The sequence below is a fragment of the Lissotriton helveticus genome, chromosome 8, assembly GCF_964261635.1.
Source record: "Lissotriton helveticus chromosome 8, aLisHel1.1, whole genome shotgun sequence".
NCBI classification, from domain to species: Eukaryota; Metazoa; Chordata; class Amphibia; order Caudata; family Salamandridae; genus Lissotriton; species Lissotriton helveticus.
The window spans coordinates 1,194,453,087-1,194,597,265 of NC_136069.1; the positions used below are offsets into that span (position 1 = coordinate 1,194,453,087).

Consider the following 144,179-nt stretch of genomic DNA (forward strand, 5'->3'; position numbering starts at 1 on the left):
AGTCACAGCGGATGCCCCTAAAGTTAATAATCTCAGTATACCTGTATTACTTTATGCAGATGACGCAGTGTTACTGTCTAGGACTCCCCTGGGTCTCCAACGTTTGATGGACCGTTTTGTACGGTTCATCAAAAGTAGGAAACTGGTGAGCAATAAATCAAAAACATATGTGATGGAGTGTGGGCTTGGAAGAGCCAGAATGAAAGGTAAAACCCATTATTTTATTGATGGCGAATTGGTTAAAAAAGTAGAAAATTTTTGCTATTTGGGAATTACTTTTTCCAACAATGGGAGCTGGGCCACTGAACATAATGTTGTCAGAACAAAGATGATTAGGAGTGCTAACGGAGTCTTTCTATTTGCCAAGAAGCTGGGGAATAAACGTATCAAAGACATGTTAAAAATCTATCAATCCAGATGTCTTTCTGCGGCCCTTTATGGGGCTGGTGTTTGGGGTGTGTCATCAGCAAGGAGCCTTCAGGTAGAGGAGAATATCTTCCTGAAAAGGCTCCTGTGTTTACCCAAGTCTACCTCCAACTCCTTGGTTCATAAGGAAACGGGGATTCAAGCCCTTAGTGATATGATCATGTTAAGACCCCTATTATTGTGGCGCTCCATTTGGCTCAGCGACGGTACCTCATTGAATAGAGCGATTATTAAGGACTGTCTCTTATTAGACCAGCACTTAAAGATCCCTTGGATCAAATACATCATTGAAGGATTCCAAAAGATTTTTGGGACCAATGTGATTAATGATCCTTATAGCGTCTTGGATATCTCTAAATCAAATATGAAAACAATTTTCTTGAATTATTGTAATGAAAGGCATTTTTTGGAGGATTCCAAATTACCCACATGTGTACTGTACAATAGCATGAACGATTTTATTGGATTTCAACCGTATTTGTCACAGGTAACTAGAGTTTCGCACCAGTTTGTACTAACAAGAATGAGGATGGGCATAGTACATCATCTTGTTGCGTACCCTAATATTAAAATGCGCCCTATTGGCCCCTGTGAATGTGACAACAAAACAGTACAAAGCACTAAGCACTTTTTACTAACATGCGAACTGTACAGGGAATTACGGAAATTCTATCTAAAGCCAATGTTAAATAGATTTGGAGTGAGAACAACTACGGACGCTATGAGACTGCTTTTTAATTTGAATCATGTGGATGTCTGCTTTTTTACTGCTACATTTTTGCTTAAAGCTATCAGCGCCAGGAAAAGTATGTGTTTTTAATATTTTAAATATTTATTCCATCCCCCTCTGGATATTATGTATTATGTATCATGTGTTTTCTTTTGTGTAATGTTTAATGAAATGTTTGTATCTGTAACTGCATGTGCTTTTATGGACATGTTTTTTAAATGTTCCGAATAAAGCTTTATGAATTGAATTGAGTAACATTTGTCATACCACCTTGTGGGTAGGCACAGACATGTATGCTACTGCTTCTTACCCTCCCCCTTTAAATAGGTCGGTCTATCACCCATATATAATACATACACCTTTGTGGTTAACCAATGACAACATATCTCTGTATCAACATGTGTGAAGTATTGGGCTGCTAGCTTACATTTTTGACAATGGTCTATGAGTTTCTACTTTGAAGTATGGCATGGATCTCTAACGCATTGTGGTCTGTTTTCCCCGGTTACCTGGCAACCTAAATAACTGAAGATCGCATAGTCTTTCTTCCTTTTTCACGCGGTATGCGTGGCAACGCCCTCTCCCATTTCCTGGTTACGGGCCCAGTGCACTCTCTGCATTCATGGCCGCTGACGTGATTTTTTTTTTTTTCGTCTGACAATACTCACAAATTTGGTAAGTCGCTTGTGAACATATTTCACACTTTTGCCCACACGGCTTATCTGACGAGAGGTCACCTAACCTAATTCCATTCCATCTTCCCAGATTGAGTTATTCGACTAGTCCATGAGGAAACTATTGTGCTCACTGAACACGGAGCCTCCTCACCCCTTAGCTGCGACTTTGCCCAGTATTGGATAGGTGAGTCGCCCGACCTATCTCCTCCTTTTGTGTAATGTCCAATTTTGGTGACCGATACAGGCTAAGGTACTATTTTATGCCTGCTCCTTACTTTTTTCAAATAAGGACTTCCCCTTCTCTGCCACAGTTGATGTACGAATGAGGAGGTAATTACCTGTTTAGCCATGCGCTTGTGTGATGTGCTGCACCCTTCCCAATTAATCTTATTGTCACTTGTGCTTGGACCCTTAGAATACCACGAGGCTCCTTGTTTACAGAGTGCGCAGTCCTCGACGCGCCTACTACGCTAGCTCCTCAAGGTAATTAAGGCAGCTTAGACCAGTCTGTTCCGACATGCAATTTCGGGGTGTTCCTCTTAGTCTTGTAATGCTGTGATGTAGCATAATGTTGCGATTAAGATTCCTCAATTCTTGTAGTTTCTAATGGATTGCTAAGGTAATGGAGGCAGCTCAGTTCTGTCTCTTCCAACAATGATCCACGTAGCCTTGTAATGCTGTAAGACATTGTAATGTTGGAATTTCCTTTCTCCGTTTAGTTTTTAATGATCGTCCAGGCATGCTCCTGCTGCTATGGCTTATGATGGATCTTTTACAGACCCGGGATCTTTACTCCGTTTTTTCATTCTCTCTTATCCCTAGGAGGTCTGCCCACCTTCCCCCACTGTCCTGAAGAAGACCCGCGCTGTAAGGGCAAGCTTCCCTACATGCAACTGGGTCGAAACGTAGACCTTTTTCCTCCATTTTGACCAACTCCCAGCGCCAGCAAGATTTGTACAGCTATATGGGTTGTTTGGTGGTAAAATGTTTTGAAATGACTTATGCCATTTTCTCCTGTGGCCCTTATCCCAGTGGACCACGTTTTATGTTTGTATTGAGAAATAATGATTATTGAATTATTTCTATTCTGATGAATGATAATTGTATAAGTGTTCACCTTTGTCACTGAACTCCCTCACGGCACGTCCCTCCCTTCACATTTGCATCGTATGTGGGCGCAAGCCATCAGAAAAGTGTAAAAACTACTGTTGATACTTATCCTTACCTATTAAATAGGTTTTCTGAGAGTACTTTGTGAATTAAAACACGGTACTTCCAATTAATTTTCTCCTTCCTTTTTGATTCTATGTTTTACTATTCCTTATTGATGATAATTTGTTCCTCTTGGTCCGGGACCCCCTGTCCATAACTCTGAGAAAACACTGGCACCTTCTTAGTACTACTAACTTCAAAATGCCACCCCCGCGGTTCGCATTTAAAGGATCGCAAAACTTGAAAGACAGACTGGTGCATTCTCGCATCAGGCAGACGACATCCACAGGAGAGAGCCTAACTGGACATTACCCATGTGGCGGGTGCTCTGTATGCGGGCTCACTGGAAAGACCAAAAGTGTCCAACTTATGAGTGGCAAGACCTGGTACTTGAATACTTTAACGAATTGCAACACGGCCAATGTAATTTATCGCTTGACATGCCCGTGCGGTCTTCACTATATAGGTCTAACCACGCGAAAATTGAAGGTCCGTATTCAAGAACACTTAAGCACGATTAAAGCACGCCGATTTAACTACTAGACTGGTCGAACACTACAAAGAGTTGAAACACCAACCCAGAGAGATGTGCTGGTTAGTTCTAGAAAAACTTCAGGGGGATTCCACAAACATCGAAACTCGGCTAATAACTAAGGAAGCTCGATGGATTTATCAGGAACAAGCGGACAGACAAGGTCTCAATGACCTTATCGAATGGAATAAGGTCATCACACAATGATACTGTCGTAACAGAAGGGCCTTCATGAACAGTTTTCACCTTGATGATCAACAGTGCCCTAACCCTTGTATCATGACATATGCGACTGTTCCCCAGTGAGTCCTCAGATTAAAATATACATATAGGGGCAGAATCAGACAGAGTAGCACTGGATTCCCCTTTAAACTGTACACCTGTCACATTTTGATCCACCAATAGAACGTCAGAACCCTACCCCGTTTGCACATCGAATATAATGTATCTAGGGTGAACTAGTAATAGGTACTTGAGTAGATACTCATGGCATCCCTGAGCTTACATTTCCAGTAACCTTCAGTATCAGTGAGATGGAATAGGGTTATATTAGAACAGAAACCCAGAGTACATTCAGATAGGGGTGCTTGTATTGGTATTGCACCACTCTAATATGGCCGCCAAGCGTACATGGGTCCTGTGACGTCACACGTTCGGGACGCACACCCCGACGTTTCGCGTCACGATCCCGGATATATTCATCCGAGAGAAACACAGTCTTAGTGACCGGGAACGGGAGCCCAAGACGAGTCAATATTGACAACAAGTGACGGTAAGGGGTGCGGGACCACTTGTACACTCTACGGGGGTTAGGACGTTAATAGTACAGGATCACGAGTGTCTGATGCCAGTTTTCTCTGTGTGATAGACACCTCTAGCGCTTAGCGCTTGCTCCACTCTGCATTATCGGGCGGCGCAAGTAACAGAGGGGCAACATTGTTTGACTAATGCGTGTTGTTGTTAGACATTGTTAACGCATGGCCGTAGTCCTGTATTACAATGTGAGGCAGTGTAGCTACGGCGGTTTTTGTACAGAGGGTGCAGTGTGGTAAAATTACCATGAAGATGAACATAGGGAAGCGAGTGAATGAGGGGGCTCCCTCATAAACCATTTAACCACTCGTTTTTCATGATGATACTTGTAGGTTGACTCTTTTAAAGGGGGCCGACACAGTGAAATGCGTATACAGGAGTTAACCATTGGTATGCCATCGCGTACCCTTATCAAGGTAAACACGGCTAGTCTCAATGTACAGTTGGCATATGATAAACTGTTTACTACAAGGGCAATATATCTAACAGTGTCACTCTATGTTTTTATCTTTGTTGATGTGTCTCTATGTGTCTCTAGATTTAAATACTGGAAGAATCCAGAAATGTGTGGCAAAGGTAACCCCCAGCCCTGAAGAAGTTGCCGACCAAGAGTGACAGGCAACGAAACATGTTGGCTTCTTATATATTAAACCGAAGCACAACTGTAGAGTGTAGGTTTTAATAGGAGGAGGTACCCGGCACAGAATAAATTATCAGATAGCTAGGGATACCTGACCCCGTTTTTAGTAGTAGTAGAGGGCCGGATAGCGGCTCTCAATCCCCAGGGGGTTGAAGTGCACATATATGTAGTATAGGTATCACCACTTTTTGAGTTGTTCATTATTGTTTTCCTTTCTACATCACTCTTTGCCACTTTTCTTATTCTTTGGGTTGGAAGGAGCCGATGATGATAAGAGGAACACACTGACGAGTACCAGTCAGAAGTTCCCTGGTGGTTGCTCCCGTGAGGTTCCTTCCTCCCTTCCACACCTTTTCCTTAATCTTTTCTTCTACATATTTAGTAGAGTGCCAGCTCGATATTTAAACATATGCACACAGACACTTAGAGGGTGGTTTTCTAGAAGATATGAAAGAGGCACACCCTGTTGATAGGAATATTATTACCAATAGATTACATTGAGTCTATAGTAATGACTATCACAGCTGATGATATAAATTATTGCCTATTGTAAAGGACCAGGTTTAGTTTGTTTAATTCAAAATGGCAGTGCCTGCCCCTAGCGGCTGACCTAGAAAAGGCACCGGAAGATGTCGGAACCTGAATCTGGGGCCCTGTTAGGAGGGGAGCCCCTGCACGGCGAAGCAGCTTTGCGGGGAAGCCAGCTGGACACATGGCGGTGCTGGAGCCCACACGGAGAATTGGCCACTCGAAACCCCGGTGACGAGGCGGCCTGCCTGATTTCAAATGGCAATTAAGAAAAAAGCGGTGACCCTGTGTCCCTCAGAACCTGGGTAATTAATGGTAAATCGAAAAGTGGTTCTGTCGGGTGGAAACGCGAATAATTCAAAATTCTGTTACTGCAATTTAAGAACGCCCTCTAAACAACACAATTCTAGGGCCTCACAATTAATGAAAAAGGACCTGAGATCAATTAGTTGTACTTATGTATTTATCCGAATTAAATTCATTCAATGGATGTTTCATACATTGCATACAAAGACTGTCAAGGTGAATGAGAAGTGCAAAATACGTGACAATGGTGAGTAGTGATGACGTGGTGAAGAAATATATACAGTGAAGGATCAATTCAATACAATCAATATATACATATATATATACAAGCCTTTTTTCGGTGGCCATGTACTGGTATGTATCTAGAGATTCTCAGTGTTTCTTTTAGTTGTGCAGAATCCTAGAGGTACTGGGCCTTTGTAGAATGTCGACGTTTTGACCCTTTGTGTCAGCTAATTAGCTGACACAAGGCAGCCGATCGATGGAACTACGAGCCAGCGATCGTTGAATCTCTTCACCACCCAGAAGCGGACTTGAGGCCATTGCACCCCACCATTTCAGGCGACTTACCCCGACCTGCATTCATGGACTGTCGTGCAAAGCACTCCACATTCCTGTCTTGATAAAGACCCGCCGCGACCTTAGACACAATTATTTACAACAAGGGGTGGTGATGGACAGAGTCTCTGAATTAAGCAGAGTACTCTCACCCAGTCAAGAGATCAGGGCTAGATCCAACACCGTTTTTTAGCTCATTGCACCATCCCAGTTTCAGAACCTGGCTGTATGCAAATTAGTCTGTCCCTGGCCCAGTGCATCATGGGAACAGGGCAGACCAGACTACAAAAGCCAATTCTTACACTGGGAAGGAAACAAGCTTCCGGGGACCGGTTTCTGCCATTTCAGGCGTCTTCGGCCCGGCTTGCTTGAATCCTGATGGTGCAATGAGCAAGGGACTCACATCTGAGTATACCCTTCCACGCTTAATTCAGACACTCTGTTCATCACCACCCCCTTTTCTGTATCGTTTTTGGCCACTATAGGTGTGGCAGGGTATACTCAGACATGAGTCCCTTTCTCACTGCTCCATCAGGATTCAAGCAAGCCGGGCCGAAGAGGCTGAAATGCCAGAAACCGGTCCCCGGTAGCTTGTCTCCTTTCTGGTGAAGAATTGGCTTGGTAGTTTGGTCTGCCCTGTTCCCATGATGCACTGGGCCAGGGACAGACTAATTTGCATATAGCCAGGTTCTGAGCTGGGATGGGGCAGTGAGATAAATAACGGTGATGGATCAAGCCCTGATCTTTGGACTGGGTAAGAGTGGTCTGCTTAATTCAGACACTCTGTTCATCACCACCCCCTTTTCTGTATCGACCTTAGACACAGGCGGGAATTACTCGCGTTTCCACCCGACAGTACCACTTTTCGATTAACCATTGTTTTCAAATGGCGGCAGCGGACCCTCACGGATAAATTGCAGAAGGCCCAGGAAGACAGCAGAACCTGACCACGGGCCCTGAGGGGAGTGGTGCCCTCGGTGGGCCAAAGAAGCTTCATGGGGAAGGCCCTCGGGTGTGTGATGCTGCCAGAGCCCACCCGGAGCGTGTGAAGAGTGATCCCAGAAGAGCGGAGGACGGAGATCTATAGGCCTCCACGGTAGGAACGAACGGCTGGAACCGCCGGAGCATAATACCTAGAGCTAAGCGGCTGGGGGCCCAACTGAATGCAAACACCAATAGTCACTTACAGAGGTGAATATGAGAGGCCCGAAGGAGCTGAGGGAGTGACCCGCTGGGCCTTGATAACAGGTACACTTTCCAGGGCTACTTGAGGCCGAGATCAATTCATGCCATAGAACTAGAGAAACAGAGGGAGCGGTTATATGAGGGGCCCCCCTAGGCTGAATCTGGACATATTTGAGACATTCATGCAGCACCTGGTACAGGCAACACGCGTCGGGTGCACTGCGAGCTCCTGTAGCTGTGGAGATATTGCAGGCCGCATTGAAACGTAGAATAAGGAGTCACAGCCGGGCGGGATCCCCCATTACTTTAGATGAGAAAGGAAGAGACTCCTGGTGAGAGGCATATACCTCATAAGAGGGGCAAGACAATGAAATAAAGTGAACAGTTACCAGGTCCTTGTTGGGGACCCCGGTTGCTCCTGCCCCGGGCTAGAGAAAAGATCATGATCTAAGAGAAACGTCTGAGGCGGCCTTGTCTGGACGGAATATGGGTAAGGATAAACTGGCGAGGGGAGCGCAGGCCAACAAAATAATGCAATATACAGTAGCAGGCCCAACAATACTCAAGCACAATAGAAGAGAACCTGAACAGATGCCGCATCACAGTACTATGGCGCAAGACAAAACGGAGATTCTAGACGCCATCAAAGACTCCCGAGTGGCGCTTGAAGCAAAAATGGACACGATGGCAATGGATATTAACCACTTTAGATTAGACTTGCGGAAAGTGGTTGACTGAGTCACTAGCACAGAAGGAGAGCTGGGTATGCTGCGAGATGAAGTCCAGAGGCTATGCACAATGGTAACTTCATTCCAAGAACAGTCTAACCGCCTAGAAGATAGAGCAGAAGACGCGGAAGGGAGGTCGAGAAGGAATAACCTCCAATTTCTTGGATTTTTTGGAGAAAGCAGAGGGGTTGGCGGCAGATCTTTTTCTCGAATAATGGATAGGGTCGGCGCTCCCGAATATCAGACTCTCCAAAATGTTGCCATAGAAAGAGCTCACCATGCCCTGGGGCCCCCACCGAGACCAGGAGCTCCTCCCAGAGCCATAATAGCCCGTTTATTTAATTTCAGAGACAGAGATGTAATGTTGCAACATGTACGTACTCAGGGCTCTCCTAAGTTTGAAGATCGAGACATTCATATATATCCGGTTTATACCAGGATAGTGCAAGATCTTAGGAATTACTTCCTGGGGGAGAGAAGATGACTTAGAGACCTTAACATTAAGTACAGCCTGATGTTTCCTGCCCTGTTTCGAATACAGAATAAAGGCAGAGTTTACTTTTGTATGACACCGCAGGAGGCCACTGACTGGATGGACTCAATAGGCCTCGCTGGGCAGGTTCATGACCAAGGCTGGTGAGAACAACAAAGACAGAGTGGGCGACAGAAAAGCCAACGCCGAAATACAGGAGAGCAAAGATCTACACCCCAGAATGCACCTGAGATGGGACGTATCTTGGTGGGCCCGGATGGTACCCTACGGACTGAGTTAGAGGGGGTAACAATGCATAACCAGTTCTCCCTGCTCTGTCTAGTACAAGAGACTGAGTCACAGTAGGAGGGTAACCCAGGCTAAATGAAAAGAGACCTCAGAAATATAGCGAAATGCTTAAGGGGGTGTTGCCGAAGAACATTATGGACAAAGAAACTGTGAGTACAGGATCTAGCTATATGGGGTGAGATAATAGTTAAAAGTCAGGAGGGTATTCCCGAAGGACAATGAGATGAAAACTGAGATCCCGGGGTTGGGACACTGTTCCGCCACAATACAGTTTAGGATGTTCCCACTGTGGTGCACTGTAGCTGCCTTGCTAAGTCTAGGGTTGGTCGGTGGCATGGTGCCTGGCAGTTTGGCCGTAATTCAGGATTTAGGCTTTCTTTGGAATTCATTTAGCGAATGTGTTGATTGTAATGTTGGGGGTAGGGATTCAGGGTGGGGGAAATAAATATGTGGGGGAGTACCAACTCCTTAGACAAAGGTTGTGCTAGGAGGATCAGTTACTACTGCCTGGGGGAGGGGGTTATTGGAGATTGCATAGTTTTGTTAAACAGTTCGCTACCGAAAATGAGCAGAGAAGATATCCCACACAATCTATAGGTTTACACAGGGTGATTGCCCACGCTGATAAGATGGGTTCCTCCCAACGAGATAATGAGATGTTATACCACAATATACTGCAGTTATGAAGGAAGATAGACAATACTATAAGTTCATAACATGGAATGTTAGAGGGCTAATTAATATGGCCAAAAGAATCTGGGTGGCTACATATTTAAAATGATACAAAGTGGATATAGCCTTCTTTCAATGAAATGAAGGAGTTTTGTTTCGAAAAACACACTTCTGGGGAGATTGCCTTAAATATGTCCAACGAAGATGGAGGGGTCCGTTTTTTGTGACATCCTATTCAGGTTATGCGAGGGGATCGCTAATATGGGTGGCACCCGGAGCCCCATTCAAAGCGGAAAAGTCCAACCCAGAACCATTGGGCAGATATGGTATAGTGGAGGGAACACTTGATGGGCGGAAGGTTTGCCTGATCGACATATATGCCCCGAATAGTGACAATGGTTGGTTCCTAGGGTCAGTTATGGACAGATAGATCTTGCACCGGATGTAGAATTGATTGTTGCAGGGGCCATAATTGTGCCTTGAATGGTACGCTGGACAGATATCCCCCAAGACCAGAGGCCAAACCTAATACTAGAGAAGCTATGCGACGTATGTTAATAAATTAAGACTTGGTGGATATCTGGCAGCAAAGCAACCCCCACCAAACAGTGTACTCATGTCACATGCCCGCTACTAATACACATAGCAGATTAGACTACTTTTTTATACAGCAAGGGCAGCGAATAGAATTGAGGATGTGCAATATCTGGCTCGATATTTATTGGATCACTCCCCTCTACTGATAACATATACTATGGGCAGGCTGAGATCTAAGATTCCGCTTTGAAGGATAAATACCAAAGAACTAACTGATCTAGTATATAAGGCTACAATTGGCCAGGAGCTTCAGTGGTATTTTGACAGAAACTGGAATACCACCAGTACTAAAGCAGTGGACGGGATGCCATGAATGTAGTGTAAAGGGGGGCATGTATGTCTACTGAGACCAGTGTTAGAAAAGTGCTTGAGCAAGATCTGAAGAGCCAGGAGCAACAGTTGGCCATCCTAGAAACAGCACTCCCCATTCATACAGAGGGACTTACTAAATGGACAGCGCAGGGGAAAAGAAGGGGAAATATGGGATACATTAGGCAAATATAATAGAAATAAGAGTAGGAGAAGTTGGTATATGGAAGGGGTTAAAGTAGGCCATCTACTGGCACGTCTAATTAGTATGGAGACACAACCACAACCGATCCTGTCAATTAGAAATGACCAACAACAAATGGTCTATACACAACATGAAATCAATCCATTTAAATACAATATATTCGGAGTCCCCAAACCCCACACATACCCAGACCATACAAACCTATATGATGGATATAGAGACACCCAGCCTGGACCCTGAGGATCAGGAAATACTAGGCAGCCCTATTAGTGAGGAGGAAATTAAAGTGCCAATATCCTATTTGAGAACAGCTAAATCTCCAGGTATGGTTGGTCTGACAGTAGAATATTATAAAAACTATAAAGAGCAGGTGATTCCCAGGTTGTTAGAGGAAATTGAAGAAGCAGAGGAGAGGGGAGAGTTGCCAGATTCAATGCGAGAAGGATTAATTGTGAGAATCCCTAAACCTGGTAATGACCGGTCAACTCCAAATTCCTATAGAACAATCTCTATGCTAAATGTAGACCTTAAAAGTATCAGCCAGGTGCTGGCGAGCAGGCTGCTCCCCCATCTTCCACGGCTGATACATGTGGATCAGTCAGGGTTTATACCCGGCTGGAATACGCGGCGGAACATTCACCGACTCGCTCATATAATGCAGACTCTTGGAGAAAAAGCAGAGGAAAGAGCACTTGCGTCTCTTGACATCAAAAAGCGTTCTTCTCGGTCCGATGGGAACATCTCTGGCAGGTTCTTTTGAAAATGGGACTAGGGGCTGGGTTTGTAAAATGGGTCAAAATACTTTTTGCTGGACCCATGACGAGAATCCGGACGGAACGATTTGTATCAGATGCGATGATGCTACAAAGGGGCACACAACAGGGGTGCCCACTGTCCCCTTTGTTATTTGCCCTCGCAATGGAGCCGCTGGCATGTCACTTCCGGATGGAGCTGCAAGGTCAAGGTATTAAGATTGGAGAAACCGAACATATAGTCTCATTTTACGTGGATGGCGCATTGGTCTATTTGCGACGTCTGACTCATTAAATCCCCATAATGCTCCGTGCATTAGGTAGGTTTGCCGGGGCCTCCGGCTTACACATTAACAAAAATTGCAGTTATATCCGATAAAGATGATAGAGGACATAGAGGTGTCCCAGTCTCCTGGGATGGGTCTTACAAGGGAATTTCACATGGTATGTTACCTTGGGATATGAGTTGCCAGGGATAAAGACCCCTTTTATGAATATAATATGGGTAGGAGTTAAAAAGCTTGCAAGGGAGTATAAAGTTCTGGAATACCCTAAAATTATCCATGATGGTAAAAATCGCTTGAATCAAAATGGGGATACTCCCCAGATGTCTGTACATAATGCAAGGTTCTTTCCATGAAATTCCACATAGAGTTTTTAAAGGCCTAGATGTACTTCTCACCCAAATGCTGTGGAATGGAAAGAGAAATAGGGTAAGCTTGGAGGTGATGAAACAACAGTGGTGTAAGGGAGGTCCAGAAATTCCAGACTTAGAGTTATACTATTTGGCAGCTTAATTGCAACATGCAGTAGCATGGATAGATACGGATCCTTCGTGGGAGCGATCCCTCCTCGAGGGTACCTATGGTGGACAACAGCTGGGAACACTTCTCTGGACAAATAAGCCGCATCCAGAAATATATTCTCCTTTAATTGGACTAATGCCGAAATATGAGATAGAACAACTAAGAGACTTCTCAAAGGTGTGCCTTATGCACTAGAGGTAGATATATGGGTTATGCCACAATTTGCTCAAATAGAGCAAACAAGGTCAACTGGGAAATGGTAGGCGGGGGGGTTGTCTGGTGATGTCAGACCTATACCCAGGGAATAGGTTCATTACCTACCAGGACGCGATGGATACATTTGGATTGGGGACGGGACAATTCCTACAGTATGCCAAGATAGCAGCTATAGCCCGGCAACTTTGACCAACATTTCCGGAGGCTCTGGAGCATACGCATACACTGGTCACCATAATTACAATGGCGGGTGGCCAAAAACGTGTTTTTCACTTATACAGGGCACTGAGAGAAAAATATTAAACCCTTGAAAGTAGAAGAAAAGTGGCAAGAGGTTAGTGAACACATAATAACAGCAAAAGAGTGGGGAAAAATCCACGGAAGTGTCCGTACAGTATCAATATGCAATAGATTCAAACAAATACAATATAACATAGTCCATATGACTTATCTTTCACCTAGGAGGCTTCACACGATAAACACATCCAGAGACCCCAAATGTCCCTGTTGACAACATACTCAAGCAGATTTTGTACACATGATATGGCATTGCCAAAAATACAAATATATTGGGCTGGAGTTTTGGAACAACTGAATAGAATAACAGGATGGAAGACAGCCTCAGAGACAAAATCCTGTCTCCTTGGGTTGAGCCCCAAAAATCCCAAGCGTAAGACTAGCATACGATTTTTGATACTGGGACTTATTGTAGCAAAAAGGAGAATAGCAATCCACTGGTTGACCCCGCAGGGCCCCCAGTTAGAAAAAGCATTGGCATAGCCCATTGTTCTTGCCTTTGGGACCTTATAAGTATTTAGTTATGCAGCACAATATCCTTGGTACAACAATATCAACTGTTGCATGGCTAAACACATATAGGGTCCCAAAGGCGAGACCTATTGGCTATGCCAATGCTTGTTAAAACAGTGGGAGGTCTGAGGTTATATTCAGTCATTACTTTCACATCCTTTTAGAGCAGAGTCTTGTGTGTAGTATGAGAATTTTGTAGGGACAGATAAGGGTTGTCTGACGCAGCCAGCACCGAGTGGTCAGGATGGAAAGCGTCACGAGGATGGGAGTCATTACAGTGAATCACTAGGATTCCTAGAAAGTGTTCCGGAATCTGCAACCACAAACGCTGATCAAAAGGACAGAACTAATTAACTATGAATACAAAGAAATGGGAAAGGAAGTGATTGACAGTGTTCCATCCAAGATACTCAAAGCAGCAGCCATGAAGGACTCTAATGTAACTTACGTTTTATACAAGCATCTGTGGGACTAAGCAGCCCGTAATGTATGGAGTCTGCTACATTCACGGGAGTCACATCACGAGCCCACCAGAAGCCCCTCCGTTGAATGTCCTTTGTCTCAAGCAGGATGTGCTTCCCTTACTTACTAGTAAAGGTATGGTAAAGCCAATTATGCCGGGATCTATACTATTCATTTTAGCTATCAGCCCTTGCAAATCCCACATGCATATCCATGCATGTTCAGAACGAGTCCAGGGCACATCTAGACCATGCTCGGGGCACAAAGCTGATGAAGAGATCTGAAAGAAGTTCAGACTTCGCTTTGGTTCCGTACACATTTCAAGCCCCTTGGGGAAGAGTTGGTCGATGAACACACAGCTGCACGGAGCCAACAGACGTGAGGCACTCCTGATGGTAGAAAAGATCCGAAGTATTAAGGGCATTACAAGACTATCCGGAGGGCACCGGTGCACAGCTGAAAAGCATGCAGCTGAGGGGGCACGAAGAGGCCCGCGGCCTTCGAGGGACGGAGAAGAATATGGACGAGATCCCTGAAGAGCAGTGAGCCTACACAGATCAAGCCGGAAGTAATGCGCAGGAATGACCTGCAAGCAAGCCTGCAACCCTAACACTACTGGGCCCAGGCCTCCGTTTCTTCCAGGTAAAGGCACCGCCATGAAGCCGTGTCCGGCTCGAGCGCTGGCACTACCTGGCAGCAAAGGGCAGCATTCCTGGAGGTAGAGAGCTTGCGTTTGTGTGCGAGAGCTCTGTGTAATGAGACAGGCCTATTGTCTTAGGACCAGACTTTCCTGCACGTTTAACAATACGGTGAAGGGGCAGCGAAGGCACAAACTGTTCTCCATTCCATTCCAGAGGAATGAACCTAGGGTGAGACCTGAGAGTTTACAGTAAACGAGCACCCAGTGGGGTTGATAAGGTTGAGCAGCCGGTGATGTACACAGGGTCGGGGTGAGAGAAAATAAAATGTGCGTGCCGCGCGTTGAAAGTTAAAAAAAAAGGAATTCAAAGTCCTGCGAGTGGCGCGCTGAATTTAAAAAAAAAGGAATGCAGCGTCCTGCGAGTGGCAGGCTGAAATTTTTCAAAAAAAGGAATGCAGCGTCCCGCGAGTGAGACGATACAGTGAATCAAAACGAGTGGTGCGCGTGCACGCCACAGCAAGCAGTCTGGTTTGAATTATCGCGCACACGTCTGGGCACAATAATTCAAAACAGATGGTGCCTGTGCGGGTAACCGTAAGCAATAGGCCGTGGGTGGAGCAAAGGCGGGACATGCACCCGCCTTTGCCCAATTGCGTGCTGTCTTTCTTAGAAAGACGCACGCAAAGCCCAATAGCCTCTGAACAAAAAAAACACACGCACAAGCATGTGGTGAGCTTGGTGAGCTTCCTGAAGCCCCTTACACGAAACCTTGCCAGAGCAGCGAATGCGCGCTGCTCCAGGCTCGACTTAAAAATGGAAGAAGGATTTAAAAGAATGGGCAGTGGCTGAGGAAGGGCACATGGGATATACTAGGATAGATGATAAGCTCCCGGAGGTACTGATGGTGTGGGGGGCAATGCTACAAGAGATAGAAGAGACGGCCGCGCAGACTCAACCTGAACAGTTGGATGAGGAACACCACAGCGCAACGGCTACACATAGCTAAGAAACATGGGCAAAAACACCTAACAGATTACAATAGATATGGATTTGGGGTATCATCTGACAGAAACCGGTAGAGGTGGGGAGTTTCTTTTTATTGTTCAGGATTGCAGATAGTTAGTCAATGTAATGTATGCTCCAGGATTGTAACTCTGAAAGGAGAAACTTTAACCAAAATATGTTCTCTGCTCCTGATATTGTGGAAAATAACTAAGGGACTTTTGTTTTTCCTTTGCTTGCTCAGGTAATAGAACTGTAATGAAGAGGAACAGACAATACTGTACTATGTATATTGACTATGCTTGTTTTTGAAATAAAGAAATGTTTAATTTTTTTTTTTAAAACACTGTGATAGCACCACCGGGCACAGCCTTCGCATATTTTTTTAAGACTCAGTGACCTTTCCTTGGCAGGTGACATGAAATGCAGCAAGCACGTGCGCCCCACCCGTTGAACCCCGGTGCAGAAAAGTGCTGCATTGTATGTGAGTCAGAGTGAGTCTAAGATAAGAGGCACAGCCAACCGAAGCATACACCCCAACCTCCAGAAACAAGTAAGAGGAACATTTAGTAAAAAATGAGTCACAAAATCCACCATTTTACCACCATGTTCAATTTTTTTTAGAAGGAAGACTCCTTCCAAAGTTCCCTTAAAGCAGTATTTCCACAAAGTTTGGTATGGCCAAACCCACGAGGGTTATTTCTTGTTCCTGGACTGGCCCTGGTATGAAGGTCACGGCGTGGAAGGAACTCTTATCTTTCAGGCGAAGCACACGTAAGTAAAGACATATCTGCATTAAAAGGAAGTAATCGCTGGTGCATTTAAGCGAAACAATTTGTCAGACATCGTGAATAACCAGAGACGTTTTAAGGCGAGGGCAAAGTAGGTTCTGGTCCTAGTTTCAGGGGGACCCCTAATAGAGCCGGCTATGTTCTAAAGATTCTTGCCTTGAGGAACTTTAATTATTCTTAAAAGTATTGTTTTAAACCCTGTTTTCCTTTAATTTATTTATAATGTGGGTGATGTGTGATAGTCTTTTACAGATATTTTGCAGAGAAATGTTTTTATGTTTCATTCACCAGCTGTAACAAAAGTTTCATTCAGATCAAAACAGAACCTCGCATATGAGAAATGTGAAGGTGTCGCACGGATTATGTGCTGTAATATTAGTGAGCACCTGCTGTTACAATATTTAAAACTCCCTCACCATTCCTGAGTATTAGATGTAAAACATTATGAATTTGGACGAGTGGGCCTGTGCGCTGGCAGTGACCTGGGCAAAGAGGGCATGAAAGAGCTGAAATTGGATCATAAATTCAAAGGAGTTCCAAACAGGTTCCCAAAAATACGTTTGGGTCAGGGCCCCCAAAACCCTTAAGATGTCCCTGTGAACAACCAGCAAATAATAATATGGCACTATGAGGGAACTACTTTCCACAGTGCAGTATAAGATGTCTTTAACAAGAGTGAACAGTCCACACATCGACCATACCTTGTATCATTTCAGTTTCTTCAAGACGTGAATGAAATGCATTTTGGAAAGTGCATTAGACATTTCTGGCATTCGACTTGCAAAAACAGCACTCCACCGGCAGCAAAACACAGAGCTGGACCTGTACTTGTCATGAAAATTCAAGCCCGGGTGCCAATAGCTCCAGGGCCCGAGGAATTCCGTGCAAACATAGAGACGTGTTTCATACGTGCAAACGTTACTCTGGAAAGAAATACAGTGCTTCTTTGACAAAATACAGCCGAAGGCAACTCCTGAGGACATCTTTTAAATGTCTCATAAAACATGAGAAGAGTTCCTGACGGGCCAGACACACTTTGCAGTTTGTTTCCAGTGGATGGATGCTCAGCGCCAGCTGGTTTGCTTCGGGTTTCTAAGTTGCATTCCATTGCTTGTGTCAGCTCGCGCGCATCCACGAGAGCTTTCTCCAGAACAGAAGATGGCCTCGCGCAGCAGCAGCACGCTCCACCAGGGCTCGGCCAGTACCGCCAGGTGGTGGTGCCCGCGTGGGCTCTCCCTGGCAGCATTCACCCTCCTCGTGGCCCTCATCTGCCTCTGCCCAGGTGAGCAGAAAATCCCAAATGCGCATGCGTGATTTTAACTCTCTTAATATTGTATAAAGGATGTAATCTTAATATTATATAAAGGATGTAAAATGTCTGAGGAACTTCCTCGTTTAGTGTTTAATGGGCAGAAGAATTTCCGTCTATGGAGAAATGTGGAGGAATTCCGACTCCACCGCTATTTCGACGTATTTTATTTATTTTTGTATATATATATATATATATATTTTAATAAGCTGGTGAATCTATCATTGGTCGAACGTCTTTGGGGAAAAACACTCAGCAATTATATAAATGCCTACTACTTCTGGTGGAATTTCAAACAGCAAATTGTGTAAAATGGGAAAACAGTTCAAACAGGGAATCTATTGTCAATGCCAACGTATCTGTTAATAGCTGGTGGCGTTCTTAGTATATTAGGAACATCAATTCCCTTTTATTTAAAGTCTTCCGCCATATGCATTAGAGTCTTTCGTTGAGTTTAGGCTGACAGATGAGTTGGTGAACCAGACACCCAGTATTGGACAGCTCAAGACGTTTTAAGGCATGGGCAAAGTGAGCAATTGCGCAGGTCGCCCAACTTCTGCCCTCCCCTCCCCCCACCCACACATAGGCAAAAAAAGAATTAGTCAAAACAGTCAGAAGGATCTCTCTCCCTTTCTCCCTCCCTCTGTGTTTCGCCCTCCGTGGCTCTCCTCTCTCTCTTTCTCTCACTCTCCCCTGTTTCTTCATTTCCTCCTCTTGATGCTTCCCTCTGTCTCTCTCTATTACCAGGGTCTGATTGGAATCACAATTCAGCCGGGGCATTCTCCAAAAAGTGTTCGGCATCTCCGGATCATGCCCTTTCATGAAAATGAAACACCATTTGGCTTGTCTCATTTTTCGAGATATGTGTAGTAAAAGAAGCATTTTAAAGCTAACAGTCAGTAACGTTGGTGAAAAGTATAATGAGCACTGCTTTTTGTCCCGGCAGGGGAGGTGAAATAAAATGAAATAAAATAAAATGGCCCAAGGGCCACAACATCTGTCTTGGCTAACGTTGCCACCTGTCTGGTTAATTTATAAGCATACGTGGTATTTTAAAGTCCCGGACCGTACGAAAATGAAGAAAAGCACCCAAAACTGGTATTTTTCATTCGATCAGTATGTACCTGAAATTGTAACCGTTAAAATGAGTTCTAAAGCTGCCCGAATTGTCCATGACGGATAGGTAAAGCCATGGTAAAAGGGACTATATAAAGAGTCCTCTTTGATTATCATGTTCTGAGCTTTGCAGAAAAAATGAACAAATAGACGTTTTTATTTTTTATTATAACTTTAAATAGTGTGACCACATCCCAAGGGGGTTCGAGCAGTTTACATGATCACCAGTTTCATTACACAAGCTGATATACATTTTTAGGTCTCGGCAACGAGAACTATTGTCGCCGAGTAAGCTCGCAAGGGAGTACAGAGCGGTGCACGAGCCGACCAGGGTCTGTGGACGCGCACACACAAAGGCAGGCAGGCACACACCAGACACACAGACAGACAGACAGACAGACACGCACGCACACACACACACGCACACGCACACACACACTCCCTCTCTGCCGCCCCCCTCTACCCCCACTCACTGGGCTCTTTCCCTCTGCAGCGGGTCAGTCACGGCAGCAGGCAGGCTCGGTGTCTTCTCCGGCGATCTTCAGCTGATGTGCACGCTCTCGCTGCGTCTCCTGCGCCCACCACGCTGTTTCGCGCCCGTTGATCCTCAGCTTGTGATTACTACTCCTTCTAACCCGGATTCTAAATTACTATTTCTTGGTTCTCTAACTCCACTCTGTTGATTCGTAACAAACTGACATTCAGCACATTTCACAGTCTCGCTTTTGCTTCTCATAAATACAATAAGATTATTTTAAGCAATGTCTACCCTTCTTTTGGTTCTGTGCCTATTATGCTTCGGACTATAGAGTTTTAGAAAGTGTGGTGGAAGATTCCATGATATCAGTGGTGTGCACAGTGCAGAGTGAGTGTGCAGAGTGCAGAGTAGTGAGTGCAGAGTAGTGAGTGCAGAGTAGTGAGTGCAGAGTAGTGAGTGCAGAGTAGTGAGTACAGAGTGTGAGTGCAGAGTTAGTGGGCAGAGTGAGTGGGCAGAGAGAGTGTGCAGAGAGTGTGCAGAGTAGTGAGTGCAGAGGAGTGAGTGCAGAGGAGTGAGTGCGCAGAGGAGTGAGTGCGCAGAGTAGTGAGTGCGCAGAGTAGTGAGTGCAGAGTAGTGAGTAGTGAGTAGTGAGTGCAGAGTAGTGAGTAGTGAGTGCAGAGTAGTGAGTGCAGAGTGCAGAGTAGTGAGTGCAGAGTAGTGAGTGCAGAGTAGTGAGTGCAGAGTAGTGAGTGCAGAGTAGTGAGTAGTGAGTGCAGAGTAGTGAGGAGTAGTGAGTAGTGAGTGCAGAGTAGTGAGTAGTGAGTGCAGAGTAGTGAGTAGTGAGTGCAGAGTAGTGAGTAGTGAGTGCAGAGTAGTGAGTGCAGAGTAGTGAGTGCAGAGTAGTGAGTGCAGAGTGCAGAGTAGTGAGTGCAGAGTAGTGAGTAGTGAGTGCAGAGTAGTGAGTGCAGAGTAGTGAGTGCAGAGTGCAGAGTAGTGAGTGCAGAGTAGTGAGTGCAGAATGCAGAGTAGTGAGTGCAGAGTAGTGAGTAGTGAGTGCAGAGTAGTGAGTAGTGAGTGCAGAGTAGTGAGTGCAGAGTAGTGAGTAGTGAGTGCAGAGTAGTGAGTAGTGAGTGCAGAGTAGTGAGTGCAGAGTAGTGAGTGCAGAGTGCAGAGTAGTGAGTGCAGAGTAGTGAGTAGTGAGTGCAGAGTAGTGAGTAGTGAGTGCAGAGTAGTGAGTGTAGAGTAGTGAGTGCAGAGTGCAGAGTAGTGAGTGCAGAGTAGTGAGTGCAGAATGCAGAGTAGTGAGTGCAGAGTAGTGAGTAGTGAGTGCAGAGTAGTGAGTAGTGAGTGCAGAGTAGTGAGTGCAGAGTAGTGAGTGCAGAGTAGTGAGTAGTGAGTAGTGAGTGCAGAGTAGTGAGTGCAGAGTAGTGAGTGCAGAGTAGTGAGTAGTGAGTGCAGAGTAGTGAGTGCAGATTAGTGAGTAGTGAGTGCAGAGTAGTGAGTGCAGAGTAGTGAGTGCAAAGTAGTGAGTGCAGAGTAGTGAGTGCAGAGTGCAGAGTAGTGAGTGCAGAGTAGTGAGTAGTGAGTGCAGAGTAGTGAGTAGTGAGTGCAGAGTAGTGAGTAGTGAGTGCAGAGTAGTGAGTGCAGAGTAGTGAGTAGTGAGTGCAGAGTAGTGAGTAGTGAGTGCAGAGTAGTGAGTGCAGAGTAGTGAGTAGTGAGTGCAGAGTAGTGAGTAGTGAGTGCAGAGTAGTGAGTAGTGAGTGCAGAGTAGTGAGTAGTGAGTAGTGAGTGCAGAGTAGTGAGTGCAGAGTAGTGAGTGCAGTGTAGTGAGTAGTGAGTGCAGAGTAGTGAGTGCAGAGTAGTGAGTGCAGAGTGCAGAGTAGTGAGTGCAGAGTAGTGAGTGCAGAGTAGTGAGTAGTGAGTGCAGAGTAGTGAGTGCAGAGTAGTGAGTGCAGAGTGCAGAGTAGTGAGTGCAGAGTAGTGAGTGCAGAATGCAGAGTAGTGAGTGCAGAGTAGTGAGTGCAGAGTAGTGAGTGCAGAGTAGTGAGTGCAGAGTAGTGAGTAGTGAGTGCAGAGTAGTGAGTGTAGAGTAGTGAGTGCAGAGTAGTGAGTAGTGAGTGCAGAGTAGTGAGTGCAGATTAGTGAGTAGTGAGTGCAGAGTAGTGAGTAGTGAGTGCAGAGTAGTGAGTAGTGAGTGCAGAGTAGTGAGTGCAGAGTAGTGAGTGCAGAGTAGTGAGTAGTGAGTGCAGAGTAGTGAGTGCTGAGTAGTGAGTAGTGAGTGCAGAGTAGTGAGTAGTGAGTGCAGAGTGCAGAGTAGTGAGTGCAGAGTAGTGAGTTCAGAGTGCAGAGTAGTGAGTGCAGAGTAGTGAGTGCAGAGTAGTGAGTGCAGAGTGCAGAGTGCAGAGTAGTGAGTGCAGAGTGCAGAGTAGTGAGTGCAGAGTAGTGAGTGCAGAGTAGTGAGTGCAGAGTAGTGAGTGCAGAGTGCAGTGCAGTGCATGTATGTGCAGTGCAGGTGAGTGCAGTGCAGTGCAGGTGAGTGCAGTGCAGGTGAGTGCAGTGCAGGTGAGTGCAGTGCAGTGCAGGTGAGTGCAGTGCAGTGCAGGTGAGTGCAGTGCAGGTGAGTGCAGTGCAGGTGAGTGCAGTGCAGTGGAGTGCAGGTGAGTGCAGTGCAGTGCAGGTGAGTGCAGTGCAGATCAGAGCAGTGCAGGTGAGTGCAGTGCAGGTGAGTGCAGTGCAGGTGAGTGCAGTGCAGTGGAGTGCAGGCGAGTGCAGTGGAGTGCATGCGAGTGCAGTGCAGTGGAGTGCATGCGAGTGCAGTGCAGGTGAGTGCAGTGCAGGTGAGTGCAGTGCAGTGCAGGTGAGTGCAGTGCAGGTGAGTGCAGTGCAGGTGAGTGCAGTGCAGGTGAGTGCAGTGCAGGTGAGTGCAGTGCAGGTGAGTGCAGTGCAAGTCAGTGCAGGTGAGTGCAGTGCAGGTGAGTGCAGTGCAGTGCAGTGCAGGTCAGTGCAGTGCAGGTGAGTGCAGTGCAGGTGAGTGCAGTGCAGGTGAGTGCAGTGCAGGTGAGTGCAGTGCAGGTGAGTGCAGTGCAGGTGAGTGCAGTGCAGTGCAGGTGAGTGCAGTGCAGGTGAGTGCAGTGCAGTGCAGGTGAGTGCAGTGCAGTGCAGGTGAGTGCAGTGCAGTGCAGGTGAGTGCAGTGCAGTGCAGGTGAGTGCAGTGCAGATCAGAGCAGTGCAGGTGAGTGCAGTGCAGGTGAGTGCAGTGCAGGTGAGTGCAGTGCAGTGGAGTGCAGGCGAGTGCAGTGGAGTGCAGGCGAGTGCAGTGCAGTGGAGTGCATGCGAGTGCAGTGCAGGTGAGTGCAGTGCAGTGCAGGTGAGTGCAGTGCAGGTGAGTGCAGTGCAGTGCAGTGCAGGTGAGTGCAGTGCAGGTGAGTGCAGTGCAGGTGAGTGCAGTGCAGGTGAGTGCAGTGCAGGTGAGTGCAGTGCAGTGCAGGTGAGTGCAGTGCAGGTGAGTGCAGTGCAGGTGAGTGCAGTGCAGGTGAGTGCAGTGCAGGTCAGTGCAGTGCAGTGCAGGTGAGTGCAGTGCAGGTGAGTGCAGTGCAGGTGAGTGCAGTGCAGGTGAGTGCAGTGCCGGCGAGTGCAGTGCAGTGCAGGTGAGTGCAGTGCAGGTGTGTGCAGTGCAGGTGAGTGCAGTGCAGTGCAGGTGAGTGCAGTGCAGGTGAGTGCAGTGCAGTGCAGGTGAGTGCAGTGCAGTGCAGGTGAGTGCAGTGCAGTGCAGTGCAGGTGAGTGCAGTGCAGGTGAGTGCAGTGCAGTGCAGGTGAGTGCAGTGCAGGTGAGTGCAGTGCGTGCAGTGCAGGTGAGTGCAGTGCAGGTGAGTGCAGTGCAGGTGAGTGCAGTGCGTGCAGTGCAGGTCAGTGCAGGTGAGTGCAGTGCAGGTGAGTGCAGTGCAGGTGAGTGCAGTGCAGGTGAGTGCAGTGCAGGTGAGTGCAGTGCAGGCGAGTGCAGTGCAGGCGAGTGCAGTACAGTGCAGGTGAGTGCAGTGCAGGTGAGTGCAGTGCAGGTGAGTGCAGTGTGTGCAGTGCAGGTGAGTGCAGTGCAGGTGAGTGCAGTGCAGTGCAGGTGAGTGCAGTGCAGGTGAGTGCAGTGCAGTGCAGGTGAGTGCAGTGCAGTGCAGGTGAGTGCAGTACAGTGCAGGTGAGTGCAGTGCAGGTGAGTGCAGTGCAGGTGAGTGCAGTGCAGGTGAGTGCAGGTGAGTGAAGTGCAGTGCAGGTGAGTGAAGTGCAGTGCAGGTGAGTGCAGTGCAGGTGAGTGCAGTGCAGGTGAGTGCAGTGCAGGTGAGTGCAGTGCAGTGCAAGTGAGTGCAGTGCAGGTGAGTGCAGGTGAGTGCAGTGCAGTGCAGGTGAGTACAGTGCAGGTGAGTGCAATGCAGGTGAGTGCAGGTGAGTGCAGTGCAGTGCAGGTGAGTGCAGTGCAGGTGAGTGCAGGTGAGTGCAGTGCAGGTGAGTGCAGTGCAGGTGAGTGCAGTGCAGTGCAGGTGAGTGCAGTGCAGGTGAGTGCAGGTGAGTGCAGTGCAGGTGAGTGCAGTGCAGTGCAGGTGAGTGCAGTGCAGTGCAGGTGAGTGCAGTGCAGGTGAGTGCAGTGCAGGTGAGTGCAGTTGAGTGCAGTGCAGTGCAGTGCAGTTGAGTGCAGTGCAGGTGAGTGCAGTGCAATGCTGGTGAGTGCAGTTGAGTGCAGTGCAGGTGAGTGCAGTTGAGTGCAGAGTGGTGTGTATTGACAATGTAAATGACAATGCCATTTATTTATGATTGAAAGAAAAAAAAATGTCATGAGCAATGCCAATAGCTCTACCTTTAATGATGCCGAGACCATTGCATTGTAAATGCTTGTTTTATTTTAGGCATGGGGTGATTGATTGTCCGGAATCACAGGATCTTGAGAGGACACTGAGACTTGAACCTAGTGCCCCAATTTCAAAGTCGGCAGCTTTTACCCTAAGACCACATCCTCTCTGTGTTTTTGTTTGTAAAAGGTGGCCTCACAGGGAGGCATATGGAAACATGCACTCCCCTCCACCAAGTCCTGAAAGACACTGGGGCTGAGGTGATGACACCTGGCTCCCAGCTAGGCCTCTTTTCTTATTTCCCACTCCCCAGCCCATGGCAGCCTCAGTGCGATGGCCATGTAGGGAAGAGGTCAGGAAAAACACATAGCTGCTGCTGCTCTAGCAATGGGAGGAAGGAAAAAAACACACAAATGATGGCCGTAACTCAGAAGAAATCAAACAATCACCTCCAGTCACAGATCTGGATTAAATCCATAATTTTTTGGTCACCATGCCACCATTTTGGACGCAGCAATATGTAAATCAGTCTTGACCCTGCTCCCCATTGGAACCGTCCAGCCTGAACTTCCATGCCAGATCCTTCCTGGACCAGAAACAAGCACTCTGTGACCGGTTTCGGGGGATCACCTCTCATTAGCAAGGCTAGCTTGAATCCAGTGGTATAGCGAGCACACTGGTTCACACTAGAATGGTGTGGTGAGCAAATAAACTATGGATTTAACACAGATCTGTGACTGGAGTGAATGTTTGTTTTATTAAGCGTTCCATCCATCATATGTGTATTATAAACTGCCATGTAGACCTGGCAAGTTCACCTACTTGCCAGGCCCAAACATTCTCTTTTTCTACGTGTAAGGCACACCTAAGGTAGGCCCTGGGTAGCCCCATGGGCAAGCTGCAATGTACTTAAAAGGTAGGACTTGTACTTTGAAGTTTTACATGTCTTCGAAATGAAAACCTGCAAAATGTGTTTTTCACTACAGCAAGGCCTGTCTCTCCCATAGGATGGCATTGGAACTGCCTTGTAACACTTTACACGTTTATCTTCCAACGGGGAGCAGATAGAAAACTGAAGTTTGGTGTCTCTGGACAGTTAAAAAATACACCTTTTAATGAAGTTGGTTTTTAAATTGCAGGTCTAAAAATGCCACTTTTACAAAGTTTCCATTTTCTTACATTAACCATTTTGTGCTCTGCCTGTCCCTAGAATACATGCCTTGGTCGGATAACAGTTGGGCTTTGTGAGTTTACTATAGACAGTAACACACAAAGGGAGCTGAGGTGTGCCCTGCGTGTCCTGGTGGCCCATTACAAGGCCGATAGGTCTTTCTGACCTAGGGTGGTGAGAGGAGTTGGCACTTGCAACTGAATAGGGCTTCGCCTGTCCCCACACAAAGAGCTGCATACCACCCCTGTAGTGTGTCTGGAGCCAGGGCCAGGAAGGGTAGGGTACTGTGCACTTCAAAGACCATGCTTTGAAGTCTCCCTACTTCAAAGGCTAAAATGGGTATAAGTACTGGACCTCTGATGCCATATACTTAGAACACTTCTGGACTGAGGACATTTTGCCAGGAGGAAGAGCTGTTGTACTGTTAGGAGGGACTGCCATTTTGCTGCTTGCTTTGCTGTGTTGGCCTGCTGTCTGCTACTTCTTGCCTGCTTTCTAGGGTTCTCAAAGGCCTTGACTGAGCTTGTCTCCTGTTGCTGAAGTCTCAGGGGCATCACAGACTTCACCTGCCTCTTGTTACCAGCACCTGGGCTCCTCTGCTGTGAGTTCTGACCTGCCAAGTGGTTCTAAATCCAGTCGTGGGCCTTGGAGGTGATTCTGGTGCTGCAACCAAGAAATCAATGCAGAGACTGCAAAGTGTCAATTCGGAACTGGGGCATCCCTGTGAAACAGATACATTGCCGCAGCCTGCACCGATGCCGTGGACACCGCTCACTGAGTGTGCGATGCAACAACTTCGACTTTCAATGCAGCCCAACTTAGCCAACGCAGTGCCTCCTGCAGACCTGCTGCAGCAGGAGTCTCTAGTACTGCCTCACCAAAGTCTGTGATGCACCAAGAAAACTCCCACGCATCCCCGGCCCTGCGTAGCTTTCGACCGACACTTCACCTTCAGCCCAGTGGTTTGACTTTGACGTCATGGAATTGATGCACCACGCTCTTGACATCGACGCACCATCAACACCGCTTCACCTTCACAAACTAAAGGCCTCACACCAGCAACCACTGCATCACCTCCTCTGTACAACGCATCGTCTCGGAGCAGCAAAGCTTCAACGGCCCTGCACTGCTTTTAGGAACCGAAGCATCACCTGCATACTTGATGCCTCACCTCCTCTGCGCGACAAATCTTCTTTGATTTCCGATGCATCAAAGGTACTTTAGGCGGTCTGCGTGATTCCTGTATCTGGCCCACGCTCCATCACAGTCAGACTGAACTTTTGGATTCATCCCAGTCAAGCGTGACCAGATAACCGCAGTTGGAGCTGTAGACTTCCTCGCACTGCATTTTAATTTAATCTTTAAACATTCATATCTTGACTTGTGTATGTTGGATTTTTGTAGTTTTGGCCTTGTTTTACTCACATAAATATTGGCTATTTTCTGAAACTAGTGTGGAGTACTTTTTTGCTGTTTTTAATGTGTTACTGTGTGTGTATGCACACATAAGTTACCCATTGCCTATAGTTTAGCCTGACTGCTCTAAGCCAAGCCACCAGAGGGTGAGCACAGGTAAACAGTTAGTGTGTACTACACTTACCGTGACTAGAGTGTGGGTCCTACTTGGACAGGGTGCATACCTCTGCCAACTAGACACACCATTACTAACAAGGGAGAAAATGTTTGGGAATTTGGGGAGATTTTAAATGTTAAATAGTGCATGTATATGCACATCATGTTTCATTATGGATATTTCCAAGAAACACTATGTATTTATAAGTTTGTAACTCAAGGGTAAACCAATGAAAATGTAAAACTAGAAATGTACTGGTCAGGGGTGTGTGGCCTAGGAAGGTGGCGGACAGGACGTGCTCTTAGGGAGCTCCGTCTCCCCACAGACTAATCCTCCAATAATCCTGCCTAATCAGACTCAGTCACACTGTATTCATCCCAGTGCTTACTTCTGGGTAGTCTGGAGGTTCGGTGTGGAGGGCTTTGTTCAGCTCGAAACGACATCTGCCACTTTCAGTGTCCGTGAGGTGTTGGGCCTACTTTAATGAGAGGTCTCGTGATCAGCGGTCTTGGCCCTGTCTGCAGCACTAAGAGTTGCCGGCTCCTGGCTGCCGGGTAGAGGTGACCCGCAGGCTCCTTGCATGCCGCCGACCTGCTGGGAAGCAGCCGCACCCCATATTCAGACCAGCGGGATCCAGATCCCACAGAGCAGGGAGTGGTGAGAGGGGCACGTGGCTCGACGCAGCCTGGTGCGGCCTGGCCCCTGATGGCTGGACGGAGCTGAGGTGCTGGCAGCACAGGAGGATGTATTCATTGGCCTCTCGATTGGAGTGGGGCCTAACAGGGGGTGAAGGACTGGTGTTGCGTCCCCCTGGTCATGAGAGGCGCCGGTGGCTGCCTGGGGGACCGCCGAATCTGCAGCAGAGACCTCCTCTTTCCAGTTCCAAAGGACAGCAGTGCACTGGCCTGTTGTGGCGGCTGCGAAGAGATGAGGAGTGGTACAGAGTGCCATAGGATCTGTGAATTGATAACCCCCCTGGATGATTGGAGCAGAGGTACTAGGGGGGGCATCTGGGCCTTCGTAGAAGCCCTGGAGTGCTAACCATGCTGCAATAGAGGCAGTGTTCCCTGAGGATTGACTATCGGTTGCAAGTGCCCTGGGAAAAGTGCTGTGAAGGACACCTGGGGGCCGCTGTTGTTCCTGCCATTGCGGGGCCCCATGCCTGGGACTGGAGTGTTGATGGGAGCCGGTGGATGCATGATCCTTGTGAGGTAATACCCAGCCTGACTGTGATCTCGAGGTCAGTATCGCTGGTAGTTCTGAGCACCTACACAAATGCACCTGGGCCCAGTAGGGGGCCTCTTCTGGAGGCTTAGTCACTGACTTGCTCTTTCATCTGCTGTCCACTCTGGTACCCCAATGATCTTGCAGGGGGACTTTACTCAGCCTCCTTCTTGGACTGACGCCTCCCTACTTGAAGCACAGTTACCTGACCAACTGGGCTTACCTTGTTATGCAGGCCAATGACTTCGGCACTAACATGGGGCGAGACAGATCGCAGTATCAGGCTCAAGGTAACACCATCACCCAATATACCACTACGCGCCAGCAGCCTCACATGATCACTCAGCATGGTAAGGTGGCCACGCCAAAACAGTCTCCGGCATGTGAGGCAGAACCATCCAGGGCAGCTTGACCGGCAGCCATTCAGGGCCCTGGGGAAGCCCTTGAGGGACAAATAGCAGGTGTATCCATGGGAATCAACTCTTACCTGCTGATCTCCACAAGATAGCAGGCAAGGTAGACAACGCAGAATCCAATATCAAAACCTTGCAATCGGAGGTCCGTCAATTTAAGCAAAAGGTGTCATGAATGTCAGTTTTCACAAATTCGCTCAAAAACAGAGTTGAAGATGCCAAATGTCACTCATTACGAAACAATTTAAGACTCTTGGGAATTCCTGAATGGGTAGAGGGTGCATTTGAGGAGACCTTTCTTAAAGAACGGGTACGGGACACTCTGCGTCCTAGGGCCTCTCAGACGTTTTGTGGTGGAGAGGGCACACCACGCATTGAACCCCTATCCGCTGCTGGGAGGCCTGCCCAGGGCCCTCATTGCCAGAATTATGTACTACTGTGACAGAAACGTTATCCTTAGGGCCACCAGGGAACGTTTATTCCTGGAATTTAAGAATCACAACATCCCCATATACCCGGACTACAATCATAAGGTTCAGAAGAGGCTCAAGTCATTTCTTGCTATGAAAAAGAAGGTCTTGGAGATGAACCTTAAGTATATGCCGTCAAATCCTGCAACGCTCCGAGTCATTGCCACTGGTAAATAACACTTCTTTGAGCCCCCGAGGAGGTATGGTCCTGGTTGGATTTATCTTCTTCCATTCCAGCATGACTGCTGATTGATGTTGGACCCCTACCATGAAGATATTGGAAGGGTCTCGAATGGATGCCCTCAGAGTGGAAATAGTGGCTGGCGGGAGCCACAGAGGTTCGGTGCATTGTGGTCAGAGAGGATGGCACCACAGACTCTGCTGCAGAAGATCAACCCTTGGTTTCCAAGACTTTTATCAACGTGAGACCTGTTAAAGGTGGTGCCCTTGGCTCTCCCCCACGAACCACTGGCATTTTACCCAATACTGTGAAATCCTGATTTGGGGAGTTTCTCCATTACCTAATGGACATGAACCTTGTTGGTACTGCACATTAGTCTTGATCAACTTACTCCCCCAGCCAAGGGGGTGTCAGCTCTCTTACACCTAGTTATTTTGGCGTAGGCAATGGGATGGAGATGTGCCAACACCTAGCCATGGACTCAGGTATGATGGATATTGGATTGGAACCTGCTAATGACTGCCCCCTGTGCCTCGGTGTGGGGGGGTACACTATCACTGAGTTGGGCGGATGGGATGATACACCCCTGATTTTTTGAATCGGTGGGAGGGAGACTTCCGAAGGTAGGACATCTATCCCTCTTGCCCCTTTTTCTTTCTCTTTTTTTTCTTTCCCTTAAAGGTGCCACTCATTGGTGTCTGTTGGGGATTCGGGGCATAGAAGTGTCCCTCCATTGGCACATTGATCTGGTTGGACTTGTATGCAAAGGTAGTTTGGTTATACCTGTTCAGGGTGGTAGTGGGGGTGTTGTTATTGTTTTTTAATCTTGTCCTTCAGGTTTATCCCATCAGGTTGCAGGGAGGAGCATCTTGATTCACACTCACACTTACATTTGCCACGGTCAGTCCTGATGCTTACAAGTTGATATCTTGGAATGTGAGGGGTCTGGGTACCTACACGCAAAGATATAGAGTGTTTTCCTTCCTGCAGCGGAATGCTGTCCAGATCGCATATCTACAGAATCCCATCTCTCTGACTCAGAACCCAGTACATTTGGTAGGTTGTGGAAGGGGCAGCTTTACTTTGCTAATTACTAAACATATGCCAGAGTGATCCTTGTATGGATAGCACCAGTTGTTCCTTTTGATCTGAGGTGTATGGAGGTCGAAATTGAGGGGAGTTACTCACTCACTGCTACAAGGAAGACTTGATGAGGTAGACGTATCCATTGTGAACACTTAAGCACCCAACACAGATGATAGGCAATGTTTCCCCAAGATTCAGGATGTCCTCACACTGGCCATAGAGGGATTGGTGGTTTGGACTGTTGATTTCAACTGTGTTGATTTCAACTGTGTTGTGGATGGTGGTCTGGACAGACACCCTCCTCGGCTGACCACTAAACCCAGGATGAGTGTCTCCCTGCAGGAGGTAGTCGTTAATCTGGGCTCTGCGACATATGAAGGGCAACTCACCACGATGTGAAGGAGTTCACTTGCTACTCCTCAACTCACAACACATACAGATGATTGGACTGTACACTGATCTCGGACTCCCTGGGGGGAGGGTGTGCTCGGTGGCCCTTTTCTCTCAGTATTTCTCCAATAACACCACATTACCCCTTAGAGTTCAGCTGGGGGAGTATGTCCTGCTCACGTCTGGGATGGAGACGTACCGCTGAGACCCTCCAGGATGCAGAAGGTTGGGAGACTATTGTGAAGGCAGTCTCAGACTATTTCAAGGTGAACTGGTCCTGCAGCCTACATTGTATGACCGAATTGGAGGCGAAGAAGACAGTGATCTGGTAGCATTGTGTGGGGCTCTCTTGTGGGTAAGGTGAATGTTCTGAATTGGGACATTTAGAACAGTTGAAACAAGTTGGCACCTCCAAGCGCTGGGACAAACGGGATGTTCTGCAACATGTCGAGGAAGTGAGGAATAGACTGGTGAAATATACCCTCAAATCATATTGCCAGTTCCTCTACAGGGAGGGCGACACTTCAGGGCATCTGTTGGCCTGGCTCCTTAGAAGGGAGTCTCCTCAACCCCCTGTATTCCAGCTCACAGACTCTATCTGAAGAGATGTGCCCACACAATGGGGATTGTCAAAACCTCCAGGGTCCATCTGGAGGGTGTCTACCATAGTCCTCGTTGACCCTCCCCATACCACGTCATCACTTTCCTGAATCTCTTACACCTGCCCCGATTGGACGACAGGGCAGTCATGGATTTAGATGTCGATCTCACTTTAGAGGAGATCCATGTGGCAGTGCAGTAGCTCCCCTGTGACAAGATGCTGGACACCCATGGCCTTCCTGCAGAGTTTTACCAGGCTTTTTCCCCCTTCCCTTACCCGGCAACTATTGGAAGTATACCTGGAAGCCAACAGCGATGTGTCCTACCAGAATCTATGTGGGAGCACTACATCTCCTTGATGCTCAAACATGGGTGTGACAGTTTGAATCCCTACTCTTGTAGACCTTTGTCCATGACTAATACTGACACTAAAATCCTTTGCAAAGCTCTCACTCTCAGGCTGTGCCTTGCCATTCAGCAATTAGGCCACAAAGATCAATGTGGATTCATTTCTGGTCATAATGCCACCATGGACCTATGTAGGTGGACTTGCACAAGGTGGATGGTAGGGAGGACTAACTCGTCATTATCTCCGTAGATATTGCTAAAGCCTTCTACACTGTGGAATGGCCATAACTAATGCAGGTGTTGAGGGCCATGGGGATTTGCCCTTGATTTTGTTCCTGGGTGCAGATATTATGCAGGCGGCCTGATGCCAGGATGTGAGTGGAAAAAATTATGTTCAGAGAGCTGGCCTATTTACAAGGGAATGTGGCAGGGTTGCTCCCATCCCCTCTTCTTTTTGCCCTTGCTCTGGAACCCATGGCCATCTGGATTTGACAATAGACTGCGCCCTGAGGGATCACCGTGGTGGACACCAATCATATTCTGTCCCTGTATGTAGACAACACTCTCTTTTACTTGTCTATGCCAAGACACTCGCTTCCCCGGTTGCTGGATCTTTAAGACAGGTTCGGGGAGGTTTAGGGCATTTAGATCAATTATCAGAAGTCCTTGCACTTCCCATTGGGAGCACAATGGTCTCAAGACCCTGCAACCTTACTGGCCCTCCCTATACGATGGGAGACTGACAGATTGTGTTACTTGGACATGATGGTGGCGCACACTCCTCAGACACTTTTACAATACAATATCCTCAGAATCATCAAAGGCCTTCACTCATCCATTCAATTTTGGAATACACTTCCACTCTCCCTCATGGAACATGCATCTATATCAAACATGGGCCTTCTGCCGCGGTGGCTTTACTACATCCACCACTTATTCACCCGTATCCCCTCAGCCGTCTTTTGGCAGCTGAACGCCCTGATCTCTTTTCTGATATGAGCGAGGGGACACTCCTGTGTTGCTAGGAACAATCTGTTTTGCATGCTGGTGGAGGGGGGATTGGCAGTACCTAACCTGGAACACGGCTGCCTGGCTTTACAGTTACAACATGTAATGCAATGTCTAATGGAAGGGGATACTTGAGAGAAGAAATTGCCATGGGACAACCCTTGTGCCTTCTCATTACCCCAGATACCGATCGCAAGGGGGAGGGGGGATGTTTAGGGGCCATTTCTGGTGAAATAGCATAACATGTATTTGTAAAGTTCACATTCACCCGTAGGCATCTTGGCGCTGAATAACAGAAAGTTATTGTTACCCAACTCAATGGTACTCATTTTATCAACCTCAGAAGGATGAAAGGCTCAGTGGACCCGTTGGGATTTGAACCTGTGACCATGAGATCAAACACAGGCCCCTACAGTTGTTGCATTAGTCCACTAAGCCACCAGACCCGGCCTCTAAAATACACTGCACTGCTGTAGGAACACACAGTTAAATTGATATTCAAGATGTCCCCCTTTGCCAGGGAGTTTACTTTCTGGGACATCCTAGCGTTTAGGGCACTCCCAATTTGAGTGGACATGACCCAACGGCAGTATGATGGGCACAAAACTCTAGAGGATCTATTCCCTAATGAAGAATTCATATCCTTTGAAGCTACTCATGATGCGTTTAATCTGAGAACAGGACACTTCCTACAACATTCCATCCTCTTGGGTATTACTAGAGGCATCTGGACCTCTTAACCAGCACCTCACACACTTCACACACCTTTCAGGCCCTACTGGAGATGGGATGAGGGCGACACATGGTCACGCACTTATAAAAGGCCATGTCAGTGGATAGATGGCCTGTTTCACCCCTCGCTAGAGCAGACTGGGTTGGAGAACTTGGGCTACAACTTGATGATATGCATTGGTCATGTATGTGTGGTCTGGTACAGTCTATTTCTAGCAAAGCCAGACTCAAACTTACACACTTTCACTTTTTACCCCGGACATACATAACACCATCCTTGCTACACAGAATAGACCCTTCCTGGGCCCAGCAATGCCACTATCCCACAGCATCATTTCTACACGTCACAAGGCATTGCCCATTGGTACATGCCTTTTAGGTGCAGTGGTAGCGATCCCCTGTCTGGTGGACATAATTACATGTATTTTGGGGGACATTTGCTGCAAAAAAGGACAGAAAAAGCCTTTCAAGTTTTTACATTTACTCCTCGTCCTTGCCAAACAGCGTGTTACAATCACCTAGATGGGCACAGTGAGCCCAGACTTGAGGCGCTGGGCGCATGATGTGGCTGAATGGGTGATAGAAGAGGGATTGAGATTGAAAAAATGCAGAACTGATGACAAACTGTGAGAGTAGCTTGATGTAAGCTGCTCATCTAGACCCCACTTGCTCATGCTGGACCTCAGGAGACGAGACTGGTATCTCCTCTATGCCAACATACAACTTTCAAACGTTGTATTGCTTGCTTATGGGAGTATAGCACTGGCTATTACTTGCTGTGTATTGCATACTTACACATTGTATTGTGGATCTGGGATTGCATTTCCCTGTGAATAGGTTTGAATTGCATATGTTTATTGATGACTCATTTTTCTTTTCTCTATTGATGCTACCAGTAACCAATAAAGAATGTTTTTAAAAAAAAGAAATGCATGGATATATTCACAAAGGTAACTTACACTTTCAGTAATTTACACATGTATGTTTGCTCTTACATTTTTGAGTAACTTTACTATGTGTTTTTTATCCTTTTTTGTATAATATTTTAATGGGTTTTTAGCACATCAAGACATGAATTACTATTCGATTTATATGATGCTTTATACTGATTTGCGGTCTTACGTTGCACTTTTATGGCTCTAATCAGCCGAATAAAGTTGATTTTGACTGACTATGAGTAACTTTACTACTTTTGGCTACACACAAATCGGAGTATAAAGTTACTCAACAGTGTAGACTTACATATCTGCATCCCTGTCAAGTTTACGAGTGTAAGCTACTACTGCCAAAATGAAACAATAGTAAGTCCAGCACCACACAAGGCCAACCACTAGTACTGCAGCACTTTTCCGTCGAAAATATTGGAAGATGGGATTTAAAATAAAACCCCTCAGGAAAAAAGCTTACTCTTTTGAGGGTGAGTGCAAGTCCTTCCCTGAACTCCATCCCTAAACCCCTCCTCACTCCTCCCTAAGCCCCTCCCATTTAGTAGTAAGTATGTCCCTTTTTCAAGCCAGTCGTGCTGGCCCCTCCCACCTTTACTAGTAAATCGTACATTTACATGTATGAGGAACTCCCCATAGAAAAGATAGGAAAGGTGGAGGTGAAGATATACACTCGTAGGTTTGCAGATAGCCTTTTGTAGTACATAAGTAGTAGTATTTTAGTACTACTAAATGTACTACGAAATGCAGTTTGTGAATAAGCCCTGTAGATGTTGTTAAAGATCATCCTGAAAGTAATTTAGAAAACACTGCTAATTCGAAATGTATTGATTGTGTGTAAACAGTATTATTTCTGTGTCAATGGACACCATTTGGGATTTAAGTGTCACAACAATTAAATTCCATCTTGTTCCACAATTTGATTTATGTTCTGACAATTTCTAAATGAACCAAAACTAGAGATAATAAATCTTGTCCTGCTCGTTTTCCTAAAAACGTTAAAAATCCACATTTTCAGAATCAAAAATTGACAAGTTTTAGTGTGACTTACTTCTCGACCTAGAAGCAATTGGTCGCATTTTGTAACTGATAATATATGTGTTAACTCTGCTTCCTTGCGACCTACCTCTTTTCCGTAATAAAGAAAACATGAGGCTACTGAATCTATGAAAATGCGGGGAAGGTTGTCTCCTTCCCTTGACAGACTGATTCACTTTAAGCTCCCCAGTAGACAAAATAAAATTCTACCAAGACAAATAGTTTTAGATCACACATGGACTAATACTTAGTACCAAGGCAAGGAAAACACGTCTCTTGCACTTATTAATCCACATGGATACTATCCGGAGAGCCAGTAGAAAATTAGTGAGATTAAAGTACTCATGGATAGTGGTTCAAAATGTCTCAAGCCAATGTCTCAAAACAGCAGCTCTGAGGCACAATTCGTATAAAAAAGGGATTAAAAATCAAAAGGAGTTAGCACGAGGGCAAAGTAGGAAAGTTTATTTTGCATCACAATTTTTTCTAAATCAATCCGTAATACAAAACAAGGCCTTTAGTCCAACTACTAGCTTATGCCAGTTGGTACAGATTGCTACATCGGCGGGTGCAACAGTGAGATCAAGCAGGATAGCCCGGAGAAATGTTGATTTTGCAGATGCAGCTAGATTATACCTGCTGCATTTTGAGAAACGAGTAGAAGCAGCACCCTGGAAGTGCAATAGAACAAAATTCAAGAGTCCAGAGAACACACTAGAGCCAAAATGACAATTCCTACAGTGAAAGAGAAATATTTCCTGTTTTTTATGAGATAAACGAGCTAAAATACTCTTGCACTTGACCAAAGCAAACAAGGTCTATGCAGTCACTTGATCCTTGGGTGGTTGAAAAATAAATGTGGTCCAGTAATCGTCAGAAAGGACAAAAGACTGCCTATTAAAAGATGTACATGCAACCTAAAAGATATCGAAGTAGAACACAAAAATTATGAGGTGCAACCCAATCATCAAAATAATTTACAATGGCCCATTTCAAGAGCGATTATATTCTGCAGTATCCGGTAAGCTCATTTTTTTTACATTTCAGATAGAGCGGTGAAATACTTCCTGATCAATTGGTGCACCCAATGCAATATTGTGTGCCAAATTCCAATATTTTAAGCCTTTGTCTTTTCACTCTTCCCTCTTGTCAGCTCAATGTAGTTTCCTAGGCTTCAGAGAGACAAATCCTTGCACCTAACCATTGTTCCCTCATTTCTTCTTTCATTTCTTCTCTAGTAGGATAGAACAGAATGTTATTTTTGACATATCTATTACACTATGCATTATATACGTTTGTTTTACTTTTAAATGATAAACTTTTCTATGCCTGCACCACCAAAGGTTTGTAATTAAGCTGGAGAAAGGTACAAGGAAACTTAAACATTTGGAAACTTAGAGGAAGCAGGCCAGGAAATTGACTAGCTGAGACTGATGACCCATATCAAGCATCAATATGTATTTATTAATGTCAAATACTAGTCACTCCCAGATTTGCAGACGACACACAACGGTTATTTTGCTTTTCAGGCTATGCCAATAAAACAGATCCTTTCATGAAGCTTTTGAACCCACCCCCACTTTTTACCTCACATAAATCACTGATCATCAGTAGGGTGTAGCCTGAGTAATTAAGCTATCATTGCATTGGACAATGGGAAATTGGCCATTGCTAGAGAATTCCTAGCCATTGACTATCTCATTCCAACCAGTATGTATACTAAAGGTCTATCAATGTGTGCCTTGATTGATATATAAAAGTAGTTTACTTGCCTGGCTGTCATGCGCTAAACACACAGTAAACCCAGCCTCAGAAGTTGCATGCAGACAGTGGGGGTCATTATCATGCACAGACGGGCAATGAAACATCCAGCTTGGCTTTGATATATGTAGTCATTCTCATTTGTGCTGCATTCTACAGACTAGCACTCTTCCACTAACAAAATTGCCCCAACTCACAATTGTTTCTACCGACAACTTTGATTGGGAAGGACTCTCCCCCACCCAAGGTTCCACCAAGTTGGAGTTACAACTGCACAGAATAAACAGAGGTTGAAAAAAGATGGGCAGGAACCCTCTCATAAATTGTCTTTATCATTATTATTTTGGGTAATTAAGTGTCGGGGATTGGCCTGTGTGAAGTCAGAGTGACTGCACGCCCCTCACACAGATATACTGGCACAACTCTGCTGTGAACAGAACAGCGATATGACAGAGTCTATTGTCTCACACACAGGTAAGTCATGACATTTTCCACATGAAAGAGAACAAAATGTGTGTGAAATAACAAGAGCTGAAAGGCATTGTGTAAATGTGCTATATCCTGTCTTCCGCTTAGGGAGGGGAAATACATTCTTCTGAGTGCACGAAGTGTGTACTGTATTGTAGCTCTGCGAGAATATGTTTTTAATGATCGCAATTGTACATATTTATAGCAAAAACCACAGTTTAATTGCTTTTCTACATTTTATTGATCTCCAAAGAATGAACATTTTACTTAGCCCTGCAGGGATTTAACCTTATGCTTTGTATGTTACATGCAGGTCTACATAGTGTTACATAACTACGTGAGTTATTTTACAAGGCTGCTTGCAAACTGGTAATAATGCTCGGATCTCTTAAAACAAATGGACAATCTATTAAACTCTCCTGGTAGGATCCAAACCTGTGATGGAAATGGAATTCTTAAATCTCAAACATCGGGCGTAATCATAATACAAACCCTGCCACCGACCTTAAATAATTGAAGTGGGGAGAAACCTAGTAGCAACCACTGATATACATTTCTATAACAGTGAAGACCAAGGGGACTGCACGGGAAATAACAAAGAGAGCTGTGGTGAATTTAAAGGGATTTAACAAATTTAGTCAGACTAGAAATTGTTAATCATTGTCAATCAATCAATCAATAAAAAAAGTTATTTGGTTATTCCGAACCATAAGTGCATTTAAAAAATATTAAAAATATACATTTTTCGCTGAATTCAATCTCTCATTAGTCATTGGATCTTCAGAATTTAAGAATCATTATTACAAACTCAAATGGTCCAAAAGCCAATATTTTAACATAAGATAAAACAGAACATTAACAATAACTACAAAAAGAATAGAGAATATACAAAAAGTTTGTTCCATGATGGAAACCTCAATAGTCTAAATTAAGCAGATATAGTTCGAGAAAGGGCATTTGGTTAGGCAAATAAGATTAGGTGTCAGCTTCAGAAAACAAAATAAAGGATTCTGATGACCGAATATGAATGTTTAGGAATAATGGGAGAATATGAATGTTTAGGCAGAAAGCCTTTGCACTAGGGCAGTGGAGATCAGTAAGAAAGATTTTCTCAGATCGAAGTCAGAAAGTATATCCCCTCTCTAATCTAAGGAATGGTCCATGCATGACTATTTCTTTGAATTGTTACACGCGACAGACTGTTGGAGGTGGTCAGCTCTTCCCATGAGTAGGTAGGTTGTCTGAAGATTTGCAAAAATGTACATATGTTCCTCTAAAAATGTACATTAATGGTTTATGATCTGTTTTTAAAGTAAATCTAGCTCCCCACAAGTAATGAACTTATATACTGCCACTACAAGCAATCATCTTTTTCTCAATTACCAAAGCAAGCACCAGTCTAACTTCACCATTTTGTTACTCCTTGAGTCAGGAGAGTACTAATCCCATGCTCACTTGAATGCACTGTCACACTTACTGGAACACCCGGCACACAGGAGTGGAGAATGAGAACGCTCAATATTCCCTCCAAAATGATTTCAAATATGTGCTTTCGTCCCCCCTCCAAATTAATTGCACCCTTTTTCCAACCACCTTGAATGAGGCTTCGCTAAGTATGCAAACTTTGGATTAAAATGTGGGTACATTTTACCAAAACTTGGAAATTACTCAGGGGCCTATTAGGATGGCGGACGGACCTGCGTCTGTCCGCCACCCCCGAGGTAGAGGGACCGTCCGCAGGGGCAGCGGCGGTCCCTCCGGTGCAATTAGGATGTGACCGCCACCCTGGCAGTCACATCCTGTATCTTTAACCTTGCGGCGGGTGCTGCTTGAAGCAGCTCCCGCCGCAAGGTTAAAAATGCATGTTTAACATTTACATGCACAAAGCGGCAGGCGTCGCGCAGTGCCTGCCACTTTGTGCATGTAAATGCTGGGGGATACCATAGGTACCCCCCATGTGCACCCCCACCCCCGACACCCTGGGGGCCAGCAACGGCCCCCAAACACCAAAGACCACATGCTTTTCCATGGCGGAGAAGCCATCGCGGAAAAGCATGGTTTCTGCCCCATCCTAATATGGCTGGCGGTGTCTGATAGACACTGCCACCATATTAGAGCTTTTCCGCCACGGTCGAAAGGCGACCGCGGCGGACGGTCTTCCCGTCCGCCGATGACCCCCTAACCATCCTAATCTGGCAGGGGGTCTTTGTAGGCACCGCAGCGGTGAATACACATCCTCCGGCCCGGCGGTGGCTTCCGCCGGCCCGGAGGATGCGGATTCACTATAATCCTAATCGGCCCCTAAGTTTGCTTCCTACCTTTGGTGGCTTGCACTTCTTCATCCCCTTCATGCAAGTTAGGTATAGGCTTAGTCTAAATCCCAGTGGCTGAAATGACATGCCCCCTAATGCAGTCCCGCAGTCTTACTAAAAGCACATATATACACATGCTTGTGACATAATTAAATCTGCATCGAGTCTCACCACAGAACCACGTCTTCACTCATCTATCCCTGTGGTGATCTTAGTCTACATTAAAGCTGGACACATAGCCTGTTCAAAATTGATGCCCTATGCGCAATCGCAGTGGCAGCGGGGCAAAGGTGATGTTCATTGTGAATGGACCCAGTGCTTGGTCTAAGGGTGGTAATATTTCACAGCACATAACAATGCAATATTGATGAGCAAGGCTACATATTCAAACAAAAAATAGCATATACATTACAATGTAATTAGGGATGTAAAGGGTAAGGAGGTATAAGATGTGATCAGTGATGTCATTAATGATGTAATCTGTGATGTCCTCTGTGACATCATGTGTAAGGTCATGAGCAGTGAATTAAGGGACAGTAATGGTTAACCGAAGTGGTACATCGGTGGACTAGCAGCTGAAAATCCCACCAATGAAGTCACTTTAACTGTAGCTAGGGATTATCATTGTTTTTTAAAGTTCTATGAGACACAGTAACCATATTTTATCTTTAATAAAGTTTGTTATTGCTTTCTGCATACAGCTTCCATATTTATAGAATGTAAATGTACTAGTCATATTTTTTAGTCTAGTCATATTTTTTAGTCATGTGCGGAAGTATCTGAGCATATTCTCTGGCCTACAGCCAGACACTGGGCCAGTGAACTAGTCATGTACTTTCTTCAGCCATGTGCTTTTTGCTCTGGGTGCAAGGACTGCCCTTTGTTAAGGACCAGTGCCAGACCTGATGCCAAGAAAGCTACAGTCTTTGGCCATGAGCAGTAGGGTGTGGGCACCAGCTACTATACCATCCAACTTGCTATACCTTGTATTGTATTGTATTAATATAGCATTTACTGTCCCTGATAAGGCATTGAAGGGCATTATGGTGAGTATCAAGATACTCGGGAATCCAAGGTGAGTAGTTAATCCATAGGTTATTTGTTATCAGTAGTTATTGGGATTAGCGCTAAACTCTCAAGAAACTTTTCCATGCATTTCCTCCAGTTTCAGTCTGGTAGCTTAATAGAAATTAGGTGTGCTCAATAGTGTGAATTCATGTAAATGGAAAGTGGGATGAGAAGATTCTGTTAGATTGCAAGGAAGGGTTACACAGGAGAGTTTGTGATTTAGGAGGAGAGGAGTGGTCAGTTTGCAGTAAAATAGCACAGCCTAAGGCAGGCAGGCATTTGATAGAGTATGTTACGCTCAGAGACTGTAAGGAATGACGAGGATGGAGGTTAAGGAGAGGGTCATTTAATAGAAATGAAGGAGACAGAATACTCGATAGATGTAATTCAAGATCAATTTTCATGCAGGGTTTTAGGAATATAGTGGGAGGAGAAATTTGAGATAGCAAGCAATATGTAATTTGAGGATGTAAAATCTGTAGGAAAAAAAGTTTGATGTTTGCCACCTATGGGCATCTGCTCTATGTTTTTACTTCTTTGTTTGTTCTGTTTGTCCAGTGATGGTGTTAAATAGTTTTTCCTTTAAAAAGTTACATTCACAGCACAGTTTATTCCTATTATTTTCGACTTTCTACTTCTAGAACTCTTCATAATGAAGCTAAGTAATGGAATATTGTGAATTGCTTTGTTGTCGGTATAGTGTTTGAGGATGTGAAATTGGGATCTTATAGAATGTGCACTTTCCCAAATTAGTAGACAGTTGTTATCCCAATTGTGGCATGCTGCTGCTGCTCCTTACTCGCTATGAACATTTACAATATATAGAAGCTATTGAAAATACAATCTCACAAACCACTTGAGGTAGATGTAAGTTTCTTGAGTGCATGCACAAAAAGAACAGGAAATATGCAGTTCCAAAAGTGTGAGAAACCCATCTCTTGTAAAGATCTATTCGCTCTACTCACCCATAGGACAGCCATCGATTTTGTATCCCTTACTCTCCTGGTGATTTATGTTGCAGGCATCTGCCTTGTTTTTTAGGCAAAATGAAACAATGTCATTACCTCCTTCAGAGTTGGAGTCACGTCTGTTGGCTATGCACCCTGAGATCTAGTTGCAGGGCATGATCTCTGACTAAGCCTTTTCCACCACCTGTGCCTCTTAGTCTGCTGGCAATGAGTTAATTGTGCAGGGTACAGCATGATGCTAGGTCCTGTACCAGATGCGTTGCCTTCAAACCTATTGTAACAAAGCCCTTCGTCTTCTGTAGGGGGTTCTGACGGCAACCCGTGTGCAACTGAACAAAGTGCTCTTGTTAAAGGATGTGCACAGATGTCTTCAGGTGCAGTGCCTAAAATCTGACCAGGCCCTGCCCAAGGCCCATCCCATCCAACCCAGCTGCGGACAATCTTCAGCTGTATACTACAGCCCCTAGGCAAATTGACTAAAGGGCTTGGAATATAACCAGGCCCTGAACAACACTCAGGTCCCCAGCGTTCACTCTGCAAGGTCTTTGATCATGCATAGTCTCATTGTGATTTCTGTGTTTCCATTTGTTCATAATCTGCCAAAGAATTAATGAATAAAAGATAAAAGTCCGTTTTTTAAAACTTTGTAAGTCAGTATCTTCCTCTGCAAATTCCCAACTGTGTCTGCAAATGTCTCAAAAATGTTTTTTTTTTTGGGGGGGGGGCATTTTCTACTCCTTTAGGACCCCTCAATCCTCCTGTAGTCATGAGATGCGCCCCATGGTTCCTTATATGACCCTTAACACTTTTTCCATGATGCTGGGTTTGATACCTGCCATCATATTATGGCCCCTGCTACAAAAAATGTCAGTTGCTCTCAGTTAATTAGATTGTCGAGATTCGTGAACCCCCCCCAAGGGTCTGCAAACTGATGAAAAGAATACAATATATTAACCCTTTGAAGCCCACTGACACATTTTCAACACAAATACATCAAAAGCTAGTGAATGTTTTTACATCAAACCACAAACAGGCCCTGTTCTGGGTATAGCTCAGATTTCATGCCAAGTCTGGTGTAATTTCATTCAGTAGATTTTGCTGGCCTAAAGAATCAGTTTGCATTTCCTAATTCTACTTCTCTTTTTGATTTATGAATGGTAGGATGTTTTCAGGAAACGTGGTCTTGTAAAAAGTTTGAAATGAAAAACGTTAAGTGCAATTATGCTAAAGAGGGTCTTTGTACTTTATTGAAATCAGCTATGGAATAGTCGCTTCTAGAGTGATTTTCTCCTTGAATTTAGAAATTTTGGTTTACTGTTTTGTGTTTTAATTACCTTTTAAAAGTTGTTTCTAATGGTGACGGGATCTTAAGAACCCATCTAAACAGGATCTATGTTATTCACCTAGTTAAGAATGTGAAGGTAATCAATCATTCAGTCAATGAGGATTTATAAAGCGCAACTAATTACCCAATAGGGTATCGAGGAGCTTGCAGGTCCTGGAGGCGTATTCAAACAGCCAGTTCTTGAAGGGCATACAGTAAGTTAGGTTATGACTATAAGGTGAGGTAAGCTTGACTATTCAATCTATTGTTAACTCCTCTCTAGGAAATGTTATCATCTCTTCCTTTGAGAATTTAGTTTGAGAAATGTATTAAGGGTTGTCCAAACCAGTATGTTCTACTTCAAAAACTAGTATTCATCCTAGGAAAAAGTCAATTAAATGGTTCAAAAAGCAACAAAGGGAACCACAAATAGCAAAATTATGGTGGTCCTTGCAAAGTGCTCTGGTTTCAAGAAATGGTAGTATAATTTTGGTTCCTTATTGCAAAGTGCTTGGGCAAAGGTCACTATAAAAAAACAATTCCACTGGATGAATTTCGCTGGGAGGCATATATGGAGCTACTGTATACAGATACAGGAAGACAATTCTTTTCTGGAACTGGAGTATTTTCCTCCCATAGGGCCTGATCCACCAAGGTAAACTTACAAAAGTAGTTAAGGTAGACTTTTGGTATAAGTTTACCTTTGTGAATACCGAAAAGTAGTAAACTTACACAAAATTGTAAGTTTAACTTTGTGAATCGGCCCATAGTTTAGGAAGACCTGACTGTGGAAGAAATCATCAATGCAATTAAAGGGTTGAAAAACTCTTGGGCTCCCGGCCTGGATAATATTGTTCCAGGTCCATCCCATCTTCTTGGAGGGCTAGCATAATTATTCCTCTTTATAAAAAGGGTAATAGAAATGATCCTAAAAGTTACAGACCTATTGCCCTATTAGATTTACTTTTTCGACTGAATAATGTTAGCTAAATGCCTTTTTGACAGACTTTCTGAATTGGTAAATGGAAAACATTTTCTCCCTATGGAGCAGTGTCGTTTCAGGGAGGCCTGCTCTACTATAGTTACCATTCTATCTTTACTATATGCTGGGTGTTATGAGAAGCTGAGGAAGGACAAACTTTATGCTGATTTTGTTTATTTTAGCAGTGCATTTGATATAGTTGACAAGCCCTTACTGTGGCAAAAATGAATATATTTGGGCATTCCAGCTTGGGTATTGAGTCCACTGATATATTTATATTCTAACAACTTGTTAAACGTCTTTCTCGTTTCCAGGTCTGAATATACCTCCAATATTGCATTTCCAAATGGCCTTCAACAAGGCTGCATTTTTATCACCCCTGTTATTCTCTCTTTACCTGGCTGATTTTCCTGAACATGTAAATACACTGAATGCACATCTTCCTCGATTAGGGTTGAAACCAGTTGTGTTATTGATGTATGCCGATGATTTGTTTTTGTTGTCTATAAAGGGAAAATATTTGTGTGTGTTGGGGATCAGGGTTTGAAATCTCAAAGTAAATGGTTTTACGAGAGGGGTCAAATTAGAAACAATTTGAGTATATAATTATCTTGGGACACTTATCTCAAACAAAATTTCATGGTCTAACCATGTCAATAGGCAAATCTCAAAAGCAACTGCAATTGGGTTTGGCTTGAAGATTTTTTTTTACTCTGTGGGCAGTAGAGACATTTCATTATTATCCAAAGTGTATTTCTCAAAAATGCCTTCCGCATTACTATATGTGGAAGAGTCTCACTCAATAGCTACTTTGAAAAGGTACACCAACATCAAATCTAAACTTTGGAAACATAACTTAGGTTTGGGACTGTCATCCACAATAGAAATTATTTGTTTGGAGATTGCGTTAACTAGTATTAACCATAGGCCATTGGTCAAATCCTCTGTTAGGCATATAAGCTCTTTATCGGTTGTGAAGATGTTAATAAAAAACTAATTTGGGGTGAATTTGTGCATGATTGTGAAATTTACCTTTGCTAAATTATTTTGGTACTCGGTGGCTCAGCTAGATCTTTCAAAATATTATATCTTTGGCTCGAACTTGATTAAAATCCTTTCCTAAAAATTGAAAACATTGACAAAACTTAAAAGCTATCAATATGATTTAAAACCTTTTCAACGAATTCCAAGATTAAAATTGCATAGTTTCCTTGTTACTCATGACCCCCATGTGAGTTTTATAGGTTTGGCTTGCTCCCATTAAGCGTTGATCCGTTGGTTAAGAAAAGGGGGGTGGTGATGAACAGAGTGCCTGAATTAGGCAGACCACTCTTACCCAGTCCAAAGATCAGGGCTTGATCCATCACCGTTTTTTAGCTCACTGCACCATCCCAGCTCAGAACTTGGCTATATGCAAATTAGTCCGTTCCTGTCCCAGTGCATGATGGGAACAGGGCAAACCAAACTACCAAGCCAATTCTTGTACTGGGAAGGAAACAAGCTTCCGGGGACCGGTTTCTGCCATTTCAGGCGTCGTCGGCCCGGCTTGCTTGAATCCTGATGGTGCAATGAGCAAGGGACTCACATCTGAGTATACCCTTCCACGCTTATGGTGGACAAAATGATTCAGAAAAAGGGGGGTGGTGATGAACAGAGTGCCTGAATTAAGCAGAACACTCTTACCCAGTCCAAAGATCAGGGCTTGATCCATCACCGTTTTGTAGCTCACTGCACCATCCCAGCTCAGAACTTGGCTATATGCAAATTAGTCTGTTCCTGTCCCAGTGCATGATGGGAACAGGGCAAACCAAACTACCAAGCCAATTATTGTACTGGGAAGGAAACAAGCTTCCGGGGACCGGTTTCTGCCATTTCAGGCGTCGTCGGCCCGGCTTGCTTGAATCCTGATGGTGCAATGAGCAAGGGACTCACATCTGAGTATACCCTTCCACGCTTATGGTGGACAAAATGATTCAGAAAAAGGGGGTGGTGATGAACAGAGTGCCTGAATTAAGCAGACCACTCTTACCCAGTCCAAAGATCAGGGCTTGATCCATCACCGTTTTTTAGCTCACTGCACCATCCCAGCTCAGAACTTGGCTATATGCAAATTAGTCCGTTCCTGTCCCAGTGCATGATGGGAACAGGGCAAACCAAACTACCAAGCCAATTCTTGTACTGGGAAGGAAACAAGCTTCCGGGGACCGGTTTCTGCCATTTCAGGCGTCGTCGGCCCAGCTTGCTTGAATACTGATGGTGCAATGAGCAAGGGACTCACATCTGAGTATACCCTTCCACGCTTATGGTGGACAAAATGATTCAGAAAAGGGGGGTGGTGATGAACAGAGTGCCTGAATTAAGCAGACCACTCTTACCCAGTCCAAAGATCAGGGCTTGATCCATCACCGTTTTTTAGCTCACTGCACCATCCCAGCTCAGAACTTGGCTATATGCAAATTAGTCTGTTCCTGTCCCAGTGCATGATGGGAACAGGGCAAACCAAACTACCAAGCCAATTCTTGTACTGGGAAGGAAACAAGCTTCCGGGGAACGGTTTCTGCCATTTCAGGCGTCGTCGGCCCGGCTTGCTTGAATCCTGATGGTGCAATGAGCAAGGGACTCACATCTGAGTATACCCTTCCACGCTTATGGTGGACAAAATGATTCAGAAAAGGGGGGTGGTGATGAACAGAGTGCCTGAATTAAGCAGACCACTCTTACCCAGTCCAAAGATCAGGGCTTGATCCATCACCGTTTTTTAGCTCACTGCACCATCCCAGCTCAGAACTTGGCTATATGCAAATTAGTCCGTTCCTGTCCCAGTGCATGATGGGAACAGGGCAAACCAAACTACCAAGCCAATTCTTGTACTGGGAAGGAAACAAGCTTCCGGGGACCGGTTTCTGCCATTTCAGGCGTCGTCGGCCCAGCTTGCTTGAATCCTGATGGTGCAATGAGCAAGGGACTCACATCTGAGTATACCCTTCCACGCTTATGGTGGACAAAATGATTCAGAAAAGGGGGGTGGTGATGAACAGAAACCGGTCCCCGGAAGCTTGTATCCTTTCTGGTGTAGAATTGGCTTGGTAGTTTGGTCTGCCCTGTTCCCATGATGCACTGGGCCAGGGACGGACTAATTTGGATATAGCCAGGTTCTGAGCTGGGATGGGGCAGTGAGATAAATAACGGTGATGGATCAAGCCCTGATCTTTGGACTGGGTAAGAGTGGTCTGCTTAATTCAGACACTCTGTTCATCACAACCCCCTTTTTTGAATCGTTTTTGGCCACTATAGGTGTGGCAGGGTATACTCAGACATGAGTCCCTTGCTCACTGCTCCATCAGGATTCAAGCAAGCCGGGCCGACGAGGCTGAAATACCAGAAACCGGTCCCCGGAAGCTTGTATCCTTTCTGGTGTAGAATTGGCTTGGTAGTTTGGTCTGCCCTGTTCCCATGATGCACTGGGCCAGGGACGGACTAATTTGCATATAGCCAGGTTCTGAGCTGGGATGGGGCAGTGAGCTAAATAACGGTGATGGATCAAGCCCTGATCTTTGGACTGGGTAAGAGTGGTCTGCTTAATTCAGACACTCTGTTCATCACCACCCCCTTTTCTGAATCGTTTTTGGCCACTATAGGTGTTGCAGGGTATACTCAGACATGAGTCCCTTGCTCACTGCTCCATCAGGATTCAAGCAAGCCGGGCCGATGAGGCTGAAATGCCAGAAACCGGTCCCCGGAAGCTTGTATCCTTTCTGGTGTAGAATTGGCTTGGTAGTTTGGTCTGCCCTGTTCCCATGATGCACTGGGCCAGGGACGGACTAATTTGCATATAGCCAGGTTCTGAGCTGGGATGGGGCAGTGAGCTAAATAACGGTAATGGATCAAGCCCTGATCTTTGGACTGGGTAAGAGTGGTCTGCTTAATTCAGACACTCTGTTCATCACCACCCCCTTTTCTGAATCGTTTTTGGCCACTATAGGTGTGGCAGGGTATACTCAGACATGAGTCCCTTGCTCACTGCTCCATCAGGATTCAAGCAAGCCGGGCCGACGAGGCTGTAATGCCAGAAACCGGTCCCCGGAAGCTTGTATCCTTTCTGGTGTAGAATTGGCTAGATAGTTTGGTCTGCCCTGTTCCCATGATGCACTGGGCCAGGGACGGACTAATTTGCATATAGCCAGGTTCTGAGCTGGGATGGGGCAGTGAGCTAAATAACGGTGATGGATCAAGCCCTGATCTTTGGACTGGGTAAGAGTGGTCTGCTTAATTCAGACACTCTGTTCATCACCACCCCCTTTTCTGAATCGATCCGTTGGTTAAGGCAAAGGGAGACTGGGGGCCGCGGGTTTCCAATTCTATAACACCATGATACAAGATTTAGTGCATGGGCTGTGTTTTTGTCCAGGCCTAGAAATTTAGAGATCCAAACATTTGGTAACTATAAGGAAAATATGTTCCCTTGAGGCACACAATGAGGCATTATTTTTAATGTTTAACCCACCATCTGTTAATATATGTTATCAATTAGAAAACTTTGTAATGTCATTTTTTTATTTTTCTCTAGGTTTTTCAGACCAGTTTAAAATTGTTTGAGGGAAGCACTTTTTAGAACAAGCATTGGAAATGCAATAGGTCTCACCTTTGTTTAAGTTAAAGCTATTTGCTTTGCTAATGGTATTGTATTTTAGCTATGTCTTATTGAGTATTTGTATGTGACACCTACATCATGTTTTTGATCTCCGAATGATAAATGGCCATCACCCCTAACTTTATTAGGACATGTTGCCTACGGTTTACTACAGAACTCCGCAGTATTTGCCTTAACCAGTCGAGCCATCTTTCCAGATGCGGCGCAAGCAGTACTCACTGCTGAGTTCAGTCAGATTGTCTGATTTCCGCTCTGTCAAGGCACAGCAGGAATTCATCAGCACGAAAAAGTTTAACAAGAACCCCAGCTCCTGGAATAAAAAAACTACACGTATATTCATACCACTTAGTTTCATGATGATTACAAAGCCTGCACTATGTATGGAAATTTGTGTTTTAAGCTGTGTAAAAAATTAGAACTACGGAGCAAGGAATACAATTAGCTTAATTTCAATATAGAAATGACATGGTCGGGGATAATCAGACCCTGTCCCTGCAATACTAATCTAGCTGCCATTAAGGGCCTCGGCTGTGCACCACTTCAACTCTCCCTGACTGGGCGAAAGAGGTTGCGCATTAGCAAAGTGCCCTAACAGGTTAGGAATTGTACCTAATTGGCTTTTAGCCTTATTTACAGTTTTTAGTAACGGCGTTTCTAAATGGAATTGTTTTTTTTTTAATATCGGCTTTAATAAAATGCACATTTATTGTATTAATACATTGAGCAAAATTCAATTTGCATTATTACAATTCGTTTCCGAATCAGATGAAGTGCAGTAGGCAGAAAGCCAGCACTTCTTAATTGAAGAGACGCGCTGGCTGACTGCTGAGGAAGAGCGAACAAACTTCACTGACAGATTTATACTTTGTCATTGTAGATGGTAGTTCGTTGTAAAGTCTCTCGCTAACAAATGCCTAAATAGGAGGAGACAAAAAGTAATGTCGACCAAAGCAAAATATACTCACTGTAAGATAAACTGGACTATTAGTAAGGCACTTATAAGGTGCGATCTCTTGAACCTCGGACAATATTTCTGTATGTTGCTATGAGACTAATACAGCCGGTATGCGGCTCGCGCGACCACTAGGTGACAGCATTTCGGTATATTACTTTGCCTCAGCCACGCTTGATCCACTGGACTTTATGATTCAAAAATAAATTACATGTCGGTTGGAAACTCACTTATTGATACTATGGCGTGTACATTCACCTGGTGCTTTCTACAGTGATGTTTTGGCTAAAAAAGCCTCTTCAGATACAGTAAAAACTATCTGGTGTGATTAGAAACGGAGACTCGCGGATATGGCTGTGTTGTCGACCGTTTGCACCTAATGTTCTTTTGTTTGTGTAACTTTTCTTCAGAACCGTCTGTCATCGCAAGCCTGGCGTCCCCTTGTGGAGCCGATAATGTGCAAAAGGTGTTTTCTTTCGAACTGGTATAAAAGTCCAATTTCTAGTTCATCATTCTGAAGAGCAGTAGCAGCTTGGCACCATCTAACACACTGAGCCAGTGCCTCTGAAGCGCCAAACGGCGCCATCGACCTTATTAGTTTAGATGCCCTCAGACTTGAACTGAACTAAAGCAAACTTCCCACGTGACAGAGCCAGGGAGTCATAATCAACACAGCAACTGCAGCACCGGTGGAAAAGCCAAGGAACCCATGCTTAGAAAATGCAATTCCATGCGTACATTATTTAAACATAATGATTTTGTTGGCACAAAATGTACTGTGCTTTCTAAGTGATACTGGGTAAAAACACAATGTGCCCTAGCTGTATCTAGTATTAAATTTGCGTCTAATGATTCCTACTTAAGAGGCTTTCTTTGCCTCGTGCTGGCTCCCTCAAGCTCGTTCACGTTCCAAATGCTTTCCACTGAGTGAAGGAATACCCCCGAAAGAGCCCCGCCTGCACTGGTTCCTGTACTTAGCAGCAGTGTTAGGTAAAGTCCAGACGCTAAACTCACTTTATGAAGAGTTCCTTAGCAGCTGTGCTAAGTAAAGTCCAGGCGCTAAATTCACTTTATGAAGAGTTTGATCCCCGATGTGATAAAGTTCACGCAGTGTGGCCCATCATGGAACGTGAACGGCTCTTTACAGGGAGGACAGAAGATGTGCACGCGGCGACTGGCTTTACTGGCAGTGAAAAAAAAATCCCCAGAGTATCACACCACCAGTAAAGCATCCAGTCCCCGCATGCACATCTTCTGTCCCACCGCGTGCACGCCTGGAATCCGTATCGATTCCAAAAGTCCCTTGCCATGGCGAGAGCAGCACATGTGCACTGCTAACGCCAGGTGAGACCTAAAAAGTATTATTAGTGGGACCAAGAGCATTTGTGTCTGTACAATATAGTTCAAATGTATTAGACGATCTATCTGTAAATTGAAATTTTTAATAATTTTTCTTTTCATCAAATAACAATTACATTTTTGGGAAAACATTTTTATTGATTTTAGCCACAATCTCCCAAGGTTGTTACAGAATACACATATAGATCCAAAATATTCATGGCAATATACAAGAAAGAAAAAGCCAAACCTCTCATGACAGGACATTGGGAAGCCAAATATATACAGAGAGACCCCACTGCTCGGTTCCCAAGACCCAATCACCTAAACAGCCATCCTAATCAATCACACACATTCGTGTGGTTCCATCCATGGACAATGGCCTAGCTGGGCAAGGTTTTAGCAACTTTCCCCTGTAACCGGCTCAATCATTCCATATCTAATGATGTTTCTGGGGGCACACTCTCACCAGATATAGGGGGTGCTCTAAACCCATGCAGTGATCCATCCTTGTGGCCCATTCACTAATAGGAAAGGCCTCTGTACTCTTCCAAGCCTGTGCAATGTCTCGCTTAGTGATCATCAGGCCTAGCCAAAGCAACTCCCTCTGATACCTATCCCTTCCATGTTATCTGTAATATGTAAAAGTATCAATTTCGGGTCCCTAGGTATTGTCCAACCAATACTGTTTTGAGGGTGCCTAGTACTTCATTCCAAAAAAGCAAAAGAGCAGGACAGTGCCAGAAAGTGTGCATCAAATCGCCATCGGGATCATCACAGTGCAGGCCATTTCCTATCACGATCAACCCTAGACTGAATAGACATGCTCTAGTGTAGTATGTATGGCGTAGTAGTCTAAGTTGAATTGAACGGAACTGTGAGGCTATGACCGGTGTAGGAAGGTGGAATCTGACTATATGGTGACCCCAACTTTTTTCCTGGCTTTTTGCGGGTTTTCGACTTAGTTGGCCTGGGACCCTGCTATTCAGGGCCCCAGTCTATCTGCTTTCTCTATAAAATGGACTCCATGTACTTTAGGTACATACCAGATTGGTTGCTGGGTAACCCTTGTGAGCCCCTGTATAGTGTACCATAGGTACCCAGGGCATAGGTGCATCCCAGGCCTACCAGGGGCTGCAGCATGTATTATGCCACCCCTGGCTGGCCTTCCAAACTGACACCACAGGTCTGTTCACACAGCCTGGGTAAGGTGGTGTAATCACCCCTTACTTAGATATAGTATACCTATATCTACCTTTACATATGGACACATATACACCTATAAGCCACTCCTATGGTAGGCCTCGACAATCCTGGAGGCAAAGTGCTTGGTTCTATGTGAGAGGGTGCCCTAGTATGAGCTGACCCCTCTGCAGCTTTCAGAACCATCTCTTTTAGCTGTTCTATGATATAGCCATACCATATACTCTTAAGTGCATTATAATCCTCGCGGTTAATGCTAACTTTGGTTTGGCTTTATCAAAACATGTCGTGTAAGGTGTCAAACACTTTGGAATACTACCCCCCTGCCAATTCCGGCGGCGGGGGTAGCATTCCACCCTTATAGAGGGAAAAGACATGTAAGTTACTGCTTTACCCAGTTAAAATTAAACAGAACCTCAGCATCACAAAATGGATGCTGCTGCCACAGACACGAGTCTGACCTCCTATTGCTGGGGGAAACTCCAGCAAGGGTGGCCTGGGCAATAGGTTTCCTGTCCAGGGAGGTGCCAGCACCTCCCCAGACAGGGGTTTTGTGTATTGGGGCAGGGAGGGCTGCATTCAGTGAATTCATCTAGACACTGCCTGGGGCACACAAGGTGCTCCATGCATAGCCCGGTTCAAACCAGTTGCTGGGGCACTCCAGCCCTAGCTCTGGCGTGAAACTGGACAAAGGGAAAGGGGCGTAACCACCCCCTTCTCAGGTCCACTCATAGGAGGGACCTAGTCAGGTAATCCAGCCCCCATCCTTAGCATAAGTATAGGAGCTGTGTCCCCAGGACTTTAGATTATCCTGGACGGATCTTTGTAAGACATTTCTTGGACCTTCGACATTCCATTCTGACTGGAAGATGGAAGGCATCTCCCTTGTGGTCAAGGAGTGACCACCCTGTGCAAACAGGCACCAACAGCAACTTTGCCGATCTGCAGTTTCAAGGCTCCCGCCGGAACCCGAAGTCTCTGTGACTAAAGAGCTGGACTTCCAGACTTCTCTGACCTCTACCCACATCCAGAGCAAAGCTGAGACCCGTGGCGGACACGAGAGACATGGGACCGGACATCTTAGACATCCTGCATTTTGCTACCTGCACTCTTTTCCTGAAGCCTCAGTAAGTTGTGCATTGGGGTACTAGAAGCGCCAACCCCGAGCACCATTTGAATCAAAGCTCAGGCTCCCACACTCCGTGAGTGTCCCGCGGGCCCCACCTTTATATTTGTGCTTGACACGTCTTCCTGGCTCCTTTTCCCATTGGCTAGTGAGCCCCCTGAAGACGCCATATTGAATCTAACTTGCAATCCTGGTTGCTTCAGGCTTGCTCCAGTGTTCCTAAAAAGGAGAAGTGCCACAGACCTTGCTGGTTTGCAACAGAGCCAATCTTGATATCCTGCGTGGTTTGCAGTTGCCAAGGCTTATTGGGTCTAATCCGGATACCGATGCTGCAGTCATCTAGATCCATTGTGGGACAGCTCGAATCCAGCTCCTGGTCATCATCGATGCCTCCTGGACTTCGTGGCTGAAGAGACAAACTCACCTTCTTCACCTTAAAGCACCCGACCGCCTGGTTCCTTCCTGGTTCCTTCCTGGTCACTGGCTAGTGACCCAGACTCTGTCCCCTCTGCTTTCAGGTTCTTCACATCTCTGATCCACCCGGACACTTTTCCTCTGGTCGCCTGCAGCACTTCTTTGCAGCTCTCCATAGACAACGACGACGAAACCCGACATCAAAAGACACCTATGCACCCGGCTTCCGTGGGTGAAGTAACACGAGTACTCTGGTAGTCTCGAGGGTATTGGCCCTCCTAGTGTCTAAGTCTAAAAGGGTTCCATCCTAATCCATCCAGAAGTGTCCTTAAACTGTAACTTTGTAACTTTTACGAACTCCATAGAAAGTCAATGGGACACTGCACGCGGCTCCCGTGGGTCTCCTACTTCCTAACCTTTGGTTGCTTAGTGTAGCCCCAGCGATTCTACAGGCCCTAGGCCTGCTTTCTAACTCTCACAGGGTACTTATACCGCTTTCTTAGTATATGGTTTGTGAGGCCCCTAGGGCATAACGTATACTGTGCAACGTATCGCATATTAACTGTGCGACTTGTATTGTATTTTTACCTCTGACCTCATAAAGAGTGCGGAGGGGTTGTGTTTGGAATAAATACATATATATTTGATATATACCTTGTGTGGTGTCCTTTCATTTGGTATTCAAGGGATTATATATGGTAAAACGACTTGCTTAACTCGCCTACTGAAGTCTTAGCCTGAAGACTGCTGGTTCATGCTACCACTAGGATAGCTTTCTTTAAGGTTGACTTTACAACCACCATCAATAAGGGTCGATTAGACTGGTACAAGGTGCCCACTAGAACTAGTGGACATCGTATGCCAGACTAACTTCTCAAAACCGGCTCAATCCAATCCTTGTTCCTCAGTGGCCCCAGGTCCGGCTCCTATAGTGCCCTCGTCCACACCATTGGATCAGGTTGATTATGAAGTAGAGTCTGATAAATGGAGGAGAGTTTTCATTCCTTATTATTTGTACTTAAGGTCTTAGCTTCCAAGGGGTAAACTTTAGGTATGACTGCGACAGACTGAAAGTAAAGCCCTAGCGCTGTCATGGGGATGAGCCTTGCGTTTACACTGTGTTAAATTGGCATGAGCTTATTAGAAGTTTAAACACCATTTTTCCTTTCTTCTGCCTTTGCACACGGCACACATTATTATAAATGTTTAGAGTTTAGCAGAGTGTTTTGCTTCACACGAGAATAATATGTTTTTCTATATTAGCAGCCTTGCTTGGTAAGCTTTGTCTGAACAGTGAGTGCCGAGGCCTTCAAGGTTATTTCAACACAGTGGTTGTTGTTCGGACTGATCAGTGCACGTTCTAGACATAACATATATGCAGCTGTGGCCACCTCTGAATTTGGCGCGTTTAATAAGGCACTGCGTAGGCATAATCAAAAACACTTGGAGAACATTCGCATGCAGAGAGCCGGTGCAGAAACTGATGTGATCCATTTCTGCTAGAATCAGAGGTATGGGGCCGCCCTTGTAATCCCAAGAGACCTTCTGTAGATATAAAATAACCTACTAGCAAGGGAGGGTGAGATATAGGTGTATTCTAACTGGTTTTCCAGTTAGCATTGTAACATGCTTTCTCCCTTTGTATTTTATGGAATAGTTACTATGCTGACAATCTTGTTGCTTATAATATGTCTGCTTGTATTAGCTAAGATACTGCACCTGAGAACACGGCATTAGAAATAAATATTTCAAGCTTGCACGTGTCTTTATTTACTCCCTGTTTTGGACAGGTTTGTGAGTATAACGGAAGAGTGTTCATGTGTTTCACATTGCCTGAGGTAATCTAAGTTCCATGTTCTGGGTTGTGTAATCATTGGTGTTATGGAAGAACCAATGAGACATTGATTGCTAGTCTGGTAGGGGATTTTGGCTACTAAGGTGAGTTCCGAGTCTCTATGCACAGTTCTGTGTATGAGCAGAACCCCTGCTGCAGCGCATGTCAGAGCTGAAGGTACCACAAAAACTGGGTGCAGTGCAGTTAACATGCCGCTTGAAGGTCCTGAAAAGAATTCAGAACCCCTGCTGAAGCACATTTCCCTGCAGGAGGAAAACCCTGGAGGGCCACAACCTGTGGGAGCTGAGTTCCCGTGTACAGCACAGTCTCCAAGTTAAGTCTACCTGCCCTTCCCATGGATTTCACCGTGTCCTCTCAGGTCTTCAGCACTACTTTTGTAGTGAATGGAAAAGTGGGTGAGATAGCTCCCGCATAAAGCAAGTGAGGGAGGTTGCTGCGACCCATGATCCAATCCTCCGTCACTTAGGCCGGATCATTAAACCCCTCAAAACATTAATCGTTGGGGGGGCGTGGCCAAGATGGCCAGCGGGTAGGACGTGTCTCTTTGTCTCCCTGTGCCCGTCCACCCGCAGAGTTACTTCCCAAGACTCCTGATAAGATACGGACCCCTGATGGTGATGGGGAAGAATAGGAATGTAGCTCGACAGCTGCCGAGAGAAGCAACCCAAAATGGCGACGCAGAACGCAGCCAGAGGATAGGGGAGTGCCCTGGAAATGGGCTGCACTTGGAGCAAGCAGCGCTACAGAGCCCCGGGATACTCCTTTGTGATAGCAGGCTCTGTGTGACCGACTTCATCCTGCCGAAGGATTTCACGCCGGGTAGCAACGAGATGGAAGTGGCTTTGGGGAAGATGCCGTAGCGAAACCAGAGCGGGCGTCCATACCACTGATGACAGAGCTACTCAGCGCTCCTACAGGAGACGCACTTATTGCCCAAAGATTGGCATTGAATGCATTCCAGGGCGTTCCCTCAGCAGTTCTTCTCCTCAACTGTAGAGAACAAAGCAGGTGTCGCCATTTTAATCGCTAAATGTTGCAAGGGAGAGGTAACAGATAAAGTGGAGGAAATAAAAGGGAGGTTGTTGGCGTACACAATCCAATTTGGTGACCAAACTATAGTCCTGGGCTCTATATCTGCCCCTAATACGGGACAGGAGGGCTTCCTCAGAGCAGCTATAGCAGAGACCATGGCCCCGCAAATCTGCATGACGTTAGTAGGTGGGGACCTGAATTTGGTTCTAGATACAGACACAGATAGGTCTAAAACTAGTTTCCATCAGAATGGGGCGCTATCAAAGGAAGGGAAGAAATGGCTACAGGAAATGGGTTTAGTGGACATTTGGAGGGAGGCCCACCCCAATGCAACACAATATTCATTCTTTTGAAATGTCCACAGGTGCTATGCCCGACTTGGCTATTTCATAGGAACGACAGAGATTAACAATGTGGCAAATCTAGTTCCTGAGGCGGAAAGCCGGGAACAAATGCTTGTGACTTTTTAATTTGAAAACTGTATTGTCGATTTTAATTTACCTGCTCCCTCTCTTCTGGGCATTCTTCCTTGTTATCAGCTGTGGCAGCCCCTCGTGCAGCGGACCTTAGCGTTGCCGAGGCTTGAGATTACACCCGCCGCCATTTCCCACTGGCCTACAGGCCACGCCCACGGCCGCGACACGCCCCCTTTTCCCCCGCAGCCTACTTAAACACGCTGATTGCTAGCACGTGACAGAGGCAAGTCTAGTTCCTGAGGCGGAAAGCCGGGAACAAATGCTTGTGACTTTTTAATTTGAAAACTGTATTGTCGATTTTAATTTACCTGCTCCCTCTCTTCTGGGCATTCTTCCTTGTTATCAGCGGTGGCAGCCCCTCGTGCAGCGGACCTTAGCGCTGCCGAGGCTTGAGATTACACCCGCCGCCATTTCCCACTGGCCTACAGGCCACGCCCATGGCCGCGAGGCCACGCCCCCTTCCCCCCCCGCAGCCTACTTAAACACGCTGATTGCTAGCGCGTGACAGAGGCAAATCTAGTTCCTGAGGCGGAAAGCCGGGAACAAATGCTTGTGACTTTTTAATTTGAAAACTGTATTGTCGATTTTAAATAACCTGCTCCCTCTCTTCTGGGCATTCTTCCTTGTTATCAGCTGTGGCAGCCCCTCGTGCAGCGGACCTTAGCGCTGCCGAGGCTTGAGATTACACCCGCCGCCATTTCCCACTGGCCTATAGGCCACGCCCCCCCTATAAATATGTGCAATCCTCGTACGCGCAGCGGACGAGCGCAGCGGGCGCGCCATCAGCGCGCCGAAGGGACGCCTAAGGCAAGCCCGTCTGCGCCCGTCCGCGACCGACCGGGGACAGGGGCACTCCACTATGCGCGTTCTCTTACTTACTCCTCTGAACAACTGCATATCCTTAATAAACATTGGCCGCTAAACCCTGAAACCTTGTCCTATGTTCAAAACCTTGGCATTGTCTTTCCTATGTGCACTACGTCTCCTCCCCCCCCTCCACCACTGCTCTCCTCTTGAACACGAGATCAGCCGTCAAGCATCAGACTGAAATATTTGACCTCTTGGATTCCAACTCCCCTGATCTACTGTTCCTAACCAAAACTTGGTACAGATCTGATTCCCTACCGAGTGTACTGGCAGCCCTCCCGCCTCACTACTTCATGCTTCGCGCAGATAGATCTGAGGATAGAGCAGGTGGTGGTGTAGCCCTGATTGCCCGCAAGGAATTCCACTTTCAGATAATCGCGTCTCCCAGGCTGCCAGCGGCTGACTGCCTTGTAGTACGTTCAACCATACTTAAGACCCTTATCACCTGTGTGTTGATGTACAGACCACCCCAGCCAATCCCTGGCTTTCCTTCTGCTTTCCAGGACTTATTGGCCACTTTAGTAGTCAATAATGTCGCTGTCCTCGTTTTGGGAGCCTTTAATTTCTGGCCTACTGACCCCGCTGAAGATATCACTTCTAAAGATTTTACCCATCTACTCCTCAGCCTCAATTTCACTCAGCATGTCCACGGTCCCACCCACATCAGGGGCCATATTCTCGATCAGATTTGGACATTAAACATCCCGACCTCTACTCCTCTCATATCTCCCTGCCCATGGTCAGATCACTCTCTGCTTGCCTTTTCTTTGGATCTGAGCCATAAAATAACATCTTCCTCCCCCAAAAACACCTGGGCAAGGAATTGGACTCAAGTCGACATACCATCCCTGTGTAACTCGCTAACTGCCACCTGCCCAGATCTATCGGGCCTAGCCCCACACTCTCAGGCCACCATTCTGGACCACTGGCTCACCAAAGCCTGTGACCCAGTGGCTCCCCTGAAACGGGTCACCATCAACCGCACCCACAATGCTAATAAGTGGTTCAATCCTGGCCTCAAAGCCAAGAAATTAGAGCTACGGCAGGCTGAACGAGCTTGGAGAAGGACATACTGCCCGACCCGAAGACAATTCTTCACCACCCAACTCAGTGAATACAAACAAACCATCTTGACAGCCAAAACAGAATACTTTTCTGGGCGCATCTTAGCCGCAGAAAACCAATCTCGGGAGATTTTTTCCACCGTCCACGTGTTGGCATCATCAGACAGAACCTCACCCAAGATTCCCCCCTCCCAGTCCTTATGCAACTCACTTAACGAGTTCTTCATCGAAAAAATAGTCTGCATCAAAGCTAACATCCCTTCTCCCTCGCTCACTTTCACCCATCCGCAGCCACCGGACAATAATCGGTCCCTCACTACCATTCCCTCACTGACTAAAGAATCTCTGCTCCCTCTACTGAGGCGTGTCAAGTCGGGCTCCCCAGCTGACATCTGCCCGGCACGCATCCTCTGTCAGATTTTTACTGAATGCCCAGCCCCCGCCCTCACCCTCCTGAATAATTCCCTTACGCTTGGTTCTGTCCCTGCTTCCCTCAAAACCGCCACAATCCTCCCAATTCTAAAAAAAACGGGCGCCGACCCGTCCTCCCCGGCAAACTATCGCCCCATATCCCTTCTTCCTTATCTGGTTAAGGTAGCTGAGTCCCACGTCACTCAGGTGCTCAGCTCTTTTATAGAGGACAGTAATTATCTTGCACCCTGTCAGGCGGGCTTTCGTCCCCGCCGCTCTACTGAGAAGGTGGTTATTTCAGTCATGGACCAACTCAGGGAGGGACTTGACACTAACACCCCATAAGCCCTGGTCCTCCTAGATTTGTCCGTCGCATTTGACACGGTGGACCATTCCATCCTTTTGTCCCGTGTCAAGGCGGCAGGCATGGGGGAACAGGTACTGACCTGGATAGGTTCCTTCCTGGCCGATCGTACTCAGGCAGTCCACCTTGCTGAATTCTCTGCCCTGCCTCGCAGGGTGAATTGCGGCGTTCCCCAGGGATCTTCCCTCTCCCCCCTCTTATTTAATCTTTACATTTTCCCCCTTATTTCTGCACTGCAACAACTGGAGGTCACAGTCTACAACTATGCTGATGACCTCCAACTCATTTTTAATTTCTCTTCCTCCCTATCCGGTGCCGCTAGCCTCCAGTCCATCATGCTGTTTATCCGGGATTGGATGAATGCAAACCATCTTAAACTCAACCCGGATCCATTTGGGGTTCTTGTGATTTGAGTGACAAGTAAGGGATTGGTTTGTGAAATTTTGGTTACCCAAAGGGATTAATCTTTTTAGACATTGTGTCAGATACAGGTATCACCAAGACAGAGGAGGGTGGGATGTTGGATGCTCAAAGAATATATGCTCCACAATAAGGCAGTGATGGCCAAATGCATTAACGACTATTTAGATATTAACGATTCCCCTGAGGTAGCCATCACTACACTCTGGGAAGCTATGAAGGCAGTAGTGTGGGAAGAATTAATAGCTTTCTCTGATGCCGAAAATAAGGAATGCAAAGAACTACGCGCACAGTTAACTGAGCAAGTTCGAGAACTGGAATGGGTACATAGCCGGACAGAGGCACCCAGAGTCTGGAGACAGCTTAAAGCTGCAAGGGCACAGTTAGCAGGAATAGATCTGGACAGGGAAGAATATGCAGCGATTAGATTAAAACACTCCTACTACATCGGGGCGGATAGGACGGGACGTTTACTGGCAAATAGGCTCTGGGCGCAAAGACAACATGCAAAGGTACACACGCTAAGAGAAGTGGAAATGGGTAAGCTACTGGGGATCAGGAGATAGCTCAGACTTTTCTGGAGTTTTACGAAACGCTACATGAAATACACTACATCTGGACGGGACATGACGTTGTACTTGTACACCAGAACAAGCCAAATTCGTAGACAATCCAATACGAATCGAAGAGGTGGTCACCGCGATCTCGTGACTTAAATTACTCACATCCCCTGGCCCAGATGAATTTCCCGCACTCTTCTATAAAAAAAGTTGCCATATTTTAGCCCCGATACTGACGAGATTATTTAACTCCTTCGGTAGTAAAGGATTCATCCCGTCAAATATGCCATCGGCGGCGATAGTGGTACTACCAAAACCGGGAAACGATTAGCAGGACTGCAGATCGTATCGACCGGTATCGCTACTCAATGTAGATTTGAAAATATTCACAGGCTTACTGGCCACGAGATTAGCTCCTCTTAAGCCGAATCTAAAAGAACCGGACCAGGCGGGGTTTATTCAGACTCTGCAAAGCGGAGACAATATGAAGAGGATTCTCCAACTCATAGATAAGGCCTACCAAATGGAAATGGACGTGCTTGTCCTGAAATTGCCGGAAAAGCGTTTGACGGGGTGGATCGGAGATTTTTGGAACAGACGATGGTACATTTTGGGTTGCACAACAGGTTTCGGGAATAGGTGGGTTGCTGTTACGGAGCACCTACAGCCTCAATTAATGTCAATGGTGTTTCTTCTCGTCCCTTCTTTATTCAAAGGGGCACCAGGCAAGGTTGCCCGCTGTCACTCCTTTTATTTGCACTATACATTGAGCCCATAGCACAGAAAATTCAGGACAATCCTGAAATTAGAGGGATACCGTTTGGAGGGGAGTCACACCCTATCAGCTTATAAGCAGATGATATCATAGTGGCGTTGGAGAAACCAAGGAGACCGCTCCCCGCTTTTTTAGAGGAACTGGAGGTCTTTGGTCAGGTTTTGGGTTTTCGGGTCTATGTGGGTAAATCGCTGATCCTTAATTTGAACCCAACAAGTCATTATTTCCGGAACGAAGGGGAACAGATCTTGGGGATTTGGGTGGTCGAATCAATGCCATATCTGGGGCTGGAGCTGGCGGCGACAATCAATCAAACGGTCAGATTAAATTATGACAGGTTAACGCGACAGATTAAAAAAGAGCTGAGTAATTGGGGTAGACATCATCTTTCACTCCTAGGGAGGGTGGCAGCACTTAAAATTACTCTTTTACCAAAGGTATTATATTTATTCCAAACTTTGCCTGCTCTCCCGCCCGAAGGGGTATTCGCCTCACTGCAGCAAGAAATCAATCGCTTTGTGTGGGCTGGAGCCAGGCCCCATATGAGAAGAGACCTAGGATACATGCGACCCAAAAATGGGTTCTCGGGATACCGAATTTAGTGGATTATTACAAAGCGGCCCAATTGCGATACTTGGTGGAATGGAATAGGCCCGAGTTCGAAAAGAGATGGCTCTTTCAGGACAGAGTCCTAGCGGGGATTCCTCTTTGGAAGGTCCCCTTCCTTAAGAAGTCGCACAGACCTCAAAGTTTACTGAGATCACCGATTACAAAATCTGTAATGAAAGTATGGGAAGGGGTGGCTACTGCCAGGAAGCTCAGGCCATTTCCATCACCTTTAACACTTTTGTTTGGAAATAGTGAGTTCACATCAGGAATGGAAGACAAGGCATTTCAGGCGTGGCATGTCACTCCCTGCAGATCGGTGGGGCATCTGTTTGACTTGACGGGAATAATTTAATTCCCACAGATAAAGGAGGACTATGGGGTGTCGGAGACGGAAAGGTTAAGATACATGCAATTTTGACACTGGGTGCTTCAACCTGAGATACGATCACAGGCTAGTTGATAGTTGACACGTTACGAGAAATGGTTAATCACAAAACAGAATGACAAGGGGCTGATATCGGAACTCTACAATATGCTCAGACATTCAGTGCTACTGCACTCCAAATCTAGTCAGAAAAGATGGGCGAAAGAACTGGGTAGAGAACTTTCACAGAAGGAATGGGAAGGGATATACTGTAGAGCAAAAACACACAGCTTGCAATGTGGCCAGTATTGAAACAGCTAGGAAAATAGCCACATACTGGTATCTTACACTGGTGTGCCTTCATAGAGGTAACGCTGACAGGAGCCTTACTGCTGGAGGGGTTGTGAGGAGGAGGAAACATTAGAGCACCTATTATGGGACTGTCCGACATTAACAACTTACTGGTCCAGAATCTTAGATGACGTAGACCAACTATTCGATACGCAGATACCAAGACTACCAGTGTATGTGGTACTAGGCCTTCCCAATTCGAGAACATACCAACTCAAAAGCGGTTGTGCATGGCAGATGGGGTTAGCGCTGGGGGCAGCTCTTCTAAACATCCTGACACACTGGGGGACATCAACCCCACCCACTTACATAGGCTGGCTACATAGGATATGGTACATTTGGGGTATGGAACATACCACAGCCTCCTTAACTAGTTCTGAGAATTCGTTTCAGAAAGTGTGGAAACCATTTTTAGCGTTATTATCAACAGAGTTTAACAAAATTACTCGGACAAAATACCTGAGAGTGCAGCTCTTGACGGACCCGGAATGTGAGACCCTGCCACTCAAGAATGATTGATATGTGACACCATTGAACTATGAATGAATGTAACATGAGCAGCAATAGGACTACTGGAAGGGGAGGGGGGCTGTTCAAGTTATTGGTTTATTTCAAAGAGAAAGACTTGAGATACAACGTGGAGATATACATTGTGATAGAATTGATTGTATGAGCATTGTATTAAGAAAGTCACTAGAACATGTGAATTTCCGAGATTACTTTGACTGTAAAGCAAGTTAGACTTTATTGTTGAAAGATATTGTATCGCTCTCCCAATAACGATAATAATAATAAAAAGATTTAAACAAAAAAGACCAATCGTTCACAATGTGAAGGTGTGCTGCCATATAGTAGAGGAGGCGGTATGGGGTAGCTATTCACTATTCACCAGTCCAAGGTAGGCCAGCCACATTTATCGAGGGAAATCCGGTGGACTCCCCAGTTCCATAGCAAGTCACAAACCAGAGCGCTAACCTTAACAAAGAAGGTCTGGTGCAATGAAAATGGGTAGTTCTGGAGCTGATATAGAAGTATGGGCAGGGAAAGCATCTTAAAGATGGCTGAGTGACCCAATAGAGATAGCAGAAGGAAGGAACAAAATGTAATGCCTTTAGAGAGACCGTAGAGTTAAGGTTGGCGGTTAGAGCCATATGCACAATGCCTGTCATCGGCAACAAAGACTCTCAAATATTTAAAACCCAACGGGAATACCTGCAGCTCAGACGCCCATTGCATGGTCAGAGGGCATAGGGCAATGGGGGTATATGGAGGACTTGGCCCTATTCACAAGGAGTCCGGAGTAAGACCCATAGACCTGAAGGATCTAAAGAGTACGAGGTCCCGTCTCATGTGGGTTATCCAAAACCAACAAGACGTTTATAGCATAAAAGGAGATCCTATTACTCACGTATGAAGACCATTGGAACTCGTGGACATCCACATGCTATCATGTCACCAAGGGCTCTATGGCCATGGCAAACAGCAAAGGGGAAAGAGGACACCCCTGTTGGGTGGCCCGTTCTATATGGAACCAGTGTGACAGAGCTCATCTGACCCACGGCCTCGCCAGGAGGTTGGTGTAGAGGAGGCACACAAAACCAATTAAATTGGGACCAAACATGAAGTGATCTAGAAGGGTGAACAGGTAATCCCAGTCGAAAGAATCAAATGCCTTTCTAAAGTCCACATAAGCGCAGTCTGGTGCCTGGGTAGTTGACCACTCAGCTCGTGCATTGTGATTTTGTGTATATTGCCCGATGAGGCATAAATCCAGATTGGTCCAGGTCCACCAGATGGGCAGTCACTCTCATGAGCCAGTTATCCAACATTTTAGCCCACATGTTAACCTCTGAATTTAATAAGGAGATCACTTGATATTCCTCACAGTGTATGCATCAAGGCTTGTTTTTGGGATGACCATGATTTCTGCTGACCGGAGATCCTGAGATAATTCACCACTCGTCAGAGCTTGACCACAATTTTGAAGCAACAAGGGGCCCACCTGGGGCCAAAGCAGGTGCCAAAAATTGACTAGATACCATTTGGGTCCCAGTGCTTTGCCTGCTTGAAGCTGTGCTAGGGCAGCCCTGAGCTCTTCACATGCGACCTCCACTTCCAAGCAGTCACGCTCCGCTGGGGGGAGGCACAGCACTGGTATGTCCGCTAAGAAATCATGGAGGTCCGCATAGGGGCCATCAGGATCAGAACTGTAAAGGTCCTCATAGTAGGTTGAATGCAATTGCAATGTTCTCACTACCCGTTTTTCGAGACTCAGCGTCAGTTTCAAGGTACGCAACTGGAGCATCAGTGATCCACGGAGTGTAGAGCCAATGTAATATTTACCTGCCTTATCCCCCTTTGATAAATATAGCCGTGGGTGGCAAGACATGCTTTGCAGGCCACCTGCTTGAGTTTTTGCCTAAAGTTTGTGTGTGAATAGAGTCGCATAGGAGAGCCTCCTCCAAAGTTAAAACATATTATCACTCGAGGTCCAACACACCTGCTCAAGATATTCCACCATCTGCAGAGCTCGTGCCCTCTGTCCCTGCCAATAGCTCATTATGTCACTGCAAAGGGAGCCTGCCAAAGGCTCGTTCTAAAAGGCCTCCCACGAAGAACACTGACTCCTGATTCTCACGCAGAAATCTTTGGCTCACGCCCTTGCATGTCTCCCAAAACATCTCACCCTGGAGGCACCAGGGGCTCACCAGCCACCTGCTCTAGAGCTTGTCTGGCCTCAAGCCAGGTTCAGCATTACCTGCGAGTGATCTGGGAGGCCCTTCACCAGGATACGCACACTAAGTATAGAGTGGCCTTTTTGCCGGGGGTAGGAGAAAATGGTCCAGACGGGAGAAGGATTTGTGAGCCCCGGAATAAAAGGTAGTTTAGCAAGCAGTCACGCGATTGGTGCACCACACATAACTGAAGGACATGTTGTGAAGAATAGTTGAGAGCAAAGTTGGGCTGTGACCAGCCGCGGTGGGGACATAGGAGCCCACCCCATTGAGGTCACCTCCCAAATTCCACAGTGCATTGGCCATCACCCAAAGGATGTCGTCCAGCTTCTCCAAAAACTCAACAGTAAGGCGCCGATCAAAGATCCCCAAAAAGTGTCTGTTAACCACTATATAACGTCCAAGGCTGTTGTGCCACACCCTGGACACCACCATGGAGATGTGCAGATGGATCATAATGGATGCTCCTCGTGAGCCTTGGAGGAAGCCTGAATGAAATACCTAGGAGTATCCCCTGCTGGCCAGAAAGGGGCAGTTGTTACCCATGAGATGCGTTTCTTGTAACTTTAAGATATCAGGGTTGGACATATAAACAGCATTGAATATTGCCCCATTCTTGATTTTATCTAGCATACCATTGCCATTCCAAGAAAGAAGTGTCAGCTTGCCCAGGGAGACAGGATGCCAAGTCTCAGGGCCTGATTAGGATCTAGGCAGCCAGGGTTACTCCATAACAAACGTGACAGATATCCCATCTGCCAATTTACATTTACATTATATCCAATGGAACTTGTAATACATCGGACAGGATATCCGTGCAACTAGGGACAGTAGCTAACTGGTCTCGACTATGATGTAAATCTCCCCTACTATGGAAACCAGCACCACAACTACTCTAAAGAAAGACTAGAAAGAAACAAATAAAAACCCACAAAAGAAAAGCGTAATGGGTGCTTAGTGTGTGTGAAAGTGTGAAAAATATGGTGCCATTTCTACATCTACTGAGGCACCTGTCCTAATAGAGGTCAGAGTTATTGCACAGGGTCCAGTAAAGTCACCAATGATGACAAGGGCCCCCTGGGCACTCCTCAATCCAATCCCATGCTGTCTCAGCTGCATCAAAGAATAAGGTATTTTCATGAAAGATGACCTTCAAGGTTGCTGGGAAAAGATGCATGTATGTGATATCCATAGCTGTACACTTTGTCTTCAGTTCCTGGAAAGAGCGACGCTGCTATTGGACTTTAAGAGTGTAATCTGGAAAGATCATCACTGGGGAAGAAAGAAATGTCAAGGATTCTGCCTTTCATGCCGCTCAGGATATCATCCCAATCTGCGTAATTAAGCACCTGGGCAATGAATGGGCCATGCGTGGCACCCACCAGATGCTTCACAATCAATGCTTGATGTGCCTATTTGACTATAAAATAAGTGGAAATCTCCAGCGTGGGCACCCAGCTCTGTTAGAAATGACAAAAGAGGGCATGATCCTGTCTGCCCCCTCAGGCATGCCCACAATGCACAGAGTGTGGTTAAGTATGGGCCAAAAGTCCGTTCCGCTCGCGAAATTTGCAGATTTTCGGCAATTTCGCAATCCGCAAATCTCGCGCAATTGCCGAAAATTCGCAAATTCGCTTGCGGCGGATTTTTTAAACATTTTTGGGGATGGCCTGCTCACTCAAGGGACCCCTGCGCCCTTCAGCACGATGGCAGTAACACACACATGGTCACTGGAGACAAATCTTCTGGCACTTTACGCAGCTGTAGTGTAGGAAAAGCACTGTATTTACCCAACGAGGTAGCACTTACTTATTAGCCAGTAGAAAGTACTCCAGTTGAGTAGAGGTATCGCCTAAAACGAAGGCATCTTCTTGGATAAATATGAAGGGCAGGGTTCATTGTGGCACGATGCTCCTGTCACAAAAAGTAAACCTCAACAGGAAGCGCTTACAGATATAAATAAAGCAGGTGCCAGAGTTGCTTACTTGCAACTATTCTCTGACCCTGTCCTAACCCTAAACAGCTGGGTGCCCGAGGCAGGGTCAGAGAACAGGGCTGGACTGGGAACCAAAACCAGCACCGGCAAAGTGCTCGGCCGGCCCCCAGGGGGAGGTCTTAGCTCTTTGCCGGGGCTGGTTTTCGGACGATTTTGTTGCAGGGCAGATTTTGCAGCTATGCTGCATAAACGGCCCTGTAACAAAAACGGCCCCCAGGGGCCCAAAACTGGCCCGCACCCTTGCGGCGCACCGGGTTATTGCCCGGTGCCCACAACGGCCAGTCCGGGCCTGTCAGAGAATAGTTACAAATTGCACCGGCAAGCTGCCAGAGTTTAAGTTGCTTACTTGCAACTATTCTCTGACCCTGTCCTGACCCTAAACAGCCGGGTGCCCGAGTCAGGGCCAGAAAATAGTTACAACTAAGCAGGTGCCCGAGTTGAAGCTCAAATTCAGTAACGCATTAATCAGCCCAAAAACAATCGTGAGCTTTGTCGAGGCTGGGGAGCTGTGCTTTCTCCCCATATCTACTGTTGAAAATTAGCTGTGATGCTAGATGGAGGCCTTTGCAACCTTCACTTTCACGAGTGCAATCCCCGTGCAGTTCCTGTGACCAGGGGCTTCTTTCTCCTCATCTGCTGCTCTGATCGGTCTTTGACCTTTTATACACACAAGAAGCATGTGAACTCACATAGAAGCCCCTCTCTCTGGCCCCGCCCAGACACTAGTGGTGTGTACTGTTTTCCCGCCCTGACCCACTATGATGGACAATTCACTCAAGCGACCCCGGCGCTGGGCAGGTGTGCTTTCTCCCCATATTTACCGTAGAAAATTATCTGTGATGCTGATGGAGGCCTTTGCAACCTTCACTTTCACGAGTGCAATCCCCGTGCAGTTCCTGTGACCAGGGGCTTCTTTCTCCTCATCTGCTGCTCTGATCGGTCTTTGACCTTTTATACACACAAGAAGCATGTGAACTCACATAGAAGCCCCTCTCTCTGACCCCGCCCAGACACTAGTGGTGTGTACTGTTTTCCCGCCCTGACCCACTATGATGGACAGCTCACTCAAGGGACCCCGGCGCTGGGCAGGAGTGCTTTCTCCCCATATCTACCGTCGAATATTAGCTGTGATGCTGGATGGAGGCCTTTGCAACCTTCACTTTCACGAGTGCAATCCCCGTGCAGTTCCTGTGACCAGGGGCTTCTTTCTCCTCATCTGCTGCTCTGATCGGTCTCTGACCTTTTATACACACAAGAGGCATATGAAGTCGCATAGAAGCCCCGCTCTTTGGCCCCGCCGCACACACTAGTGGTGTGCACCGTCTTCCCGCCATTTACCCACTATGATGGACAGCTCACTCAAGGGACCCTTGCGCCCTTCGGCGCGATGGCATAGTAACACACACATGGTCACTGGAGACAACTCTTCTGGCACTTTACACAGCTGTAGTGAAGGAAAAGCACTATACATTTACCCAACGAGGTAGCACTTACTGATTAGCCACTGTAGACAGTGGGAAACAGTCTATTTGGTCAAATCCGCGAGTTCGCACATTTTTTCGCGAACTCGCAGATTTTTTTGCAAATTCACGTGAATTTGCAGACCGCAGATCCACAAAATTCGCCCATACTTAATTGGTGTACCTCGATCTACCATTGCTATACTCCACTCGAACCTTCAGTTCCCCACTAGGTGCTGCAGGGTTGTGAAGCGAGACTCATGCAATTTGACCATGTCCTCAGTCTCGAATAACCTGCTCTCCACCACAGTAACCATGTGTGCAGTGTTCCGTAAGTTCTGTAGAATCAGTTTTCCCATTTTGTACTTCATTGTTTCCTTCACTGCTGTGCCGGTGTCATCTGAGGGGGTCGTCTGATTAGTGTACTTGTCCATTGTTTGCTGTGATGCAGTGCCCGGAGGCTTGTCCCATTTCATGTCGAGCCCCGGGGACCCAGGCGGAACAGCAGTCGGAAGAAGAGAACCAGGAGGAGGGCTCTAAATGGTGAGATGCTCTTCACTCCGGCACTGCAATGGTAACACAAAACTAAGCCCACGAAGGAGTCCGCACCAATCAGCCCCTAGTCATACACCGGCTGATGTCCGTCACCACCACTCCCAGAAAAGCAGCACCCACTGTGTGACACAGAATATCACTGACCTTAGGAGCAGCACGGGGTCAAACACAAGCCCAATGTCCACACATCATCTGATGTAGCAGTGGTAGTTGCAGTTCCTCAGCTGCAAAGGTGAACGGATGGTCGGGGATTATGCGCCTCCAGCTGGTTCCCCGACAGAGGCCAAGCACTACGCAGCCTGACCATGCCACTGAATGTGGGCTGTCCCAAGCAGCCCCTAGGATGCTGCAGCGCTAGAAATTGGCCCCAGGGGACTCCCAGGCAGTCCACCACTGCCCAGTAGAGGGGATAAAATGACATGAGACCAGGATTGCTGGGAGACAACAGGCCCAGTCTCACTTACACCAGAAGTTGGGCATGGTGGTCGGGCAGGGGCACCCTAAGGAAGCACAACCAATGCACCCTAAGATGGGCCAGGAAGCACCCAGGCCTGCGATCTTGCCCCTTTATGGGCTGTCCTCCAGGAAACAATGCCACCACAGTCCGGGCCCATTGCAACATCCCTGCAGTGACCTCACCACAGGCCAAGAGCAGGGTAGAATGGGGCCCTAAAAAGGTTTTCAAGAACCTGCTGTGGGCACAGATAGGTGCACAGGATGATAGGCAGTCCTCCGCTCCAGGCCGCAGCAGTGATCACGGCTCCTGCTGCAGAATGTCCACTGATCGCAGATGCGGTCCCATACCCAAGGCTCAGCCGCTCAGCTTCGGTTGCAGACCCCATGAGTAAGCAAGGGGTGGGAGGTGAGCCAAGTTTACCAATGGAGCACCTGGCAAGCCGCAAGTCCTCTGCTTGCCTCAGAGCCGATACCTGGTCCAGGGTACAGTCAGCGGCTCGGGCTGCACAGCGGGCCTACGCAACCCCGGTTGAACCGACACCAGGTGGGGAGGGTGGCCCCCCTCTCATCCAGGCCAGCTAGCAGGGCTACCGGATCTCCACTGAGTCACCTCTTCGGCCCTCCACGAGGCGCAGGCACACAATGCCTATTGGGCTGAAAGGGCTTCAGCCCCCCCGTCGTGTGTCTCATTCCAGGCTGCTGGGTGCTCGTCTGGGCAGTGTCTGGAGTCTTATCTCCGGCATGCTCAAGTTTTTCACAGGTCTTTAAAGACCAATTGAATGTTTACATACCTTTGCAAACTGCTAGTTTTTTTTCTGGTTCCAGTACCCCCCCTGGGCCTATTCCTTTGCTGTAGTGTGAGAATGCATTTCATGAAAAGGAATATAAAGTAGGGTTGCCAAAAGAAAAATGCCAGACTGCAAAGATCTCGTCTAGACTAAATAGGGTTTCAAATAAAACAGTATCCATTCATTTGTAATGTGACTTTTCAGTCTTTGTTCCCATTAATTATCAGTCATGGATAATTCAGGCAGCCCTAGAACACAATTAAAAGTGCTTTTTATTTCTATTTGCTGTTCGAAATATGCACAGATAAGTGCTGAAAGTACAGCTTTAGGTGACTGTTTATTTTTTTACCATTTGGGACATCAAAATAATGAGCTGGCAACTCTAAACAGAAGACTTGATGTTTGTTGCAGGATCAGCACATTATTTATTTCCTCCACCCTCGATCGCTGATTAATGCCATAATAGCAGTAGTTTAACTTGTATCTTAAACCCTACCCCACTGTCAATAACATGCTGAACTACTTCAAGTGTTGTCTCAATGCAGGGTACATTCCCAGACACACTCCTCATTCTCGCCCTTCGCTTTCACGTTCACCCTGCACTCACAGTGATCACCATGCACTCCCATCATTCACGCACTCACCCTGCACTCACAGTGATCACTCTGAACTCACAATGCACTTGCGCTGTTCACCCTGTACCTCACCTTGCAGTAACACAAGTACACTACTCACCCTGCCCTCATGTGACACTTCACTCACCTGTCCCCCTCACTGCTCAATCTGCAATCTCACTCAAACAAGCCCATCACTAACCATGCATTAATTCATCCCACTCTGCACTTAACATCCGCACCCAAATGCATATGGTCACCTCACTCACCCTGCAGTCACTCCTCTTACCCAACTCTCACACTGTTGCATCGCTCACAGTGCACTCACATGGGCACTCTTGCCACCGACACAGCACAGAGGGTTAATGTGCCTGCTACAAAGAATGTGTACTATGCAGATCACAGAACTGTGTGTGACTAAACTATGAGTAGCGATATATAAAAATGAAATGTTTGCAGAAAGGTGCTATAGAGAAATGCGGTGCATTATTGGTGAGTGGTAGTGAGGGAATTTATGGAGAAGGAGGAAATGGGGGAAGGGTGCCAAAAAGAGACTGTTGCACCAAGTGTGACCAGAGCTAGGGCCAGCACTGGCTGGGAGTGTTAACCCCCAGTGGCGGCTCCTCCGCTACGGCAGAGGAGCAACACTCCCTGCTTTCGAGCAGTGTAAAGGAAATATAAAATGATAATAACTTTGTTATTATTTTATGTTTCCTTGAGGCTGCTATGCCTAAGGAGCCGGGCAGGGGAGGAGTGATATGCCCTATCCTAAATACGCAATGACTGTTTGGTCTGCCCTCTCGTGCCGCATAAACAGTCATGCGCACTCTCCCCTTTTCCATGCTGGCTGTGTCTGCCTCTGCGAGCCATTCCGGCCACCCCTATTAGCCCCCCCTCAGTTCGGATCTAGTTGGCCCCTAACCAGGCATTATTGCGGTCCTTCATTCACGGGTCCCGAGATGCCGCTGGCAACACTGAAGATATCGGGCACCTCCACAGCAATCTATCTTATGCTGAGGATAGCCGGAGTGCCTGCTCCGGATCAAAGCAGTGACACTGAGGTGCCACCAGTCTAGTACGACCGGGCTGAAGAGCCCCCGGGGAGCAGGTGGCATTGACGGATATCTGGCACAATGAGGGGGTGCTGTAACAAAGAGCGACCACCATGTTCGCGATCAAAGCAACGCCCACTGATAGAATAACAACTTGAGATGAGATTGAGTGGTGGATTTATACCTTTGTGCAATTTTTTTACCTATATCACCAGTTGATGTATCAATAAATTCTAAAAAATGTTAATGAGTTTCTTTTATCAAATAACAATATGAGGAGGGGTTGAGTGGAGGATGTTTAGTGGTATGTTTTAAATGGTTCATCTAACCAGTAACTTTTTAAGCTGGTTCATTCTATTTGAAATTTCAGTGCCTCTTTGGGTTCACTTCACTGAGTATAAATAAACAGTATAAAAATAACTTTCAAAACCTTGGAAGTAAATGCAACTTCCAAGGACACCAATATAGTCTATACCAGAAAGAGAAAATTCCTTTGGGAGCTTGAATGTGAAATACAACTTTTTGAAACTTATCCCCCTTTGATATTTTTGGCCCTGAACTAAGCTGCACAAAACTTAACAAACCAAAACTTTCACATTGTATACCATTTTTGTGCCAAATTTCATGCAGAGTCAAACAGATGCAAAGATATTAGTAAACAAAAAACTGTATTTTATATTTATTATCGAAAGAGAATCTTAAACTACACAATCACTATCATCGAATGTGTAGCGTATACATGCATTATAGATGTATACACAACAAAATATTTTTTGCTTTATTTAGCTATACCTTTGATATAATTATAATTAATTTTACATTTTTCGAACGACACATACCACTCATTCACATATAGTTTCGAAAACTGATCCACCCATTTAAGCACATTTACCCTCTGTCACATAACCTATACCCTGCACACCCACTGACATGCTTTGCAGTCCCAGGTTTGCTGCATACACTCTTTGAACATGCGGTCCTTCCCTTTTAATTACATTGTTACCCTCTTTGGCTGTACTGAGCACCGTCAATGAGCATCACCACCGATACTACTACGCAGTGTAATGAGCAATATCGTGAAACACGAACCACTCTAATTTTTGGTGTCCGGGACAAATTTGGTCCCAATCGCACCCTGCATTTTGCGTAACATGCAAGGACGTCTGTGATCAGATAGGTAGCAGACAATGTGCCTCATTGAGTTAAGTTCATATCTTTGATATGTGTGGTGATCGGCAGTGTTACAAGTTCAAATCGCTGCAGGACCAACTCAGCCTTTCACCCTTCCCAAGAGTATACATTAGATGATATTATGTGTTCTGCAGTTCTCAGAAATGTCAAAAGCTCTACTATTAAACGCTACGTAAAAGCACCATTGGGTAAGCCAATAAGTACTGCTTTACCATGCGGTGAAGGAAGCAATGTGATAGGCCAGACCTGGCTCAGACCTAACGAGGGATGATGGACATGGAGAGATGAGCAGGAGACAATTGTGACAACCAGATGTAGAGACTGGTCACACACAGAAACTGGGGGACTCATTTATGAAAAGTGATGCATCGCTGAGTGAAAACAGTGATGTGTCACTTTTCATTGCACTCTCCTTGTGACATGCTGGACGCAACTCTATCAATGGGTAATTTCACATGGGCAAGTCCCTTTTCAAATGTGCCTGTGTCAGTCTTACACCTCCTGTGAGGCAGGCATAAGATATTGACTCATTTGTGTCCTAGAAGTGACGCAGTCAAATCTCATAGATTTCACTGCACCACTTCTACGAGGCATACTTGCGTCAGAAGGCCCACCCTACATACATTATACCTGGCGCAGGTATAATGTGGCCAGTGGTCGAAGTGGGAAAATAAAAGTAGGGGAACTGTGGGTGGAGAATCAGGGGGCGGGAATAACCGAAGATTGGATCAGTGGGCGGAGTCAGGGGTGTGGCTAGAAATAGCAAAACATACCAATTTTTAGTACGTTTAGCATTTCACTGACCAGTTACAGCTTATAACGTTATTTAATTAAAAGAATGGATATGTTTATTTGAGGTTTAATTCAGGAAAAAGCAAACACTCATAGGGAATACAGGTTTATGTAAAGCGTGTGAAATATAAGCAGGAACAACATGTTACCTTAATGCTTTTACTCTCCTTGTTCAGAAATCCATGATTATTTTTTGTCTCAAACATTGAGGTCATGAATGCAGGGCTCCTCCTATACACATGTGTTAAGCAGGGCTCAGAAGAGAAAGGGACTCTTCAGGAGAATCTAGACTCACGGAAACCCACAAAGGCTCCTTCTTATTCATGTCAGCCAGCTAGCTGCTCGATCATAATATAGCAAAAAGAACAACTGGTGGGCAGAATGCAGAACAATATCATACATTCACCTCAGTGCAGAGATCTGGGCCTAAATCCATTGTTTCTTTGCACACCATGCCATTCCAGTTTGGACCCAGCCATATGCAAATCAGTCTTGATCCTTATTTATTTATTTATTTATTTAATGCGATTTTATATAGCGCGAACTTTACCCGAAGGTGTCAGAGCGCTTTACATAAGAACTAGTTGCAAAACATAAGGACTTAGGATTACATGTGTTACATAAAAGATACCCACAGAAAAAAATTGCAAATGTACAAGATGTAAAGTCACACAAAGAAGAGACTGGTGATTATAATTATCTCTATATACATAGGGAAGGGATATGAATGGATATACTCTAAGAGTCACATAGGAATGGTAGAGAGTACAATGGTCTACTGCATATACTAGTGATTAGAGTTATCTCTATATACAGAAAAGCAGAGTCCCATTAAGTGGGGTCGGAGGGGGGATGCAGTCACAGCACCAAGCGAGGGACAGAGAATGGCAGGAAAGTGAGACAAACGAGAGAGGAAGCAGATAGTAATGAGTAAGACAGTGAGGAGTGTGTCAGAGGCAACAGGAGAGACAAAAGAAAGGTCGCTGGGACATAGGGGCAGGTCAGAGATCGATAAAATGACGGAGGAGAAAGTTAGAAGAAGAAGCGAGTCATAAAAAGAAAAAGAAAATGGCGGGGAGCATAAAGGTCCAAGTCCGAAAGTCCAGGAAGAGGGCTGCCATAGCCAGCACGTCCGGGGGGAGAAAGGCAGTCCGCAGCAAAGTCACAGCCTCATCGTCCATGAGGAGCTGGGGCAGAGGAGTTCAATCTGGAGACCAGGGGTCAGGGAAGAAAGACCACAATCGCCAAGGCAGCTGATCGCAGAGCGGGAGGCAGCAAAGCCTAAAACAAAGTTTAAAGGGAAGGAGGAGGGGGCCTCTCACCAGAGCCCAGTTAAACACGCTGTGGGTGGTGGCGTTGTGCGTGGGGGGCTCAGCGACAGCCAAAAGCAGGCTCTCGGTGTTCTGACAGACCGGCAGTCTGCCCGCCCATCACATCACCTGCCTGTCACGTCACCTGCCAGTCACTTCTTGTGCCTGGTCACCTCTCCTGCCCTGTTGCCTTTCCTTCCACATCGCCTCTCCTGCCCCATCACTACTCCTGCCCCGTTCACTGCTCCTGCCCCGTTCACTGCTCCTGCCCCGTTCACTGCTCCTGCCCCGTTCACTGCTCCTGCCCCGTTCACTGCCCCTGCCCCGTTCACTGCTCCTGCCCCGTTCACCGCTCCTGTCCTTTCACTGCTCCTGTCCTTTCACTACTCATGCCCGGTTACTGCTCTAGCTCATGCCGCGTCACCTCTCCTGCCGAATCACCTCTCCTGCCGCGTCACCTCCCCTGCCACCTCCCCTGCCCTGTCACCTCCCCTGCCCCGTCACCTCCCCTGCCCCGTCACCTCCCCTGCCCCGTCACCTCCCCTGCCCAGTCACCTCCCCTGCCCCGTCACCTCCCCTGCCCCGTCACCTCCCCTGCTTCGTCACCTCCCCTGCCCCGTCACCTCCTCTTCCCCGTCACCGCTTCTGCCCCGTCACCGCTCCTGCCCCGTCACCGCTCCTGCCCCGTCACCTCCCCTGCCCCGTCACCTCTCCTGCCCCGTCATCTATCATGCCCCGTCACCTCTCCTGCCCCGTCACCTCCCCTGCCCCGTCACCTCTCCTGCCCCGTCACCTCTCCTGCCCCGTCACCTCCTCTGCCCCGTCATCTCCCCTGCCCCGTCACCTCCCCTGCCCCGTCACCTCCCCTGCCCCGTCACCTCTCCTGCCCCGTCACCTCTCCTGCCCCGTCACTTCTCCTGCCCCGTCACCTCTCCAGCCCCGTCACCTCTCCTACCCAGTCACGTCTCCTACCCAGTCACCTCTCCTGCCCGGTCACTTCTCCTGCCCCGTCACCTCTCCTGCCCCGTCACTTCTCCTACCCAGTCACCTCTCCTGCCCCGTCACCTCTCTAGCCCCGTCACCTCTCCTACCCAGTCACCTCTCCTGCCCCGTCCCTTCTCCTGCCCCGTCACCTCTCCTGTCCCGTCACTTCTCCTGCCCAGTCACCTATCCTGCCCCATCACCTCTCCTACCCAGTCACCTCTCCTACCCCGTCACTTCTCCTGCCCCGTCACCTCTCCTGCCCCGTCACTTCTCCTGCCCCGTCACCTCTCCAGCCCCGTCACCTCTCCAGCCCCGTCACCTCTCCAGCCCAGTCACCTCTCCTGCCCCGTCACCTCTCCTGCCCCGTCACTTCTCCTGCCCCGTCACCTCTCCTGCCCCGTTACTTCTCCTGCCCTAATACCTCTCCTTTCCTGTTGCCTCTTCTGTCTGGTCACTGCGGTCACTGCTCCTGCCCAGTTCACTTCACTCCCTGTAAAACATTGACAAAGGCTTTGTCAAGTTCCCCACAGTACTCTGCTTGGGGAAAGCTCCTCTCTTATCACCAACTCTGATCTCACTGGCTCTTGATAGGGCAGCGCATTGTCATTCTAAAGGGGATAATCGGCCTCAATCGGAATAACAATGGGCCTCCTCGGTCTGTGCGAGCTCAGGGAGGGGCTGCTGCAGCCTCTGGATTTCAACAGAGAAGTGCGAGCAGCCCCTGGAAGCGGAATGAAAAAAGTTATCGTTTCAAAGTTGGATTATTCTTGCCTCCCGGGACGCTTTTTTGAAAGCAAGAAGTAGGGGAACGGACTGAACAATTTTTTAGAAGTAGGGGCACGCCGTGCCCTTCCGTCCCCGCCCACTTCTACCGCTGAATGTGGCGCAGGGGTTTACAAAGTGATGCATCTACCTAGATGCGTCATTATGTAAATATGAAATAAAATGGCGCATTTTTTACACTGCTGGTGCATCACAAAAAGTGACGCACCAGCGGCGTAAAAATGACGCAAGGGCACATATTTAAGCCCCTGGACACTTAGCAGCAGATAGGTGGAGAGGCAAGTAGACATAGGCGCTGAATGGAAGAAAGAACGAGGCAGTAGTGAAAATAAAAGTGAAAACAAAGTCTTTTGACTCATTTGTACTGTACAGACTCATTTCGACTGTACACAGCGTGTTTTAAAATAAGTAAAAAGAAAAAATATACATTAAGTGCAGCACTGCTCACAAATTGAACGTATTTGTTAATTTTGTTCAGTTAAGGTATTTCATTTCTGTCAATGAAGTAAAGTAGCACTGCAGTGGGTGGGAAGCATTCTTTCCAAAAGTTCCTACTTCCCCAAATGGTCCCATCCGAAGCTGTTGCTTCTGAAAACAATTAATCTTAAAGAAAGTGTTTGATAGAAGGTGGGAGAATATACCGTCAGACAGTACCATGATAGTGTGAAAGAAATACCCCTCTGTAACACCCATACATATCTTGAGAAACGAAGTGACAATATGTCTGCCAGACAGCTGTCTGTAATCAGACCTGATTATGTTGGTAGTTAACATTATCCCCTCACTATTAGAGACGCGAAATACTAAAATGCCAATGGGAATCTGCTTCTATCTGATGAAGGAGGTATATATGGCCAATTCCTGGCGGCTTGGGTGCTCCCTATGTGGCAGCGTTGGGGAGACTCAAATATGGTATATCGGTTGTATCAAAAAGTTCAAGCAGGAGTTGTATTAATTCAGAGGCTGTGCTCCACATTTTCTACCAAGAAATGGCAATGTTCCCTAAAGTTCAGCTCCGTTCATAATAACTGATTCAAAGGATGTGTTTTCTCTGGGTTTTAATAAACGTGTATTAGCTACACATTCTGTAATTAACTTGTTAGTTACTGCAGGAAATGTTCCCAATTAACATATGTACTTCAGCATTCTTAGTGTTCAAAAAAAGGGTTTGAGAATTTTGGAATGGAACCTTTATATTGTACAGATTACAAAATGAAAATATCATTTCATCAATATTTAACACATAGGGGTCCCTGCCCGCCATAAGGGCGGGGGTCCCGTGGGCAGCATTAGGATGCGCCCACCGCAGTGGCGGGCGCATCCTGCATTCCTGCCATTGTGGCGGGCGGTGCACTCAGCACCGCCCGCCACAATGGCAGGAAGGCATGCTATGCACTTCTATGCACAGCATGGCAGGCATCGCGCGGTGCCTGCCATGCTGTGCATGGAACTGCTGGGGGGTATCATAGGTACCCCCTATGTGCACCCCCCAAACCCCCCCCCGGAGTCCCTGGGGGCCCGCAACGGGCCCCTGCAAGGAGTCTCCGCATTCCTTTCTGCCGCCACTGAAAGCCATTGTCTAAAGCCCATGCTAATATGGACGGCAGTGTCTGATAGACACCGCCACCATATAATACTGCCACCATACTAATATGGCGGGGTCATTCCGGAGCGGATGGCGGGCGGATTGCCCCCGCCAGGCCGGCGGTGACCACCGCTAGCCTGGCGGGGGCAATCCGCCCGCCATCCTAATGGGCCCCATAGTGTCTGCAAACAACAGTTAGAACTAAGGTCTGCACTTGTGCACTCCTTTATACCATACAGAAATCTGAAATTGTATTCATATACAATGAGGAAGATACCACGGAGGCGGTATGAATAAAGAAGTATTTATTTATTCACGTGTTAGAGACGTCTTATGCATGAACGTCAATTCACCAAAAGGCCAGGAGTAGCGGAAGTGAAATCACACTCCATTTGACCTTTACGTACACTCAAGCACACATGCCTAAACATCCATACAAAATCAAACATACACTCTCACACACACACACACCTTCAAGCATGCACACAACATACATTTAGAAGCATGTGTTACTTACCGCAGGACAGGAATGACCACATTCCTGCTACTTGTACTTCATTTATTATTACACTAATAGTGAATATTTGTATTCCCTATTTGTATCATAAAAACATTGACAAAAAACAATGAGGTTGGAGCAACTGATTTTCACAGCTCTGAAGCCAGGGGTCTCAAATACAGTGCCAGGGGTTGCAAGGGGCAAGCTAGGGGTCGCAGCTGAGACCCCTGGCGACCCCTAATTGATGCCCATGTTCTTAGGTGAGCCCGGCAGGCGGTGCGAAGCAAGAGGTGCACACGTGAAATGAGTTTGATGGAGGGGTCTAAGCCCAACCTCCCGCTGTACACGGCCAAAGACCGCATGCAGTGTGGGATGGAAATTTAGCCCACATGACATTCATTGTAAATAAAATGCAATTAAAAGGTGAGTTATGGTTCTCGCTTAAACACATATAACCAATGATTTTTAGGTCTCGCCTGTCGATGCGCATGCGCATCGAGCTTGCGAGACTATGGGGGCTTAAACACTCTTTAACCAACTTGCAAGGAATCGTGGCGATTCCTTGCAGTGCCCGTGAAATTTAAGCTCAATGCGCATGCGCATTGAGCTTAAAAGCGCATGCACATGCCCTCAGCCGCCTGCCTTGCCCACTCTCTCTCTCACAGCCTCCCCCAGCTCCGCCCCCTCACTTCTTGATTGCACGGCCGCTAGGCCGTGCCTCCCCTACTCTCCTCCCCCCTCCTCCTCCTACTCTCCTCCCCTGCCTGCCGTGTCGCACCTCTCCCCTCTCCCCGCTCCGCCCCCTCCCCTGCCCGCCGTGTCGCAGAACACAGAAGCTTGTTTATCTACTTTCAAGCCGGCAACCATTCCGTCCTTGGTCTCTCACGCTTGACCGATCTGGCCCGCGGTTCTCACTCTTCCTTGCCCTGGCCTATTGAACCTATATATTTTGTGCCTTACCTCTTTAGGCACACCCCGATCCTTATTGTATATACTCCTCCATGCAGCCTAGGCTGGACAAGCATGTGACACAGCAATTCCTCGTGTTCTGTTAAGCACCGTTGCTTCTCACACGCCCGGTCCTTTCTCTCCCGCCGTCCAACGAAACCACGAACGGTATGCACAGTTTTCATCCTCTTACACATTGCTTTTAGGCACCATCTCTGTTTTCTACCCTCTTTTTCTCTCCCTTTACCACCATTATAAATATACTAAGCGTCCTGCCTTTAAAATTACGACCCAGTTCCTTTACATTTCCTGCAGTCATAGGCAGCACATTTCCCCCACTTGCAATAAAATTAAGTTCACCTAACGCCAAAGTTTACCACAGATGCAGTCACGGCCTGGGGCGCTCTAACTAACATAAATTAACAAGTTGCTGTGACAAAGCTTCAGAGGAACCACAGCAGCGATGCCATATGAACAGCAGGCAGCCACAACACATCTCCCCAACTTTGTGAGGAGGAACGAGGTTACAACTTCAGTGTGCGCTTCTTCGCAGCCATGCTTTCAGGGCAACTTTTCTGGGCGCGCAGGGCCCATCTGTTATTAAAAAATGCTTTAAGTGCAACAGAAAACTTCTACCAGGGCCGTAATGTAATTGCGTTCAGGGGCCTTACATGTTATCACGTGCTGTAGCATTATATTAAGCTACTGATCAACAGTGCCTACTCCTGCTTATTAATTTTGCGAGGGGGGACAGTGTTACGACTACAGTGTGCGCTCCTTCACCGCCGTGCTTTTGTTGGAATTCGCTTTAAACTGGGATGTAATGTTATTGTGTACAGGAGGCTTACATAAAGGCGCTGTCACGATGTTTACACGCACTTAACAGACCTTGCGTTCCTGGCTTCCATTTACGCTTACAATGTATATGTAACAGAGCACTGAACAACTTTGCGAGGTGGGACGGGGTTACCAATAAAACTGTTGAAATTAGCTTAAACTAGGATGTAATGTTATTGTCTACAGTAGGCTTACATTAAGCCGCTGTCACAATGTTTACACGCACTTAACCGAGCAGTTAACAACTTTGCCAGGGGGGACGGTCGTACGACTGCAGTGTGCGCTCTTTCGCCGCCATGCTTTTAGGGCAACTTTTATGGGCGCGCAGGGCCCATCTGTTGTTAAAAAGTACTTTCAATTCAACAGAAAACTTCTACCAGGGCCCTTATGTTATCGCGTTCAGTGGCCTTACATGCTATCACATGCTGTGGCATTATATTAAGCTACTGTTGAACACTGGCTACTCCTGCGTATCAACTTTGCGAGGGTCATAGTGTTAGAGTTTGCGTTCTCTGGGCCCGGTATAACAGGAGGAGGGCATGTTCTTCACTGTTAAAGTACATTCTTGTGGGGCTCACATTTGATCTTTAATGTGGTGCACAAAGAACAGACTGGTCCGTACTTTTAAATGCGAGTGAGATTAACCGTAGGGAGAAACCACATGCACATTTGACTCAAGCTGCTAGGTGTGTGTAAGCCTCATTTTATTTTCTGCTTCTGAAAACTGGTACTCGGTGTCACCAGGAGGGCTCCGAGATTCTGAAAACTGAGCTACACAATTTAATACCTCTGTGCGTTACTTATGTGCCATCAACAAAGAGTGGTTTGTATTTGGGTTTTGTTGGTTAACAAAACTGTTTTTTAGGAGATACATTATAAGTTATACCTGTCAATTTTTCGGTGCCTTTTTTAGGTCTCGCCTGAGCCAGCGCTTTCTTTGCAAGCCCTTCTTTGCCCTGGAATGATCTGCTAATGTGCATTTCTCTGTAAATCTCTTGGTTCTGTTGCATGTTACCTCTGTTTCTTTACTATTGCATCATGCTTTGCTGATCGTGAATCACCGTCATGTTATTTATCTAAGGCACATTGATGAATACAAAAATCAACAAACATTTCACACACCCTCACTCACCCTCACCACCCTCACCTCACCACCCTCACCCTCTCACCCCCACACACCGTCACCCCCACACACCCTCACAACCCCTCACCCTCACAACTCCTCACCCTCACAACCCCTCACCCTCACAACCCCACACCCTCACAACGCCACACCCTCACCACCCCACACACTCCCCTCACACCCCCTCACCCCCACACTCTTGCACCCCTCACACACCCCCTCACCCTCACACACCCCCTCCCTCACCCTCCCTCACCCTCACACCCCCTCACCCACCCTCACACACCCTCACTCACCCTCGCACAGCCTCACTCACCCTCACACTCTCACCATCACACACCTTCACACCCCCTCTCACTGTCACACACCTTCACACCCCCTCTCACTGTCACACACACTCACTCACCCTCACACACCCTCACACCCCGCACCCACCCTCACCCTCACTCACCCTGGCACCCCCTCACCCTCGCACCCCCTCACCCTCGCACCCCCTCACCCTCGCACCCCCATATGAACAGCAGGCAGCCACAACACATCTCCCCAACTTTGTGAGGAGGAACGAGGTTACAACTTCAGTGTGCGCTTCTTCGCAGCCATGCTTTCAGGGCAACTTTTCTGGGCGCGCAGGGCCCATCTGTTATTAAAAAATGCTTTAAGTGCAACAGAAAACTTCTACCAGGGCCGTAATGTAATTGCGTTCAGGGGCCTTACATGTTATCACGTGCTGTAGCATTATATTAAGCTACTGATCAACAGTGCCTACTCCTGCTTATTAATTTTGCGAGGGGGGACAGTGTTACGACTACAGTGTGCGCTCCTTCACCGCCGTGCTTTTGTTGGAATTCGCTTTAAACTGGGATGTAATGTTATTGTGTACAGGAGGCTTACATAAAGGCGCTGTCACGATGTTTACACGCACTTAACAGACCTTGCGTTCCTGGCTTCCATTTACGCTTACAATGTATATGTAACAGAGCACTGAACAACTTTGCGAGGTGGGACGGGGTTACCAATAAAACTGTTGACCCCTCACCCTCACACCCCCTCACTTACCCTCACTTACCCTCACTTACCCTCACTTACCCTCACTTACCCTCACTCACCCTCACACAACCTCACCAGCATAGCGTAACAAAGCATAGCATAATAAAACATAGCATAGCTTAACAAAAAAAGCATAGGATAGCAAAACAAAACCTAGCATAACAAAACAAAACATAGCATAGCAAAACTAAACATAGCATAAAAAAACAAAGCATAGGATAGCAAAACTAAACATAGCATATAAAAAAGCAAAGGATAGCAAAACAAAACATAGCATAGCTTAACAAAACTTAGCATAACATAACATAGCATAACAAAACACAACACATAGCATAATAAAACATAGCAAAACACAACAAAACATAGCATAGCTTAACAAAACACAACTAAACCTAGCCTAACAAAACATATAATAGCATAGCAAAACATAGCATACCAAACACAACAAACATAGCATAGCATAACAAAACATAGCAAAACAAAGCATAGCATAATAAAACATAGCAAAAAATAGCATAACAAAACATAGCTTAGCATAACAAAGCATAGCATAACAAATCAAAGCATAGGATAGCAAAACATAGCATAGCAAAACAAAACAAAGCATAGCAAAACAAAACATAGCATAGCATAACATACAGCATCACTCCGCACCACAACAGCATCACTCAGGGGCACCACAACAACACTATGCGCCACCACAGCATCACTGAAGACCACAGCATCACTCGCTCGCCATCACAACATCACTCCGCATCACCACAGCATCAATCTATGCAACCATTCAACAACAACAGGTTCACATATGTTCTCTCAATGTTTCAAGCTTTATTACAAATGTAACAAAGATGTTAATATTTCACTTCGGTTCTTGGTTTTTTGTCACAATAAAATACACTGAACATAATCTTCACAAAAGTTATTTACAAAACTTTAAGCTAGTGCCATTATAAATTACAATAACTTTGAAAAAAAATTAAAAGCCATTGTTATTTGTAATATCAATACATGTAAGTCACGTAAATACAACACATATTGCATTACAAATGCTATAGGTGTCACATTTGCGAAAGTTATAACTATTGGCATTGTAAATGACAAAGCTATTAATTTCGCTATTTTAAAAAAAAAAACATAAATAAAAAATGTGTCCTTTACAATACCAATAGCTCAAACTTTCCTAATACGAGACATATTGCATTCCTGTGCTTCTCTCCCCTGCTGCACTCTCCTGCTCTCTAGAGATGTAGCATAACGACGAGAGCTGCCATATAAGTCACGTAAATACAAAACATGTTGCATTCCAAATGCTATCGGTGTCACATTCGCGAAAGTTATAACTATTGGGATTGTAAATGACAAAGCCATCAATTTAGCAATTTTAACAACGAAAAAATAAATTAAATATGTCATTTTCAAGACCAATAACTACAACTTTTCTAATGCGAGACCTATTGCATTCCAACCCCACTCATCCACGCAACACCACTCACACACGCAACGCCACTCACACACACAACGCCACTCACACACGCAACGCCACTCACACACGCAACGCCACTCACACACGCAACGCCACTCACACACGCCACTCATCCACGCAACGCCACTCATCCACGCAACGCCACTCATCCATGCAACGCCACTCATCCACGCAACGCCACTCATCCACGCAACGCCACTCATCCATTTGCAAAACGAAAAATGTAAAACTCTTCTATTGCGAGACCTATTGCATTTTCAATGCTTGTTGCCATTTATGGTTATCAATGCGTCAACACGTGCCATATTTTGTGCCGTCTGCCATGCTCTTAACACCATTTTCGGAATGGCACAGACACACAAACATAGCTTTGAAGATAACCACATGGAGAGTGCCACCACTTACAAAGTGCATTGATTGCATTGATTACCATAACTGGTGAATTTTAGAAATTGTATGCGTGTGATCAAGAATCAAAACTAATTTTTTTCAGTGATACATTTATATCTATATTCACTGAAAAAACCCGGTGAAAAGTTGAGTTCTGTCTGCAGTTCGAAAGCATAAACCACTGTAATAAGCCAGTGCTGTTTGTCAGGGCACTAAAAACATACCATAACACACGGTCATCTGCCACATGTAAAATACGTATTTGTAGACAAAACCGATACACAGGAGCAGTTAATGGATTAAGTCCCACCAAAATCCCAGGACAGCCTAAATTCGTGCGGCGTGACACTCACTTATGCCCAGTTCCATTTTCCTCATCGCAATGCATGCTGACCCTGTGGTCATTTCAAGAGATGCCAGACAAGGAATGTGCATAGAGATTAGGGTAGGGGCTAGACTACACTTGCACCTTATCATATCTGATCCTGCTTTCTCCTTTTAGATCCATCAAGTGGAAACAAACTGAGACTGATGCTACAGAAAAGAGAAGGTAAGCTAAGGAGAGGGGGAAGATACGTTTCAGATTTCTCACGTTTATTTTTCTTCCTTCCTTTTATGAAATAAAAAAGAATGAAAATTAAATATGGAATGATATTAGATGTAACTATGAATATCAACCTAAGATGTATGCCCAAACATTACATTATTTAATTACTACCGCTTCTGTCTAGCCACTTCAAAGCACTTGGAGGTAGGGATAAAGGTCTACAAATATCTGCAGATCTCAGGAAGACTTCTTGGACTCTCAGATAAAGTAAGGCGGGGTTCTAGATATTGGAGTCTCGTGTTCAAAGGGTTCTTCAAGCGAAAGACTTGTGTTTACAGAGTTGAAAAGACATTTATGGGCAATCATCCACAGGTATCTGGTCACCATGAAAGGGCAGATGGATGCCTTGGTGAAGTAGACTGGTATTTTCATCTTTTGGTTGCCAGTTCAAGTCTGTTACCGCTGGAGTGAAGCAATCAAACTTAAGCCGTCCAGGTCTGGTGTAATGAATATGGTTTTAGGCCCTCTGGAGTTTGTTGATTATCTTGGCTGGATGTCCTGTGCATGGGTTACAGAACGCAGGCAAGAAGCTACCAAAACATTTATTATTTCAAACCATTTTCTTTTGCACAGAACCAGTTTTTCAGCACAGAAACACAATCTGCTACCAATACCTGCTTCTTGCTTTGTGGCGCTGTGGGTGGATTCAGATGAAAGGCAGCTGAGATAAAGAAAGAGGCGCATATCCGCCAAACTTTCTAAAAGGATTGAGGTTCTTGCTGGTTGCAACATATGCATGCCACTGAGATGCCTACTTTTGCAGCAGACAACCACGGCAAAGTAGTTATTGAGTGGCACCACAATAACTACATCAAAAGAATGAGCTTTCAAATCATGGGGCAAAATGTGCCACACTTGAGGACCATTCTGTGTGCTGTCAGTGTAAACATTGAGAATCTCCATAGTAACTGGCGAGACTGAGCACCACTGGATCACCCTCATTGTGTAACGCTTTCAGAGAAGAAAGATGTTTTATAGCAAAAGAATGTAAATATCGTTTTGCCAGGCGAATCCTTGCTGGACACTGTTGCAGCATTTATATAAAGAAATGTCTGCCTTTTAAATGGTCTCATGATGCAGATGTACTGATAATAATTACAATCTCGCAACATTTTCATCAGCCTTCAGAAGTCTCAATTTTAGGTCAATACAGAGAAACTTTGGGTTCTTTAACCGAAAATCCACTTTTGCAAACAATGTATTTATTAATTGTCTTTCTATTAATATGCCGTATGCTTGCTAGGCTTTCAAAAGGGATTTTTCGCCTCAAAACTCAGAGAAATAGGTTTGTAGAATTTTTGGGTTGACACGATTTTAGGCAGGTTCAATATAGGTTCTCTCCCCATCATGCTACAGAACAAGACCTTGAGGCTTTTGACTATCTTCTTGTAAGAACAACGTTACCATGCTCGGCTCGGCTCTTTCAGCCATTTGTATATTACTGCCAATCATCTTCTCCCTTATACACTTAGGATTTACTAATATTTCATGCAATGGAAAGCAGCGAGGAAACGTGCTGCACTGTGTGAGAGGGAGATAGCAGAAACGTGTCATATCTACTAAGATATGGTGCATTTCTGATCTCTCCTAGCGCTGTCGCAGTGCGCTGCCTAACGCCAAAGCAGGCATTCTTGCACCATGCTACAAGGGTGCCTGTGTTAAGTCAGGATTGCTTTTGTGTAGGAAGGTCTTTCTTCCTGCACAAAAGCAATTCTAAGAAGCAATTTCCTATTTCTATATGAATTGCAGAATGCATCATGCATAGAAAGAGGAAGTAATTAGGAGAAATCTATATCTCCTCATTATGCCGCTCTGTAGGGTCGGTTCTAGGGCGGTGCGACCGGTGCCACCGCACTGGGTGCTGACTTTGGGTGGGGGTGCCCTATTTTCAAGTCTAATATTCTTTTAAAAGCACCTGCTGCTGCGTTCCTGGCCTCCAGACATTTTCAGGCAACTATAAAAATGTCAAGATAACTTCGGTGATTAATGTTCTTCCTGGAGCAAGATGAGTTTTGTCAAGTGGAAGTTTTGATTCATCCAAACTTAGCTTAGAGGGATAATATGCCTGCTGCAAAGAAAATACACCATTAAGATCACAAAGTGCATATTATGTAAATAGGTCAGTGGGTTACTGCTTTTGTCTGAAAGATCTTTTTTTTACTTGCAGTTTATAGATTATAATCCTAACATAGAAGAGTGAGCTATTAATTTTCTTCTAAGAGCTGCATGCAAGCTGCAAGGTATAGTTTAGAGCGTTATGGTTTTCCCCCAGTCTTTCATTATCCGAATGTTGCAAAAAAGGTTAATTTGGCTATATATCAATTCAGATGATTAAAATTAACCCCCAACCATGGTGTTAAGTTTTTAATTCTGAGTATTTGCTTCTCCAGACCAAGCACTGTTAAACGATACTGACTACCAGTCTGGACGACATGTGATGTGACTCCTACACCTTGTAGTCCTCTGCCTTATGTAACATTTCCTAAACACTGATTTACACATCTGTGATGGTCTCTGTGTAGTGTGTGTCATGTAAAGTGCTCTGACACCCTACACTGGTATGAGTGGCGCTATAAAACTAATTAACCACATCTGACAGAGAGTGGTTATAGAGACTGGAGGGGCAGTGGTAAAGAGTGGTAGTGAGGGAATCCGTGGCTGAGGTGGTCATTGAGGGGGCGCCAATACTCATTGTCACATTGGGACCCACCCCCGGCTAAAGCAGTCTCTGCCGCTCTGTAGTAGGCACACCATTTTGGCACAATGCCAGGTTTACTGCATTTAGTTAATCTGGGACTGTGTCAGATACCCATGAAAACGCCTACCCATACAAAGTGACGCAACAGAGCACTATGCATTTCTTTATATTTACTAAACCCAGCAAAGCCACACAAATAAACGTTGCATGGCTTATTAAATGCCTAAATGAATTTTGCATGGGCTATGCCACAAAAGTGACACAACCCTGATACGAAATCTTAGCAAATCTGGACCCTAGTGTTAACAAAATCTAGTTACAGATAATGGAATTCTAGTTTAACTCAGTTTGATTTTCTTAATGTATTCAAAACTGTCATTACTAAGATGCATGTTTACGGAAGTGAAGCCTTGCTCCTGGACTGTCACCACAAATGGTATTTGTGTTTACGACCTGTTGGAATGACACCTCATGCCCCTTGACGGCTAGCAAATTTGACTGCAGCAGTCCATATACTGAAATAGTAAACCACCAGCATTCAGATTGTGCAATGACCTTTGATGTTGATCAACCTTCGTTGTATTTTAACTTATAATCTAAAGCATACACACATATTTCTTAATGCACTTTTGATACTTTTATGTTTAATATACTGTCATAGATTAGAAATATGGGGCAATGCACCCTTCTACATCTCAGCCCATCACCAAAATTCCACAATCTCTTGCGTCACCCATGGGTACACCAATATTCTGATCATGCACAGGTGGGTTTGTATCTCATCCTCGCCGCCACAATGTTGTGCCATGATAATCGGACAAATTACACCGTAGACATTTCACAAAATGTATTAAAGTTATTGAGTACACTTAAGAAGTGACACACCCACCTGGGTCTCTGCTAACTAGAAACTGGCACCCTCTAGAAAATTTCATTGGAATCACCCAGCGCACACCAGCACATCCATGCGAAAATTCCACCTACAGTCTTGGCAAAATACTACCGTCTGCAATGCTTCAACGAGATTTATGTGACTTTTTAACACAAGAGCTTTTCTGCAGTTTATGGAACTTCTAAATTATCGCAAGACCAACGGCAGAATTTGCAGAAGTATACTTATGTTGGTAATGTTTTGTTGCTCTGTTTTTTTTCCAGCCCCAGTTCCCTCTAAGGCGGAGGTGTCAGTATCGGAGAACGCAGCCAAGGCCTTCTTAAATACCCCCAAACGTCAGAAGCGCCAGCTGTGGGACAGAAACCAGCCAGACGTGCAGCAGTGGTACCAGCAATTCATCTACATGGGGTTTGATGAAGCTGTAGGTATTCAAATACTGCGAGCAAAAACAGAGTCTTGAATAATGACGAATGTCACAGTGTTATCATTAAAACCTGCGTGAATGCAGCCAGTGTCTGCTTCGAGACAGCCTAGATCAAACCAAATCTTCGGTGTTTTTCTTGTCCATGTTGTACAGCAGCGCGGCTGCAGTGCTGCGTGGTTGAAAATAAAAAATATGATGCGGCAATCGTTGATAGCATAATAGATCCAGGATTCATTTTATTGATTCAGTATATGTGTAGGAACTCAGCTACATTTGTGAGGTGCAATCTCAAAAGGAAATGTACGACGTTTAAGCAAAGGTGGACATTATCACCCTATAGGCAGCCATTTTAGTCCACTCCTTTATGAGGATAGCGTAGTGCTTACCTCCCCTGATCTGTGTACAAACATACATAAATAAAAGGTAATGCTAAGATAAGCGTTTTCAATTTGAGACGTGGCAGATTGGAGGACTCAGTGGAATTCTGTGAATTCCCCACCCTTGCTGTAAAAATAGAGTAATATCCTGTCCACCACCTACTGTCAAAATAATGATATATCATGTTTCTCAGCTGCAGTAACAGGCCCATGGGCAGTCTTAATGTACACCAGATGCATTTCTGTACATGTTGGGTTCTAATTGCCCAAGGTTACTACAAAGTTTAAGTGAGAAAACTGATGTTGAGGCAAGGCGCACAGGGACTGTGAATGTATGGTGTGACCTGTCGCCAGGCAGGTGGAAGAGTGGAAAAGTGAACCTGTCCTTGGTACAGACACTGCTGCAATTGAGTTCCCTGGGTGACCACTACCTCGCTAGTTGACCCCTGACTGACCCGAAGCAGGTCAGCCTTTATGTTGGAAGTGGTGACTAGATCCACACAGCCAGAGTATTGACAGGCTCGAGGGCTTATGGGTATTAGCAGGGCTGGACTGGGAATCCAAAGCAGCCTTGGCAATTTAGTCAGACCAGTATCCCCGCAACCCCCCACCGCCAGTGGGCACGGGCATGTGGGGGTGCAGCTGCTGCTTTTGTTACCGGGGGCTGATATTGCAGCACGGTTGCAAAATTGGCCATCACTAACAAAACCTGCCTCCACAGCTGTAAAACTGGCGCCCACCATTCCAGCCTGCCGGGTAAACACCCGATGCCTGCTACGGCCAGCCCGGCCCTGGGCATTAGAGATAAGTTGCTGGGCAGCACTGGCATAGTGATGGTACTGGCTACCAGCTAATTTATGTGGTGAGGTTAAATGAAATAGAAGTAGGGACGAGGCCTCTACTAGTGCTGATGAAGTGTTTCCAGAGTGTTGGGGCTATTAGTTGTCCCTCCAGCTTCAGTCTTGTTGCAGTGAAATGCCCCTGAGTCATTAGGAGCAAGGAAGCAAAAGGCTGCAACCCGGGAAGGAGGGTTGACTGTTCCAGGAGATCTGATATGAACGAAATGATATATATCAGTGTCGCTAAATTCTTATCCTCCACATGGATTATTCACAAGAAAGCTTCTGTGCCGAGGTTGACCATTGACCGACCATGATTATATTGGTCATCCAAGAACTTTCGCTAGGTATTGCTTGCTTTGCACTTATTGTAATTATGGTACTTTAAGACAATGCAAGTGCAGTCTCATTTGATTGCTGGTGTTAATATTAGTCTGCTTCTTTGCCTTAGCATTCGCACTTTATGATATTTTTTAAGGCTGATAATGCTAGAATGGCATACTTTTCGCTTGGACACACACTATATATTGCTATGAGATATTTTACTATCGCTGATTTGATCTCAATCATAACGATTTCAGTTGACTCTTCTGATTATGATGTAAGCTGTTTTAATCCGAAATAAACTACTTTGATGATGATGTTCCAGGAGGTAGTACCAGCCAGCTTGGACACAGAAGCCTCAGTACCACTGTACCACACACGGTCTGTGAGCTCCCCAACAGTCTTTGCTCTGGATCTACTCTCGAAGCACATGAGCCCTAAATTTCAGTACCTTCCTGGTGCTACAGTGGTCCCTCTGCCACCGAGCTGGGGAGCAGGGCTCCAAGGGATAGACTAGAGTGAGGTGGAAGTGGGAGATGCACGAGAGCACCTCCCTGGGTACTTCAATGGGGGGCGAGCAGAGGAAATGGTGAAACTCTAACAAGCTCTAGTAAATTGAAAGACTCCTCTCTCACCCTGACTTCGCTTTGATTCTTTCCACCTTGGACACATCCTGCTGTCTTCTTCAAAACATCAGCCACCAATACCAGTTTCCTATTGATAATTTAGTTGAAGCTTTATGTTTGTTGGAGCCCTATCATATGCACATTAAACATGAATACTCCAGACTGTAGTTCAAGAGGGACTGTATGTTCCACAATTGTGAAAGGAATAAATCCTTCTTTAAGAACGAAAACCCTCATCCACCCAAGGGTGGCCTGCTTCATCACTGGGCTCCTCTTCATGTTTGCAGGATACCAGTGTAGGCTTCATCCCTTCTTAGAGAAGAGCAGTATGGGAGATGTGATTAGGGGGTCTATTCCTATTGAAAAAGTGGGTGAAGTATGAAAAGTCGTGCAGAGGAGAGATAATCAATGAAGAGAAGATATTACAGATTCCTCCTGGGAGACTCCATCTTTAATGTTGTAAAGGAAGCAGAGATAGATTTCACGTGCAGAGTGTGGTCCACAAGTGTCTGCCTCAAACAAATGCCTTCATCAAAGAGGTGCAGTGGCCTTCATCAGGACCTGTCCTTCTCAGCTTATCTTAGTGCAGTGAACTAGTGAATGTAAAATAAAGGTTGGAATACAACACTAATTATCTTTCTAGTGGTTGAGCTCCACAGGTGTATTTGTGTATTGTATGAGATGCTTAAAACATACGTAAAATAATCATACAGTATAGATACAGCAATAGTGATCAAACTTAAGCCACACGTGAACACTGAACACCATAGATCTAAACATCTCGTAGGTCTGTGCGGTTTCCTACCCTGTGTGACTCAATGCGGAAACCTGTTCCCATTCTCTCTGTTCCGGCATTACAATCCATTGTGTCCACCACAGTTATTTCTCGGCTGGACTATGGCAATGCTCTTTATCTAGGCCTCCCTCGGAAGCTCCTCAGGAAATTGCAGGTAGTTCAAAATGGTGCAGCCAGGCTCATCTTCCCCCTACCGAGGAGAACACGAGCTACCCCCTTCTACATAAATTGCACTGGTTGCCCATTGAACATCAAGCGCAATTTAAGTGCCTTTGTATTGCCCACAAAGCTATTTATGGAGAGGCTCCTAAATACATTAAAGATCGACTAGTAGAGTACACCCCAGGCAGAGCCTTGCGCTCCTCCAAGGCCTGTAAGCTTGCCCCATCGAGATTTAAACTCAAATCCAAGGGTGGTAGAGCTCTGTCGGTCCTCCTTCCTCAAATCTGGAACGAGCTACCAGAAATCGTACAAGGGGAATCGGTGCTTTTATCCTTCAGGAAGCCTCTGAAGACCCACTTGTTTAAAAAGACAACATCCTCAATTTAAACTGCCAGCTTGGTTGCTGGCGGATCACCGGTGGCTATCCGTTTTGTTCCTTTCTTTAAAAGCGCTTAGAGACCAGTGGTGATTTGTGCTATACAAAAATAAAAAATAAAAATAATGTATACATTTCAACTCACCCTCCAGAACTGGCATGGGGGTTTAATGTTAATATATTAAATGAGAAAGTATTAAGAATAAATAAATCAATTAAGATATGGAGATGAAGATAAAAAGTGAAACTATGTTGCCTCAATGTGTGGTAACCTCCATAGAGCATGAGCTGTAATGCAATAAGCAATAACATTGTATAAAGAAATGGGCAGAGTCTCAAGGAATGGAACTCCAGGATCTAACTAGTGTCTGCCCCTAGGTGGTGGAAAATATGTCAAGAATTTCAAATGAACATCCCCTACCCCACTTACTTGGTTCTTGGTGCATGCGTGCCCATCGATCTTGTGAATTAGAAATGAGGGAACAATGTACAGTCGGCAGTGCACTTTATATATCGCTCAAGTTGTGAGCCAGATTCATCGTCTCAGCGTGCACAGGAACTGTGTTGTGTTACAAGCTAGACGTGGAGAAATGTTTTCGTTCCCAGTGCCCTGTGCACAGAGAGACAGAGTATATTGCGTCCAGTTGCACTCACATTGGTAGGCAGAGAAGTACATCCGATTACATGCAGGACTTTGAGAAATGTAGGACCCGATTCACAAAGGTAAACTAGGACGAAATTCTAACTTTACAACTTTCGCTATTCACAAAGGGCATTTACGAGTAGTAAAGTTAGATGTTTGTCTCAGTTAAACTTATGTTTTGGTTTTAATTTTAACTGAGACCAAGACCTGTGTCAAATGTCTAACTTTACTATTTGTAAATGTCCTTTATAAATACCAAAAGTCGAAAAGTTAGACTTTCATCTCAGTTTACCTTTGTAAATCGGCCCAGTGATTTTGGTCAGGGGTGGCTCCTACTCAAAGGTAGAGAAGCATCGCCCCACTGTCTCAGAGCTAGCACCTGAAAAATAAAAAATATACTTTCATCGTTTTATTTTTCAGTTGCTGGCTGAGCCAGCATGTAGTAGAGAGGGGGGCAGGGCCACGGGAGGGGGAGGAGGAGTACTATGTGCACTTCTAAGTGTGCATGTGTGTTTGGCCAGCCGTCTTAGGTTTCTCTAGCCCTCTCGTATTGAACAGCCAGGCTGGAGAAACAGAACAGACACCCTGTCTTGAGCGGAGTGACATTACAGCCTGCTCAGGCCAATCCCAGCGCTGCTCTCATAGTATGAGAGCAGTGCAGGGATTGCACAGGGAGTGTCAGCTGGGAGGACCAGACGAATGAGGCGCGACGCAGGGGGCGGCCAGCAGCTGCAGGTAAGTTTACCTTTCTTTTTTAAAATTATTATTAAACTCCCCCTCAAACTCCCTCTCCCGAGCTCCCCTCGCACCATCTCCCCCGCCTCACCACTTTTTATTTATGGCAGCTGACACTGATTTTGGTTCCCAATACTTGGTGCACACAGTGAAACAGAGTGTAATGCTGCCAGCTCCACTCACATCAGTGGTGGGGAAGGGAGACCTGCTTGTATTTTGCACAGAAACGATTGACATTGGGGGGTGTAGTTGTTGCCTGTAGTCGGATGTGATTGTCACGGCTTGTAGTGAGTGACTGGCTCACATGATTGAACCATTGTGGTGTAAAAAAATAAATCCATTTACCCGAATATAGGTGAATGAGCTTCATATTTGGGGGAAAAATCACAGCAAATTCTAAAACTTAGGACTGTCAACAAGGTATCTCATAGTTCTATGTATATAGTGTTACCAGAGCCAGGAGACACAACTTGACTGGGTAAGCTCATAATCATGGGTTGGCTGATTTTGTTATCTATGTAGCATTAGACCAAACTGTCAAGGAAAGAGACACAAAATCCGATTCTGGCATTGAAAGATCCGTTTTTAAGGGGTGAAATCATGAGTCACACAGTGTAGTCAATGGTATATCGTCGCCTCCAGCTGCTTCCACACCCTCCTCATCCTCCGAAAGACCTTCAAATCGATGCCCCAGAATCAAAGAAGACCGTCACACACGCACTTGTAACCAGCAGACTGGACTACGGAAACGCCTTCTATGCCGGGATCAACAGGTCTAAGCTCCACCAACTCCAGAGCATAAATAACACCGCTGCCAGCCTCGTCCTCGGCATTCCTTGACACAAACACATCACCCAACACCTGCGCTGTCTCCACTGGCTCCCCATAGAGAAAAGAGTCACCTTCAAGATACTCACCCGCGCCTACAAATGCCTTCACAACACCGGACCCAAATACCTCAACGAGAAGATCTCTTTCCACTTACCCAAGAGAAACCACCGATCCTCTGACCTCGCCCTCACCGAAACCCTGTGCATCCGCAAAGCCAGGACAGGAGGAAGGGTGTTCTCCTACATTGCGGCCAAGACCTGGAATGAGCTCCCGATCGACATCAGACATGCCCTCACCCTGAACATCTTCAGACCTGGCTCTTCAACTGAAAGGAGCTGCAAACCACGCCCCCCCCCCTAGCGGCTTTAGACCCTTATGGGTGAGTTGTGTGCTTACAATTCCCCTGATTGATTGATTGAAATACCCAGCATTGTTATTTCTTTAGGAGAGCAAGTGGTCTAACAGTGGGAAAGCATGATAATTGAGGTTTCTCCATTATTGCCCAGTTTATGTCGTCTTCATAATGTGACATGTCCAGAAAATGATTAGTCAATATTGTAATGGAACACCTGTACCTTACGTTACTCTTGTGTTTGATTATCCGTGTCTTAACCTTCCTAGTGTTCATTCCTACAAAGCAAAGCACACAAGGTGATTAAGTAGATTACTCATTCGCTGTTGGAGTTAATAAAACAGCTTACCTCCCATTGAGACGTGAGTCCCAAATCTAGCAGCATATTTACAATAAAATGTCAGAGCGCAGAGCTGCGCCAAATTTGGCAGCACCGCACTCCGACATTTTCAAAATGCAGGGATGCACTGTATTTACTACAATATGACGCACCCCTGTGTTTTCCCTAGTGCTGGCCCTAAAATTAGCTGCCTAGCATCAATACAGGCACCCTTGCACCATAGTGCAAGGGTGCCTGCATTGTAGGGAATGATTGTTTATGTGCAGGAAGGTGTCCCTTCCTGCACATAAACAATCCATAACGGCGATTTGTTTCTTCTTTGTGTGGTGCCTTCTGCAGCACACATAGAAGTAGTAAATCGTCATTATCTAATGATTGTTTATGTGCAGGAATGGAAACGTTCCTGTACTGAAACACTCATTAATGGCTTTTTTGCTCTTTTTATGTGTGATAGAATGCAGCACACAGAGAAAAAGCAAAAACATGGAGAAATAAAAACATTTCTCCACATGCGCCGTTCTAATATCTGCGCTTGCATGGCATTCGTTTTTGGCACTGCCTCAGATTTACACTACCTTGACACACACAATCTCACTCGATGGACAGCTATGCTAGGTTGTGAAAGCATGTCTATCCATTTGGTGAAGGACACACATCCCTTATATGTCCAATCCATGGATGTTCCTCCAATTAATACAGAGGTCATACTCAAAACTATCCTTCACAAAGCCTACTCGCTAGACCTTTCAGACCCGAGCAGGTAGATTTAGACCCAGATGCTGACACACTAAACTAGAATCACAATGTGTGCCCCTTTGATTCCTTTGCACTCAAAATACTTTGTCCCACCAATGGAAATCCAGAGGCAGTTTTACACTCTTCATGAATTTATTTAAATTTGATTTTGTTTGCAAATGCACATATCAACTTTTTAATGTCTGGACAAAATTGATAAGAGTATGAAAGAAATGTTGTTTTGGGAATGAGGCAGATGGCACTATCCATGGAATCACTGAGCAGGTTTCCCATATTATCAATAGAATATATTTCTCTTACTATATTGATTTACCTACCCATATTATTTTGCTTTTCAGGGCATGCCCAGGCAGATTACGACAAGATACTTTAAAGCATAATAGGGTGGTCACATCCTTTCATTTGGATAAGTAATCGTACTGCAATGTGGACATTGATGTTGCCTTATGACTAAGAAGGACGAGCGACCCCACATTTCGAGTTGTAGTGTTGAGATGTGTAATGCTGCATATTGTGAACTGATTTGATGGAGACTCACCAGGCCCCTTCACAAGTGTGACAAGTCCTCATTGGCAAGCGCTTGCACACAAAGAACATAGAAGACGAATTTGAATTGATCATGCAAGATAATGAACTTGGTTGATTGCCCCAAGCACAATAACTTAACATTTCAAGGAGACTCCAAGGTGTGCAGAAGGACGAGAGTCAGTTTAACAAATTGGGATGGGTGTAGAAGATAGTTTCCTATAGTTCGTAGAGAATATATGTCCATATATGCAGGGTCAGGCAATGGATTTTTGTAAATAGAGGCTCTGGCAGTTTGCGAATGTGAGCTTACCTGACATGTATAGAGCAAATGCAGTAATACCCTCCTTGGTACGGGAAAGCAGATTAATCGCAATCTTGTGCGATGCTGCTAGGCCAGGTGAAGGCTGAGGGGAGAAAACCCTACTTACATTTATCTCCACAATCACCTATATTCAAGGGAAGGGTGACAAACATACAGTATTGCATTCATTTGCACTGCAGGCATTGTGGGCCATGTTTGCCTAGTTCATTATAGATAAACAGATTGTTCCGTGTATCATTGGGGGACCTTCCTGCACATAAACAATCTGCGTTTCTGAAGGGGGTGAGTGAGGCGTTAAGCCAGGAAGGCTAATGCCTCCCTCCACCACTTCCTTTGTAAATATGCCCCCATATGTCGCTGGACGTTGCCACTCCTCCTTCTACCAATTGCTCCTTCATAGCTCAGGAAAAGCACCAACTGCCCTATCAAAGGAGGACATAATGCTCCAGGTTACTAACTTTAATATGCTCCCAGCATATGTAACCACTGAGAACAGCCGTAGGACAATAAAAAAAGAAACCCAAGCCCATATCTTTTACATACCTACCTGCTGTTGCCTGATAAGAGTTGCCTTATGTGTTCATTAATGTATTCATTCATTTTTTTCTGAGAAAAGGAGTAACACTTTTATATGCATCATTAAACCCGTTGTTAGGCAAAAATAAAAATGTTTTCGGTCCCATGATATGTATTATGTGTTTGGTTTACCATTATGTGTCCATTTTCTGCAGAAATTTGAAGATGATATGACCTACTGGAAGAATATGGGCCGCGGTGGCAGTGAATACCATGGGGGGTACTACCAGCACCACTATGATGAGGATGCGGCAATAGGACCAAGAAATCCACATACCTTCAGACATGGAGCAAGCGTCAACTACGACGACTATTAAGAGCCTCTGTTACTATAAAGAGTAGCATTACCTTTATTCATGCATTGTTGGCTTCCCAATTGAGAGCACCTTTCGCTCTGTGGCTCACATGTATTAATAGAACCGATTGCAACAAAAAAGAAACATGCAAGCACAAAGTAACCAAGCACTTGACTCTGTCAAGTCCACCTGCATTCTATTCATACTTCTTGCATTCTCTGATACTATATATTGAGTATATAATTAAAACATTTTTATAAAAAAAACTTTGTAGTTTCTGAAAATACTGCCTTTTTATTACATTACATATTTAAAGAAACCACAATGTTTATATACAGAATCTCAATAAAATATCAACTTTTTTATGTAAGATGTAAGGCCGTATCCGCACATATTGCACTTTAGATGCTGATGTAGGAAAGCAGAGGATGACACAATCATTTCCGCCTTCACAACTAATCAAGAAACATGAAAACACATACCTCACCCACATAACTACGACTACACGATCACAGCCACGAGAAAAGACAGCCTCTTTTACCATTAAATCACCACATTGGTATTCAGTCAATATGTACTTCCCAGGGCGGTGGGCAGTTGTTTGCTCTGATCCTGGTGTATCAATTCAGCCCAGCAAAGAGCATGTAGTCATAATGACCCATAGGTACCCTGCCTAATCAATATTCATTAGGCTGGATACCTTCAACAAATTCTTGCAACCCGGTGTGAATGCAGACAGAGGGACCGCCTTCTCTCCATTTACACAGTAACATTTTTGCAGCTCCTTCTCCGTAAAAGGGAGGGGATTTGCAATGCCAAAAGAAAGTGTAATTTTGCAAAGGGACTTTCAGGGCTTTAGGTGGGATTAAAAACGTGCTGGGTCTCTAAAAGTGGTATGGCTATGCAATTAAGGGCGTGGCTTAAACATTTAAACTAGATTTCTGTGATTCCAATAGTGTGCCACCGGAACGGTATTTCGGTGCCTCTTTGAGCTTCTTTTATTGCTTCAGATATATAACACAGCAACTGACATACACTTAAAACCAGTTAAGACTATTGGCTTTTCCAATGGTTGTTAGCTGTTTAAGATAAATGAGTAACAACGATTTTGTTGTAATTTATATTGAAAATGGTTCAATTCTGAAATTATGAGACTGTGAATTAAACATTACTGAGGTCTGTTGAAGGTTGAAGTGGTCATCAGAGTATCTCAGTAACTCCTGTCATGTTCACTCTGTTAGACATGTGCAACCTTTTTATCTACTTGCCTCCATATACATTTTTTGTGCATTATCTCGTTCCACTCCAGCCCCACTTTACTCTCTCCTGAATGCACTTCCTCGCACCTCCTTCACTTCATCACCCCCAGAGACACAACACATCCACTCACCTGTAAGCACTACATTTTCTTTTACTCCTGCCTTGTCTATATTTTGATACCTGTAAACCACCTTCACACACATTTGCACAGAATCCCAATTGCAACTGGAATACGTGACCATTTCTCTGTACACTCTGCAGAGAGACCAAGGATTGAATGATGATGTATTCTGACCCCCTTTGGACTCACTGACAGGCACTGCGATAAATTCACATTGCCTGCATTCTCCACTCCAGAGATCTCAATCGTGGGCTGGAGGCAACTCAGTTCAAAGTACCCACTATACAAGAGTAATATGCTACATGACAAAAATACAAAAACACACCATCCTGGAAATAGCTAGGAAATGCAAAATTAAATAAAATGTGAAATATAAACTAGAACTAAATCACTGACATGGATTACCTTAACATTTTTTACATTCATTGTTCAGAAATCGATCCATGCTTGTACCAGTTCTGTTAACGACATAAAGATAGGGCCCAATTGAGACCTATTAATATGTTTGTTTTTTAATTACTGCTGGGTCTGAGACCTAAAAGGATCTGACTCATTTAAAACCCTGTGGACAATGGTGGAAGCCAGTAGCAATCTAAGTGAATACTGTCTGCCCCCTCTTTCCAACAACGGCCATCAGCCCAGAGCCCTTCCACATCCCAATTGGTTACCAACTGGCAAGAATGGACGCTAAACATTGTTGGCCAGATCTACTAACAGTAAGACATTGGGTTATTGGTTGAGGGGGGTAAAAGCCCCACTCAGGAAACAACCTCTGCTGTTTGACCATTAAAACTAGCAAGACCTTTCTGGTGATATGTGCGCTCAATAAATATTCTTGATTTGATTTGATTTGTCAGGGTGAACCACAAAAGTCACTAATTTAACCTGTTACTACCCTCTAGTAGCTTGGCACAAAGCAGTTATGCTTAACTTAGAGGCAATGTTTAAAGTATTTATGTAGTACACAAACAGTAACAAACTGAAAATCCCAAACCAATTTAAAAAGTAGAGTGACCTTTAATACCTAATATGATACCATAATTACAAAAACTCAATTAGTAGAATCAAAGGTATTCAATTTTAAAGCTGTGGGCAAGATACAGGGATCAGGTTAGGCCTGCTGAGAGTTGTAATTAATGTCTTTGAAGCAAGGCTTCACGTTGCTCTGCATTAGTTCCAATCAGGAAATGCAATGCAAAGTCCTGTGTTGCATCGCACAGTGTCATTTCTGATCAGGAGCTGAAAAGTTTGCAATGCAAAGTCCTGCGTCGAGCTGCAGTGGATTTGATGGAACCCAAAGTTAGGCAGAGAAAGGTACACTGTGATGCCAGCCAAGGGTCCAAGACCTGGGGGGGAACACTTCTTGTTGATCAGGACTCACCCCGAGCAGTGGCCAGAAGAAGGGCTCAGGCAGGTCCAGTCACAGGTCCAGTCGAGCAGGTCAGCTGAGCAGTAGCAGGGTGAACTCTGAAACTTATATCCCTGTAGCTCACACAGGAGGTCTGCCAACTGACCCTTGGAGTTACTCTGGCTATCTTTTCCTTCACAGACAGCAGAGTATCCTTCCGAGCAGCAGGGCAGTCCTCTGGCAGCAGGGTAGTAATTCTTCTGTAACGTCCACTGGTCCAGGAATGTTCTGATGAGTGGCTCTGGAGGCAAGCCCTTTGAAGTGCAAGTGGGGAAGGGCACAGCTCCGTCCCAGGCCATCCTGGCAGTATGGCTCATCCTGCCCACACATAGTCCCATTGTGTCACAGTCTGGAAGCGATACACAAACCATAACAGCAGAGACATTCAGAGGCATGCGACCCAGGACACGGGCAGAATGCATAAATGGGTAGGACAAGAAAAAGCCACCTTTCAAAAAGATGCATTTTAAGAATGAATTGTGACCTAAAATTTGACTTGTCAATTAAAGAAGATTTGAATTATTTTGAGTGAAAACGGTAAATTTCTATCTGCTCCCAATGTAAAGTTACCACTTATTACATATAATAAGGTAACCCAGTGTTAGTCAATTGGGCCTTACAACAGTGAGATGTAAAACTTAAACATCCATATTCTACTGTTTAAATACAATGTACCCTATTTTAGGAGCCTTTATGGTCTGCCTTAGAAATGAGATATATATTAAAAAGGACGTTTTGCACCTGGAAAAAGGTTTATTTTGCCATATCAAAATGGAAGTTTAAACCTACCCTAAAGATTGCAGTGGCAGGCATGAGACATGTTTTAAAAAGCTACTTTAGTGAGTGGCCCAATGAGTGCTGCAGGCCTACTAGTAGGATTTAATTTACCGACCCTGGGTACATGTAGTACCATTTAAACAAGTTTAGGGCTGGAAAGTTAATTAGGAAAAAAACATTTTGCTTTTATTTGCATCACTTTTGTGATGCAAACACGGCGCAAAATCTTAATAATCTCCCCTTAGGTGTGCATGACTGCTTAGTAGGCCGTCTGTGTCAGGCCAAACACTCATGCACAATTAGGATGTTCCCCACCAGCCTGTAATGCACAGCCTGGTGGGGAACATGCTCAGGCTCCCAGTCCTCATCTGAGCTCCGAACCACGGTGCTAAGATCAATCACAACGCTGTATTGCAGCATTGTGATTGGCTTAGGGAAGCCTGGGTGCTTCCACCTTCTGGGTCAAAGCAAAGGAGAAGAGACTGCGGCCAGCGGCTGTGGGGACAGAGGTAAGTATTTTTTTAAATATTTAGTTCACCCCACCCCTACCACCCCGTTCCCTGCTGTTCCCTGCCATTCCCAAAGGGGATGATGGACGGAGTGTTTGGCAAATCAAACACTCACCCCCAGTCAACTGATCTGGGTTTAATCCATCATCATTCTTTAGCTCACTCCACCACCCCAGTTCAGACATGGCCATATGCAAATCAGTCTGACCCTATGCCTCATGGGAACACTCCAGCTCGAACTGCCAAGCCATGTCTTTCCTGGACCAGAAGGAAGCATCCTGGGACCGATTTCGGGTTCATAACCCTCATCAGCCAGGCTATCTTGAATCCGACCAGTGGCAGAGTGAGCAAGGGACCCACGTCTGGGCATACCCTGCCAACTAATGGCAAACAAAGCGATACCAAAGGGGATGATGGTTGGAACATTTGAGCAAATCAAACACTCACCCCCAGTAAACTGATCTGGGTTTAATCCATCATCATTCTTTAGCTCACTCCACCACCCCAGTTCGGACATGGCCATGTGCAATTCAGTATAACCCTGTGCCTCATGGGAATAGTCCAGCCTGAATTGCCAAGCCATGTCTTCCCTGGACCGGAAACAAGCATCCTGGTACCGGTTTTGGATTCATAACCCTCATCAGCCAGGCTATCTTGAATCCAGTGTCAGAGTGAGCAAGGGACCCACGTCTGGGCATACCCTGTAAACTTAGGGCGAACAAAGCGATACTAAAGGGGATGATGGACGGAGCATTTAAGCAAATCAAACACTAACCCCCATTCAACTGATCTGGGTTTAACCCCTTCCCTGCTGGGCACATTCCCCTGCTGTGTTGAGGGGAGGGGGGGCATGTACAGCGCCCCGGTGCTCATGTCAAGCTCAGCTCGTCATGCAACACAGTGCTCGTGTGCTCATGACGAGCTGAGCTCATCATGACCACACCCGTTTCTTTAGAACGCTCGCACTGCAGGGGAATTAGCCTAGCATGCGAGCATTCTAAAGGCCATGTCGAGCTCAGCTCGTCATGAGCACTGGAGCACCGTGGCTCATGACGAGCTCAGCTCGTCATGAGCATGCAAGGGGTTAATCCATCCTCATTCTTTAGCTCACTCCACCACCCCAGTTCAGACATGGCCATATGCAAATCAGTCTGACCCTGGGAACAGTCCAGCCTGAACTTCTAAGCAATGTCTTCCCTGTACGGGAAACAAGCATCCAGGGACCGATTTCGGGTTCATAATCCTCATCAGCCAGGCTATCTTGAATCCAATGGCAGAGTGAGCAAGGGACCCACGTCTGGGCATACCCTGCCAACTTAGGGCGAACAAAGCGATACTAAAGGGGATGATGGACGGAGCATTTAAGCAAATCAAACACTCACCCCCATTCAACTGATCTGGGTTTAATCCATCCTCATTCTTTAGCTCACTCCACCACCCCAGTTCAGACATGGCCATATGCAAATCAATCTGACCTTGTGCCTCATGGGAACAGTGCAGCCCGATCTTCCAAGCAATGTCATCCCTGGACGGGAAACAAGCATCCAGGGACCGATTTCGGGTTCATAACCCTCATCATCCAGGCTATTTTGAATCCAGTGGCAGAGTGAGCAAGGGACCCACGTCTGGGCATACCCTGCCAACTTAGGGCAAACAAAGCGATACCAAAGAGGATGATGGACGGAGTGTTTGAGCAAATCAAACACTCACCTCCAGTCAACTGATCTGGGTTTAATCCATCATCATTCTTTAGCTCACTCCATCACCCCAGTTCAGACATGGCCATATGATCCATTCTTTGTATTAGCTTGAAGTGACATTGGTGTACTACAGAGCTTGTGTGTTTTACCCTGCGCTCCGTGAAAAAAACGGATCGTTTTAGGAAAATTTTAGCGAATTTTTTAAATTGTATATTTCCATTCTGTAATGCACTCAGCATACTTATAATTTACTTGCACGCATTTTCGCTCATTTTCCACGGCGTTTGCTGCCGTTAGAGCTTCAAACCGGGGTCGGGCTTTTCTGTACTCGGCGGCCATCTTGAGTGGGGGCTAGAGTGGTGGGAGCGCTCTAGTGGACCAGATATAAGGAGCCCTGAAGCAGCGCTCGCGAGATCCATTCTTTGCATTAGCTTGAAGTGACATTGGTGTACTACAGAGCTTGTGTGTTTTACCCTGCGCTCCGTGAAAATAACGGATCGTTTTAGGAAAATTTTAGCGAATTTTTTAAATTGTATATTTCCATTCTGTAATGCACTCAGCATACTTATAATTTACTTGCACGCATTTTCGCTCATTTTCCACGGCGTTTGCTGCCGTTAGAGCTTCAAACCGGGGTCAGGCTTTTCTGTACTCGGCGGCCATCTTGAGTGGGGGCTAGAGTGGTGGGAGCGCTCTAGTGGACCAGATATAAGGAAACAGTGGTGTACCGCGCTAGCGGTCGCGTTTGCGGGGGCGCCTTCCCTGCGCCGGAGTCACGCCAGAGTCAGCCCGTCTGCACCCGTCCGCGCCTTGGACGTGCACCGGGCGTGTCGTGAGATATGACGACATCTCCATCAGGTACCAAGGAACACTTAGAATGTCCTTCTATAATCAATGCATTAACAGACACAACTGGCTCTTCACGCTTAAAATATGCAACTGATTTTCTATTATCCCTACGACCCGCAAGTCATCCTTTATGCAGGACAATAGAGCCGGATCTAGAGAAAGCTATATGCCAATGTTGCCAATTCTCCACTGACCATGCAGTAATTAAAGCTTTGCAGGTCAAAAAACCTACAAATAATGCAGAAATGAGTTCAAAATCGTTTTTATTCTTCAGTATTAACTGCCGTTCAGTACCTAAGCATAAAACGGAAATTTTTAACTTGCTCTTGGATGAGGCTCCCGATGCCGTGTTTTTAACGGAAACGTGGCTTCAAGACAGCTCTGGCCCTGACTTAGCTATGGCACTCCCTGAAACATATGCTATTGTCAGACTAGATCGTAAAAAGCAATCAGGAGGAGGAATAGCAATTATCTTCAGAAATTGTTATAACTGTGAATTTAACAAACTCCAATGTGAGGGTTGCGAAGGCGCAATTTTTAAACTCTCACTTACACCTAATTTTACCTTTTCTGGAGCACTTATTTATAGGCCGCCAGGAGCCGCCTCTAAATGGTTACCTAACCTTATTGAACTCATTGGACCACTAGTTATGAAAATGGCTAGCTTTACCATTCTAGGGGATATGAATTTACATTTGGAGAAAGAAGATTGCTCAATAGCCAATGATTTTAAAATGGACTTAGCATCACTTAATTTGACCTTAAAGAATTCCGGCCCCACACATAGAGCCGGTCATTTGTTGGATCCCATCTTTTCCAACTTAAATGACATGTTCACACACACTGCCCTTCCAGTGCCCTGGTCAGACCATTTTCTGATCAAATTTTCCCTTCTTGTAAAATTTTCTAACAAGGATAAAATATCAGTACCTACGCAACTAGTCAGGAAATGGAAAATGCTTGACATAGAAAACCTCAATTCCTTTCTCGAAGGCCATCTTCCCTGCACAAAATCAACAGTACAAGAGTTTTCAACATCGGTCCAAACTTGGCTGATAAAAGCTATTGATTCCGTTCTGCCTAAAACTAAATTAAAACAAAATTCCCACCGCCCCCCTGCCCCTTGGTTCACTGAGACCTTGAAACACGAAAAAAGCACCTGCAAAACTGCAGAACGGCAATGGAGGAAAACCTACTGTCCAGATGCCAAACTAGCCTACAAAAATAAACTTTTAAATTACCAGAGGCTATGTGCTAAAGCCAAAGCTGAACATGCCTGCACAAAAATTACTGAAGCCCTATGCCAGTCCAAAACACTTTTTAAAACAGTGAGAGAACTAGCTGGTTCCCTCACCTTACAATCTCCCCCAGACCTTAATAAATCACAATGCGACTCTCTTGCAGCCTTCTTTGTAGAAAAAGTGGATAAGATATATCAGGGTATAGAACAAACCACAATTGACATGGCCAAGACTCATGTGATTTTGCCTTCCACTGATATCAATTTCGAAACAAATACTTCAGCCTCCATCATCCCTGGTGAAACAGCTCTGTCCTCCTGCACACCCCCATATGACGTAACACCTCCAGCTATTCTAAACAACTGGCCGAAGCTTGACCTAGACCTGGTTCGCAAATTATTAAATTCTATAAAATCAGGCTCACCTAATGATCCATTACCATGTTCAGTCCTGAAAAAACTCAATAACGAGGCCCTGGAAATAATCACTAATCTTCTTAATAAATCCTTACAGGAAGAAACCGTACCGAAGGAGTGGAAACATGCGATGATTCATCCATTGCTGAAAAAAGCAGGAGCAGATCCCAATTTGCCATCCAACTTTAGACCTATTTCCCTGTTACCAACCTTTGCGAAAATACTAGAAAAACATGTTCATAGGGTCCTTACTGATTTTATTACTATTCATGATTTATTACCCCTTCACCAATCAGGATTCCGCACAGGCTTCTCCACAGAGACGACCTTGTTAGGCGTCACCGAGAACATCCGTCTAATGTTGGACCGTGGAGAAACGGTAGCCTTGCTGTTACTCGACCTCAGTGCAGCATTTGATACTGTGTCACATGCTGTACTTGAACAAACACTCCTTTCCATTGGTATCAGGGGCGCAGCTTGTAATTGGATTAAATCCTTACTGGAACAGCGCACTTTTCAAGTTTTCTCCAAATCCGCCTGCTCAGACATTATGAACCTTAAACATGGAGTACCTCAGGGCTCCATACTGAGCCCATTGCTTTTTAATATTTACATGAGCCCGCTGGCCAAAATGATAGAAGAGAGTGGATTACTTATGTTCTCCTATGCTGACGATTCTCAGCTTATCTTCTCTCTATCATCCACCGAATCTAATAACATCTCGCCATTAAAACTCGGTTTAACCAATATCGCGGAGTGGATGAGAAAAAAAATTCTCAAACTCAATGGGGAAAAGACCGAGCTACTTGTTCTGGGTAAGAACAAAGAGCTCTGGGGACCCCAACACTGGCCAGATGTGATAGGTACCCCCCCGATCCCAGTCAAATCAGCCCGCAACCTCGGGGTCATCATAGATGAATCGCTTAATCTCAATCAACAAGCTGCGAAGACGTCCGCTACATGCTTTGCGATTTTAAAGTGGTTGAAAAAAATCTGTTGGATGCTGCCCAAAAATACCCAGAAAACTGTCATCAACGCTCTTATAACCTCCAGACTTGATTATGCCAACGTGCTATACTTGGGGGCCAATAAGGCCACTACCCGACGATTACAGACAGTGCAAAATGCCGCCGCGAGATTACTGTGGAAAATTCCCATCTCCACACCTACCACCAAGTACATCCGCGAATTGCACTGGCTGAAAATCGAAAATCGGGTGAAATTTAAATCTTTATGCTTTATGCATAGGATCTCAACCAACAATGCACCCAAGTATCTACAAAATCTAATACATCCCTACCGCCCATCTCGAACCCTTCGTTCAGCCACAGCCAACCACTTTGTGATTCCTAAAATCAGGCTGGCGCGAATGGGTGGAAAATCCTTCTCATATCTCGGACCCTCACTCTGGAACACTCTTCCGGTGACACTTAGGCAGGAAACCAACTATATGAAATTCAGGAAGGCCTTAAAAACCTGGTTGTTTAACATCTAGAACCTGAACCTATCAAAGCACTGGATCACTAGCGCCGGGAAACCCTTTGTTGGGTAGCTGTCTGCGCTATATAAATGAAATAAATAAAATAAATAATAAATAAAAATATGCAAATCAGTCTGACCCTGTGCCTCATGGAACAGTCCAGCCCGAACTGCCAAACCATGTCTGCTCTGCACCGGAAACAAGCATCCTGGGACCGGTTTCAGGTTCATAACCCTCATCAGCCAGGCTATCTTGAATCCAGTGGCAGAGTGAGCAACGGACCCACGTCTGGGCATACCCTGCCATCTAATGAGGAACAAAGTGATACCAAAGGAAATGATGGACGGAGCGTTTGAGCAAATCGAACATTCACCCCCAGTCAATTGATCTGGGTTTAATCCACCATCATTCTTTAGCTCACTCCACCACCCCAGTTCAGACATGGCCATGTGCAAATCAGTCTGACCCTGTGCCTCATGGGAACAGTCCAGCCTGAACTGCCAACCCCGCTCAATGCCAGCTGCTACTGTAGATAGATAGATAGATAGATAGATAGATAGATAGATAGATAGATAGATAGATAGATAGATAGATAGATAGATAGATAGATAGATAGATAGATAGATAGATAGATAGATAGATAGATAGATAGATAGATAGATAGATAGATCTTCTGAACAGATCTGGCACACTCATTGGATTTGATGAGTAATGGAACTAGTGGGAGCTAGTGTGAAACCAATTTGCAAGTGTGTATTTCAGCCAGCCAACTTGCCCTGTCTGTGCATCCAACAACCTTTGACCATAGAACAAATGTTCTCTTTATGCCTCTAAATCCCATTAGTAGACTGCTTCATTGATGATGGCCTGTAATTGGTTTCTCACTTTTTCTGCCATCACAATAACCAGGTTAGAGTTTCTATGGAAACCTGAGATGTCTGGAGCAATAAACCCACAACCTCTGGCAAGTGAAATTTGCAAAAGGAATTTGCTTCAATGAATATCAGAATATATATTTAATTAATCACACCTTGCCTAAAGTGCCACATTTAGATGTAGCAGGAAACGCTAAATATAGAAGTTGTCTTGAAGAAAGAGTTACATTTTCCAATGAAGCAGAAAATAAGAGATTTCTGGCCCATATAGCGGAATTTCTTCCTTATTAATAGAGTCTAGAATATTAGTTTCCTGCCCATTTCCCAGTTTCTGTTCCCCGACCTCACTCACTGTTATAGGGAAAGCCTTTGCCCCTAAGGGAGATCACAGAACCGCCATTCCAACTCAGGAAAATGCGTCACTATTTGTTTTCAAGATACAGATTAATAATGTTGCATTCCAGTGTAGAATACGCTGCACACCGGAAGATGTGCAAAGGCTCACTTGAAAAATGTGTAGCATTTTTGTAGCTAATGTGAACTGGTGGTGGCATGGTTAAATTTGCTGTGTGTGATTGGGGATGATAATTCGCTCACTGGAGAGTTAATTGGGCACATCAGTATCATATGTTGGAGCGTTAAAATATTTATGCTGGAGAGATGCCACTAGGGGAGGGTGGAACTTGCGGAGTTAAAGAAAAACTCAGCAAGATTCTCCAGAATTCCGTGAACAGGTGGAAAATATGCAGCTTGTGCTGCAATTTAGCACCGGTAGCACGAGCCATGAGTTGCACAAGAATGTGCAGCTCGTGCGAGGTGGCTTTGCTGCTGCTCGAGTTGACAATCCGCGCAAGAGGCAGCAAATCTACTCAAACGCAGCCCTCTGACCACAACCGCTCGTGAACGCTGGCCTTTGCCCACATTAGAAAGACACGCTAGGGGATCCCAAATCTCACTCGAATATTCTGGAGACAGGGCCGGCTTTAGGCATGTGCAAGCTGTGCACCTGCACAGGGCCACCAAACCCCAGGGGCCACCACGCCAATATATATCCTTAATATATTAATCCTCTGAGGATGGATACATATTTGTGTGGCGGCCCCTGCAGGGATTTGGCGGTCTCCGGCTCTGTTCCACTTCTAAACACCCTGACCCCCTCCCCTCTTCACTGGCCTCTGCGCTCCGCCCCGCCCGGACCCCCTCTTCCGGGCCCCCTACCTACGCTCCCTGCCCAGGGCCACCATGAGCCTAGAGCCGGCCCTGCTGGAGCCTCGCAGGAGAAACATTCTGCCACACAGTGATTGGTAGAATTTGGCCAGAACTCTTCATTAAAGTGTAACGCGGAGTCGCTAAAATTCCACCAATTCCAGGGAGTGGCTAAAATTCCACCAATTCTACGGGCAGAACATAATATTTTGGCCACCCCTAGACGGGGAGAACATAATATTTTGGCCACCCCTAGATGCCATCACTTGAAAAATGTGTAGCATTTTTGTAGGTACTGTGAACTGGTGGTGGTATAGTCAGACGTGCTGTGGAGGAGTGGAGGTGAAAAAGTTGCTTACTGGAGAGTAAATTGGGCACATTGATATCATATGTTGGGGCATTAAAGTTATTTTTGCAGTGTGTAGCTATGTTTAAGTTTTCCTCCATGCTGTCTTTGAAGCAGGTCCGCATCCAGGGGGGTGCCACCACATTTAACATTTGTATTTATGCCAGGTTGCGTAACACTATAAAGGGTACTCTGCTGGGTTTTGCAGATGAATCTACTGACGTTCCCCCCACTAACGCAACTCATGGCCTCTGTCACTGGATGGGTCTCTAGCCTCTATATCTAGTTATCACAAAATTAAAAAAATAAAATTTCGTGGAGCATGCCTTACTGGATCTCTCTGTAGTAAGCTTTTCTTTTCGCTGCTGTAAGTGCCGGGACGCCCCTTCGCTGGGGCAGCTAAGCGCTATATAAGTAGTTATAACATAACATAACATAACACAATGCAAACGGAATTGGTCTGATGAGGCCAGGGCGACTTGCATGGCGGAGTTGGGCAAGCCCTTGGATATATCGCTGTACAAAAACTGGTATAATGTCTATGAATTATAGATACAAGCTATTGCATTATAAGTATCTTCAACGAGCCTACAGTACTCCACGGCGACAACACAAGGTAGAACCATCTCTCCCCCACAGCTGTTCCTGATGCAGACAGGACAATGCCAGGTTTCTTGTCCCCCTATCTCTAAATACTGGCAGCAGGTTTCTCAAGTCATGGATGACATGACACAGAACTTGCTATAGCCAGATCCACGGTGACATTGTCGGGCTGTGCCAAGGACATCCCATGGGCTGTGCGCCGCCTGCTTCGATAGCCCTCCTCATAGCCAAACATAGAATAGCTATGAATTGGGGACGGACTAGACTACCCACCTGTGCTTATTTGTTAAACAATATGGCGACATGCAATGACTGTGTGGAAACTTACTCCTTGCTGATTGTCCCCTACAGCCAGACCTCGGGATATCTGGGGACCTGATAGGTCTTATCTTCGTCGTGTGGAGACAGAGACAGCTGTGGACCCTGCTGAGGGTAAGACCAAATAGCTACACAGCCTATACATCGTCACCTGACGCTTTCAGAAGCGGTCGCTCCCTTCGCTCCCAGCTCTCTCCTGGTATCGTTGGCTACGCTCTTTATTAATCTGCTGCTCTCTAATCTGCTGGCTCCAATACAGCATAGCGCTATAGCGCGATTACCATTGTGGAATAATAGAAGTATTTGTAGCGCTTTTAGGAGATTGTAGTACTGTGCTTTGATTCGCGCTTTTCCAGCTGTAGCGCTATTTGTGCTGCTTTATTTGAATGTGCATTGCCTGTTTTTTCACTCGAACAATGTCGCGCTTGCCAGACACATTGTCTCAGCCATTATTCAATCTCTGTGCCCCAGCCTATCTCTAGTTTAGTTTTCGCTGCCATTTTAGTTGTTGTGCCTCGGAGCCCGTCCTCCACAGCCCGCCCCGTCTCCCAGCTGACCCTCCCTCCCACGGACTGCATAGCCTGCTCCCACACCCGTAAGCGCTGTGACCGTCCTGACGCTTTCAGAAGCGGTCACTCCCTTCCCTCCCAGCTCTCTCCTGGTATCGTTGGCTACGCTCTTTATTAATCTGCTGCTCTCTAATCGGCTGGCTCCTATACAGCATAGCGCTATAGCGCGATTACCATTGTGGAATAATAGAAGTATTTGTAGCGCTTTTAGGAGATTGTAGTACTGTGCTTTGATTCGCGCTTTTCCAGCTGTAGCGCTATTTGTGCTGCTTTATTTGAATGTGCATTGCCTGTTTTTTCACTCGAACATTGTCGCGCTTGCCAGACACATTGTCTCAGCCATTATTCAATCTCTGTGCCCCAGCCTATATCTAGTTTCGTTTTCGCTGCCATTTTAGTTGTTGTGCCTCGGAGCCCGTCCTCCACAGCCCGCCCCGCCTCCCAGCTGACCCTCCCTCGCCCCTCCCCTCCCACTATCTACATATGACAGATGCTTTCGCGCGCAGCGTTCACGCGCAGCGGTCGCGCCCAATGCGCGCAGAAGGTGCACCAAAGGTAAGCCCGTCTGCGCCCGTCCGCGCCTGGACCGCGTCCAGCACCAGACCCCCTAGCCCCCGCATACCGCATTCCCCCCTCATTACATATGACGCCACCACCCTCTTAGCCCTCAACCCCGAACGGACTACACGATGCTACGAAGCTACCCCAGGACTTACCCATGGTCCCTTCACCTGCCACTCCTGCAAGTTTGCCTGCATCTAGACCCACACCAATTCCACTTACCCCAATCACAGCTCCGACTCTAACCACCTGAAATGCATCCTACTGAACACCCGCTCGGTCCACAGACATACCACTGAACTCTGGGACCTACTAGACACTGTGTCACCGGACATCGCCTTCCTTACAGAAACCTGGAGGAACGCATCATCAGCACCCGACATAGCCATTGCCATCCCGGACGCATACAAAATCATCCAAAAGGACCGCACCAACCAAACAGGAGGAGGTATAGCCATCGTCCATAAGAACAACATCAGAATCACGACCAGCTTCGACGACAATCTTGCAACCGCCGAACACCTCCACTTCCAGATCCACACCGACCCCAGGACCACACTTCGAGGAACCCTCATCTACAGACCACCAGGAACCTGTAAACAATTCAGCGAAGACATCACGGACTTCATCAGCCCACATGCCCTCCCCTCCGAGAACTACATCCTACTGGGAGACTTCAACTTCCACCTGGAAAAGAAAAACGACAGCAACACCTCCACCCTTCTGGACAACCTGGCAAATCTCGGACTCAAACAACTTGTTGACACCCCCACTCATATAGCAGGACACACGCTCGACTCTGTCTTCACCTCCTGCAAACACATCTCCTTCGACCACACCACAGCTCTCCACTGGACGGACCACGGATGTGTTCACTTCAGCTTCAAAACCACCACGACCCACAACCCCCCACAACATCTTCCTCGAAGAAACTGGAACAAAATCACCACCGACCAACTCCTCACATCGCTCAACCAAAACCCTCCCGCCCTCTCATCGGACCCAAACGAAGCTGCCACCAAACTCAAACAATGGATTACTCGCAGCGCCGACGAATTAGCACCCTTGAAAAACCACCAGATCAAACAAGGTAACAAAAAGGCCCCCTGGTTCAACGAGGACCTTAAGAAATCCAAGAAACTATGCCGCACTCTCGAAAAAACATGGAGAAAAAACCCAACCACTGACAACCTCACCACCTTCAAGGCAGCCACCCGCAAACACCACCAATTGATCCGAGCCACCAAGAAATCAGCATTCAAGGATCGACTCGACAACAAAACCCATAACAGCAAGGAACTTTTCAACATCGTCAAGGAATTTACCAACCCAACCGCAGCCTCAAACGACATCACCCCCTCTCAAAACCTTTGCGACTCGCTATCCTCTTTCTTCTACAACAAAATCGCCGACATACATAACAGCTTCAAGAACATCTCCATAGAACAGTCCACTCCACCCACCCCCAAACTGGAACTGCTTGCTAACAACCTTAACACATGGAACCCAATCACCACTGAAGACACCATTCGCATAATGAACTCCATCCACTCGGGTTCGCCTACCGACCCCTGTCCCCACCACATCTTTAACAAAGCAGACTCCATCATCGCACCCCATCTCCGTGATGTCATCAACTGCTCCTTCAACTCCGCTACCTTCCCAGAAAGCTGGAAACACGCCGAACTCAGCGCCCTTCTGCAGAAACCCACAGCTGACCCCTCTGAATTTAAGAACTACCGCCCCATCTCCCTCCTCCCATTCCCTGCCAAAGTCATTGAGAAAGCCGTCAATAGCCAACTCGCCGCTTTTCTTGAATCCAACAACTCCCTCGACCCTTCACAGTCCGGCTTTCGAGCCAAACACAGCACTGAAACCGCCCTCATTGCAGCAACAGACGACATCCGAACGTTGCTGGACAACTGAGAAACAGTTGCCCTCATCCTACTCGACCTCTCCACCGCCTTCGACACAGTCTGCCATAGCACCCTCATACAACGCCTCAGCAACGTCGGAATACAAGGAAAAGCCCTGGACTGGATCATCTCGTTCCTAGCCGGAAGAACCCAGAGAGTCCGCCTCCCCCCTTTCAAATCAGAGGCAACTGAAGTCATCTGCGGAGTACCACAAGGATCATCACTCAGTCCCACCCTCTTCAACGTATACATGAGTCCCCTCGCATCCATCGCGCGCCAACACAACCTCAACATCATCTCCTACGCAGACGACACCCAGCTGATCCTCTCCCTCACCAAAGACCCAAACACCGCCAAAACCAATCTACACGAAGGGATGAAAGAAGTAGCAGAATGGATGAAAAACAGCCGCCTGAAACTCAACTCAGACAAAACGGAAGTTCTCATCCTCGGATCCTCCCCCTCTGCCTGGGACGACTCATGGTGGCCACCGGCCCTGGGCACAGCTCCCTTACCCACGGACCACGCACGCAACCTAGGCTTCATCCTTGACTCCTCCCTCTCGATGACCAAACAAGTTAATGCTGTCTCATCTTCCTGCTTCAACGTACTTCGCATGCTTAAAAAAATCTTCCGTTGGATCCCCACCGAAACAAGAAAGACGGTCACCCACGCACTGGTCACTAGCCGACTGGACTATGGAAACACCCTCTACGCAGGAACCACAGCCAAATTACAGAAAAAACTCCAACGCATCCAAAATGCATCAGCCAGACTCATACTGGACATCCCTCGCCAAGCTCACATTACCGACCACCTGAAAGACCTCCACTGGCTCCCCGTCAACAAGAGAATAACGTTCCGTCTCCTCACCCACGCACACAAGGCCCTCTACAAACTAGGACCCGACTGCCTCAACACACGACTGTCCTTCTACACACCCACCCGCCAACTAAGATCTTCCAACCACGCGCTCGCCTCAGTTCCGCGCATCCACAGATCCACCATGGGAGGAAGATCTTTCTCCTACCTGGCGGCCAAGACCTGGAATTCTCTCCCCACCCACCTCCGCCTCACACAGAACCACTTCTCTTTCAGAAAGGAACTTAAAACCTGGATATTCGATAAATAACGATCCCCCTCCCAAAAGCGCCTTGAGACCCTCTGGGTGAGTAGAGCGCTATACAAATTCTTTGACTTGAACTTGAACTTGAACTTTTGGGGTCCGATTTCTGCCCTGTTGTGATTATTTTACTTCACAATACAATTTTTTTGTTTTCCATGGACTCTTTTATTTTCACTTTTTAGTTTATTTCCATGATGCCTATGCACTGTTGTATTAATCTGTATACATTTTAACTCTACCTTTGGATTGTCATGTGCTTGCGATTACTTCTCATGGATAATGATAACGTCCTTTGATGAGCTATATTTGCCCGACTCTTTCTGTGCATGATCGCTTGTACTGCTTCTATAGGATTGTCCTTGGTACTCTGATCTTGAAATTAAAATGTATAGTTTTGAAAAAAAGAGTTTTTCTCCATGTGAAGCCAGTAATGAGTGTTCTGTCCTGGTTACGCCCACGGGCATCACCATGAGACCCTATAAGTCAGGGATACAGCGCAGCATTAGCAATAGACTCACATACTCTTGGGGGCAGATTTATGTTGCCTGACGCATCTCTGCAAATCAGCAGAGATGTGCCAGGAAAGATGCGGCACGCAAGTTTATCCTTGCGCCACCCATGATGCGCCGAATTTACAATTCGGCGCAGCATGGCGCAGGAATAAACAGATGCGTGTCGTATCTAGGGCGTGACGTTGGCGCAGTGCTGAAGTTGTGTTGTGTGCGGCACGCAACTCCAGCACTTTTCCAACTTGCCATATCGGTAACGTGGTGCGTCAAGCCTTACGCCTGCTTCAAGCAGGCACAAGGTTTTGACGCATCAGCGTTGGTAAAGTGACTCAGTGAAATCTTGTAGATTTCACTGAGTCACTTTTCAGGGGCGTTCCTGCGACGTAACACCCCCCCCTGCGTGGAAACGCCCACATGAAACCTGACACTGGTTTCATGTGGCTTAGGGCCTTACACCGTGACGCATCTCCATAGATGCGTCACGATGTAAGTATGTCGCAACGTGTCGCAGGGTTTACGCCTCCGCTGCATCACAGAAGTGACGCAACGGCGGCACAAAAGTGGCGCAAGTCCAACATAAATCTGCCCCTCGGTCTCTTGGTGTAGACCAGTGCCTGTGCTCACTCAATCCCTTTCATTCAAACCTTGCCCACCCAGAGGGGTGGGTGCAACAGAACATTGGCATCCTATTTTCACATCAGAAGTGATTGCCTGTTGTAGGTAATAACAGTGAGTGAGCAGCGGATATGAATCTGAAGTTACCTAAATACACACCTTTTCAGTGTCTATGGTTGATAATGGAGGCTATGTATTTATGTGAAAGGAGAAAATTACGATGCCTGATATTAGCATTATAAATTGTCCTTTTTTTATTTTGTGAAGCAATGGGTGATTAAGCTGTTCCTGTTGTGGGTCCTTGCTCCCTGCTTATGTGCTGTAGGTGGTGGATGAAAATTAAATGTTACTGGTTCTGCAAGACTACTCAGTAGAGAATGATATGTAGGAGACCTCCTGATTCTGTTGTTGGTCAAGTGGATGAGATGTTTAACTGGATCTGTGCGTAGTAGATGATGGTGTGTGGGACAGGTCTGTTGTTTATTTTTGTGGTTTCATTTGGATGGGGTCTGTAAGGGGTGAATCTTGTTTCGTGGACATAGGGTTGCATGTAACAAGAGTCTGCACACCTCCAACCCAGCTGGTCTAAGCTGATGTCAGTTTGTGGTTCCATCATGTGTTTCTGGAAGTTGGCAGGACACTAGTAGCACAGGCCACCAGTGCCACGATGGAAAAGCTACCAGTGGTTCTGCTTCGGCTTGCAGTTAGAGAGACTGGGCAGTACCAGTATCCTGCTGCTCCAGGACGGAGGTTCTTAGGCCTAGGCGAAAATGAAATTCATTTGTGTATTTTGGGGGTTTGGGGTTTTGCTGGTTATGCCAAAGTCCCAAAATTACACAATTATGCTGTTTTGCATAATTATGTGCCATTCGTGGTAAAAATGTATTGCAAAAGTGGCATTTGCTGTAAAAGTTTACCGTAAAAGCACAGTAACAAGAGAACACTGTTGTTCGCTGTGGTTTCAGTTTTTTGCACTTTTTTTCAGCTAAAAACGTGTCTCCATATCACAAATCGACACAGATAAGCATTTTGCTGTCAAATATAGCACTAAAATGATAGATTTGCATTTCATGTAATTATGCGTAACCGTGGAATTTTGCTGAAATTTCTATGTAACTATGCAAAAGCAAATTACACAAATTTCACACACCCATAGTGTTCTACTGAGAAATATGTAACCGGTCTCTTTCAGTATCAGCTAACTTAACTATATGAACTTGCCTGGACTACTGATTAATATAGAGACCTCAAGCTCTGTTGCTACATTCTTCCATCTGAATATGGACTGTTTTCGATTATTTTATTCTTGAGTTAGAAAAGGCTCCAAATACATAATCATTGACTCTGAACAACCAAGCCCTTTGCAAGTAAAAAATTAGGCCCTTTGTATCCCTGCAAACATTCTTCTACTCTAGAAAGGCAAGATGAAGGGGAAAGGTTTGCCAGCTAAATTATCAGAAATGCAAAATCACTTTCAGAAAAAAGACAGACTTGACCCATAAAAAATACCCTATTCTAGTGATAAGAAATGCGGTGTGGAAAGATGGAAACAGCGCACCATTTACTCACCTTTATGATAGATTAGCTACTAAGAAATCTCATTTTAAGGTAAGGTGTTAGAACAGTTCGGAGGCCCACGGGGCATACAAGGTTTATAGGGCCACATCCATGGTGCTTGGGATCTTTTACCATTGATGTCCAGTAGCCCATCCTACTATGACACTGCACACTGGACCAAGCACCCCCCTTCCACACGTAACTCTCAGAATAGTGAGGGCAATATGTCAAGGGTTCTTCAGGGAGGTACTGCGGGGAGTAGAGCCTCAGAACTAAACAATCACACAATAGACACAATACATAAATCCCAACCTAGTGATTTTATTTAGAAAAAATAAGTACTTTAACCACATCAAAACACAATAGGATTCCTACAGTAGAGTTAGCGGTCCTGGGATTAACACTAAGGAATCGATGGGGCTCACTACACACTAAAACAGAAAGTTATTGACTTAGGCACATGCGCAGTCTAAGAATGGCTGCATGAGAGCAGCGGTCATGTAGACTGTGACCCATATATCTGTTGAGCCAGTTTGCAGTCCATGCTTTCCAGGCATTTGAGCTGTCAGATTGCTGGTCCACACTCAGATCTCCCAAGCGAGGGTATGTTGTTGCTCTGCTGCATGGGGCTAACTGTCATGCTTGTGGTAACAAGGGCTTATCTGTGGCCCTTCTTCTTCTCTTCATATCCACCAGTGACAGGTGCCGTGGTTTGGCACAGAAGGACGACTCCTGCATTTGTGGTGGAGAATCAATTTTCCCCGCAATTGTCGGCAAGATGAAGGCGGAGTTAGCCCAGGTTCCTCAGCTTCCTCTGTAGAAGACACAGGAGCAAAGCACTCAGGTGAATCTTCCTTGAGGAGTGTGGGCTTTGATTGAAGATGGAGGTCTGGGGGTCGGGAGCCTCTCGGGTTTACGCAAGTCAGCTCTGGGCACTCTTCCTTAGGTAAATTATTTGTTTTGAGCCTCTCCTCTCACTGTCTAGGCTTCTACTCCTCAGGGAAGCAGCTCCAGTGGAACAAGTTATCTCCTTCTTCCCCCTCAGCATGGCTCCCATGACACAAGTAGACTCACCAAAGAACGATGAAGGCGTTTGGCTCCAATCAGTAAGGATGAGCCCTATTAAAAAAACACATCACAATGCCAGTACTGATACTCATTTGCCTCTTTCTTATGGTGCATAGAATTAAATCAATGTCACCTTAAACAAATAGTTTCAATAGAATTTAATCAAAATCGATTCAATCGATTAAATTCTATTGAAACTAATTTGTCAACCCCACCCCCCACCACCCTGGGGGCCCGCAACGGGCCCCCAAACACAAAAGACCACATGCTTTTCCTTTTTGGAAAAGCATGTTTCCGCATGCATCTTAATATGGCTGGCGGAGTCTTGCAGACACCGCCACCATATTTGCCAGCATACACCGCGGATCAGCGGCGGACGGACTTGCCGCCCGCCGCTGATCCCACCGCCATCCTAATCTGGAGCTGGGTGTTTTCTGTTACTCCAGCGGTGAATCCGCATCCTCCGGGCCGGCGGTGGCTTCCGACGGCCCGGAGGATGCGGATTCACCGCCATCCTAATTGGCCCCTTAATTATTTACAACGATATTTTGGATTCGATATGTTTGTACTTACCTGTTTGTAGATAGGAAGTCGATATTCTGTCGTTCTATATTTTTTCATCGATAATTTGGCAGGTCGATGTTTTGCTCCTCGATATTCTGTCAGTGATCCACTCACTGTACGTGTCCTAAGGGCACAGACAGTAGCTATGTGCTGCCAAGGGGTAGGCTTGTGGTGTTCTCTACCTAACCTAAAAGCTAGGCTCTGGGTTTCAGGGTCAAGGCCAGGCCTATGCCTCATGATAATGCAGGTTTTTGTGTGTGCTAGGCCAAAATAAAATTAGGATATCATGCTCATTCACAATTGGGTAACGTAGGCCAGGGTGCAAGTCTATCTACCATGCAGGGAATAAGGGGGCATATTATCAAGACTGGGCGATAAAATTATCGCCGCTTTATCGGCAGGAAACTGCTGCTAAAGTGGCGATAATGGGCTTGATAATATGCCCTTGTGAATTCCCATAGAAACTCAGGTTAGACATCTAACCTGGGCTTCTATGGGAATTCTCTAGGGCATATTATCAAGCCCATTTTCGCCACTTTAGCGGCAGTTTCCTGCCGATAAACGGCGACACTTTTATCGCCCAGTCTTGATAATATGCCCCATGGTATCTCATAGCAAAAGGATGCAGCGGCTCAAAGGGAGAATGCATTACAAATGGCCAGGATTAGGCTTGTGGTACCATGGCTGTCACGAAAAGGGAAAAGAAGAATAAAGATTATTTAAACCTTTTAAAAATGACACACTTGGAGGTATGGGGGAACCTAATCTACGTGCCCCTTGCGCCGCAGGTACGTAATTTTTTCCCATTTTAAAAGTGACGCACTGGTGGCGCAAGGGGCTTGTAAATAAGCGTCTGAGCCTTTCTAATCAGTGGTAGGAAAAGTACAAACATCCATACGACTGGATCTTACGTGGAAAACTGTTGACATCTCTGAACAAGAAAATATGTTCCATCTGCTACGGTAGGCATACCTGATTGATCGCGGAGTGGATGCCAGCATAACTCTGTCATATAGGGGCAGATTTACAAGCCCCTTGCGCCACGTTTACGCCGCTGTTGCGTCACACAAGGTGGTGTAAACGTGGCGCATCCCTACGAGGCATTTACAACGTGACGCATCTATGGAGATGCGTCACGGTGTAAGGCCCTGCGCCACATGAAACCTGCGTCAGGTTTCATGTAGGCGTTCCGGTGCAGGGGGGCATTCCGTCGCAGGAACGCCCCTGAAAAGTGACTCAGTGAAATCTATAAGATTTCACTGAGTCACCTTCCCAACGCTGATGCGTCAAAACCCTGCGCCTGCTTGAAGCAGGCGTAAGGCTTGACGCACCACGTTAAAGATAGGGCAAGTTGGAAAAGTGCTGGAGTTGCGTGCCGCACGCAACACAACTTCAGCACTGCGCCAACTTTACGCCCAAGATGCGACACGCATCTGTTCTTTCCTGCGCCATGGTGCGCCGCATTGTAAATGCGGCGCATCATGGGTGGCGCAAGGATGAACTTGCGTGCCGTATCTTTCCTGGCGCATCTCTGCCGATTTGCAGAGATGCGTCAGGCAACGTAAATCTGCCTCATAGTTTTTAAGCACACTTTCATAAGAGAATACACATTTAAATTCTAAAAAGACTTTTTTTGAGGATATATAAAGTTTGACCTCCCCCTTTTACAGCTTTCAGGTGCTCGAGGAAGCAAAGATCGCACGAGGGAGCGTGGAAGCTCCCTGCACAATACATAAAACTAATGCCCAAGCATTTAGAGTGTTGGCCCATGCTTAATTAACATTTTGCACCTTAAACGACAGCGCAGCCGAAAGCCAGAGGGCTTTGCATGAAGAAAACTACAGAAAAGCGCGTAAAAGAACTATTGATGCTTTTGGACCGCAATACGGAAACTTTCAAGTTTACTGGCACGGGAAGCAGGAGAGCATTTATGTGCGCTAGTTCCTGCGGTTGACGCTCCGACATTGCCACCTAGTGGCAGTGATGCAGAATTGCCAGAACAATAACTCAGATTTAGCCTTTTAAATGGGAAGCAGAATCATCAACACTTACATTCACATAACTTTTTGGGGGGTAAACGAGATAGACACCACACATCAGGGTTCTCTTTAAAAAACCTTGCAGAGACAAAGGTCCGATCACTTTGAAGGGGTTGTAGTGATCTGGTGCCCTATGAAGATGCAAATGTCAGGTCAGACTACTCTAGAGATGCTAGAAGAAAATTCAAGTTGTCTGATCAACAGCATACCAGAACCATAATTGTAGCTAAAACTAGACCATTCCTTTAGCAAATGGACGTAAACTGTGAAGCCCCAAACCAGCAGTAGAGGTGTGCGAAATTCATGTAATTTGCTTCCTTGTTATTAGGCAAAATTTCGGCAACAATACAGAAAGGTCTAAGGTGAATGTTTTCGAACAACACCTCTGGCGAGAGACCAAGTGAAATGTTGTGCCTTATTAGATGGAGTACACAAAAGGGCAGTCATACCTGTACTGAATTCACAGAGGGGACAAGGTTTTACTTAATCCTCTTTTTGGTTCAAATGGAATCTAGAAGCTTCAAACAAGTGCTGAGTCTAAACGCACCTTTATTCCTCAAGTAAAATGTAAAATAATTGCATTACAGAAAGTGTTGCATTATGTAAAGAAAGGAGACTTACTGGCATCCCCAGATCTCATGGACACGTACATGCACATTTTGATACTTCAAGCATTGCACATATATCTGAGTTTTGTAGTTCAAGACAATCAATACCAGTCCCAGGTTCTACCTTTTGGGCTGACCATCTCGCCAACACTCTTTATCGAGGTATTGGCACCTTTGGTGGAGCTGTTACACACAAAAAAATTCTGGTTTTTGGATGGCTCAAAAACATGTGAAGGAGGTCTTGTGAGTTGTGAAAGAGTCATGTTTTTCTAATAAACTATGAAAAGTCTCACTTCACACAAACTCCAGAACTCCAGCACATAGGAACCCACCTCTGGATAGATCTGAGGAAGGTGTTCTTGGCAGCTACCAGGAAGCAGAAACTGGTGTTTTGCGTTTCAAATCTGCTAACTTAGGACGATCCAACACCCAGAGACTATTTGACACTGTAGGGTTTCATGGCGTCCTCACCAGTAATTCTTCCCTGGTCCAGGCAGCATCTTTATCCGACAGTCAATCATTTACTTCAACACTGAAATCCCAAGCCCCAGTCATTCGAGCACAGAGTGCCAGTTTTGACATGTCTCCCCGACACTGCATTAGTGGTTAAATCCAAAGAACCTGGACAGGGTATTTTCTCTGAAAGTTCTTACCCCCAAAGTGCCTGATCATGGGTGTGAGCAGGATTGGGTGAAGAATGAGACTGGATGAAGAGGCTGGGCAGGGTGAGTGGTCCAAAAGACAGAATGTTTTTTCTTTTAATTCGAAGGAGTTGAAAGTGTTTCACTGGCATTGCTGCATTTTGCTCTGCCAGCGACGGGTCACATTGTGCAACTCAGGACAGGCAACTGGGTGATTCTACCATCAAGAAGGTTTGGGACTTCACACACTGTGGCTGCAGGCTTAGGAGTGCTGCTCCTGGGCAGAGATCAATCACCCCTCTTTACATGCAGTCCATCTTCTGGGGAAGGAGATTGGGTCTGCAGGTCAGCTGAGTAGCTTCTTCGAGAATGGGCCTGCAAATCATCTGAGCAACTTCTTCCTTTCTTCGGTAAATCAAGCCCTAACTCCAACAGTATTCCATCGGATAAAGCAGTGGTTTGGGACCCTTGAGCTGGATTGGTTCATGGCCACAGAGAACACTCTTCGTCTCCGGTTCTGTGCTAGAGTGTCTTGTCAAAGAGTTTGGAAAGTAGATGCGCTATCATTTCCATGGACCAAGGTTCTTCTTTATGCCTTTCCGCCAATTCCCCAACTGTTGAATGCATTAAGGAAGGTGCAGGAGGATCAGGCAGATGTTCTTCTAGTGGCTCCATTTTGGAAGTGACGGTCATGGTTCATACTTCTTCTCCAGTTGGCAGTTCAGGATCCACAGAGGATACCACAGTATCCCTATCCTCTGAAAGGCAAACCCGTGTCTCAGGCATCTCTGATCCTACTCCAACTGGGGCCATGGCACTTGAAAGGGCAAATCTGGTCAGCTTGAGCTGTCCTCTGAAGGTAGTGGAGCTCATAAAACAATTTCGGCCCTGACTGCTCTTATCTTTTATTTAAAATATTGGTAACATTTTGAGAAATGGAGTTCAGCCAGAGACCTGAACCCAGTGCCTTGTGATCCAGCCTCAGCCTTTAGAAGTGAACATCTGGGGTTCTTAAACCCTGTTGGTGGATAGATTAAGACTTTTATCAAATAAGACCAGTGATGCATTCACCAACGCCAGCACGTAACCTGCCATTTTGCATCACAAGCACTCCAAAAAGCTTCATTTGATCCATTGGAGTAAGCATATATGCCTTGCACAAAGTATGGTTTCCATGTTGCAATTTTCCTAAGGAGGTGAATTGGGGAACTGCGAGCCCTGTTAATATTAGAAACGCCTCTTAAGGATGTTTTCGAACAAGGTGATCTTAGTTCTAAATACCTTAGAAGTAAAAGGGCATTGGAGATTTATTTTGAAAAAATCAGCCCTTTCCATGTATTTCTTTTGGAACTTCTGGGAAGGGAATACAACCCTCACGGTCAACATTGAAGGTATGGATGAAGCCAACCATCCTATTGTCTTATGAGTGCCAAGAGAAGTCCCTGTACAACCAGGGGATATTAAGTAGAGGAGTATCAGCTCCTTGGGGCATTTTTAAAGATGTCACAATGAGTGACTTATGCTTTGCTGCCGGATGTATGACATTACAACGCATGCTTTTACATCGCATGCCTTTACAACGCGGTTTTTACATCGCAAACCTTTACAACGCATAGCGCTTTGGGGTGCTGGATAGTGAATAGTTTAATTTACTATTCCAACTCCAGTCCCCGTGGACACTAGGGAAGGTGTTGGATAGTAAATTAAACGTATTCCCTATCCTAGAGCGCCCCCCAGCGCAATGCGCTGTAATGGTTTGCATTGTAAAAGTTACGTCGTAAAGGCACTGCGTGGTAAAAGTTGCGTTGTAAAGGATGTTTCCCCTTGCTGCCACATAGGCTACCCCTCGTGCTTCATTGGGCACTACGTATTGCAGTTTGGGGCAGGGCCTCTCCTTCGTTTGGTACTGCGGTATTGAGCGCACTATTAGAGCAGGGATAAAAAGAGAACAAACCTTCATATGTGACTGCAATGATGTATAAGTCTTTCTTAAAAGTGGGGGGAGTTGAAGCTGAGTGCTTAGCTTTGAAATCAGCTCACTCTTAAGGACTGTGCCGAGGAGAAGGATGAGAAGGTAATGCCCAGTTACTCACTGGTAATCTTCATTACTCTAGGCCTAGGCCTTCTGCGTCACAGTCTAAGGTTTCCTACTCACCCACCCAGAGGGGTGGAGGTTACTGTCAGCCTCAATAGCGAGAATGAGCTTGAGTAACAGGAGGGCTTCCTTTTTCTATTGCATGATGGGAGAGGAGCAACAGGAAGTCATCTAGGGCGGGCGGGTGCTTTAAGTTTGGTTTGGTTTGTGAACTTCTGCCAATAAGGAGGGAACGCTCATTTGTCAGGACTGTGGTGAGGAAGACCTGGACTGGTTGTAATGAAGATTACCAGTAAGTAACTGGGCCAGCTCCATTTGCTTTCAGCACAGTAAGAGGCCAGCAGCAATGACATTTGCATGGCTGGAGCAGGGTTTTTCTCAGAATCCCTCCAAGTTGTGGCTCTTTGAAAGCAAACAATGTCATGACCATGTGTGAGCTCATTTAGCCATTTAGCCAGAGGCCTAGTGAGTGGCAGACAGTTATTTTAGCAGGGAGATGGGTGGGTGGCCACACATACGCAATCACTCACACAAATGCATTCACACGCATGCGCACAGACCCATTCACAATGCTCACTCACACCGACAAATATATGCATACATTCAAACATACATACATGCATGGACGAACCAAACATCAAAAAACATAAAGCTTACCTTCACTGCAACTCTCCAGAAGGTCCCAGCAGGGTTAGGACTGCTGCCTTCTAATGAGAGAAGGCAGCAGTCACTCACTCATCACAGAGTGGGATGAGGTCAATGAGGCTTCTGAGCCCACCCCACTCTGCGACTATGTGTGACTGATTGACACTCGGCCCGGGGCGCTTCAGGGCCTAAAACTGAAGAGCCCAGGTACAGAGGAGGTGGTCTGAGGGCTAGATTGCTGACTTTGGAGCTGGGAAACCAAGGTTCAAGCAGGGCCGGGCTGGCTACCGGGCATTTTGACATTCTACATAGCTGGGGGCTGATTTAGTTGATGGGGACCTGCGTGTGCAAAACGAAATTCGTTTTGCATTGTTGATTTCGAAGCACACGCAGGTCTCCATCTACGAAATTAGCCCCCACAACAGTGACATCAGCCCCCAGCTCTGCAGAATGCCAAAATGCCCGGTAGCCAGTCCGGCCCTGGGTTCAAGCCTCGAGGTCTCATCCACATCCTGTGAATCTGGGCAAATCACTTAATCTCACCGTGCCTACCAAACAAATGAATGTGTCCTTGTGTAACATAACCGGTGCTCATATAAAGCCCTCCAATACCTTTGGGTCGAGTTTGTGCTATATAAATCTTCACAAAAAGGCTATCAGTGAATTCTCACCCCCGTCACAAGGGGGAGGGCCTCGCTTTTGCCTGGTTGAGGAGGTCACGCTAGGGTCACCAGACATCCTGGTTTTCCCTGGACGGTCCAGATTTTTGGTGAAGTGTCCCAGTGTCCCGACACTTTCCTCCAAAATGCATAAATGTCCCGGTTTTTGTATAATGGCCGGATTGAGCATAGAAACGTCCCGGTTTTAAGTAGTGAGTGAGTTGAGCAAACGCACTGGTGTTAAAAAGATGTGTGCATGCTCACTTCTCACTACTGGATGGAGAAGATACAGCGTGACGGTTCTCCAGGTGAGGTTGTTGTGGGAAAGGATATCCTTTAAAGGGAGACATTTTCTCTCGGGATTTTCCTTTTCTTTCTACAAGGCAGCAAGAATTCCTTTTAAGTTCATACGTTGCTCGAGTCTTGTGATGGTTTGTAGGCTGCGAGGCAAGGGGCGGGGGAAGCCCTCTGGGACTAAGGGGCCCGCCCTCCTGATGGCCACCGGGTGGCCTCGGGCAGCCGCACATCTGTGGCTGCTGATGGATAGTCAAAAAACACAAAGGGCCTTGACTCAAAACTCAGCAAGGCTGAGCCAAACTTAACTAATTAAACTAAACAATTGCCAGTGCTGAGAAATTCACTTGAAAGCTAACTAGCTAGAAGAAAAGATTGTTATGAATGTAACATAAACAACTTGCTTAAAGAATTGCAGCCTGTAAATTTATTAATATTTCTTTTTAAGTTACTTCACTTTTTAACACAAGTTTTTGTGCATGGAAATACAAAAAAACTTTTTATATATACAAAATATATACAGTATATATACAAATACCATTAATACAATGAAAATTGACATTTACACACTTCAAACATTCTTGGCCGGTCATTCAACAGAACCATTCATACATACAGACAAACAATAATTGGTCTCGGTATCAATGAACCTATAGTTGTAAACAAAGGGAATTAGTCCTTTTCGTTTTTCAATGTCAAAATAATTGCCAACATGCAAATTGAAAAGAGTGTCCAAGATCACTTGCTATTCACTGACAGTCGTTGTGAGCAATATGTTTTGAGTGACCCGAGACCAAGTTGGTCGACGTGTTTCAAACCCCGCTTAATGCCGGGGTTCTCATCAGGACCAAAATTGACACTTGATTCCCTGGTTTAGAAATCCAAATTCGCAATGGTAGTATCTCCAAGAGAAGTGCGCACAGGGGCCACTAACGTATTGGCGTCTAACTCGCCATTAGTCTGTTGTTGGGTCGATCTCGTAGTTGAAGAAAGGGGCGGATGAATCCAGAACCTCCACGGACTAAATCGATTGAGCACTTCAAACGGAACTGCTGGGTGCTTCTCCTTCACTCGTTCCCGTGTGACAATCACAACACGGGAACGAGTGAAGGAGAAGCACCCAGCAGTTCCGTTTGAAGTGCTCAATCGATTTAGTCCGCGGAGGTTCTGGATTCATCCGCCCCTTTCTTCAACTACGAGATCGACCCAACAACAGACTAATGGCGAGTTAGACGCCAATACGTTAGCGGCCCCCGTGCGCACTTCTCTTGGAGATACTACCATTGCGAATTTGGATTTCTAAACCAGGGAATCAAGTGTCAATTTTGGTCCTGATGAGAACCCCGGCATTAAGCGGGGTTTGAAACGCGTCGACCAACTTGGTCTCGGGTCACTCAAAACATATTGCTCACAACGACTGTCAGTGAATACCAAGTGATCTTGGACACTCTTTTCAATTTGCATGTTGGCAATTATTTTGACATTGAAAAACGAAAAGGACTAATTCCCTTTTTTTACAACTATAGGTTCATTGATACCGAGACCAATTATTGTTTGTTTGTATGTATGAATGGTTCTGTTGAATGATCGGCCAAGAATGTTTGAAGTGTGTAAATGTCAATTTTCATTGTATTAATGGTATTTGTATATATACTGTATATATTTTGTATATATACAAAGTTTTTTTGTATTTCCATGCACAAAAACTTGTGTTAAAAAGTGAAGTAACTTAAAAAGAAATATTAATAAATTTACAGGCTGCAATTCTTTAAGCAAGTTGTTTATGTTACATTCATAACAATCTTTTCTTCTAGCTAGTTAGCTTTCAAGTGAATTTCTCAGCACTGGCAATTGTTTCGTTTAATTTGCTGATGGATAGTGGCTGGAGCAGCTTTGATCTGGAGGCAGGGCCCTGACTTGCTGGTGCTGTCAGGGCTTGGGCGGGGCCATGCCGGTTGGTTCCCATCAAGGCCCTTTTCGCTTCTGGCTGCTGCTTAACTCTGCTGCAGTCCACACGCTCCCTTTAAATGGCAGAGCAGGGCCACACTAGTGGCTGGCTGGATCTTGGTGCAGGCCGTGACTTCTGACTCCAGTGAGCAGAGCAGGGTCGTGCTTGTGTTTCAGACATGCTGTTGCCCCAATGGCTGGCACAATTACATTCTTGCTGTGTTGTTTCCACCCCTCCCTAAAAAAATCCGTCCATTTGTTTAAACTTTCTTGGGCACCATTCTGATTTGGATGGGGTCTCAACAGTTGCCATCTTTCCCAGAGACAAATATCGGCAATTTCATTTTACATTTACTTTAAACAAAAAAAATCTACTATAATTTGAACATTGCCTTGCTGTGTTTATTTACTTTACTTAGCCATCAGGTGTCAAAAAAATATGGTGATACAAAGAAAAAAAATGCAACCATAAATAGGAACTTGCACACACCAGTAGGAGTGGATCCGTCTGGGCTACATAAATAGGTCAAAGCAACTCTGCTTTTTGAAGACTATCTTTTTTTTTTAAAACAAAGATGTTGCAGGGGGGCTTACATGATGGCTGGACTGTTCCCATTGGGCGCAGGGTCAGGACTGATTTGCATATGGCTGGGTCCAAACTGGAAAGGCATGGTAAGCAAAAAAATTATGGATTTAGGCCCAGATCTCTATACCGGGGTCAATGTATGGTATTCTTTTGCATTGTCCATTAATTGTTCTTTTTGCATTTGTCCCCCCGAGTGGGACAAGGTATTCCCAGACGTGGGTCCCATGCTCTCCATGCCACTGGAGTCAAGCTATCATGGCTGATGAGAGCTAAAAGCCCAAAACCGGTCCTAGGATGCTTGTTTCAAGTCCAGGTAGGACCTGGCCTGGTAGTTTAGGCTGAACTGTTCCCATTGGGCGCAGGCTCAAGACGATTTGCATATGGCAGGGTCCAAACTGGAATAGCATGGTGAGCAAAAAAATGATGAATTCAGGCCCAGATCTCTGTACTGGGGTGAATGTATCACATTGTTCTGCACTCTGTCCATCAATTCTTCTTTTTGCAGGTGAATATTATGTGGCAGCAAAGAGGCCCTTTTATATCCCTGGCTGGCTACATCCAGTGGCTTCAAGGGAATTCGTTTAAGTAAAGTTTCTCAATTCACAATGTGATTTCTAGAGAATCAGTTAATTATTCTCATTGGAACCCAATTCAACTGAATACAAATAAAATTAAACAAACATGACTACATATATGACAAACATAAGCAAACGCAAGGTGTATAGAAAATAGGATTTTATCAGACAATTGAAACTGATTCATATGATATACAGGAAAAAACATAGGACTGAAGGTTGACACTGAATATATGTACAAACAACTCAACAGAACCTATTGACGCCTATCCCAAAAGTATATTGAAAAAACAAACAGGATGAAGCGGAGGTCAACGTTTCGGTCTCCTACAAACTACTTGACGAGACCATCTTCAGGACTGGCGATATTTTCAATCTGTATATTACAAAGTGTAATAGCGAGTCTTGCGTCTGTAGCAATTAAATTACACCGACAGAAACACGTCGCATTTATTCAGTGCAGAGCATGGTACTTCAAGGCGATTAATGATCTCCGCCAATAACGAATCTTGCGGCTGTAGCAAATCAATTGGACCAATAGAAACACGTCGCGTTATTCAGTGAAGAGCATTGGTGCTTCAAACCGATTAATGATCTCAGCCAATCTTAAATTACGATGGACTGCATGAATGCAGGGTGCCGCTTTTACTTGCAGCGTCAGTCTGGCAGCAGTCCGACTGAAAACGATCAAACTGGGAGAACTGTCAGTTCGGCACACGCAACCTTGCATCAAACTTCCAGGGGCTTCAGTCAGTACGAAAGCGCGATGAAGACGGGCCAAAATACGGGGATCCTGTCTATCGCCGCCTATTCGATAGACAGGATCCCCGTATTTTGGCCCGTCTTCATCGCGCTTTCGTACTGACTGAAGCCCCTGGAAGTTTGATGCAAGGTTGCGTGTGCCGAACTGACAGTTCTCCCAGTTTGATCGTTTTCAGTCGGACTGCTGCCAGACTGACGCTGCAAGTAAAAGCGGCACCCTGCATTCATGCAGTCCATCGTAATTTAAGATTGGCTGAGATCATTAATCGGTTTGAAGCACCAATGCTCTTCACTGAATAACGCGACGTGTTTCTATTGGTCCAATTGATTTGCTACAGCCGCAAGATTCGTTATTGGCGGAGATCATTAATCGCCTTGAAGTACCATGCTCTGCACTGAATAAATGCGACGTGTTTCTGTCGGTGTAATTTAATTGCTACAGACGCAAGACTCGCTATTACACTTTGTAATATACAGATTGAAAATATCGCCAGTCCTGAAGATGGTCTCGTCAAGTAGTTTGTAGGAGACCGAAACGTCGACCTCCGCTTCATCCTGTTTGTTTTTTCAATATACTTTTGGGATAGGCGTCAATAGGTTCTGTTGAGTTGTTTGTACATATATTCAGTGTCAACCTTCAGTCCTATGTTTTTTCCTGTATATCATATGAATCAGTTTCAATTGTCTGATAAAATCCTATTTTCTATACACCTTGCGTTTGCTTATGTTTGTCATATATGTAGTCATGTTTGTTTAATTTTATTTGTATTCAGTTGAATTGGGTTCCAATGAGAATAATTAACTGATTCTCTAGAAATCACATTGTGAATTGAGAAACTTTACTTAAACGAATTCCCTTGAAGGCACTCTTACCCTTTCATTTAATTACCCAAGCCCTCAAGGGTAATCTGGGTCGCTCACTTTTCTGTATCACTACATCCAGTGGCGGCTCCTCTGCTAAGGCGGAGGAGCGTCACCACACTGCTCTGTGAGCAGTTCAAAAAGGGAAAATTAAAATGATAACAACACAATGTTATTATCATTTCATTTTTCCAACCTTGCTTAGCTCGCTTACATTTTAGGGGCGGGCGGGGGTGTCACAGGAGCAAGGGGAGGAGTGGGGGGCACTTTCTTAAGTGCGCATGACAGTTTAGCCGGCCGTCTTGGGCCGGCCATACAGTCATGCCCACTTAGCATGTTCTCCACCCAGCGGTATTGCACAGCCTGGATGGGGAACATGAACAGGCTCCGAGTCCCTGTCTGAACGCTGAACCACGGTGCTCAGACCAATCATGATGCTGCTGGCATGCTGGTGACAGCAGCATCGTGATTGGCCATGGGAGTCTGGGAGCTTGTGTGCTTCCTGCTTCTGGAGTCGACCGAAGAGGACCGAGAGGTGGCGGCCGGCCTGCAGGTAAGTTATTTTTTTTCTTCTCATCCCCCAACCCCCACCACATCACCCTTGTAAGTAGCAGCCGCCACTGGCAACATTAAAGTAGTGAAGTGCCTCTGAACACAGACATTTCTGGACCTCCCACAACTCACCTGGTTCACTCGGAGGTCAGCTTCTCACACTGGTGCCAAGTTGTTTGTTTATTTAATTTTTTATTTATAACATTTTATATCGCAAACATGACCCTAGAGCAGAGGTCTTCAAACGTGTAGATGCCGAGACCATTTGTCAAACCTTTTTAGGTGTAAGGACCCCCTTCTGACAACCTTGTCTAGAAACCGGTACTCCTCATCAGCAACATCTGTTGACAACCATAAATTCCCCTGTTAGACCTGGCATCTTTTGGTAAGTTTCCCCTGATTTTTTCCTTTCTGATCTCCTAGTTTTGACTCTTCTTTTTCTGGTTTAGTGTCACTGCGCACTTTCTCAATGCTGTTAAGTGTTAAAGTGCAAGTGATCCTATTGTAAATTGTATTATGGAGTGGTGTTTCCATTATTAGCATGTTTGACTTACTAATAAGTTCCTAGCAAAGTGCACAGAGGGTGCGAGGGCCTGTAAGTCAAATGTTCCAGGTGGGCCTGCAGTATTGATTGTGCCACTCATCCAAGCAACCCTGAAAAGGGATATTAGACATGCCACTGCAGTGTCTGCGTGCACTTTTTAACTGCCATGTCAACCTGGCATGTGCACCCACTTGCCAGGCCCTATGCTTCACTTTTCCTAAATATAAGTCACCCCTAAGGTAGGCCCAAGGTACCCCTGTGGGCAGGGTGCCATGTATATTAAAGGTAAGACATTTACTGGTCAGGGCCAGACTGGGACAGAAACCGGCCCAGGCAAACTGCTCAGCTGACGCCCCCTGGGGTGAGGGGGAGTGCAGCAGAGCAGTTTGTGAGCTCCGGTTTCGACTGATTTTGCAGGGACAGGTGAAGCTGGGGAATCTGCTACCCCCTTCCCAGGACTCCACGATCCCCCGGGGGGTCGTGCCCCATAGATTGAAGAACTCTGCCCTAGAGTGTATCAGAGCGCTTTACATTACACCATTTGGATACATTCGAAGGTTGAGGAGAGGTAATATACATACACTCGATTTAAGAGGCAGGCAGTGGTAGATAAGATAACATACTGCGTACATCTGGTGGTAAGAAGTTCAAAATCTTCGGTGTGATACCTGAGAAGGCTCTGCGGAATGTTATCTTCATGTGGAAGGACTGTGCTTTCAGTAGTAGTGAGTTTGCACTTCACAAATATCTGCAACCTTCCGAAAGCTCTAGATTTTTTGCTAAGTAACTGGGGGGTTTGATATGAAGGGCTTTATGAGTCATGAAGGCGATCTTTAGTTGTATTCTTGCCTCGTATGGTAGCCAGTTCAATACATTTAAGGTCAGAGATATGTGGTTATTTATTTTTGTTCCGGGAGACCAGCCTGGTCGCAGCGTTAACATATGTCCTCAGCAGGGCCAGCTTGTATTTGGGAAGTCTGCATAGAGTGGTGCTTCTGTAATCCAATCTTGGCAACACTAGGGCTTGTCCCACGGTTTCAAGTCGACCTGTGGGAGGAAGGGTTTGAGTTTCCTTAGGATACTCATCTGGTGATTAGCTCCTTTGGTGGCATTACTGATAAGCGCCTGCGTATTCAAGTGTTTGTCAAAGGTAATTCCCAGTGATTTAGCGCAGACAAAGATGTGGGGAGAGCAGTTCAAGGTTGTTAGATGCTTCAGCCAGAGGTCTATCTTGGGTGTGTGGTTGGGTGAGGTGAAGAAGGAGGAATTCCGTTTTGGTGGTGTTGAGCATGAGGTGGTTGCCAGTGAGCCAGCTTTGAGTGTTATGCAGAATAGTGTTGAGGGTTGTTGGAGTGGGGAGGGGGTTAATACTGTGTGGCAGCAGTGTGAATGAATAACTTATTGCGAGATTAATTAAAATCATTGCAAAATCAGGTCAAACAATCATGTAGCATACAAGTGTTAAAACCAGAGCATGGTGCCATACAACAACCAATAATCTGTTTTATGTTAACATTAAAAAGAAACCCTCAGTTTGTACATTCAACATGTTTTTCTCCCTGTTTAAACTAAGGGGAGATGAAAAGAGGCTTTGAGCTGATGTTAATCAAAATTAACCTGTATAAACTATTAAAGGATTATTACAAATTACACATTACAAAAAAGAGCTCCAGTTAACGCTGAGCACGAACTGCATGACATCACAGGTACTCAGTTAGCCTGTGTTTTGCGTTTCTTGCTCGAATTTCCATTTTAACTACATCAATAGGTGCATGTGTGCAAAGTGGCATAGTGCATCGTCCATTTAAAGCATTACTAAGGTGTATATGGGAAAAATTACAAACAGCATAGTCCAGTATAAACATCACAAAAGGTGCACCAATTAACGCTGAGCACTCGCGCATGACGACAAAGACTGATGTGATGTAAGAGTGACTATAGTGTGTCCACTTTACTTGCGTCATCAAGGTGAGCATATGTGCAAACTAGCATAGTACAATGTCAAATCATTGCTAAGGGATTATACTTTGATGCTGAGCACTCGCTGTATGACATCTCCCAGTCTGATTTGGCCTGAGAATGTGTTTTGTGCGACATGTTCGAATGCCCATTCTACCTGTATCATCAGATACAATTAAGATAGGAGAAAGGGTCTTAAGGCCAGGCATTTATTCACTATGGGGTGGTGAAGTGAGCTAAAGAACGATGATGGATTAAACCCAGGTCTGTGACTGGGGATGAGTGTCTGAAAAGTTTCAGCGCCCCGTCCATCATCTCCTTGCAGGGGCGGATTGGCACTGCGGGCACTCGGGCATGGGCCGAAGGGCCAGTGTCTCAGTGCACTCTGTGGGCCGGTTTTTCCCCCTTTACCAGTCCACTGAGCAACGACAAGGAGAGGGAAGTATCTTTGCCCGGTGTTCGTTGTTTTAATCTCCCCATCGGGATGATCTCCCCCTTTCCATAAGCCCCATAGGGGGAGACCAAACTGACAGGGGAGAGCATCTAGTTAGAACGGCTAGTTCAGTGATGATCATCTGTGGCCTCTCCTTGACCCCCTGCCCTGCCAAGCAATCAAGCTGATGGCGTGCTGGGGAGTGGTGATTGTGTGCCAGATTCGGCCTCCCAGGGGGCCAGGTGTTGCTCAGGCCTATGAGCCATTTTCACCTGGCCCCCTGGGGCCCACGCAGCCCAGAAACTGTGTTTGCATTACAGCCCTTCATTCAGGGCATAGTGGGGAGGAAGTAAGGGTCCCACTATGGGGGCCAGGTGATGTGGGGAACTGCACCATCTTCACCTTAGCCCCCCCCCCACCCCCAGCCCCATGGATGGCCCAGAAGCTATGTTTTTGCTTTAGTCCCTCTCCTGCCAGCCATTGCCCTGAGGCAGTGAAGGGTTGGGAAGGGTTGAGTAATGTACAAATAGCTGGAGCCTTGTTGTTTTCAGATGCTTCGGCGCTGGAGGGCTGGGGAATAACATTTTAATAGAAAGGGGTCTCGCTCTTTTCAAATGCTCCTGCGCTGGAGGGATGGGGAATCATTTTTTAAGAGAAAGGGGCCTCGCTGTTTTCAGGTGCTCCTGTGCTAGAGGGCTGAGGAATAATTTTGTAATAGAAAGGGGCCTCGCTGTTTTCAGGTGCTCCTGCGCTGGAGGGCTGGGGAATAATTTGTTAAGAGAAAGGGGCCTCGCTGTTTTCAGGTGCTCCTGCGCTGGAGGGCTGGGGAATAATTTTTTAAGAGAAAGGGGCCTCGCTGTTTTTTACAGTTGCTCCTGCGCTGGAGGGCTGAGGAATACTTTTGTAATAGAAAGGGGCCTGGCTGCTTTCCAGGTGCTCAGATTGTAGGACATTGTCACCTTGGCCTGTGTCCTTCCCAAGAACAATATCCTCACACTTACATTCCTTGTGTGTTTCATGAAAGGGCATGGCCGCGAATGTGGGCCACGCCCATGAATGTAGGCCATGCCCTGCGAATGTGGGCAACGCCCCGCAAATGTGGGCCACGCCCCGCAAATGTGGCCCACTTTTTTTACCAGTGCCCGGGACAAATTATGATCCCAATCCGACCCTGTCTCCTTGTGTTTGATTTATTCACTATGTCAATACATTTTATGAACATTGCCCTGACGAGAAGAGGGTCACCTTGCAGACAGAATATTATAGCATGTCGGCATGTTCTGCCTACAAATTGATTAAAAATGTTGGGGACTCAGAAGCGCCAGTCATTGAGCAAGAATGTACACATACATAAAATGTGTGCTAATGATTCTTCCTGATTATTGCAGAGTCGGCAGATCTTTGTTAAGGGTTTCAATAACCACTTCGCCCAATGATCAAGTGTCAATACATTAGCAAAACGGAGATGCATCAGCCGGATCTTGTAATAGCGTCTAAAACTCTCAGTTAGTATTTATTATTTTACATCCAGGCGTGAACTTCTACGTTGAAATTATTCCTTATCGCTGATGAATGAGATGCTTTTTACTTATTTATTAAGGACGTGTTTCAGCTGATTTTATTTGTTTTGGGTTGATCCCACATTGATGCAGCTTCAAGCTTTGAAAGTGTGTCGTTTAGTGCAGTTGCCCATATATTTTTAGGTGGATCTGTTTGAGTTTCTTTGCAAATTAGGACTTTGAGGGTTTTAGTGTCCGCCCAGAAATATTTAAATAGCCCTGACTAGTGGGTCTAGTCTTGTTCAATCAGCCCAAACTCAAGCCTAATTTGGGACTGTGAAGCATCTACTAGAAGGCCAAAAAGAATGTGGAAGACTTTGCATTGTGCGACATTTAGTAATGATGTTAATTTATTCAGGAAAGCCTCTGCCCCATAGGCCAATGTTGGAATTAATTAGGCTTTTATGACTTGAAGTAGCGGACTCAGCGAAGGTTTTGCAGTGTTAGCCAGGAGTTCCCGAAAGGCAAATGTGAGTGAGGCAAGCTTGGGCTTCAAGACATTTAAATGCTGGAGGTGAGAGGCGTGGGCTTTAAGCCAGGCTCCCTGATACTTATAATAATTTTTTCTCTTTATGATGGCTCCCCCAGGTACCATGTGCCCTTTTTGATGAGACATTTCCCAAAAATTAGGATGTTCGTCTTTTTCAGGTTAACTGTCATTTCATTATCCTTGAAGTATGTATCCAGGATGTCAAGTAGTCCTTGGAGGCCAATGCCACATTGACTCAGTAAGACTACATCCTCTCCATATTGAAGGGATGTAATATGTTGTTGAGCTTGTTTTGGCAGATGAGAGTCTGCTTGATCTCATCGAGTTGTGAGATCTGCTAAACACAGATTAAAAAGAGGGGCACCAGGCAGCATCTTTGTTTCAATCCTCTGGTTGTCAGAATTTTAGGGGACAATAAATGTTTTTCTCCCAGTTTAACCTAAACCCATGTGTATGGATATAGGAGCTGAATTGCACAGTGGAGGTTTGAAGGAATGTTCATTCCTTTGAATTTTTCCCAGAGTAGATCCCAGTCAACATGGTCAAATGCCATTGAAAAGTCAATAAAACACGCATACAGTGGCTGACTTTTGCTGATTGATTTCCCCACAAGCATATGAAGTGCTAATAGGTTTTCTAACATGCTTGTATTGGGCCTGAAGCAGGTCTGATTTATGGGAATTATCTTTCCAGATGCTACCCGCAATTCTAGATCTTCCAAAAGGAGTCTTGAAAAATATTTAGCTGTGGAGTCCGACAGGGCAATCAATCAGTAGCTCTTCGTATTTAGGTTAGGCCCCTTTTTAGGTTGCAGCCTTCCAAACAACTCAGCTGTCTGGCTATGCTAAAGACATCTTGGGGAGTTTCAGTAAGTTGATGTGGGAATGCATTCCACCCACTGCTTGCCATTGTATTTGTGGTTTGTAACTCATGTTTTCTTGATTTTCATTTGCTGGCTTTATTTGCTTTAGGCTGTCCAGGTTCAGTTATTTCCTCCCAATGCCAAAGCCGTGTTTACTGTATTCTTCCGCAAAATTGTTTTCTGTAATAAACAGGCGTTTAAATATTGTTCTTATCTCGTCACATTTGCTGGGCTTTCAAAGACCAAGGTCAAATGTCAAGCTGTGTCTTTGAGGGAGCCTGGGGTTTATTTTGCTTTTGCTGACTTCAAAGTGAGAGCATTTACAGGAAAGAGGAATCAAGATTGCTTTCCCCAAGAAGTTCCCTTGTGCCCTTCCTATGCTCCATTTATGAGGCTGTAACATTACCCTTAAATAGCACATCATATAACATGCGGATGACAGATTTTATTTTTTACACACAAGAGATAAGTGACTTGCCCAGAATCACAGGATGTTGCAGCAGCCACTCTGTTCCTGTCTGTCTATTGCAGCAACTTCTAGCTGCATTGATTTGGGGGACCATTCTAAAGTGTTCATGCAAACTGGAGGTTGCTATATTCTGAAACACTGAAAAATTTGCCCAGCACTCACTGCAAATGCATTTTCCCTAGTTGCACTATGCAACGGGTGATGGTAACAGTAGGTGATGGGATAAATGCACACCTAATGCTCAGGCAGCACCCTCTATGTGTACACTATCAATAGTTACATTGTTAAATACTACAAACAGCACTGAAACAGTGTGCTGCCTCTTCCAAACCTCCTTACAGAGCCATGACAGGCAGCTTTGTGGCATTATGGTAATATGACTACAGATAGCCTTGTGGTCTTGATTTTTCTGACAGAGACCTAAAACTCTGCATTTTCGCGCAAAAGTAGGCACTACACTGCTGTCACACTGGGAGCATCCCAGTGCATTGCGCTTTCTCGTGATGAATTGCCCTGCAGCACCAAGCGCCCTCGTTGGAACAAATATTCTTTGCTACGCTTAGAAAGGACAAAAAGTTGTAGCATTGGGTGCTGTATAAATCACTTTATTATCATTCTGATAAACAGCTAGTCAAATATGTACAAACTTTCTGATGCTGAGATATAAATCGCATCATGCTCTATAGTAACAACCAGACACGCTGACCCTTGCTTTTCGCCATACTAACAACCAAGCAGCATTTGACTTTCTTGTGACATGGCGGGTCCCTAGCCCTGGGCTGCCTTAACAGAAAAATTCCTTTCCTTAAGGAACTGGACTATTGCCATTACAAACAGCAAAATAAGGCAACTGATTTTCTCTTTATCAAAGAGCACAACCATGTCATGCGCTTTCTCTCGTGAAAGAGCAGTTAAATATCACATTTCATTTGAATAAGAATGTTGTTTATTTTAGGTGGGGTGTTCCAGCTCGCGAATTGAAAGGACTTCAGGCACTTTCTAGCTCGAGTCAGTGTTAGGATACAGATGCCATAACTTCCATGGAGCCTCACATGTAACACTTTCAGCTAGTCATAGCTTTTTAGTCAACAGGACTTTGCCAGCTGAATTTCTTTCCTGCCCAATCTGTGAACAATGCACATAGTTGCCAAGTGGCCCCATATGATGATGACACCTTAAGCTACTTTGGGCTTCAGAGCAAACACAAGGAGATGATGGACGGAGCACTGAAACTTTTCAGACACTCACCCCCAGTGACAGATCTGGGGTGAATCCATCATCGTTCTTTAGCTCACTTCGCCACCTCAGTTCAGACCCAGCCATATGCAAATCAGTCTCGAATCTATTCCTTATGGAAACAGTCCAGCACGAACTGCCAAGTCAGGTCTTTCCTGGCGCGTAAACAAGCATCCAGGGACCAGGCAGGGGGAAGCACCCCTCATCAGCCAGGCTAGCTTGAATCGAGTGGCGAAGTGAGCAAGGGACCCACGTCTGGGCATACCTTGCTAACTTAGGGCAAACACAAGGAGATGATGGATGGAGCACTGAAACTTTTCAGACACTCACCCCCAGTCACAATTCTGGGTTGAATCCATCTTCATTCTTTAGCTCACTTCGCCACCCCAGTTCAGATCCAGCCATATGCAAATCAGTATTGACCTGTTCCTCATGGGAACAGTCCAGCCTGAACTGCCAAGCCAGGTGTTCCCTGGAACGGAAACCAGCATCCTGAAACTGGTTTCGGGTGAACACCCCATATCAGCCGGGCTAGCTTGACACCAGTAGCAAAGTGAGCAAGTGAGCTAAGTCTGGGCATACCCTGCCAACTTAGGATGAACAAAGCAAACACATGGAGACGATGGTCGGAGTGCTGAAACTTTTCAGACACTCACCCCCAGTCACAGATCTGGGTTGAATCTATCATCATTGTTTAGCTCACTTCGCCACCCCTGTTCAGACCCGAGTGGGATGGGTATGCCCAGACGCGAGTCCTGTGCTCTCCATGCCACTGGAGTCGAGCTAGCCTGGCTGAGGAAGAGTGATGCCCTGAAACCGATCCCAGGATATTTTTTTCGCGTCCAGGGAGAACCTGGCGTGTAAGATCGGGCTGGACTGTTCCCATGGGGATCAGGGTCAAGACTGATTTGCATATACCTGGGTCTGAACTGGAATGGCACGGGGAGCAAAACAACTATGGATTTAGGCCCAGATCTCTGTACTGAGGTGAATGTTTGACATTGTGCAGCATTCTGTCCATGAAATGTTCTTTTTGCATTTGTCACCCCGAGTGGGATGGGTATGCCCAGACCTGATTTACATGCTCTCCATGCCACTGGAGTCAAGCGAGTCTGGCAGATGAAGGGTGATGCCCTGAAACTGGTCCCAGGCTGCTGGTTTCCAGTCCAGGGAGGACCTGACCTGTCAGTTCGGGCATGGGAACAGGGACAAGACTGATTTGCATATGGCTGGGTCTGAACTGGAATTGCACGAGGAGCGCAAAAGCAATGGATTTAGGCCTAGATGTCTATGCTGGGGTGAATGTTTGAAATTGTGCCGCATTTTGTCCATCAATTGTTCTTTTTTACTTTGAACTTCAGATCAACCGCACAATGCAATCCAAAGCTTGTAGTTTAACACTTCTCTTTATACAGAAGGGACTACAAATCCCGGAAAGCAAACTGCTTTTGGGCACAAAGCCAGGACAGGTTGGTGATATCAGGTCTAACAAGGGTTACTTTTAACTTGGTTTGGTCTTAATGGACCAGGCCCATACGTTTTAGGTCTGATCTAGTTCACAGTTGGATGGTTGTTTTTAGCTGCATGAAAGCATGAAGGAGAGAAAGTTTGACATTATTACTAAAGCAATTCTACAGGAGACTCTTCAGACTCATGGTAACCACAATTTATTATAAGACAGAAATAACTAAACATAAAGGGACCTCAAGATGAGAGTGTAAAAATACATCGGAATCAGCATAAAGCCAAATCTGCACACCCAGCGTAATTTATGCAGCATAAACAGAATGATTAGTTCAAGATATAGAATGCATAGGATTAAAGAACACAAGTCCAAATTCCCCTGGATCAAGGTGGATGGAAATAAGGCATTAGTCTATCCTTATACTAGCACTAACGCTGCACCCCTGTTAAAGATTGGAGGGGTTTGTTAGCATGAGCTGAAAGCCATTTTGTATTTTGACAGCCATTTTAGTTAGCCATGTGCTCGCCATGTGCTGTTTCCCTCTTCAGAGCCTTGCACATGCTCAGAACGGCCTAGCTAGTAGAATGCACCTGCTCCTCTAGAATAACTGTCTGGCTATTTTTGCTGCTGTATGGAGAAGTAACTCTCCTCCTACTTTGTTGAGAGTGCAGATCGTGTATGCCCATATTAAGCATTTTGCATGCTTACATGAGCCAGGACCTCCCCTTGGTTTTATGCCGACTATGTAACCCTAAGCATATATAAAGCCCCTGTTTTCTGTACTCCTTAGACTGCCTCATTCATCTGCTAAGGCTTCTGTGTGACGTTGTCTCCCTCATCTGAGGTGAATAAATGCATTCTTTTTATATTTCAGCTTTTGTGCCAATTTCTTCTTTGTTGGTTTAAAAGGACCAAGTATCAGTGAGACCCCTGAGAAGGTTTCTATTTTCTTCACCCCTACTTTGACATTCTCAGAGGAGGAGTGAAATAAAAGGTGTCAGCATGTGGAGTCTTCCTAAGAAGTCTCTCCACATCAATGGGTCGGGTAGCATGAAGCTACAGAGCTCATTCTAAAAGGCTCTTTCTCCTAAAGCAGAGAAGGAAGAAGTGAGCATTTTCCCTACTTGCATTCCATTATTTCAGGTTAATTTCCCAAGAGGATTTGTGACGAGTCACTCCATCCGCTCCGTACATGATTCCCCGGGTAGTTTTCCACTTAACAGCGATTCTCCTGAACTACAACATTGATAACCTTGATTCCCAGGCCTTCTCCGGTATGAAACACAACAATTTCTCTAATCAACGTAAGCTCATGATGTATCCCGTTTCTCCTCGCCTGACTAAGAAAACAAAGACATTATTTCAGCTAAAATTAAAGCTTCTTCCACCAGTAACACAAAATCAGAGAAAGAACAAAATCCACAGCGCACATGAAATTCAAGGACTAGTTTCTTAACTGTAACTCCAGTTCTGTAGTAGGGGTATCTCTGTTATAGTCATAATCTAGTGAATAGTCCCGCCCATGTGCGTGGACCCCGGAGCAATCAAAAATAATCTCTTAAGCTGTCTTCATTGCAGTCCTGCATAGACACTTAAGAGAAAATTAAAGACAATAATGCAGCATGTACCTGCAAGGCTACACTGTCCAGTACTTCAACTAGAAATGCCAAGGATATAAAACCAATAACACATTTAACACAATCTGTCAAGTTTCACCCATAGAGAAACTTTCCTCCCCTCACCAAATCCTTGGAATGATAGAGAGGAAGGGATGGACAGACAAACCTCCATAGGCTGCCATTATGTGTCTGGAAAAGGGATACCGTGCCTTTAAGGAACTCTCCAGAGACCCTCGGTATGCCAGCATGCACAGCCCACTCCTTTTACTTTCAGTTTGTTTTTCCGGCTCTTGCTAGCAGGACCCTGGAGCATTGAGCTCTCCCTTTTTGGGTGTTTTGTGTAATTTTTGGCACTTTTGAAGTGTGAGAGTGTGTTCACTCGACGTATTTTTGCTTCTTCTTCACTTTGCTGGAGTTTTCTGGTGATTTTGGCCGCTCTTTTGTCAAATATGCCTGCCTTATTTGATAAATTCCCAGAGTGGGCCAGGAAGAAGGCAAAATCTGATCCAAACAGGGTGTGTATCCTGTGTCTCTCTTCTTCTCATGTT

General features: G+C 45.8%; 1 protein-coding gene across 1 annotated transcript; it reads left to right on the plus strand.

The window, feature by feature from the left end:
• The first annotated feature begins 17,431 nt into the window (after positions 1 to 17,431).
• LOC144771920 (augurin-like) lies at positions 17,432 to 99,415 on the plus strand. Its single transcript, XM_078656157.1, has 4 exons — positions 17,432 to 17,660; positions 86,140 to 86,187; positions 90,098 to 90,255; positions 98,997 to 99,415. The coding sequence occupies exons 1-4, from the start codon at positions 17,435 to 17,437 to the stop codon at positions 99,156 to 99,158; spliced, it is 594 nt and encodes a 197-aa protein (XP_078512283.1). The 5' UTR covers positions 17,432 to 17,434; the 3' UTR covers positions 99,159 to 99,415.
• The last annotated feature ends 44,764 nt before the right edge of the window (positions 99,416 to 144,179 follow it).

Bases quoted from the DNA above. Each gene is read 5' to 3' on its own strand.
- LOC144771920 (XM_078656157.1), top strand. From the start codon at position 17,435: ATGGATGCTCAGCGCCAGCTGGTTTGCTTCGGGTTTCTAAGTTGCATT. The intron at 17,661-86,139 runs GTGAGCAGAAAA...TTCTCCTTTTAG, and splicing joins CCTCATCTGCCTCTGCCCAG to ATCCATCAAGTGGAAACAAA. The intron at 86,188-90,097 runs GTAAGCTAAGGA...TTTTTTTTCCAG, and splicing joins GATGCTACAGAAAAGAGAAG to CCCCAGTTCCCTCTAAGGCG.